The following is a 142,639-nucleotide window of genomic DNA, read 5'->3' as shown; positions in this document are numbered from 1 at the left end:
CTGCATGTGTTCCTGTGTGCCCTGAGCTAGATTATATGGTCCTGCTCTGGCAGAGGTTTTTTCTTGATCTCTTTGGGTCCTTTCCAACACCTAACATCCTGTGAGCCTGTGATCCTAGTCAGATATTCACTGCATTAACTGCCCCAAGTTGTCCAGATAGGTGGCAGAAGCTCCATCCCTCAGAACATTCCAGTGATGGTTGCTTGAGGCTCTGAGCAACCTGTTCTAGTTGAACATGTTCCTTCTGACTACAAAGAAGTTAATCTGAGATGACACTGAAAGGTCCCTTCCAACCCAGAGCATCCTGTGATTCTGCGGAGACTGCAGTGTAGTTGTAAGCAGATTACTCTGATGTAGTCACTGTAACACAGGATCTTGTGCTTCGTGCTCATCTGTGTTGCCTCATATTACTGGTTTGGGAGTAGATGACAGACATGAGTTCCCCTCCTTTTAACACCCCCTTGCACTCTCAGAGACATTTGTCAGTCAGATTCTTGTCCTGGCTGCCAGAAGCAGGCTGCTGTCTTAAGCAGATGTGGTACTGCCTTGTTTTAGCCCTGATGCTGTAATGTGTTAAACATCTTCATGTTGGCCTGACTTTAGGGCTGAGAAATTTTCTGTGACGTGGATTGCCACTGCAAATCATCTTTCTATGCCTCATATGGAAGTATGGGCCAAAGCCCTGCTCTGACCTTGAAATGAACAGAACAGTTCTCAGAGAATAACATTGGGCTGATTTATCTTAAATAGTTGTCAGTTTTGAGGTGTTTTGCAAAGTGATTGCTGAGTGTTACAACGATGCTCTTTGGTTTATCACTGTTAGGAAATAAGAAAAAGTCTCAAGAATCTCACAGAAAGGAAGTCACAATAGAAAAAATTGAGGGGTTTCTGCTCAGAATTTTGCTCCTGGAATACAGTAGCATAGGAAGAAAATGAGCAAGATAAAAACAGGCTGTAAGGAGAAGAAGACTTGGAAAGAGCAGGATTCTTCCAGAAGTCTCAAAACCCATCAGGTCTGAAGCACAGTGAGAAATGCTCTTTTAAAATGTATGGAATCAATTAAAATTGAGATGGAGTGTGCATCCCTTGCTGAAATGCTGCATAGAATAGAATCATAGAATCAACCAGGTTGGAAGAGACTTCCAAGATCATCCAGTCCAACCTAGCACCCAGCCCTATCCACTCAACTAGACCATGGCACCAAGTGCCTCATGCAGTCTTTTCTTGAACACCTCCAGGGATGGTGACTCCACCACCTCCCTGGGCAGCCCATTCCAATGCCAATCACTCTCTCTGTGAAGAACTTCCTCCTAACATCCAGTCTATACTTCCCCCAGCACAACTTGAGACTGTGTCCCCTTGTTCTATTGCTGTACCCAGTTGGCAATGGAAATGAGGCTGAACGATTAAGGCAAGCCTTTGTTTCTTTAAGAGTAAAGAACATTCCATTTAGGAGAAGAGGGTGTGGAGCAGAGGCAGGCCAGAGCACCCCTGCACTTTCATACCTGTGTGAAAGCAAAATTTGGAGAAGGATTAGCAACCACATGGGACAAAGGAGGCAAGATGAAGTAATGTTATTCCTTCTAAACTTATGTGGATTAAAATGTAATAGTTCAGAAAAGTGTAAGGATTGTTCCTCACAACTCCCAGTCCAGGGCACTATTTACAGTCATTCTAAATGTAAATGGTCGCTGAGCTCTTGAACAGTATCAGCAAATGATCTCAGCAGAAAGGTGAGCCTTGCTTTTCTGAGTTCACAGGCTCACAGGATATTAGGGGTTGGAAGGGACCCAAGGAGATCATCCAGTCCAACCCCCCTGCCAGAGCAGGACCATACAATCCAGCTCAGGGCACACAGGAACACATCCAGACAGGCCTTGAAAGCCTCCAGAGAAGGAGACTCCACAACCTCTCTGGGCAGCCTGTGCCAGTGCTCTGTGACCCTTAGAGTAAAGAAGTTCCCCCTTGTGTTGAGGTGGAGCCTCTTCTGTGCAACTTACACCCATTGCCACTTTAAACTGTACAGGCATGAGCCGACACCAGACAGACCTCAGCTTCTTGAAAAGCTGCACTGCAAGTCTTGCTGGGGCCTTTGCCTCACTTTGTGACTTTGCTAAGGAGCCCTTTAAAATAAAACTTTATTGCTAGTCATTCTTTCCATTTTTTTGTGTGAGCAGAAATTTGGCTTAATGTGCATTCCGCTCTGCCCCTAGGGCCCTGAGTTCCATTTAGGAGTGATAAAGATCCCTTTTCTCATTTATGACTGATAAAGATCCCTTTGTCTTTCTGCTTCCTGAAATGCATGTTTTCCTAGGTGCCTTTGCTCCTTCCCTTGAGTAGTTTGTTCTGCCTAATTACACCTAGTGGCACTGCACCAGCAGGTGCTAAGTGCTGCAATGAGCTCTGCTATCCATTTTGCCAACCAGCAGCTGCTTCTAGTGTCACTGAGCTTTCCACCAGCTTTGTTGTGCAGCTTCTTCTGGTTTTCAGAGCTAACTTTCTCTCCAGAGTACACTGATGTTTCTTTCAGTTCAACTATAGTAGAAGCTAACAAGAAACTCATTTAGTTCTCACTGTCCCTCAGGATGTTTTGCTGAGCCTCTGGGGAACAGGTCTGATGAGGGGCAGCTGGGGCTGTTCAGTCTGGAGAGAAGGAGGCTGAGGGGAAACCTTCTTGGAGGCTGTAGTGAGGTGGATGTTGCTCTCTTATGCCTAGTAACAACTGATAAGATGAAAGAAAATGCCCTCAAATGACACCAGAGAAGGTTTAGGTTGGACATTAGAAGAAACTTCTTTTCTGAAAGAGTTCTCAAACACTGAAACAGGCTGCCCAGGGAGATGGTTGAATCCCTATCCCTAAAAGGTGTTTCAAAGATGCAGAGATGTGGTGTTGAGTGCCATGGTTTAGCATCAGACTTGGTAGAGTTAAAGAATGGTTGGACTTGATGATCTTGAAAGTCTTCACCGACTGAAATGATTCTGTGACTCTGTGATTACACAATTAACAGCTTCCTGTACTCTACCTATGACTTGGTGTAGTGCATCTGGATGCCAAAGGCAGCCAGCTCTGTACACCTGAGTGCTAGAGACCTTATTCTAAGCTTTCATGGTGCATCTTGCTTGCATCTTTGAGCAGTTTTCCAGTTCTGCTCCAGCTCAGTCGTGCAGCTGTGTGTGTTCTGCAGGCAGCAGGGCCAGCAGCAATGGGGGAAAAACAGTGGCAATGTCTGGTTAAGTCACTACTCAGAACCTAATGCTGCTCTCTCCATGAAACAAGGGTTGGTGGCTGACATGAGGGAGAGTGCCTGATCTGGTTTTTACTCCTGTGGGTTTTATTTCCCTGTGGAAGCAAACCTAAGTCTGTGCAGCTTGCACTTTTGTTTTGAAGGAGGATTTGTGGTTGGTGAGTGTGGGACTAGCCTGAGTCAGATAACGAGTTCAAAAAGAGTCACCTCCTTAGAAGTGTCCTCAATTTAAATCAGAGAGAATCCGAGAATTGCTTAGATTGAAAGGGACCTCAAAGCTAATCCAGTTCAAACTTCCTGCCACAGGCAGGGACACCTCCCACTGGAACAAGTTGCACAAGGCCTCATCCAACCTGGCCTTGAACACTTTGAGGGAGAGGACATTCACAACCTCCCTGGGCAACCTGTGCCAGTGTCGCACCACCCTCGCTGCAAAGACCTGATTCCTAACATCCAGTTTAAATCCTCCCTCTGCCAGTTTAAACCCATTACTCCTCATGCTGTCATTACAAGACCCTGTCAATAGTCCCTCCCTAGCCTTCCTGTAGCCCCCTTCAGATACTGGAAGGCAGAAGACTGGAAGGCAGACAGATAAGGTCTCCTCAAAGCTTTCTCTTCTCCAGGCTGCAGAGCCCAAACCCTCTCAGCCTGTCCTCACAGCAGAGCTGCTGCAGCCCTCTGAACATCTTTGTGGCCTCCTCTGGCCTGGCTCTAACAGTTCTATGTCGTTCTTGTGTTGAGGGCTCCAGAACTGTACACAGAACTCCAGGTGGAGTCTGATGAGAGCAGAGTAAAGGGTCAGAATCTCCTCCCTTGCCCTGCTGGCCACTCTGCTCTTGCTGCAGCCCAGGACACAGTTGGCTGTTTGGGCTGCATGCACACATTGCTGCTTTTTGTCTTTTTTTATGTACATCTTTTACTTGTAAGTTCTTGGCACACTTCTCAGATACTGGGGCAGAAATATCCCTGACTCCTAGACAAAACAACTTTCTTGTACATTAAGGAGGATTACTTCTTAGTAAGCAAGCGGCTATTTAACTGAGTTCATTTGATGTTTGAGTGATATGTAAAAGAAGCCTGCACAACAAACCTTGGGTTTTAGTTTACAAATGAATCAACTTCTTCTTAAGAAATAACCCATGTCAAAATCCAGCTAGCATGTCCATGTACATCAGCTTTTAGTGTTGCTTTGCTGCTTCTAAGCAGGCACCCAGGCTAAGCACTTGATGGAAGTTCACTTTGCTTTTCTAGTTGTGATGAGCAAGATAAAAGAGGATGACCTTGGAGGTCTCTTCCAACTTGGTTGATTCTATAACTTTTTGTTCCTTTTCTTGTCTGTGTTGTCCTGGAAGGCTGTGATGGTTTGGGTGTCACTTGTTCCCCCCCCCCCCCACTTTAAGAAAATCTCCCAGACTAGACTCAGCTGAGCTGGAAATTGAAGAATGAAGCTTTATAATTACAGCTTAGCACAATATCCAAGCAGAGAGTTACAATATCTACAGCTAGGGGCAGAAATACACAAGTTTAAAAAAAAGTAATGCAGAAACACAGAAGCCCTCCCAGAAACCAGAGTGTCCAGGAGGGGCTCCCAACCACCCTTCCACCTCCTTCCCACCCCTCTACTTTACCCCAGACTCTGCCTTACGTTCAAGGTGAGTTTGGAGGGTTGGAAGCAAATGGATTAGTCAGGCAGCAAGTTAGGTTAGAGAGAGTTCATGCAGCCCCAGAGCGCAGAGAGAGACTCTGTTATCTACATTTGTGTTCTTGTTCTTATACATCTCAACAAGCCTATGAGTGAAGTAGACATCACCTTTGTTTCCTGTTCATAGCCTATAATCTAATTCTTCTCCCCAAAATATCCCAGTTAGGGTCAAACTAGCACAAAGGCATCAAGTACATACTTTTGACACTTAGATTCTGGTGTGAAATAAGGATTTAAAACGTCTGCTAGACTTCTTAGAATCACAGAATGCACTGGGTTGGAAAGGACCTTTAAAGGTCATCTAGTCCAAGTCCTCTGCAGTAAGCAGAGACATCTGCAACTACATCAGGCTGCCCAGAGCCCTGCCAAACCTGACCCTGAATGCCTTCAGAGATGGGGCCTCTGCCACTTCCCTGGGCAACCTGTTCCAATGTTCCACCATCCATCAGAGTACAGGACTTCCTTCTGATATTAAAACTAGGTTAGATTATTCCTCTGAGTCGTGTCACCTTCAGCAAGGTGACTTTGCACATCCAAGAGAACTTGATCTTACATTTCCAGGCAGGAGAGGAAGACTGGCTGTAGGACTTTGGGTACCCTGCTGCTTCTCTGTGTGTGTGTAGATCTACAGCTACTACAGTTACTCTTTATGCTCTTGCCCAGCTGCCACCTAGCCATGGTTTGTCCCAAGTGCCTGAATCTTCATTCGTACTCCTAACCTTGACAGTGAATGAATTTCTGCGATGTTTTGTTCCTCCATGACAGCACTAATGAAGCTGGCAGCTCCTTCATGGTTAAACCAAGGTATTGCTGTATACAGAGAATGCTTCACCCTTCTGGGAAGACACTTCAGGTGAAAGGGTTCTCTGCTCCACCCAGTAGCTCTGTAGTATGTCCATGTGCTTGGTGTAAAGATTTGGACACAACCTTCTCTAGCAGCTCACCTGGGGTGAATTTCTCTCCCGTTCCAGATGCTGCACTTGATATGGAGTGTGGTAGAAGTATGGGAACAGCCTCCTCTCCTTGCTCCAAGAAATATTTAGCTAGTGACACAAAGCAGAGCGGGTTCCTGAGGAGAAGCTGAGAAACTGCCAGCTGGTAATTAGTGACTGCTGTGGGAGCTTTGACTCAAGGGTTCCCATCCTTCCTCCAAACCCAACAAAACTGAGTCTTGATCCTAACTCTCCTTCACCCTAAAAAGCTTTGACAGATGACTTTGAGCTGAAGAGGATATCACTAGCTCTTGTCTTCTCTGTTTTGTATGAGATGGGATTCAGCTGCAAGGAGACCATTCTGGAAATAAGCATCTCCTTACAGTCCAGAACTAACCACTGGATTTTCTTCAGACTCCACCTTTGTCTTAGTTGATTTTAATATCTTAGTGATCTGCTACTTGATATACTGACTTCTGCCTGCAAAGAGAAACCTCTTTTGTTGCTGTGATAATTAATGAAGTGTTTGCATTTCTCAATAATTCCAAATGTCTGGGCATAGGATCAAGGACTTGTCCTTATTTACCTTGTTCTTTGAAGATTTTTGTTCTAAATGTGAAGGTTCTCACCTCAGCTACAGCTAGAGACGTGAAGAGATTAGGGGTAAATGAAGTGTTGACACAAATTGAACTGAGAAAGTATAAATGAGACAGAAGTGGAATTTAAAGTGGTATTTTTCAGCTTGCTCAGAAGCTTGCCTGCTTTTCTAGCTCTGAAATAAGGATATTAATCCCTTTGAGCTTGATCTTACAGCAGCATCTCCTAATCTTGAAAGTATTTTGCCTAGTGACACCTTGTAAGGTAGGATTGATGGTGGGGTTTTCCAGGCGAGAAAGAGTGGCATGAGAGGACTGAAGGTGACCTGAAATGACACAGGATGGCTGCTGGGTGAGAAAATGTTGAAATCACATCTTTAGCTACTACCTTTATCTCTAACCCCTTCATTTCTGGAGTGAAATTTCTGGAGTGCTGTTCAAGGCAGGACTGGACGTGGCACTTGGTGCCATGGTCTAGCCTTGAGCTCTGTGGTAAAGGGTTGGACTTGATGATCTATGAGGTCTTTTCCAGCCTTGGTGATACTGTGAAATCCCTATCTGCGGGAGAAGAGTTGTAAGTGAAGACTAAGGAAAGCTGCATCCTATGCTGTTGATATCTTTCTCAGCTCAACTTTTCCATGATTCCTCTAGTCACCTTTAAGTATTTCAAGTTGTTGTTGGGCTGGTGAGTTTGGTTCTTTTATCCTTGCAATACTTTTGTTAACAACTGGAATGTCACTGAACCGATGACAAAGTGTGCTCAAGAAGAAAGATGTGATCAAGGCTGACATTAAAATTCCATCCACCTCTACCCTTAGAAAAGAAGGGTGAGAAGTGTTGCCCAAAGCCTTCGGATGTGCTTCGTTACAATGAAGTGAGGCTTCCCTCAGGGAAACCTTTATCGTGTGCATCTGGGCAGTATCCTGGGGTCAGAGCTTGTGTATTCATCCAGGCAGGGTTACTCCAAAAGGCTGTGTCATTTCTGGAGGCACAAGAGTTGTGCTGTTCCAAAACCCATGCGCCACAAACCTATTACCGGATGCGGAGTCACATCAAAGTGATTGTTTAAAGGCTAAATGAAACCTCCTAACAAGGCCCAGAGCTCCCCATTTATGGCCCGGCTGGAGCCCCAGCTGCGTTTCTGCTTTCCTGGCCTCCCGGAGCAGCATGCGAAGCTCCAGCTGTGTTTCTGGGCGAAGGCTGTGCGGCGCTGCCCCAGGAGTGCCGTGCGGAGGTGGCAGAGGAGCCGGCAGCCAGCCCCAGCCCCAGCAGCCAGCCCCAGCCCCAGCAGCGGAGCCGTGCGGAGGAAGTGACTGCGTACCGCCTTCGCGGGGAGAGCTTCAGAGGAGGAGTTGGCCCAAGCCCTGCGAAGATGATTTGGCCTAGGGCCACGCAGAAGCTCGGAATGACCTTAAATAGTAGTCTAGCTTGTGTTAGCATGTGCTGCCTGCGCGGCAGCGGGGGCCGGCCCCGGCTGCTGACTCACGCTGCCGCAGCTGGCTCGGTGTGGGAGGTGAAGGCGGCGTTATTCATCACCCCCTGGCGTGGGCTGGGATGTCCTAAGGTGTCCATAGGCTCCTGCAGGAATCGGCACGTCCTTTCTTTCCTTCGCATCCTCCCTGTGGAGGAGAGGCTGCTGGCTACAAACCGCAGCCAAAAGCCACGCTCAGCTGCGGTCCGGATCAGGCCCTGGGTGTGCTGCTGAGGTCTGACCTGCGGCACAGACCTGGCCCTGCCGCTTTAACGAGGAAGCTTTATGGGCATTTCTACTCCTCCAGCGCCGGTGTGCTCCAGGGGAAACACTCATCTGGGTTTTTAGAAGGCCTCCTACTTTGAAGAAAGTCCATACAAGTGTGCACAGGGTGGAGGTGGCAAGGGACTGGTAACAGGGAGGCTGCGGGGAGGCTGCGGCTGCCCCGTACTGGACACCGCCAACGGCGCCGTCCACCGCGCCGCAGGGCACGGCTGGAGCCTCTCTGCAAGGTGTACTTTAAAAGGGAGCAAAATGCAGCAGAGGCAGCGAGGATGAGGAGAGGAGTGTGAGGAAGAAGCCCTGTGAGCACCCAAGTCAATAAAAGGGGGCTGCAGAGAGGAGCGGAGAAGGGCAGAGGTCCACATTGCCACCCCAGGTAGCCCATGCTGGAGCAGGGAGATGTTTCCTGACAGGAGCTGTGGCCTGTGGAGCATCCACACTGGAGCAGTGAAAAGTATCAGGGAGGAACTGTTAGGGACTGAACATAAACCTCCATTCCCTGTCTCACAGCACTGCTTGGGGTTGGAGGAAGCAGAGGAGTCAGGGGTGAAAATAAGCCTGTGAAGAAAGGAATGAGATTAGGCAGAGGTGTTTTAGTTTTTCACTTTCCAAACCTATTTTAATTGTCAATACATTACATTCCTTTTCAAAACTTGCCTCTTCCACCTATAGCTGTAGTTGACAAGTCATCTCCCAGCCTTTCTCAGCCCATAAGATTTTCACCTTGTTTTCTTGCTCTGCCCTGTTGAGGAGAGGAAATTCTCTTAACCTCCAAATAGCCAACCAAAATCTCCTCAGGAAGAGCCAGTGCCTCGGTACCTCCATCAGATCAGCCACGGCTGCTTATGGTCTCAGCAGCTGCTGCACCACCCTTGTTGCTTGGGAGGTCTGCAAGAAGTGCAAGAGGTGCAGCTGGAAGCTGGGTAAGCACAACTTACAAACACTTACTAATTCTAGACCTGAGTGTAATGTTACCTTGGGCTAATTGCTTCAGAATAAATCATCTGAATCAGACACCTGCCTGGGGGAGATCACCATAGCAATTTCAAAACAAACAAGAGTAATCTTAAAATTGTCAAAAGAACCTAAGGAAAATGAGGACCTGGGTTGCAGTTTTGAAGAGTAAGATTGTGCCTACGTGGTCTTTTTGCAGGCAAACATGAACGTGTTTACCACAGGCAAGGGACTGACCGAAAGATGCACAGCCTGGTAGGACTCTGCCTGAACTAGTACGAGGCCATGTTTCTGCAGACCTCATTAACTTGGGCAAAAATGAGTACCTGCAAGAGTTCTGCCACACTAGCTTCAAAGGGGCTGGTGGCTGTCTGGACACAGATAGAGACAGAACAAACTCCTGCCTGTCTGCTGGATGCCATGTGTGAGAGTCTAAATTCTCTGTTCTCTGGACCTTGACACCGTGTCCACATACTCAAAATGAATCAAGAGCAGAAGCTTATGGCCTATTGGTAGATCATCAGTCCCTGCTTGGACCTGGTATCCACATCGTTTAGTGGATGTTTATCCCTCAAGCTGGTCAGGGAAGGTCTTTCTAAGTGTGTGTGTGCACCTATCTTTCCCTCCAAAGTCGTGCATGCAGCTGACTGAGCTGCTTGAAATCATTTGGATTAAAGAGAGAAACACTAAACATGATTAAATGGATATTAAAGGAGTCTGGAGGAAGAAAAAGGGCACAGGCACCCATATGTGTCACTCTGGGGTATCTACGTCAACAAAGCCAAAAAGGCAGCTGTTGGAATTGTTAGCAGAGAGTTCTTAAGTGATGATGTCTTGACATGAGAATATGCAGTTAGCATCCTGCTGTGATACTATCAGCAGCTGCTTCTAGCTTCAGCCATTCTCTGGAGTTCAGGCTCCCTGTGCAAACCAGCTGAGTTCTGTCTGTCCATGCTGAGGAGGAAATACTGAGCCCTTAAACTGGCTTCTCTGCTCTAATCCAAAAGAGTCAACGAGTTCATGGTTCAGAAATGCTCCTAATACACCACAACAAGGGAATGTGAGGAACTGCAGACATAGCAAGTCTATGCACCATAGACCGAACTTCCCTGCAGGACAGGGGAAAGGAGAGGATGTTGGAATGCCTTAAAGAAGGAAAAGCTTTGGGATTTCTGATTCATCTCCCTTAAGGACTCTCAAAGCAGCAGATCATGGAGAATATGGGCTTTCCTGACAGCACCTGTAATGGGCTGATGCACTGAGTGAGGCTCTCAGATGAGTGGGTCATCTTTCAAAGACACACATCAAGAAAGATTGTACATCATAGCCCTATCATTCTACAGAGAACCAGGTCTCCAAGGTTTTACTAAAGAACAGTCAAAAACATAGAAAAGAAGGCAACCTCCCCACTGTTAGAACTGTTGGGTGCTGGTATAACCTGGGGTTTAGGGGCTCTCTCTGTTCCTCTGACGAGTCTTATTTTACATGAGAGAAGAGCCAATATATAAAAAGCAATTAGCAGAGGAATGATTGTGGTTTTACAGACCCCAGTATCTTGGATACTGAGTCCAGTTCTAGTGTCCTTATTATAAGAAGGACACAGAGCTGTTGGGGAGAGTCCAGAGCAGGGCCACGAGGATGATCCACAGGCTGGAGCACCTCTGAGGGAGCTGTAGTTATTCAGCCTTGAGAGGAAATGACTCCAGGGGGACCTTAGAGCTGCCTTCCAATACCTGAAGGGATCCTACAGGAAGGCTACAGGAGGATTTTTCATGACGGTGCCCAGCAACAGAACAAAGAAGAGTGTTTTGCAGCTCAGGGAGAGGAGGGTTAGGCTGGACCTCAGGAAGACATTCTTCAATATGAGAGTGGTGAGACTCTGGAATAGGCTGCCCAGAGAGTTTGTGGATGCCTCTACCCTGAGGCTGTTCAAGGCCAGGTTAGATGATGCTGACATGAGTGATGAAGCTGGTGAGAGGCCTGGAACAGAAGCCCTATGTGGAGATGCTGAGGGAGCTGGGGTTGTTTGGCCTGGAGAAGAGGCTCAGGGGTGATCTCATTGCTGTCTATAGCTACCTGAAGGGAGGCTGTAGCCAGGTGGGGTTGGTTTCTTCTCCCAGGCAACCAGCGACAGAACAGGGGGACACAGTCTCAAGTTGGGCTGGGGGAGGTCTAGGCTGGATGTTAGGAGGAAGTTGTTGCCAGAGAGAGTGATTGGCATTGGAATGGGCTGTGCAGGGAGGTGCTGGAGTCACCATTCCTGGAGGTGTTGAAGCCAAGCCTGGATGAGGCACTTAGTGCCATGGTCTGGTTGATTGGACAAGGCTGGGTGCTAGGCTGGACTGGCTGAGCTTGGAGGTCTCTTTCAACCCAGTTGATTCTATGATTCTATGCCTGGAGCAGCTGAGTCTATGTGAGTGGTGTCCCTGCCTTTGACAGGGAGGTTGGAGTGGATGATGTCTAAGGTCCCTTCCATTCTATGATGATTATGATTTTTCACTTCTGCTGTTTATTTTCCCAAAAAGCCCAGTGGCTCCCCAAAAGTGGGATGGTTGGTAGGTATGTGCAGGTGTATGCAGACAAAGAGCATGCTGTAGTCATGTTCAAACAGGAACAAAAGCTGCAGACATTTATACATAATGGGAATGCTCTAATTTCTGCAATTAATAGATAAAGGACAGACCAAACATCAAAAGGAGCACGTTAAAATTGAAGAGTTTTTTTAATAGTAGCCTCATTTAGTCTTCTATTCTTTATATTTTTTTTCCAGTCAGACATTCCTGATGGAAAATTGCAACATAGCAACCAACAACTCATAGTTAATGAACGTGAACAGTAATTCTGTTGTGACAAACACATGTTTGTAAAGCATGGTAATGATTAACAAATGTATAAATCAGTGTGGAAATACTTCTTACTCTTTCCAGCAGAGTGGTCTAAGTACCTACAGGGGACAGAATCTTGCAGATGGGTTTTGGGATAAAATTCTCACTTGGCATTAAATACCCCTTTGGCTTTGGGTTAGAAAATAGCAAAATATCGTTTCACAGAATCACAGAGTGGCAGGGGTTGGAGATCATGCAGTGCAACCCCTCTGCAAAAACAGGATCACCCAAAGGTTACCTGGGATCATGTCCAGATGGGCTTTTGAAAGTCTGTAGAGGAGATTCCACCAGCTTACTCAGAAGCCTGGTCCAGGGCTCCAGCAGCCTCACAGCAAAGACTTTTTCATGGACTGTTGTGTTTACATCATAGCTTTTGACAAAGACTGTCCCAGCTTTGACAATATTCTTTTCATACTAATCTTTCCCCAGCATACTGAGCTGCCCTGTGTGGTTCCCAGAGAAACTCTATCTGCAAAGCCTCTTGGAGGCTGATAACCCTGCTGCCTTCCTGTCTACTAAAGAAAACAGGCAGGAGGTTGTTGCTCCCACTGAAGAAGTCGTGTTGTCTAGCTTAACAATTTCACATGGTTGTCTATCTGGACACCAGTGCCCTAAAAGCCTGATCCCTCTGAAGAAATGCATGCTGCACATACTTCATTGTCTGACTCATAACTCTGGTGCCAGGACTTTAGCTTTTCATTTCTATTTATTCACCACGGGAAACCTGAAGTACAAACACACTGGATAAAAGCCTAGCTCCAGTGAAGTCAAGGACAAAATTCTCATTGATTTCTGCAGGCAGAGACCTTCACTTCTGTGCTTGTGGTTGTACTTTACTGTTCCTGGCTTAGGGCTAAAGTGACATTTGAAGAGGGTCTGTTACCCATAGTGATGATGAATTCCAGTGGCGCTTCTAAACACAGCCCACGTGTATAAGAAGCATCTGTTTCTGTCCTGGAGAGCTTGTTGCTTATGAAGGGAGCCAGATTCAAAGCAGTTTCACCACATCACATGCACTGGACCACAGGATGTAGGGATAGGAAGGGACCTCTGGTGACCTTTGGGTTCAATCCCCCTGCCAGAGCAGGACTATAGAATCTAGCACAGGTTGCACAGCAGTGCATCCAGATGGATCTTGAAGGTCTGCAGAGGAGACTCCACCACCCCTCTGAGGAGTCTGTTCCAGTGCTCTGCCACCCCTACAGTAAAGAAGTTCTTCCTCATGTTGAGGTGGAAATTCTGTTCTGTAGCTTCCATCCATTGCCCCTTGTCCTATCACAGGGCACAAGTGAGCAGAGGCTGTCCCTGTCCCTTCCTTCCTGACACCCAGCCCTCAGATATTTATAGACATTTATTAGAGCCCCTCTCAGTCTTCTTTCCATACTAAGCAGCCCCAGACCTCTTAGCCTCTCCTCATCAGCAGTGTTCCAGTCCCTTAATCATCCTTGTGGCCTTCCATTGGACTCCCTTTAGTAGATCCCTGTCCCTCTTGAACTGGGGAGCCCAGAATTGGATGCAATATTCCAGATGAGGCCTCACCAGGACAGAGTAGAGGGGGAGAAGAACCTCCCTCCATCTGCTGGCCACATTCTTCTTAATGCACCCCAGGATCCTATTGGCCTTCTTGGTCACAAAGGCACATTGCTGTCCCATACACAGACCTTGAGTCTGAAGCTCCTTTATGCCAGGCCACAGAAGGGAAAAAAAACTTGTGTGGCTGACCTAGGTACTGATTAGCTGTAGCAGCAGACAGGAGTTTGGTAACAAGCAGTCTCTTAAAGAGAGTCATAGAATAGAATCACAGAAACAACCAGGCTGGAAGAGACCTCTAAGCTCATCCAGTCCAACCTAGCACCCAGCCCTATCCAGTCAACCAGACCATGGCACCAAGTGCCTCATCCATTTTTTTCTTGAACACCTCCAGGGACAGCAACTCCACCACCTCCCTGGGCAGCCCGTTCCAATGCAGTGAATTCATGCAGTGAAGCTTGTGCCCACCTGTCCCACAAGGAGAGACCATGTCCAGACAGCCCAGTGTTTGGTTGTTGTTTTAGTGCTGTGACAGCCTCTCAGGGCTGTAAGCTGCCCAGTGTCCACTGCACCAGCACTGCTGGTTCTCTAATTGGTGCTGTGGTTCCCAGGTTTGCTACTGCTTTACAGAATAGAATTACTTTGGATTATACTTTAGTTAGGGAGCTGGACTTGGCTCTAGCCTTCTTATTAACACACTGCAAGGGCTCTGCTGTCTTTTCATGTGCTTTGTCAAGCACAGACTCTCTTTAAAAGATCTAAAACTTAAAAAAAGCCCAAACCAAACTACACACTTAGGAACATAAATTTTCAAGAACACCACACACACACACACAAAATATCACAAAGTGCTATAAAAAAACCCCACAAAATATCACATCTGAGTGGAGGAAACTCATTGGTTTAAAAACAAAATACTGACAGCTCCCCAGTGCCCAATTAATCATTTGCTTCTAACAACAGAGACTCACAGGCAGACACAAACGTGGAACAGGAAAGCAGGAGAAATGAAATGGTCCTTTGTCTGGTGCCTGAACTTGTTGCCCTTGTCGGGACACCAACAGTTCATCTGGGCAGAGAAACCCACTGGCCCACTTGGCATCCTGCAGCTCCTGGCATGTGTTAAACAGGTCGGTAGGTGGTCTGGCTCAGACCTCTTGGATGTGCTTTCTCACAAGGCTCCTTGGTTTGTAGGGGAAAAAACAGTGCAACAGAAAGATCTTTTCCATAGGCTTCCTAAACTGTTTTGTGGCACTTGGAGTGCTCTGTTAAATACTCAGTTCAGCTGTAAAGATGTAGATAAATTCTGCAAAGCTGTTTCAAAGCTATCCTGCCTAATTTCTGTGTCAGTCTGTGTTGTCTTCAGGACCTATGCAAACGTCTCAGTAGAGGGATTGTAGATAAAGCAGAGATTGTGCGTTCAGACATCACTGAAATATTCAGGTGATGAATATTGATGATATCAATGATCCAGCTAAGAATCCAATCCATAAGAATCTGAATAAGACTCACAGTGCTGCTTCCCTGCCTCAGTATCTGCCAGTGTGTTTTGGCTGTGACATGTTTCACTTAAGATATAGTAGGGAGCTGATTATGCTGCTAGAATCATAGAATGCACTGAGCTGGAAGGGACTTGCAGAGGTCATCTAGTCCAACCCTCAGCAGTAAGCAGGGATGGCCCCAGCTAGATCAGATTTCTTAGAAACCCATCAAGCTGACTTAGATTTTTTCCAAGGATAAAGCCTGCACCACAGAATCACAGAATTAACCACATTGGAAAAGACCTTTGAGATCATTGAGTCCAACCTATGACCTAACAGCTTCTAATTAACTAAGTGCCTCATCCAGCCTCCTCTTAAACACTTCCAGGGATGGTGAGTCCATCACCTCCCTGGGCAGCCCATTCCAATGCCAATCTCTCTTGCTGTGAAGAACTTCTTCCTAACATCCAGCCTGAACTTGCCTTGGCACAGTTTGAGGCTGTGTCCTCCTGTTCTGTCCCTGGGTGCCTGGGAGAAGAGACCAACCCTACCTGGCTACAACCTCTCTTCAGGTAGAGAGCAATGAGTTCTGCCCTGAGCCTCCTCTTCTCCAGATGCACACCCCCAGCTTCCTCAGCCTCTCCTCACAGGGCTGTGCTCCAGGCCCCCACCAGCCTTGCTGCCCTTCTCTGGACATGTTCCAGCACCTCAACATCTTTCTTAAATTGAGGAGCCCAGAAGTGGACACCTCCCTGAGCAACCTGTTCCAGTGTTCCACCACCCTCACAGTAAAGAACTTCTTCCTAATGTCCCATCTAAATCTACCCTGCTTCAGTTTAAAGCCATTGTCCCTTGTCCTAGTGCAAGAGGCTCTTGTAAACATTCCCTTCCCAGGTCTCTTTCAGGTGCTGGAAGGCTGCTATGAGGTCTCCCTGGAGATTTCGCTTCTCTGGTAGTTCAAGCACCTTGTACTGCTTTATTATTTTTATAGTGACATTATTGCAAGAATATGTGAATCATTATAGAAATGATGTCTTACTTACACTGAAGTCTTGGAAGAATGTTCAGGTGGGGTGTCAGATGGAAAAAGGAGGAAAGATGTGGAGAATTCAGGACATACTGGCCCAGTTGTGCTGACACACTTCATTTCTATCAGTTTAGTGTTATCTCTTAGAGCTTCTTGTCCTCTACAACCTTTCCTGCACAGGCAGTGGTGAAGACACCAGGCTGTGACTTTCTGAAGTCAATAGTCACAGCTTCAGTGGTGCTACTGCTTATCAGCAGGGTCAGCACAAAAGAGACCCAAAGAGGAAGGCTGTTTGTCTCCTGTGCCTGTTTAATCTGGTGTGCTTTAGCTCATTTTCTTTCAGCACCTTAGCTCGGTGCATTTCACATGAGAGATTATGTGTCCTGATGACTTCATGAGTGGGGAACTCCATAAGCAACTATTTCATTCAATAGAATTGTGCAAAATACCTGAATGCTATCAGTTACTGTTTCATATAATGTTGTGCTTAAGCTTTGTACACCCTTGCTTTATCAACTCAGTGGCTGACTCCTTTCTGTGAACTGGCTTTAGATGAATTGTTCCTCATTAGCGGAAAGGTGGCAAAGTGGCCCATGGCTAAGGAAAGCCCTTCCCAGGACATGAGCTAGATTAAATTCTCTGTGAAACAAATCAAAAGAGATTTGGATATCAAGGGAGTTTTACTAGAAAAAGAGTCAGTTACAACAAAGGAGGTTTTGAAGATTTTTGAGGTCATAGATGCATAGAATGTTTTGGGTTGGAAGGGACCTTAAAGATTATCCAGTTCCAACCCTCCCTGCTATGGGCACACCTTTCACTGACCTTGTTGCTCAAGCTCTCATCCAATCTGGCCTTGAACATCTCCTTTAGAATAACTGAATTCCCACTCCAGAATAACTAGACCCTATTTTTGCTCTTTCTCCTCTCTTCAGTAAAGGCAGTAAGTTGCCTTTTTCACAAGGCATGTTGTGAGCCTCCGCTCTTGGAAGCTGGCAGGCGAGTGGGTAGTGCAGGAAAGGGATTCCTAAAATACACCTGCACAACAGCTTCTCCTTCAGTCTGTGCTGCCTTCTAAATCAAGAAGCTGAATGTGCCACACAGTAAACTGAAAAATGTTAACAAAAACCTTTTATCAATAGGAGGGGCTGCCAAGAGTCAGCTCTGTGTCCTGCTACCAAGCATGTAATCTGAAGGCTCAGGCTTTGCCGTCACTATCGTTGAAACCAGGTCCACCAGGACACACGAAGTCAAGTCAGCAGAATAGTTTTGGGAGATGTTCCCACTTCCTTTCCAGCCAAATGTACCCACTTTGTTGGTCTGGATTGGCCTCCTGAATCACAAAATATTCGCATCTGCTTCCCATTACTGCCTCCTCCTTCATCATGAATTCCCTAATGTCAGCAAGGTTTCTGCCTGGGTAGATAACACACTTTATTCCTTAGCAGTCTGTTACCAGGGAGGGGGGGGAAAGAAGTGACTCCTTTCCAAACAATTGTCAAGAGCTCCTAAGCCTTCTGGAGCATCACACAAAAGCAACTTAATCCTGCTCTCTGCAAATGTCATGTTGCCTTGATCTGCCTTAACAGGAGTTTGTTAAGTTGTAGCTGCAGCGTTTGCCACGGTCGTGTCCATGTCACCGCCGCGTGCCACAGCTCACATGCCGGGAGCTGTCGGCAGCAACAATGACATATCAAGGATGAAATGGCTTAAGTCTTATAGGAGAGATGCAGTGCCATAATGCCAGATCCTTCATTGGGTTTTCTCCATGTGCTCCTACGAGAGCTTTTGAGACTGAATTAGGTCATGGATCTGTAGGGGGGTGGAATTTGCTGTGTAGAGAGAAAAGAAGTTTAATGGAGCTGAGGTTTGATGCTTTCATAAAGCTTTACTGAAAGTAGTCTTGCAGTGGGACCTTGTCCAGAGCTATGGAGCCAGCACAAGGAACTGGGCATTCATTACTGCCTTGCTGTTGGAGCAGAGCAGAGAAGAACCTAGCTTAGAGCTTGTCTATCAGGGGAGAGCTAGAATCACAGAACCATAACTACTGCCATTGAAACACATTCTCTTACCTTTCTTTGCAGTAAATCCTCATAGGGTTAATCTTCTGAGTGCCTTCATGCTATTTCAGCACATCTGCATCCAAACTGGATTAAGGTAAACCTTAATGGTTATGCAGGCAGGAGATGACAATCAAGATGGCAGACGTGCACCAGCTTTGGCTAAGAAACTGTTCTAGTGGCACTGAAATCCTAGCTGGTGCTGAGATGGAGGTATCAGCTTGGGTTCAGCACTGGACTTCTGGGGACTGACTGGCTTGTGAGCTGCCAGAATGAGTTGCAGGTGGAGCAAACATGCAATTTGCTTGTGCATGCCCTTGGACATAAACTGTATAGTACAGCCCAGGCATTTCTATGGGAGTGTAAAAGCAAATGAAGTAGTTCACAGCAGTTTTGGTGATCTTTTTCCTCCTGAAGGCCAGAGGCTCCATCTCTTCTTTTCTCAAAATGAGTAGTAGCTTAGTCCCAAACTCACTGCAGCAAATCCACCTTTTCCTCTCTCTCTACTAACCAGCTGGAAAGAGGAGAGACCAAGAAACCACTTCTTTCCCTGGCACATGTGGCAATAAATGTTGTATTTCTTGCAGTTAGCTGCAGGAGTGCAGACTTAGCTGAGCAGCTCTTAGTAGCTCTATCTGGAGGTTCAGGAACTGTGCATTAGTTTAAAAGTGGTTTTGCTATAGTTCAGCCACACTTCTAAGCTATGTCCCTTCCCATGGAAGTTCCAGGTAGTACCTTCTTTCATATGAAGTTTAAAATCCCCTTATTAGGCAAAGACTAAAATAGTACAGCTTGATTTAACTCTGCAAGAGATCAGCTGTACTGAAAACAAGCAAAAGATAAAGCATTCCAATCTGCCTTGTCTTTTTGATTGACTCTATTTTTAGATTGTTTTCCTAAGGAAATTCAGCTTATACAATCTGCATATTGATGAATTTAACTGTGCAGCCTGCCTGGCATAGCTCTTCCCCCTGTACTCCATGTGTTCCTCTAACTCAGACATATTGTCAGGTTCTGATCAGGTGTTTAAGGGATGGAAGTTTTGCTGTTAGTAGAATTGTACACATTCATAGAATCATAGAATCAACCAGGTTGGAAGAGACCTCCAAGATCATCCAGTCCAACCTAGCACCCAGCCCTGCCCAAGCAACCAGACCATGGCACTAAGTGCCCCAGCCAGGCTTTGCTTCAACACCTCCAGGGACAGTGACTCCACCACCTCTCTGGGCAGCCCATTCCAATGCCAATCACCCTCTCTGTGATGAACTTCCTCCTAACATCCAGCCTAGACCTCCCCCAGCACAACTTGAGGCTGTGTCCCCTTCTTCTGTTGCTGGTTGCCTGGCAGAAGATCCCAACCCTACCTGGCTACAGCCTCCCTGCAGGTAGTTGTAAACAGCAATGAGCTCTGCCCTGAGCCTCCTCTTCTGCAGGCTGCACACCCCCAGCTCCCTCAGCCTCTCCTCATAGGATTTGTGTTCCAGGCCTCTCACCAGATTTGTCACCCTTCTCTGGACACCTTCCAGCACCTCAACATCTCTCTAGAATTGAGGGGCCCAGAACTGGACACAGCACTCAAGGTGTGGCCTGACCAGTGCTGAGTACAGTGGAAGAATAACCTCCCTTGTTCTACTGGCCACACTGTGCAGACCAGGGAGGGCAAATCTGTGTGTCCACTAATGGAAAGAGAGAAAGAACTTAACCATGGCACAGTTTAGTCACCATCAGTTCAAGCTCCATAGGTCTTAAATAGGAGCAGAACATGATGTCTTATGCTTGGTGGAAGAATTGTGGCAGGAAAGAGCAGAGTGGGGAATTTCAGGAGCAAAGGACACAAATCCATAGGAATTCAGTCTGTTCCACAGCTTCTGGAACAGCTTGTTTTGTAAACAGTGCAGTTGTTAGCCATGTGTATATATATTTGGAAGGGTAAAGTACAAGAGAGGATGAAGACTGAAGTCATGGTTCTCATTTGAATTAAAGCCTGTTCATACCAAACTGGTGCCATAAGGAGGCTTTAAATCATTAATGTCGTTTCCTCTCCCTGCAAAGCAGGCAGCTCAAGTGGGCATTAGTACAACTGAGAATCTGCTTTTCACTTTGTACAGTGGTGTTTTACTCCCTTCCTGTGCAAGGAAGGAGATTTGTTTGTATAACTTCAGTGTATTTTTAATATGTAAAAATAGAGTGAGAAAAACCAAATGTTCACCATTAGAGAATGTTAGGGAATTCACAGGCATGGAATGATGGTAAGAGAGAGACACGGTGGGTAATGTTCACCCTAAGGTTACATGAAAGTCTTTACTAAGGCATTTTTGCAATGTGTTTTTCCTTTGTCACCAATTGTTGAGGTACTGGAAGGTGTCCAGAGAAGGGCAATGAAGTTGGTGAGACGCCTGGAGCACAGCCCTGTGAGGAGAGGCTGAGGGAGCTGAGGGTGCGCAGCCTGGAGAAGAGGAGGCTCAGGCCAGACCTCATTGATGTCTACAACTACCTGCAGGGAGGCTGTAGCCAGGTGGAGTTGGTCTCTTCTGCCAGGCAACCAGCAACAGAAGAAGGGGACACAGTCGCAAGTTGTGCCAGGGGAGGTCTAGGCTGGATGTTAGGAAGAAGTTCTTCACAGAGAGAGTGATTGGCATTGGAATGGGCTGCCCAGGAAGGTGGTGGAATTGCAATGCCTGGAAGTGTACAAAAAAAAAGCCTGGCTGAGTCACTTAGTGCCATGGTCTGGTTGCTTGGGCAGGGCTGGGTGCTAGGTTGGACTGGATGATCTTGGGAGTCTCTTCCAACCTGGTTGATTCTATGGCATCTACTTCCAACAGGTTGCTATCTGAAACTAGTAGCTATGTTTAGTTTCTTTCCCCAGCAAACAGAAAATAAGCCTATTACCAAGTTTTATTGTAGTTATATGAAGAAAACTATATGTGATGTGGATTAATATTAACAAAAGAGAATCAAAACCTCAGAATTTTGGACCAACCTAGTTGATTTCCAATCTGGTTGATTCTGTGATTCTATGAATCATTTCAGCCAGTTCAGTTAAGCATTTCTTTCATGTCTATGTACATGATATAGGCTCTGATTCAGAAAACCTCTTAAGAATGTGCTGAAGGTTAAAATTCATTTGCTGTCTATGAATTGGAAGAGTTTGTATTTCAGTGTATTTTTGAGTAAGTGTAAATACAGGCACATACCTGAAACCCACCATGTCATATTGGCAGGGTTTGGCATATCTCAGAAGCATTTTCATTAATAACTTAGAATAGAATCATAGAATCAAGCAGGTTGGAAGAGACCTCCAAGATCATCCAGTCCAACCTAGCACCCAGCCCTAGCCAATCAACCAGACCATGGCACTAAGTGCCTCAGCCAGGCTTGGCTTCAACACCCCCAGGGATGGTGACTCCACCACCTCCCTGGGCAGCCCATTCCAATGCCAATCATTCTCTCTGACAACAACTTCCTCCTAACAGCCAACCTGAACCTCCTCTGGCACAACTTGAGACTGTGTCCCCTTGTTCTATTGCTGGTTGCCTGGCAGAAGAGACCAACCCCACCTGGTTACAGCCTCCTTTCAGGTAGTTGTAGCCAACAATGAGCTCTGCCCTGAGCCTCCTCTTCTGCAGGCTGCACACCCCCAGCTCCCTCAGCCTCTCCTCACAGGGCTGTGCTCCAGGCCCCTCCCCAGCCTTGCTGCCCTTCTCTGGACAAATTCCAGCACCTCAACATCTCTCTTGAATTGAGGGGCCCAGAACTGGACACAGCACTCAAGGTGTGGCCTGACCAGTGCTGAGTACAGGGGAAGAATAACCTCCCTTTTCCTACTGGCCACACTGTTCCTGATACTGGCCAGGATGCCATTGGCTCTCTTGGCCACCTGGGCATTTATCTGCTTTGCAATTCACTTTACAGGACCCTTTTGAGGAGAGCTACTTTCTTGTCTCTGGTGTATTAGAAGCCACTGACTCTCTTTGTTGTTCAAATGAAGTCTGAGCTGTGTAATAGGGAGGCTGTTTTTCCCTTTAGCAGATGCTGTAAGGAGTGATTTCTGTCTAAGTGGAGTTGCCATCCCTGGAGGTGCTCAAGAAAAGCCTGGATGAGGCACTTAGTGCCATGGTCTAGTTGACTGGATAGGGCTGGGTGCTAGGTTGGACTGGATGATCTTGGAGGTCTCTTCCAACCTGGTTGATTCTCCAATTCTATGATTCTATTTCTTTTGACTCTGGGTATATTGGATTGGTGTTCTCCCCTAGCTGTACATTTCTGGTTCTGGTTTGTCTTTTAAGTCAGGATGTAAATTTGAGTATTTTTCTACCAAGTACCTGCTAAAGATATGGGTGCCTCTTGAAGCAGTGTTGGTCTGAAGGGTCAGAAACCCTTAGAGAAGTCTTTTTTTCCTCTCTTTTTGCCCATGGGCTGCACTCTGAGTCTCAAGTCTCTGTGTTAATTTATTTTCTATAAAACATTTTTATTCTTTCATCTGAACAGTGTCTTTACAGTCCCTGCCCGTTCTTACTCTAAAAGCCACTTTCTTAGTGGTCTCCACACAGAAATCTGTTTCAATTAGAGAAGGAAATCCTCTGGAATTAATTTTTCAAACATGATTTCACCTCCTTTGTAATTTCCAGTGGTAAAATGAGACTTTATAGCTCGCAGGATGTGGACAGACAGTCAAAGCAGGGTCTCTGCTTTGTGAGCATCAAAATCCTTTACTGGCTGTAACCTTGGGGCCCTGGACAAAGGTAATGAAATGAACTAACAGGATAAGCAGCTTACCCCAGCCCTCAGCTGAACTGTTTGCAGATACATTCTCCTAGAGTGAGAATCCAGCTGAATATGGGAGCCTCCCCCTTCCAGCTCTTGCTTCTCAGGAGGTAGTTTGACGTGTGAAATCCATCTGCTTGTCAGTTGTGTCCCCTGACAGCAGCCGTGTGACAGTGTGCATCCTATGGAAGGGACAACTGACAGTGGGTGTAGAAGGGGGTGCTGGAGCTGGGTAGGCAAGAGGGCTTTGGACATGCACAGTTGCAGGTCATTAGTTGTCACTCATTGAGTTTATTTTGGTGGTCTTAACTTCTCCAGTGAAAGGTATACAAAAGGTGCAGGGAGAGCCTTCATCTCCTTGTCCTGTTGAAAGCAATCTTCAATCCTGAAGAGTAAGTGGAAAGGAAACACATGCTTGTTTTATTACATTGCTGGGATGAACTGGGAGGAGATCCAGTTCTCCTAACAGGGCAGTGAAAACATTTCTCAAAGTGTTTGCTCCGTCCATCCTGCCCATGGAGGGCCTCTGGGATCTCAGAGAATCTGAGCCTTGTGTCAGGGAGTCTGGACTTGCAGAGAGTTAGTAATATGACTGCTTCCCAGATACACCTGCTTGGATGCAGCACTGTGGGGAAAAAAGGATTAACATGTTTGTAGAGGGGATTAAAGGGAAGCAGATTCTCCTTTCTGCTATGAAGTAACTGCTACTCCACACTTTAAAGAGAGCTTTGGGGAGAGGGAATTTCTCACCTGCAGGAAAGATGTGGTGTGTGAGTTCAGCTTTCCTCTTGTAATAACAAAACTGTATAGACTTGTAGCTGATTTTTGCAGCTGAACCTGAGCTGGGTGAGGGGAAAACTGATCAGAAATGGTGCATAATGTTCTTAGAGAATTTTCTCCAGGGCTTCCAATTAGACAGTATTGTGTCATTGTGGAGAAGGGCAGCCTGGAGGTCATCTCTGGTATGGGAAACCCCAGGCAGGTCTTTGAAAATAGCAAGGGCAAATCAAAATGACAGACTAAGGAGAGAAGGCCAGCTTGTTACTCAGCATGACTTCACACAATCAGCTGTGCTCTAGCAGACATCTGGCCCTGGATACATTTGCAGCATGACTTGGCCTACAGGATGTCATATCCTTATAAAGTGTAAGTCCAAGCAGAGGGTTTTTTTTTTCCCTACAGAACTTCCCCCTATGAGCAGTCTGTAAACTCCAGGCTTGTCAAGTCTGATAATTCACCTCGATAAAGATTAAGATCTACTCCACAATTTCATGTCTCTCTGTGCAATTCACAGCAGGCCTGTGAGACGTGGCCAGGGAGTCTGGTGATGGATTTGGAGGCTGGAGTGTCTGTGGCTGAGACAGCAGCAGATGTTGCTGTGTGGGTACCCACACAGCTTGGGAGAATTGTGTGTCCACTGCCTTTGTCCCTGTCCTGCATGCAATACCAAACCGTGACGTTAAAGAAGTGATTCCTTCGTTCTCCATGAGGCAGGAATGTGCATCGAGCCAGCAGTGCTGGATTAGCAGCATCTGGCATGCAGGCTGTCTGATGTTTCAAGACAAGAGAAGACACTTTAAAGCAAACAAAAGGTCGAAACTATCTGGCTGCAGGCAGCTAGAAGAAGAAGGGCTTGAGTCAGGGTGTGGAAGCACAGCCAGCACGTGCTCTAACCCCAGGCTGGGTGATGCTTCCCAGCAGCTATGTAAAACAAGGACTCTTTCACACTTTAGTCCCCCCACAGCTATGGGGTGTTGCACTAGGCTAGGTGTTACCCAACTTTGATGTTCTCCAGACAGACCCCCGTATTTGTTCATGTTTATACATCCTGACAGGGAAGAAACAGCTCTGTTTAATATCCTCTGGGTTTCCTTGCAGCAGCTTTCAACACTGCAGTGCAAATAACTAACTCAGCAGGTCCTACGACAGCTCCATTCCCACTAGGCAGGGTTTGGATCTGGCAGGGTTTGGCTCTGGCAGGGCAGTGGTTGAGAGCACAGATTGCTGACGCAGATTTCAGACCTACAGCCTCTCCTGCATGCAGATACTGGAAAGCTCCTGGTCCCTCCAAATAGGGGTAGGAAAGTGATGGAGATGCTGTGACAGGCCAACCAATTAGGTCCCTCCTTCTCTCCTTTTTAATCCGTCTCAGCATGCTTCATAAATACTTTTCACAGTAGCTGGATGTTGAAGAGCTGTTCCAACATACCACTTGCAGGAATGTGCTGGAATCACATGTTCAGTCAGTAGTACCCTGCCTTTAATATCACATATGAATATGTCACTAAACCCCAGGTTTGTGGAGGGATTTGTTTTGTGTAGTTGATGCTTTCATTTTGATGCTGAGCTTAATTCTAGTTTGAGGTTTTATATGCAGTAACTGGGATGGGACTAATGGACTGAGCCCCTTGGTAAGGTCTTTGTCTTCACTGATTTTACTCCAAATTTGTCTTACTACTGGTCCTGCTTTTATCTGTTGTGTTATTTGTAAAGGACCTGGAAAGTAAGGTAAGCTCCTGCCCTAAAATGTTGTAAGAGATCATAAAATCATAGAATCAACCAGGTTGGAAGAGACCTCCAAGCACATCTAGTCCAACCTAGCACCCAGCCTGCTCCAGTCAACCAGACCATGGCACTAAGTGCCTCATCCAGGCTTTTCTTGAACACCTCCAGGGATGGTGACTCCACCACCTCCCTGGGCAGCCCATTCCAATGCCAATCACTCTCTCTGGGAAGAACTTCCTCCTAACAGCCAGCCTAGACCTCCCCTGGCACAGCTTGAGACTGTGTCCCCTTGTTCTGTTACTATGATACTTAGAGATGTCACTGGATTTCTGATGAGGAAACTCATGCACGAAGGATATTAAATGATTTGTCTATGTCCTGGGGGAAATTCAGGACATTTATTGCAAGTCCTCATCCTTCTGAAATGTGACCATATTTAATAGCTTCTTTTGAAATGACTTTACTTGTTGAGTTAATGAGGAAAAGCAACAAAGGAACCAAAAGCAGACCTGAAATGTATAAAATATACTGAATGTCTTCCTCTGAAGGATCTTCACCTAAACCCTAGGAAGCTGCAGGGAATATCACTGCAGGGAATAACAAAGAATTACTTTATCTGAAAGACAAGATAAGGCAGACAGGAAGGCAAGGAATATATACACATGAAAATGAGGAATCCATACTGAGGTGCAGCTTTCCTCTTTGCAAACAAGTGTATTTGCTTCAGTCAGATCCAGCACTGGTCTTCTCTTGATCTTTTCAAGACCTTGGGCTTTTCTTGCTTTTTCATTTCCCCTCTCTCTGAATATTGTGAAATAGAACATTGTGTCACACTTCAAGTGGAATCCAACCAGCTGTAACTTTCTTTACTTTCAGAATCAATCAGGTTAAATGCAGCAAGCCAAAACCTTCATTAAAAGGCAGTTTCAGTGTCCAATGTGCAGGAATGCAAAGAGACAGCAACTAGAAATAATGACCACACTGCAGAGTTGTTGAAATGGCCCAAGTCTACTTATATCTGATAGCAGTGTTCAGAAGAAGACAATCCAGCCTTACTAGTAACTAGAAGTACAGGACAAACCTGAGAAGAGTGAAGCCTTATTGTTTCTAAAGAGATACTGTAAGAAAACAAACTGGCCTGTTGCTGCTGCACTAGAACCAGTGTTTGGCTCTAAGGAAGGCGAAATTAGAGTGAATGGGATGAAATGAGGAAGGTGAAATGTGAGAGCCTTCATCTTCCCATCTCAGTGTTTCCTTCAGTCTGTAAATAAGCTTTGTGAAAAAGCAGAGCTCTAGGCTAAAAAGCCAAAACCAGTGCTGTGGTGTTTAGAATAGAATCATAGAATGGCTTAGGTTGGAAGTGGCCTCAAAGCTCATCCAATTCCAAGCCTCTACCATAGGCAGGGACACCTCCCACTAGAATAGATCACTCACAGCCTCATCCAACCTGGCTTTGAACACCTCCAGGGAGGGAGCAGCCACAGCTTCCCTGGGCAGTCTGTGCCAGTGTCTCACCACCCTCACTGCAAAGTATTTCTTCCTAACCTCCAGTTTAAATCTCTCCTCTGCCAGTTTAAACCTATTTCTCCTCATCCTGTCATTACAAGACCGTGTCAACAGTCCCTCTCCAGCCCTCCTGTAGCCCCCTTCAGATACTGGGAGACTACTCCAAGGTCTCCTCGAAGCCTGCTCTTCTCCAGGCTGCAGAGCCCCAACTCTCAGCCTATCCTTACAGGAGAGCTGCTGCAGCCCTCTGAGCATCTTTGTGGCATCCTCTGGACTTGCTCCAACAGTTCTATGTCCTTCTTGTGTTGGGGGCTCAAGAGCTGCACACAGTGCTCCAGGTGGGACCTTATGAGAGCAGAGCAAAGCAGTTTAGTACTTGAACTGTGCATTTAGGAAAGCACCAATTCACCCAGGTGAGACAAAGAGTGAATAAAGAGCTGTCAGGTGGCTGAAACTCATTACAGTTCATAACTGGGGTTGAATCTGCCTGGGTTGGGAAGGAGTGGACCAAATATCATACCCCCATTCTTAAGATCAGCCACATTATGTCAATCCTTGACAAGACACAGGAAGCTGAGGGAGGCTCAAGTCTTTTGGGGAGCAGCACAAAGAGGGAATGTGAGGCTTCTGAAGTTTGGGAAGGACTTCTCACCTAAACAGTAAGAAACCATAGCAACTGGAGTAGACAAAACAGGTAGTTTGGATATCTCACAGTATACCAAGGAAATAAGTGGTGTTATGAGGTCCTGAATGGAAACTATATACAGAACTAGCCCTGCAGCTGATGAAAATTGGCTGAACTCTATCTGAGCAAAGTTGAGCTGCATTGCTTTATATTTCATGACTTCTCTGAATTTGGCAGTGTAATAGTTTAGGCTCCCTGACACACTTAAGCGTATATGGGTGGATGGAACAAAGTATGATTTCATTCAGTCAGTTGGTGTAAATATTTATGAGCACAGCCATCACTGGTAGGGAATGTGTGTGTACTTGGTGTTAATAAGAATGAGAAGGGCAAGCATGACCCAGGCTCATGAGGGCAGAACTGAGGCTGGTGGAATTTATATAAGGATCTGTCCTTCACCAGCTTTTAGATCTCCATCTGAAGCTCTAGAGAGGTAGGTAAATAGCTATGCAGAGGTGTAGGAGCCTGTTGTAAGCTGTGAATTATCCCTGTATTGATAGTAATGTCCTGAAATATTAGAGGAATTGTGGCTTGTTGGCAGAAGTTTGGTTTCAGCAATGTGTTTGTTCCCTGCTGGCTCTAATAACCAATAAGCTTACTTTTCCCATGTGCTTGGGGTCCCAGTGAGCCACTAATGAAAGAGATTTCGTGCTGTGGATTGTAGTCAGCTGAATGTGTAAGTGTCTGCAAGTTCAGAGTCTGACAGTTATCATGAGTCATTAGGAAAAAGTAGCTTTTAACATGAAGTTTGGGAAAGGGTTGTTGGGTTTGTTCCTTTTTGAAAAGCTGAAACAGTTTTTTTTTTCCCAGATATGTCCATTCCAAAGAAAGTTTCCTTCTGGTTCTGCCTTGCCCAGAAGCCACACATTCCATTGCAGACTTGCAAAGTGAGGAAGGATTTGGTTTAGCTGAGGGATCCTGCTGGGTTCAGGGAGAGATCTGGCTTCTGGCTGGCACAGGCACTGTCTGTAACTCACCTATGCCACTTGGTCTGTGTTTTCTGTCTGTAACTACACAAAATGCAGTGTGGGTTTCAGGTAGGGGACTTTGGAAAGGCAAAGACCAGTGCTGATGTACAATTGATGATTTTTCAGGTGCAACTTTTTAAACTCAGCCCTAGCTCATTCCAGAAAGGGTTTTATCATGGTTTCCTGTACTGGGAAGAGCAAGATCTGTGCCATGGAACACATTTGCTCTTTTATGAGACTATCTCTATAAGTAATTCCATCCTCCACTGCACTACTTTAATACTTCGATTATCTTAATGAAAAGGGAAAAAAAAAACCCACAAAAAAAGCCAAAATAAACCAAACTGCCTCAGTGATCTGAAGTAGGCAAAGCTCAAAGCAAACATCTTCACTTGCACAGTTCTAGCCTGACACATCAGGGACCAGTTTTGTAGGCACACATCCATTTGTCAGACTCTTCTGGCTAACCCCACTGCAGAACCAGATGTGTTTAGCTCTTTGACGTGCTGTCCTCTGGCTCCCAGACTTGATTTTTGGAGTGAGAGTCATGAAAGAATGTCACCCACTCTGCTCCCTACTCCTGCCACCTTTTCCACAGTCATCTTTTAGCTTCCAGCCTGCCTTGCCAACACCTTCCTTAGCAGCATGTGATTCCTGGAAGCCTCCACTCATTGGTTCTGCTTCGTGAGGATGGGCTTGGCCAGATCCTGGCCTGTGAAACTCGGTGGTAAACATTCTCAAGAAAGGCATACTGTCTGTCACAATAATTTGCTAATCTGTTTATAGCTGGAATTCTTATGAACTGAAATCAGTCCCTCTCTCAGCCTTTTCATCCAAATATCCCCAAGAAATAGACTTTATGCCTTTGATGACATCACTTTTCTTGGTGCTGCTTTACTCGGTGCCATTGAGCAATACGCCTCCAGGATTTTTCCTTCTTTGGAGCTCCCAAGGTATAAGAACAATTAAAAGAGTTCTTACATCCCCCCTGCAGTAACAAGGGGGACATAAGAACAGAAGATGACTCAAGGTTGCCTGCTGGAAACTGGTTTGTAGGAAATGTTGGCCAGACAGTGTGTGTGGGAGCCAAAGCCATGACTATCAAGTATGTTCGTAGCTTCAGTGAGTTAGTCATTAATGACACTTAATGGTTGTTCTATTTCTGCTGTCCTGTGTAACAAGCTCATGAAGACTCTGTAGCTATAGAACTTAGAGACATCATTTATGCCATAACTTTGGGGCTTGTTCAGCCTCTTTGAAAGGAGCCCACACTGAACTTAATCAGAGTCCACCTGTCCTTCCTGTCCTCACATACTGCCATCAGAACAAGGAGCTACTTGCACGACACGGGAGCATAGCACTCAAGCAAGCTTCAGACTGGCTGGCATGAATAGTAAGGACTGTTATAATACATGACAGATTTTAGTACTGGAGACATGCCACATTATGTAGCTACAGCCTTCAGTAGACTCAAAGCTAACTTCAGCTGCAGCCAAATCCCCCACTGCCACCTCCTTATTACAGCCACTATCTGTATCACTAAGGAGAGAGCAACACACAGACTGCACCTGTAAGAAGCCATGAGCATGCATGAGCAGGAGCCTTCTCAGCAGAGATCAGACAGCTGCAAGGCCAAGGATTGTTGTTATTCTAGGACAGGACTAACCTAGAAGCCTCTATAAAGAAGCTGATGTTGCAGATCTCCAAAGAACTCAGTAGCTGTCAATACAAAGAACTTCCCAGGCTCTGCTGTGTAAAAAATGTGCAGATTCTTAGCAAAATCATGCTGCTCAGCTATTCACATTCTGCTCTTAACTGATATAAAGGGATGAGGCTTGCAAATCTGTGCACAGCTTCTAACCAATCCATATTTATTAGCAGTCCCCAATTCAGCTGTCATGTTCCTTTCTTTGTGCTTAAAAAGTATTTGCAAGTGCTCTGTTATATTGCAGCCAGTCAGGAGTGATCGTGGGGAATGGAAATCCCTCTGGGTGTCTTGCTGGTCAGCTGAGACTCTTCTGCTGCTCTGCAGAGGGTCCCCCTGCTCCATCCCCCCAAGAACTGTCATAGCTGGGTCAGGTGTAGCCCAGACCCCTGGCAGAAAGGGAAAGCACAGGCCAAAAGTCACTCCAGGAAAGACTTCATTTCTGAGGAGTCTCTGGTATTTGGCAAGTATCTTTCTGTTTTATTTTCTCTTTCTGTTAAAAGAGCCAGAACTTTTCTGGAGCCCTTGGGTATGTCTGTACTGCAGGCTGGTAGTGTGATGGTAATTTAGCCTTGGCTCAATTACACGCCTATAAACTTGCCTAGTTTTGCTAGCAGGGCTACAGTGGTGCTCAAAGAAGACTTCAAAACTCCCCAGGGCTTCTGAAATACACCTGCAGTGAGACCACAGGCAACCTGTGACCAAATAGCCTGTGTGGAAACTCCACATTCACTACTGCCTTTGCCATCCAGTCTGGAGCTAGCTGGGGTAAGCTGCTCTCAGAACTTCTAAATTGCACTTTGTCTAGATGTCAAAAGCAGGCTGCATGTTTTGTAAAGGAGGTGCTGAAGAGGCTGCAGCTGTCTTTGAGAGCTGTGTGTGACACAGGGAGGGTTTGTGAAGCAAGAGAAAACATGTTTGCAAGCTGTTTGTGAGCCTTCCTGTGGATCCTCAGTTCAGGTTGAACGAGGAGACATATGGCTTCCCAGTGCCTGGCTGCTGGAATAGAAGGTGCTGAGGGTCTGCTCCTCCACATGGCAGATTCACTGCAGGTATGGGGAAGGAAAGGACTTTGGCTGTGCAGAGGATATAATGAACGAAGAAGGATGTTTCTCCAAAGAGATTTTGGCAACAATCTGGAGTGCTGGACAGGCTTATACTGGGCGTAAGGTTGCAGGGGTTGCTGGGTTAGCTGTGGGTCCTAAGGATAAAAGAAACACTGAGCTGATTTCCTTCATGTTGGCATTTTGGGGAATGGCCTCGAGCTGAGGCTGGGGAGGTTTAGATTGGACATTAGGAAAAAGTTTTTTCACAGCGAGAGTGGTCAGGGACTGGAATGAGCTGCCCAAGGAGGTGCTGGAGTCACCCACCCTGGATGTGTTTAAGGGTTATTTGGATGTAGAGCTTAGGGATATGGTTTAAGGTGAAACTTATAGAGAGGTCTCTAGGTTGGACTTGGTGATCCTGAGGGGCTTTTCCAATCTGGATGCTCCTGTGTGATTTTGAATGTAAAAACTGTTTCTGTGGTTGTCTTTTTGGCTAACACCTGTCATGGTCTGTAGAGAGGGACAGCTAATTAAGTCACAAAGTCATACTCCATGGTTATCCAGGGCTGTAAAGTCATGTCAAGAGACTTGATGATGTGGTGGTGTATCTGATCTCAGATTTGGGTGGCATAGGTGGTGTCATTTCACAGTCTTCAACCACCTTGTCTGGAGAATGGAAATAATCATCAGCTTTGTCCAGTTGTTAAAATTCACTTCAGGATGGGTCTGTGGCCAGGAACTTTCAGTGCATTTCTTAGATAACTATATAAGCTGTAGCCATTTCTATCAAATCCTCAAAGCTTCCTGTGCAGTTTGCATTAGCAAGCACAAGAAACCATTCAAATTATGCCCAGGCAGTCCCATAGCTCTCTGAGGAGAGCTGGGGCTCATGCTGTGCTCAGCCTACTTTCTGAGCTAAATCGGCACGGGGGCATTTGGAGAAAGCTTTGTAGAAGAGTCCTGATTGTTGCTGTTTTCTCCAAACAGACTTATTAACCTGTTGAGGAATTTGAGGTTTGCACCCTCTGAGTCATGAGGGTCCCTGAGGCACATTTCCAATGATCATTATTCATATTCTCCAGGTCAAAAAAACCCTTCCTTGGACGTATCCTTTCTTTCCTGTTGCTGTACAGGAGACTGCATCTATGCATTTCTGGTGTCAAAGCCAACCACATTCAGAACCTTTCTTTCTCCAGGTGGAATGCAGTCTATTGACACAGTTGGCTTTTTACAGCGTGGTAAAACATTAACCACTTCCTCTCCTTCAGTCTAGAGCATCAAAACTCTTGACCCATTGTTTAGGAGGCAAGCTCATTTACACCAATCAAAACCTGAAGTAATGTCTTGGGTGGGGGGAGGCTATTTTTGATTTACACCATTTAAAGAGCAGAATTTACTCTTGAGTTCTTTCCTTCCTCTCAACCTTTTCCTGCTCAGTTAAAGCATTGAAGCTTTTTTGTAGGCCCCCACACTAAATCCACAGCAGCCTGGAGGTCAGGGGGTCCTATGCCATAGTGGTAAATAAATCAACTCCCTCTGAAGGAGATTTCCCTTTCATCAAATTCTTCTTTAATGAGGTAAAGGATTTGATTTCATGGTTAAAAAAATAAAATGCAGGAAAAGATATGTGATACATGAGCAGCTCCATTAGACTCTGCAGGAAAATGGAAATTGCCAGACCAGGTCTAGACAGGAGTCCAGGCAGTGCAGTAACTTATCTCTGAAATGGTTAATTATGGAACAAATAGCTCATGTGCAGTGCTGCCTTGAGAAAAGCTCTGACTGTGGCTCTGGCCAGCCTGATCTAGGGTAGGGTGTCCCTGCCTGTGGTAGGGGGGTTGGAATTAGATGATCCTCATGGTCCCTTACAACCCTGACTGATTCTACGATGACTATCAGATAGTCCAGAGCCTGGAGAGAAAACTCCCCATGTAATAAGTGTGTCCCAGGCATTCTTGCTTTGGTGAAGTGCATTGCACCTAAGCCCAAAGTCTACAGAGTAGAAACAAGCTTTTTGCTCTTCCCTTTGGAAGGGGATCCTGCAGCTTTTAATCATCTGAGTCTTTTATGCACAGGAGTTTCTGTTGCTGTTTTGGGGAGTGGTTGGTTTGTTTGTTTTGGTGGTGCTTGGTGGGGTTTGGTTTGGGTTGGATGTTTTGGTTGGTTGGATTGGGTTTTTTTGTGGGTTTTTTTTGTTTGCTTGTGTGGTGGTGTTGTTTTGATTGATTTCGTTTCTTACAATACAGGAGAGGAAACCTGTCAAGGCATTACCTGTTGCCTGTTGTTCTCATCAGTAGGGCTCTTATGCCCACTGTACCATTTGCAGGCAGGTCTGGAAAGGAAAGAGGTGAAGTTAGAAATGCCAGAACGTTTCGTATGTTCCTTGCCTTCATTACTGGGCTGTTTGCTTCTCTCTGTCAGGAGATGTAAAAACATTAAAGGAAAATATTTTTTTCTTCATTTGCTGGGGGTTACTTTGTTTGCCTGTACCACAGTGTTGGTGCTGGCACAAGTGTCAAGAATCAGTTCCAAGATGATATCTTAATAACTTCCTCAAGTGTCCATCAGCCTGGAGATGCAAATCGTTTGACGGAAGCACTGCTTGCTGTTCTCTCTGTGCTTTTATTTTTGCTGGATCTGAGACCCCTTGAATCCATGCCTCTGCTGTCTGAGCCAGCTGCTGAAAGGAGTAAGTTCTTTTGTGCTCTCTTTCCTGCGTTGCATTGTGTCTTGAACATGTGCAGCTCAGAGCAGCTCTGAAATGAAACTAGGCTGGAATGAAAAGGACTTTTCTCCTTGGTGCTCCTGCTGTCATTGTTTCTCTGCCTCTTAGTGGGATTCTTACCTTTGTGGTTTTAAGTACTGTAAGACTGTGACACCACCATTAAATAAGACCTAGGCTTACTTATACCTACTCACACTCTTGACTGGTTAGAAATGTCTAAGCCACCTAAATGTGAGTATTGACATGACTCATTTGCATCCATATTGTGAGCGTAGGGCTCTGCAGCACAGGAGGTTCCACCTCAACACAAGAGGGAACTTCTTGACTATTAGGGTCCCAGAGCACTGGAACAGGCTGCCCAGAGAGGTTGTGGAGTCTCTTTCTCTGGAGACTTTTAAGGCCCATCTGCATGTGTTCCTGTGTGACCTGAGCTGGACTGTATGGTCCTGCTCTGACAGGGTAGTTGGACTTGATGATGTCTTTGGGTCGCTTCCAACCCCTGACATCCTGTGATCCTGTGCTAGAAGGAGAGTCAATGCAGCAAGGACTAATATCCCACTTACAACCCTGTCTTGAGTGTCTGAGGTCTGAGAGAATGGATATGCAGGGGGCACAAGCAGGAAAGATGCTTTCTGGCTCCATAAAGCCTTTCTCTGCTGCCTTGCCTAAAGGAAGAGCAGGCAGTGTTTTAGCAGGGGCTCAGTGTCACTTTGGGGTAGCCTTTTAGCAGAAGCTGAGCAGCCTCTGTCTAGAGGACAGTTTGTTCACATTGTGACTGCTCTCAAGGAGCTGAGATGCTCCAGCTCACTTCTTCAGCTACCTTATGGGACACACTGAAGGCAGAGGAAGTCGACAGCTTGTTTCAGCAGACAATATCAGCACTGCCAAATGCTTTCCTCCTGGCTCGCCTTGGGGTGGGCGGGGGGGGGAGAACCCCCACAGCTAATTAGAAACAGATCTTTGTCTGCAGGTAGCAGTGCCAGACAGAAGCCCGTTCGCATCTCGCAGGCTCCACACAATCTGCAACATCTGAACAAGCCCCGGGGGTGAAGAGATGGATTTTTCACACCTGTTTCTCCAAATTTAATAACAATAAAAAATTCCATGAAGCTGAGGAAGGCAACATTCCAGTAACATTCTGCTTTTTACTGACTGAAATTTCCCGTAAGATGGGCCTCTGGCTATAGAATGGAAAATGTGTCCTCACTCACTTCCCCTCAGCGCTGGGCGGACGTATAGAGTCTGATTGCCTTTTGATTCTTGCCAGGGCTGCTGCAGTAGCTGTGGGTGCCATGAAGTCAGAGCCAAGAGTCTCCCCGCTGCAGTAAGCGCCGGGGGCTGGCACTTTGTTCCAAGGGACGTTCCTAAGCCCTGTGTCACTTCATTACACAGCAAACTGGGAACAGACACGAGTAACGTAGGCAGAAGAGGGAGGAAAAAAAAGGAAAGAGAAAGAGGAGTCATAACACTATCAGAGAAATATGTGGAAAGGCCAAAAGTGCTCCTGTGCCATGGCCAGATGTCAAGGTGAAATCCAAGATGCTTGATGTGTGAAATTCCAAGTTTCCCACCGCACGCCTCTCTTTTATAGTTTCCTCTTGTGTTTAGCAACAGGTAGTGAGATACAAACTCCACTGTGTTGCAGTTACCACGTTGAGGTTGTGGAAAACTGCAGTAGAAGGTCGTGGGCTGAATTTGGCTATCATTGACTGGAATTCCTGACGTGGAGTCTTTTGTTGGCTTTACAAAATGGAAACACTTCCTAACTCTAACAAGCGATCTCGAACATGACCATTTGGGGATACTAAAGCATTGGCTGGTAGATGAGTGCTTCCCATCCTCATTGCCTGGTGGTGTCTGTAAAGAGCTTTTAAAGATGAAATAAAATATTTGGAATTTGATAGCTGTGGAGGTTCTGAGCCCACTCTCTGTTCTCCAGGCATCAGTTTTAGCATTCAGCTTTGGGGTAGGCACTGCTTCAGCCACAGTCTGTAATAAAATAAATACATAGTAACTGCAGTTTAAGACAACAACAGTTGGTAAAAGTTTCATAGTGCAACTGTTTGCTCTAAAAATCTCTTTAGAAGAGAGAAACTTAACTAGATGAGAGAAACTAAACTCCAGCGAAATCAGGGCTGCTATGGAGATGGCAGATTAAAGCAGAGATCTGCAACAGGAACTTTCTTTGTTTCTTGGTTAGATCCTCATTTTCACAGAATCACAGAATTGTCAGGCTTGGAAGTGACCTCAGAGATCATTCAGCTCCAACCCTCCTGCCATGGGCAGGGACACCTCACACTAGATCAAGTTGCTCAGAGCCACATCCAGCCTGGCCTTAAAAGCATCTGGGGATGAGGCTTCCACCACCTTCCTTAGCAACCTGTTCCAGTGTCTCACCACCCTCATAGTGAAGAACTTCTTCCTGACGTCCAATCTGAATCTACCCACTTCCAGTTTTGCTCCTTTCCCCCCAGTCCTGTCACTACCTGACACTCTCCCCAGCTTTCATGTAGCCCACTTCAGATACTGAAAGGCCACAATAAGGTCTCCTCAGAGCCTTCTCTTCTCCAGACTGAAGAGGCCCAACTCTCACTCACTCTGTCTCCATAGCAGAGGTGCTCCACAGTTGTGTGCTTCTGTGCATTCCTTAGTATAGGCAGTGGCTGCCATTTGTCTGAGATAATCTAAAAGCTGGATTTATTCCTGTACACAGCAGCCAGACATTTCTTGCTCTGGCTTGATCATTTTGAAAACAAAAGGGATGAAATTAATGAAACAGTACACGAAAGTTGAAGTGTCTGTTCCTCTGTGAATTGAAGTTGTGCATTCAATTAACTTGTGCAGTTCAGTTCAATTGAAAGGATGAGAGGAAGTGGCCTGAAATTGCACCAGGAGATGCTTAGATTGGATATTAGAAGAAACTTCTTCACTGAAGGTGTTCTCAAGGAATGGAACAGGCTCCCCTGGAGGCATTTAGAAGAGGCACATCCCTGGAGGCATTTAGAAGACGCAGAGATGTGGTGCTGAGGGTCATGGTTTAGCAACAGAGTTGGTAGAGTTAGACGGTGCTTGGATTCAATGCTCTTAAAGGTCTTTTCCAACCAAAATCATTCTGTGATTCTGCAATTCTAAATCAAATGAAGTTTTGGAGGTGTATTTGCACAATACTGTCACAAAGCTTGCACTCCAAAAGTGTGAGAATAAAATGCCTGTATTGAGAATAAAAGCAGCATACACAGTGTCCATTGTTTCACTGTCACGTCAGTAGAATCATAGAACCAAGCAGGTTGGAATAGAGCTCCAAGCTCAGCCAGTCCAACCTAGCACCCAGCCCTGCCCAATCAACCAGACCATGGCACTAAGTGCCTCATCCAGGCTTTGCTTTTACACCTCCAGGGATGGTGACTCCACCACCTCCCTGGGCAGCCCATTCCAATGCCAATCACTCTCTCTGCCAGCAACTTCCTCCTAACATCCAGCCTAGACCTCCCCTGGCACAACTTAAGATTGTGTCCCCTTTTTCTGTTGCTGGTTGCCTCACAGAAGAGACCAACCCCACCTGGCTATAGCCTTCCTTCAGGTTGTCCACAGCCCTATTTCAATGTGAGATGATTGGTATTATGCTGTTGTGGAAGGTTTGCCTTGTGTGTAAGCTCTGAAAGGGAGATAATCTTAAATCTGAGCTATGAAAGATGGTTACAAGCAAGAGAGAAGATTTAAGTTTAATTTGCTCTTCTGGTGTCAGTGTTGAAAGAGCCCCAAGCTTAAGGGGGAGATGACAGGGTGCTCCTGGGCTGCAGAGCATGCAGGGCAGGCATTTGGTGTCAGCTGTGCCTTGTCCTGTCCTAGTGTAAGTGTATGTTTTGCTTCTGCTGTGTTATCTGATGGACACTAGACTCAGTCCTAGGTGGACTCAACCTTGGTGATACTGTGATACTGTGACTATACTGCCATTAGAGATGCAAGGAACTGGGAAATAAGAAAAGATTGGTCAGGCTCAGTTACAAAGTTGCATTTTTCTTTTGTTAAGTTCGTGACTTAGATGCTTCTGACAAGTTCACTCTGCCTTTGTTTTTGTTCTGGCTCAGAGTCCCTGCTAAGCCTGGATTTCTCAAGGTACAGAAGCAACGTAAGAAGTGAGCTAACCCATGTGAAGCAGTCTGGGATTACAGCTGTGTTTAATAAAATCTGAGTTAGCTATAGAGAATGTAAGTAAGCTAAATCCCATCTGCTTTGAGGTTTCCCTTTGGTCCCAGAAGAGGCCAAATGCAGGATATGAGGAGAGGTGCATGGGCTCCTACCGGAAATGCTGGGAAAGAGGCAGGGAACAAAGGCCTCCCTCTGCTCCTTTGGTCTGCTTTTATCGTGTGACCTCACCAGTGACACAGTGCAGTGTCTGGAGCAATGCAAGGAGAGAGCAGCAAGAGCCTGTGCTCCACTTCAGCACCACAGAAACGGGCTCAGAGCTCTGTGACAAGGCAGCATCACCTCTCTCTTTCCCAGCACTTTGTTGTGTCCATAGATAACTTGGGTAAAATGGACAGTTCCAGGAGCCAGGCTGGTAGGACTCTGCTCCTGTCTCTTCATGGCTGGGTGCAGACTGGAGATGAGCAGCTACATCAGGCAGGACTCAAAGCATCCAGCCTCAAAGCATAACAGTGAGTGATGTAGGATTAATCATGCAGCTGGTCCTCACCAGTCTCAGGCGACTTGGTTGTGACATCCCAGCTGGCCAGGAGCAATTCTGAGACAAAACAGAGGAGAGGCTAATTAGCACTTTTCACTAAAAATCAGCAGTGTTGGAGCTGGGGACTCAAGTGGAAATTCTCACAAGTCTGCTTCTCCTTCCCCATGGTTCTTGTTACGTTATCAAGAAGTGAGGTAATAATTAGGCAAACGTAGCTATGAAAACCTCTTTATTGGTACTTGAGGAAGCCAGAATTACAGTTCAAGGATATGTATCTGCTGCACCTACCAGCCCACATCCTCCCTACTCCTGAGATATTGCTCTTGAAGCTGAAGTTCAACATCCAACATAGTTTTTTCTTGAAAATGAAGAGCTCAGTTCCAGCTCTCACACTAAAAGACTTGGCTGGTCTGTCCAAACACTGTGCAGGTCAAACAGCTCTGCTGTCTGCCTTACAGCTCTGCTATTTCACTGAACCTTTCACCTCTTCAGCTGACTGCAGAGGCCAAGAATTACAAAGCAAATGATGGGTTCTCCATCAGCCAGATTCCTGACCTTCTCTAATGACTTTATCTGCTGCTCATCCCCAGGAGCTGGATGGAGAGGTTAAATGTCCTGATTTGCTCATCTGTGGCCATGACTTTTTGGTTACAAGCAATTGGTAGGATATGCTTTGAAAACCAGAGACATAAGTGTCTATAACCAACACAAACAGGTAGTTTTCAGTTGTTTTGGGACATTTCCTCTCTTCTCAACCACAGCTTGAGATTTCTATTACTTGGGCACACAACTTTCCTCCAGGGTTTGGGGATGTCCCAGGTTAGGGTGGATCCTACCGGTGAGTGAGTGAGTTTATTCTACTGGATCTACCCCAATAGAATAAACTCACTGCAACAAGGATTTTTGGAAAGTCAGGGGAAAATGAAACTGTATTTCTTATAGTTTAAATATAACAGCATAAGGAGAATAAACTAATACAGAAATATAATGACCTTAAGGAAGATGGGGAAGGGGTCAAGCGGCAGCGAAGCAGCAAAAGCAGCAGCAGCCAAACCAGTGCTGGGGGGGAAGATAGCAATGGGCACAGAAGAAGCAGCAGAAAGCAGCAAAGGGGAAGGTCTAAGCTGTGCTTCCAGACATAAAGCTCTTGATGCTCCAATGAAATTATATGAACTTACCCATTGTTGCCATTCTATGGCCTGTCCCTAGAATGCTCTCCTCTCCACTCAGAGCTTCCACTTTCAAGTTTCTCTGTTCTGAATTTTTTTATGTCTGAGCCATAAATCCATCTCAAAGGGCCACAAGTGATTTTTGTGTATATATATGTATATATGTATATATATAATTGACTGAAAGGACAAGATGATCTTTTCCTCTCTTATTGGGGACCTTCAAATAGAAGCAGTTCCCCCCCCCCCCCCCCCCCCCCTCTCTTAAGTCAATGGATCAGGACTGTCTTCAGAAAAAGCAGTCAAAGAGTGCAAGATGGACTCAGAGTGTCTGCTTGTCCTGAAGTAGATCTTTTATGGATGCTAATGATTGGAACATTGATTGGAGCACTTGACAAACACTCATTTGTCTCTATACTTGTTTGGCTTGACTCACAGGAATGTCAGTGACAATCTACATGATACATTGTCTAGGTCACAGAATTCCAGCATGGTGGGATTGAAAGTGACCTCTGGAGGTAATCCAGTTTAATCCCTCTGCTAAAGCAGGGTCACCCACAGCAGCTTGCCCAGAATCATGATGTCCAGGTGAGTTTGGAGTCTCTCCAGAGAAAGAGACTCCACAATATCTCTGGGCAGCCTTCTCCAGAACTCCAGCACCCTTACAACACAGTAGTTTTCCCTCATGTCCAGATGTTTTTTTCCTCATGTCCTGGGTTCCAGTCTGTGCCTGTTCTCTGACATAAGGGTACTTAGGTGAGCTCACATCTCTTTGTGTGTACAACTGCCCACCTTTCAGGCTTTACCAGGGTTAGGAATTCTCATGGCTATAGGGCACATACTGATAATGGCTCTTGTTACATTTGAACATGGAGTGGGTTGGGTTGGAAATGATCTTTAAGATCATCAAATCTGAAAGTTTTGTAGTTCTACCAACTCTGATGGTAAACCATGGCCCTCAGCAGTACACCTCTGCCTCTTTTAAACATCTCCAGGGATGGGAACTCCACCACCTCCCTTGGGAGCCTCTTTGAGAACCCCTACCATGGATAAACACCATGGACTTGTGCTGTGCTGGTTTTCATTACTTAAACTCCTGGAGGGAAACTGTTCCTGCAAGACATGGTTAGCCACAGTTTTGCCATCAATATTCTTAAGAATCTAATTACAGTAAATTGCATGTGAGTATCTGAAGGGAGGCTGTGGCCAGGTGGGGTTGGTCTCTTCTGCCAGGTAAGCAGTAACAGAACAAGGGGACAGAGTCTCAAGTTGTGCCGGGGGAGGTCTAGGTTGGATGTTAGGAGGAAGTTGTTGTCAGAGAGAGTGATTGCCACTGGAATGGGCTGCCCAGGGAGGTGGTGGAGTTGCTGTGCCTGGAGGTGTTGAAGCCAAGCCTGGCTGGGGCACTTAGTGCCATGGTCTGGTTGATTGGCCAGGGCTGGGCGCTAGGTTGGACTGGATGAGCTTGGAGGGCTTGGAGGTCTCTTCCAACCTGGTTGATTCTACAATGCTGTGATTGAGGGATGGATAGAAGCCTATGCTTTAGTGTTGTTCTGAACTCAAGCATTTAGAGGATGCAAATGGCTGTGGCATGGTATAAAGCTCTTACAGGAGTTATGTGCCCTGTGTTGTCTGTCGGTTAAGCAGTGGTGGGCAGTGTGAATGTGCTGATCAGAGATTTATGCCCCCCACCAAGTGAGCTTCACTTTCTTGCTCAGTCCTCAGCATTTTGGTATCTCTTTCCTTGTCTCTCTTTCTTTATTGATACATAGTGTCTTATGAAGCTCTAATAAAGCCTCCTGCAAATATAGTAAAAGGCAGATATTTATGAACATGAGAAGTTACTGAGTCTGACACCAGTGGTTTGGACTGAATATATTTATGTACTGGCATAGTTGTTATAGAGCCTTAGAATCATAGAATGGCTTGGGCTGGAAGGGACCTCCAAAGATCATCCAGGCCCAGCCCCCTGCAATGAGAAGGGACACCCTCCACTAAATCATGTTGCTCAGTGCCTTGTTGTGCCTGACCTTGAATATTGTGATGGGGCTCCAACCACCTTCCCGAGCAACTTGTTGAACCCTCATGGTATAGAATTTGTTCCTACCATCCAAATCTACTCTTCTCTAATTTAAAACCATAGCTCCTCATCCTACATGCCTTTTCAGTCTTGTCTTTTTTCTTTCAGTGAAGCTTTGATTTTGCTGGAGTGAATTTTCCATAATGCTGCCTTGATCATCTTGGTGCACGTCTGTGATATTGCTAGTGGCAAGTTCTTCTCTAGTGTATGTGATCTGTGTGTTGATATCTACCTTGCTAAGGATGTTTCTTTTACAGATCAGTGAAGGAGAGGATCATGGTTGTCTTTTCAGAGCATGGCAGACCTTGCTTTAGCACCCAAGTCATCCAGCCCCGCTCTCACAGAATGCCAGGTTGGAAGGGACCCCAAGGATCATAGAATCATAGAATGGTTTAGGTTGGAAGGGACCTCAAGGATCATCCAGTTCCAACTCACTGCCATAGGCAGGGACACCTCCCACTAGAACAGGTTGCTCAAGGCCTCATCCAGCCTGGCCTTGAACACCTCCAGGGAGGGAGCAGCCACAACCTCCCTGGGCAACCTGTGGCAGTGTCTCATCACCTTCACTGTAAAGAACCCTTTCCTAACATCTAGTTTAAATCTCCCTTCTGCCAGTTTAAACTCATTCCTCCTCATGCTTGTCAATAATCCCTCTCCAGCCTTTCTGTAAGCTGGTCCAACCTTTCTAGGTGATGGTGTAGTTGAAATGAGCTGGCCCAGAGCACTCTTAAACTGAGTCCTAAAACTCACCAATATATCTCATAATAGGCACATAGCTTCTGTTCACTGCTGTGATAAGTGAATGTGAAATAGCTACAAAACACCAACATTTGCTCAATTACCTCTAGTTTATGGTCAAGCTTGTGGTCTTTCAGCCATGCAAATACTGCCCAGACACAGTTAGCTCCTAAAAGAACAGCTGAAGGCTAAATGGGTCTGTCACAGCTATCTTCTTGTCTACAGGTAGTACACAGCCCAGGGGCTCTGCTCTGAGACTGCTTCTTCCTATTCATTTTGGGAAATGTAATAGTAGTAGTAGTAAATAATTATAAGAGGAAAATTCCTTTTCCTTTTTGGAGATCTCCTCTTAAAAATGCCCAAATTGACAAACAGTTTTTGTAGTGGAGTGTTTGGTGTGATATCTAACATTTTGATAGGATGAAGTGTGATGGCTTTAAGGTGGATGAGGGCAGATTTAGACTGGAGATTAGGAAGAAGTTCTTTCCAGTGAGGGTGGTGAGACACTGGAACAGGTTGCCCAGGGAGGTTATGGATTCACCCTCCCCAGAGGTGCTCAAGGTGAAGCTGGATGATCAATCTACTGTAGTGGCAAATGTCCCTGCCCACTGCGGGGTGGTTGAAACTGGATGATCTTTGAGGTCTCTTCCAACCCAATCCATTCTATAATTTTAACAGATATTATTATTCTCCCAGACAACCAGCAATAGAACAAGGGGTCACAGTCTCAAGTTGTGCCAGGGGAAGTATAGGCTGGATGTTAGGAGGAAGTTCATCACAGAGAGAGTGATTGGCATTGGAATGGGCTGCCCAGGGAGGTGGTGGAGTCACCATCCCTGGGGGTGTTGAAGCCAAGCCTGGATGAAGCACTTAGTGCCATGTTCTGGTTGACTGGCTAGGGCTGGGTGCTAGGTTGGACTGGATGATCTTGGAGGTCTCTTCCAACCTGGTTGATTCTATGATTCTACAGGACCTCAATTTCACTGCCTTTATATATGTTCACAGTGGTGCTGATTTGTGCAGCAACTGCACAAACAACTTATCTTCAGTTACTGCATTCCCACATTTAGGCCAGACTTCCCCTGGGTTAAGAGTGAGTTTCTGCATTCTCTGATGCTAAGAGTGGGCATTTCTCTGCCTTTTAACAAGGGCTGCAATTGTCAGGATCAATCTTGCCTCAATGCAGTGTTGTCTTTCAGCATGGTGGAAGGTGGTCAACACAAGTGTTCATAGTGTTTGGAAAAGAATGGTCTGTGTGTAACTATTTAAATTAGTATTCTCACCTAAATATAAGCAGTGGACAAGTAGCCAAAATCTGCAGTGCTTGAAAGCCTTTATTCTGTTTGAGAGTAGTCACATCAGGGGAGAGAGGATATTAGAGGCTACATGAATTTCTGCAAACAGCAGATGTTGAAAGCAAAGCTGATAGATATATTCCCAGGAAATAAATGGAAGTGTTTTCTTGTGCCTCAGCTGTTGAGTGATTCTAAATAACAAATGCTCTTGTTGAAATCAAAGCTGTTTGCAAATGATTGTCAAGTAAGGAGCAGTGAGTGCAGTGGGACAGTGGTGTGCTGCAGATCCACTGAAAAGCAGCAGATAAACTGGTGGGCAAAGGTTTAGCATGACTGCAACAACAATAGTGGATGTGAACAGGGATTAACTGACCTATATGTGGCTGCAGTTGTAAGGAGTCAAGGTAATGCAAATATAAAGAGGGAAGTAGTGAACTAGGTTCTGTACCAGAAGTCTTATGAAGAGGGTCTCAAAGGACAGAAAATGTAGGGAAAGCAGATTAAATGAAGTCTCAAAGTGTCTCTGGAAATTACTTGACCTAAAAATATCAGTTGGAGCAATGAAGCATCTCACAGTCTCCTTTTAACTCTTGATTTTTCATCTTCCTTGAAACATTAAGTGAGCTAAGCTGTCTCCAGCAGGACACATTGCACTGTGACTCCTCTGGTACTGTTTCTCAAGCTGGCTGCCTTGGCTGTCTCCACACTGTGTGCCCTTGGTGCTATTTTGGAGCCTTGTCCTACTCTGAGTTTTCTGTAAGGAATACACTTGCTTCCAGCCATAGGCACTGAATACTTCTGGCTACTAAAACAGTTCAAACCAAGTACATGTTGTCCTGCCCCAGAGCAGTATCTTCTGACCATTAGTGTTTCATTGCAGTGCCTCACTGCACTCCCATCTGCATCTTATGAGGAGAGGCTGAGGGACCTGGGGCTGCTTAGTCTGGAAAAGACTGAGAGGGGATTTAATCAATGTTTCTAAATATCTGAGGGCTGAGGGTCAGGAGGGGGGGGGACAGGCTCTGCTCACTTGCACCATCTGATAGGACAAGGAGCAATGGATGGAAGCTGCAGCACAGGAGGTTCCAGCTCAACACAAGGGGGAACTTCTTGACTGTAAGGGTCCCAGAGCACTGGAACAGGCTGCCCAGAGAGGTTGTGAAGTCTGGAGTCTCCTTCTCTGGAGTCTTTCAATGCCTGTCTGGATGTGTTCCTGTGTGACCTGAGCTAGATTGTATGGTCCTGCTCTGGCAGGGTGTTGGACTGGATGATGTCTTTGGGTCCCTTCAAATCCATAGAATCCATAGAGTCAAACAGGTTGGAAGAGACCTCCAAGTTCATCCAGTCCAATCTAGCACCCAGCCCTGTCCTATCAGCAGGACCATGGCACTAAGTGCCTCATCCAGGCTTTTCTTGAGCACCTTCAGGGACAGCAATTCCACCACCTCCCTGGGCAGCCCATTCCAATGCCAATCACTCTCTCTGGGTAGAACTTCCTCCTAGTATCAAGCCCATAGATCAAGCCAGCACAACTTGAGACCCCTAACATCCTGTGATCCTGTGACACTGTCTGCACTATGTGCATGGCAAAGCACTTCTTGGACTGTGCTAACATCAGTGTTCATTCTCCCTGTGTCCATGTCCACATCTTCACTCTCAATTGTGCTACTGCAGAGCAGATCACTTCTAGGGCTGGGTGAACCAACACAAGTGTTAAATTAGAACTAAATCTAATTACCCTCTGATGTAACAATTTTTCCCGAGGTAATAATGAGCAATTTTTTGCAAGACATTAATATTAAAAAGAAAAAGAAACTGTTGGTGTCTTTTATGCTTTCATAAATATCAGAATATTCCTGGGGCTGTCTCTCTCTTATGCTTCAATTCCATCTCTGCTATGATCTTGTAAATGCATAAACCCACAGCAGTCAAGTCAAGAGTAGGAAGTTCAGTGTTCATTTAATTTCTCCCTGTCCCTTCCATTAAACAAAAATACAAATCAATTGCTATCAACATCTGTCTAATGAAAGAGAACACCACGGGGCACAGAATTCAGATTTAGTCCTGCTGGTTACAGATCACAACCTGAAGATATCTTCCTGATTAAAATGCATTTCCCCTGTTCTTTCATGTTATCATTTGCTTCTGACTCAGTCTTTCACTCAGTGTTTGTGACAGAGTGTGATTAAGGATGGGTGAGCCCCAAAAGATAAAACAAGAACAGGTCTGAACTCTTACCTGGACCTGCTCTCATGTGGCCTGTTTTTTGAAGTCAGGAAAGTGGGTGGAGAATTACTGGAGAAAAATTGAGTTGAAATTTTGATTCAACAGCTGCTGGCAGAAAAGCTGCTCTTAGCAAACACTCCAAAACCAAATCCTGCAAGTTGCTTTCCACAGTTTACACACAAAGTTTGGTTGTTTAGACCCGTGGGTGTGGTCTGCAAATGAAGTGTTTTGCAACTGTATAGAAGCATAGAATTGTTTCCCTTGGAAAAGCCCTCTAAGATCATCCAGTCCAACCATCAGCCCAACACCACCATGGCCCTTAAACCATGTCCCCACATGCCATGTCTACCCATTTTTTAGCCACCCCCAGGGTAGTCCAACACCACCGTGGCCATTAAACCATGTCCCCACATGCCATGTCTACCCATTTCTTAGCCACCCCCAGGGTAGCCCAACACCACTATGGCCATTAAACCATGTCCCCACATGCCATGTCTACCCATTTCTTAGCCACCCCCAGGGTAGCCCAACACCACCATGGCCATTAAACCACGTCCCCACATGCCATGTCTACCCATTTTTTAGCCACCCCCAGTGTTGTGACTCCACCACCTCCCTGGGCAGCCTGTTAAGTGCCTGACCACTCTTGCAGTGAAGAAATCTTTTCTGAAACCCAAACTAAACTTCCCCTGGTGAAATTTCAGGCCATTGCCTCTCATCTTGTTACTTGATACTGGGGAGAAGAGACTGACTCCCACCTGTCTGCAGCCTCCTTTCATGGGCTGTGGAGAGCAATGAGATCTCCCCCTTGTCTCTTCTCCAGACTGAACACCCCCAGTTCCCTCAGCTGCTCCTCACCAGGCCTCCTCTCCAGACCCTTCACCAGCTTTGTTGCCCTTTTGCTGGACATGCTCCAGCATCTCAGTGTCTCTCTTGTAGTGCTGTGCTCAAAACTTGACACAGAACTTGAGGTGTGACCTCCCCAGTGTTGAGTGCAGGGGTATGATCACTTCCCTACTTTTGCTGGCCATACTATTGCACATCCTGGATCACCTTCAGCCAGCTGTAGACAAACATCCCCTGGTCTATCTCAGCAATTTCCAAGCACTCTGCCCCAAGCCTGGAGTGTTCACAGGGTTGTCATCACCCAAGTGCAGGACCTGGCTATGTGCAAGGACAGCTGATGTATGGGACAACAAACAGTCCACTTGTTTTGGTTTGTTTGGGGGTTTTTGACTCCCTGAGTCCCCAGCAGATTTTATTGTGAAAATTGTTGTCCATTTCAGACTCTTTCTCCAACAAAGTCTTATTTCTTTTCTCAGGGAATGGCTGCTGTGAAACCCAGCACACCAAAAGTTAACTCAGAGACTGGAAATGAGTGTTTGTAAAAGGCTGATAGAGATGCATCACTGACTACTGAAACCTTAGACCTTGGTGGTTTTTGAACACCTCTGTAACTGTTGGAAAAGTCATTTGCAAAAACTCCTTGGAGGTTCTTCTTGGTTTCTTTTTGCTTTTCTTGATTTTTCATCAGCATCTCCTCGGCAGTGACTGAAATTTGTGCCATGTGCTGTGGAAGAATCATAATCATAGAATCAGAGAATCAACCAGGTTGGAAGAGACCTCCAAGATCATCCAGGCCAGCCTAGCACCCAGCCCTAGCCAGTCAACCAGACCATGGCACCGAGTGCCCCAGCCAGGTTTTACTTGAACACCTCCAGGGACAGTGACTCCACCACCTCCCTGGGCAGCCCATTCCAATGCCAATCACTCTCCCTGGCAAGAACTTCCTCCTAACATCCAGCCTAGACCTCCCCTGGCACAACTTGAGACTGTGTCCCCTTGTTCTGTTGCTGGTTGCTGGGGAGAAGAGAACAACCCCACCTGGCTGCAGCCTCCCTTCAGGTAGGGAGCCTGGCAGGAGCTCAGTGATATTATTAGACACAGAAGAAGACACATATGAGGTGAATGTTCTGTATGAAAACCACAGCAAAGAAAAGTGAAGTGGTTCAGTGAGTGCAAGACCTCTCTTTTTTACAATCTCCAGAAATAGTGATGCTAAAATGGTGCTTCTGCATTTCAGAGTTGGGAATTCTCCCATCCATTCCTAAGTGTTGCAGGCTGGGCCAAATCTTCCTGGCAGTGCTGTGCTTGTGAGACAGCAGAAAGGGGGGAAAAAAACCAAACCCTGAAAGTAATGTGTGAGTCTGTGGAGCCTGGGAAAGGCCAGCTGGGAGGAGAGAGATTCATGAAGAGAGATGATCAGAAAGGCACAGGCAATCAATTTTTAACCTTGTGGGGACATTCTTGCTCCTGTGTAGGATCCTCTTACTTTCTTACCCAGCTGTCCCTTCAAATTGTTGAGCAATGTTTTGGGCTATTCTTGTCTTCAGAGATGTTTGGATGAGTCTTGATGAAAAACTACTTTCTGTTGGAAAATATGAGAGAGTGGATGTGGCCCCCAAATGTGGCATTTATTCCCAGGTTGTTTCATTGCAGTGGGAGAAAATATTTGAAATATTCAGCTCCATAATGCATGCAGCTAGGAAATCCAAAAGCCTCCTGGATGTCTCCAGCCTGCAAAGCTGAATTTTCTATTAGGCTTTTGTTAGGGTGGTACATGGGCAAGGAAAGTTTCCAAGGGACTACAGGTTCCACAAAATGCTACAGTAATCCCACAGTCCAAATCAAAACCCAATTTGGATAGTGAAAAAATGCAACTAAGGTATCTGGGACTGGGGGTGCTGGGAGAGAGGAGCTGAACATGAGCCAGCAGGGTGCCCAGGTGGCTAAGAGAGCCAATGGCACCTTAGCCTGGCTCAGGAGCAGTGTGACCAGCAGGACAAGGGAGGTTCTTCTGCCTCTGTGCTCAGCACTGCTCAGGCCACACCTTGAGTACTGTGTCCAGTTCTGGGCTCCTCAATTCAAGAGGAAGTTGGGATACTGGAAGGTGTTGAGAGAAGGGCAATGAAGCTGGGGAGGGGCCTGGAGCACAGCCCTGTGAGGAGAGGCTGAGGGAGCTGGGGGTGTGCAGCCTGCAGCAGAGGAGGCTCAGGGCAGAGCTCATTGCTGTCTGCAGCTCCCTGAAAGGAGGTTGTAGCAAGGTGGGGGTGGGGTTGGCCACTTCTCCCAGGCACCCAGCAACAGAACAAGGGGACACAGTCTCAAGTTGTGCCAGAGGAGGTTCAGGCTGCATGTTATGAGGAAGTTCTTGCCAGGGAGAGTGATTGGCATTGGAATTGGCTGCCCAGGGAGGTGGTGGAGTCACTGTCCCTGGAGGTGTTGAAGCAAAGCCTGTCTAGGGCACTTAGTGCCATGGTCTGGTTGACTGGATAGGGCTGGGTGCTAGGTTGGACTGGATGATCTTGGAGGTCTCTTCCAACCTGCTTGATTCTATGATTCTGTGAACCAGCCCAGCAGTGGGCTGGGGAGTAGGCAAGGGAGAGGAAGGTTATTAGCATCAGGTGGGAGTGAGATCAGTGTTAATGAGACTCCTTTAACTGTGATCTTTACTTTTTGTCACAAACCCGAGGTGCAGGGGTAGTTAGAGATAACAAACACCTCTGAAGAGGTCCCAGGTGAGCACTTTGTGACTTTGTGTGTTACTGATCGCTCTGAGATGGAAAGCAGTGAAAACTCAATGACTGAGCAACCACAAGCCTCACAAAATTAGCTGGATTGTTTTTACCCACACAACTACATAATCCCTCTTTATCAGATCTGGGAAGAAAGGGAATCCCTCCTGAATCATCCTCCTCAGGCTTTCATCTCTTCTTTCTTGTTTTTTGGGGGTTTGTACCAAGGATCAGGCTGGGACTCTGCTTACTGGATTCTTGTACCAAGGATCAGGCTGGGTCTCTGCTTGTTGGATTCTTGTACCAAGGATCAGGCTGGGACTCTGCTTATTGGGTGTTTCTCCTGATTTCTCCCTATGGCTCTAGAGAGAGCAGGAGTGTAGAAGTACACAGGGGGCATCACCACCGTGAAATTAGAGGGAGCTGCCAGATTCCCAGCTTGTGTAAATCTCAGCGTTTTCAGCTGATTCCAGTGGAGTCGATTTCCACCTACTCCACATTAAACCCATGCTGTGCTGTAGGAGTTTCTAGACCTGAAATCCTGCTTGTGGTCCCTGTGATTTTATTCAACTCTACTCCTCTTTCACAACGTGAAAATACTGGGGATGAGGGGGATTAAAACTCCCATACTGTACCCTGCTGATGCTGTAAGGAAAATATTCTGCTTTCTGACTCATTTGCCCTGAGCTGACTTCCCTTTTTCTAATGGTTCAGGGGTTTCCTTCTTTAGCCATAAATCGCATGCAGATTCTTGGGGGGGGGCTGTGGGGGTGTGTGTGTGCCTGTGTATGACAGCGTGTGTGTGAGTGTGCCTGGGTGTCTTTCAGGGGCGAAGCCAAAGAGAGGCTGTTCCTTTAAAGCAAAACTGGAAAAAAAAATGCCTTCAGGCGTCCTATTACAGTGGAACGAGCCAAGGATCAGGATTTGCAGCTCAGCTATATAAACCCAGCAGCATCTGGCTGATCTGACCAGTTTGCCTTACTGTCAAACGTTTCTGCCTTTCACACACGAAATTGGACGTCGCAACTTGTCCGAGTTCTGACAGGACGGCAGCGAAGTCAGACGCTGCTAGCTGGCTGCAACATCCTATTTATTTCATGGAGGCTGCTCGCAGCAGGATCTAAGCTCTGTCACTCTGCAAGGTAAGTCTGCTGCTTGCCTGAATTCAAAACTCAGGAGCGCTTCTGCCACCCAAGTTTGCAATGAACCAGTTGTTCTTGCATGACCCTCCTAGTAAGGGCTATCAGCCCGAATAGCCAGGGATCAGAGGAGGGAGTCCCTTTGCTTGGAACATGCTTGTCTTTCGTTTGTCTTTCTTGACTGGGGTAATAACGATGTAAGAAACATCCCAATGGCATCAATCTGATCCAGTGAATGAATGAAGGATGAGTTAGCCGATTGCTGGACACCTACAGAGCTACAGACAGAATCCTAATTGACAGGAAGGGTAAAAAGTCAGATTTGAGATTTCTCTTGGGGTACTGAATGTTTCCCCATCCTCACCTTGTGTACCAGACTAAATCCACTTGCAGTTCTTAAACCTCCCAGGTAACTCTCCTTCTTCTGCTATTGTGCTTGACTTGGAAAGAATCAGACCCTTTTCCTTTTTCATTTGCTGTCTGCACACTTATTAGCACCAGAGCCTTTGTCACCTCCCTCCCTGCCCCCACTGGGCTCCAGTTTCTTTTAGGAGTGTGGTAACATTAGTCTGCAGTGGGGAGCAAAACACAAAGGAAGATTCAGCTGGTATCTTATTACCAGTACTTAAATGGGTGGATTCTGGGGAGCGGGAGGTTGAAATTCTTCATCCTGGAAAAACGGAGACACTTGCTTTATGTTGAGTCTTAACTACTTGCTGCCTTGTGCACTGAGATTTTCTGCATGACTGTGTCTGCACTTACCAGTTGGGCTTAAATTGGCTTAAAATACAGAAGCCAACTGGGAGAAGGTGATCACAGTTAGCCTCATTTAGGAGTTAAGCCCACTTACTCAAAACTCTGTGTTACATCACCTTTGCAGAGTTTTTCCCTGCCTGATTTGCTCCCTGGCTACCAGGAGAGAGAGTTTTTGGCTGTTATTCTAACTTCTGAAAACTCTATTCCATACTATGCAGGAGAAAGTTTGAAATGATGATGAAGTCCACTTGCACATTAAAAAGCATGACAAAGATACTGATCACATTTTCCATCATGAGAAAAACAGAAAGCAATGGATTCTTGTGATTCTATGTCCTGGGTAAAGCCTTTTTGTCAAGCTACTGTGTTTGGTTGTCTCTCCCAGTTTATTACTATTTTAAAATCAGATTAAATGAGGGGAGTTCATTTTGCACACTTCCCGATGGACATTACAGGTGGGTTTGGTTTGATTAAGCTGGGGTTGTGTATTTGTATTTCACACCTGTGAAGTCTTAAGTGTGTTGCAGTCCAGGAATGAGGTGGACAGTGCAGGGCTAGCAGCAGTTCTTCGAATCCCAGGAAGACTTACAGGAAAGTGTTACAATCTTTTTGGGGACTTGGGTGGTGGGGTTTTTTGTCTTACTGCTCCTGGGAACTCAGGAACACTTGTTTGGCCAAATGAAAGTGTTCAGCCAGAAGAAAAGAATCTGTCTGCAGTCCACCTTCCCTGGCAGTGACTTTTTAATGTGTTTGGAAGAGTTCTCAGGGTATTCCCAGCATATCTCTCTTGCAGCTGCTCCACCTCTGCAGAGCCACTCAGGAGAGGATGTGTCTCTGAAGTGAGCGAGGGCCATTAGTAGCTGACAAGGGGCAGAGAGGGAGGGATCCTGTACAGGGGTCTGCTTGTCCCCGCTGTCGCCGACACTGTCACTGACACTAGCACTGTCACTATGCTCCTTCGTTTCCCATATTTTTTCTCGTCACTTTTATCCTCTGGTTCCTTCCAGCCTGGGGGAAATTCTTTGCAAGTTCCAGTCCTTAATCCTATAACTGCAGTTTTACTTTATCAGTGTTTCCAAAGCTGTAGAAGAGCCAAAGGTTGCGCTGAAAAGCAAGCAGCCCGCAGATTGCAATGGCATGTCTCATTTGGAGGGGAGTCTGGTATTCTGCTAAAGAAATCTCCTCCAGGTACCTTGTGGTGATGAGAACCAACCAACTCCTATCCTCCTGTTGAAATAATGATGCTTAATCAGGCTGGGACTGGCAGGAAATAGCCCTAAACTCAGGCTAAAGTACTCCACAAAGTTATGAGTAACTGTGTTAGCTGGAGAATTCTTTGTTGTTAATGGCAATCTATGCTTCTTTTTGATTGCTGAGCCCAGCTCTTTAAGACTGAATCGTTTCTCCTCTGTAGTCACTTAAATGTAACTACTAGAGCTGTGTTTCTGAAGGTGTTTGAAATTCAGATCAGGTGACTTATTTTTCATGTTGCTGCTTTTAATAAAGTATCTATAAAAAGCCAAAGACTGTTCACAAATGAAGATGTTCTGACTTGCTGTGAAGAGACTGTCAAGGTTTGATCTTCACTATTGTTTCTCTTCTTGATAAGAAAATGAGATCAGATGGCAGAGTCTCTGCATCTGGGGACTTTTTTATCCTGTTCAAGAGTGAACCAAGTGTGCATTTGAGACAGTGATGTTGCTTGGGAGCCAGAGCTTTAACTCTTTCTGCCCTTCTGGTAAAACCATTTGAAATACTGGACCTGCTTGTGCAGTTCTCTGCCATTTTCCCTGTGCAACACAACTGTACGTTTGCTCATCTGGCTTGGCAGGCTGTGCTCAGAGGTCTGAGTGCTGCTAAATGGCCATGAAGTGGACTGGATTGTGCAAGAGTTGTCCAGTGTAACTGGATGTCCTGTCCTGGCAAATCCATGGGGGAGAAGGCATTCAGTGGGCTGTTTCCATTTGCGAGCCCTGGGGTCTGTCTAGGTTGAATGTTAAATTTGGCAGCAAGTGTAAATGCAAAGGGTGGTGCCTGCTTCATTTTCAGTTCCACATCTACCTGTCCTAGCTTTGTGACATACATTGAAATGTGAGAAATTCAGAGTGGGTAAAAACTGCTCTAATTTGAAGCCTGCCACTTGATCTATTTGTTCTTGGACACATGCCAGAGCAGTCTGTTAAGCTGAAGAGCCATTGACAGTTTTAAAGTCCAGCATCTCTTAAAGCTGTAGGCTTAGCATTAGATTCTTTACAGCACAGGAAAGTTAGGAACCTCAGCTTTCCAAGAATAAAAAGGCATTTGTTTTGAACTGTGGCAATTGGAGATGTTGGACTTTGATTGTTTTCTGATTTACCAACGTGCACCTTCTCAGACTTCATTTGTGGTGTGACTTTAGCACACCCTTCTCTGGCTGACCTCTGTTACCAAAACCCGTGGTTATAAACTGCAGAAGTCTGATAGTACAGTGAAATGTAACAGCTACCTTTAGTAGTTTTAAAGAAGCTGCTGGTGTTATATTGCAGTAAAATTGTTGACACTGAAGTAGGAGACTCAGGAAGATCACAATCAGAGTGAATTAAATTGTGTAAATATTTCATCGTCAGCCAGGCTCAGAAACAGACAAAACTATTAACTATTAACATCATAACTGAGGTCAAGAGCTGAGCAATAAGGGCTGTGTACTTCTGAGTTTGTAAGGTGTAATTTAATTCCCTAAACAACTTGATAGCAAAGTGGACTCGCTGTCTATGGCTTCTGTTGCTTTTGTGTAGGAGCTGATTAGAAGTTGATGATGTTGTTACTATCGCTGCAGCATTTGAGGTTCTGATTGTATTAGAATGAGTGAGTAGGCATACTAAGTGATGCTCTCTGCCACAAAGAACTTACAATTGCTATTAGCTGTTCAGAAAAGTTCATCGTGTAGTGAAGAGGGAAAAAAAAAGGAAGAAGGCAGTTCTGAGGCAGTTCTTTGAGGAATGGGACTGCTGGAAAGAAGGAACATAAGCAACCCTGAGAGAAAGTCTTGAGTTGTCTCAGTTTCCTCTGCTCTCTGGGGTTACACAAGTGTGAAGGTTCCCCTAACTCAGTGCTTACTGTCCACTCGTGCATTCGACCTTCTCTCCAGTCTGAGCTGGAGTTAAATGCCTTCCACATGTGGGAAAAGTTAAAATCTGGGCATGCCTCCAGCTGGTGAAATCTTTCAATGTATGATGTAACTAAACCGTGCGGAATGGGCAGACTGGGGAGGAGGAGTCAGCATGGGATTCTGCCTGACAAGGGATGGCTCTTGATCCATCAGAAAGCATTCAAGCATTGAAAGAAGGAATATAATAGGGATTCTGTTGCAAAAAACAACATTTCAATAACTTTGTGTCTGCTTTTCACATTGGCTGGAATGATATATATATGCCAGTGTAAGTACACATGGCCTCAATGCAATATTTTACTGGGCTTCTATAGGCATCATTTCTCTCTCTTCTATACTGCAAATCCAGTTGCTGGCAAAACAACAAAAAACCCCTATGGCTTCAGCTGAGTCTATCTGGATGTAGGTTTTAAACAATACCAGTTAATATACATCACATCCCCCAAAAAACCCAAATGTGAGATTATTTTGCCCAGGTTGTGGAGTCAATGAGAATAACTTTCTGGTTAGGTTTGGTTTGGGGTTTTTGGTTTTTTTTTTTGCTTATAGATGAGTCAAGCATCGAAGATAAATTCATCCTCAGTTGATCCTGTTGCAAGAAATCTCCCTAAATTCACATGCTTAATTGCCTTGCCACTGTAGTTTTAATTAAACTGAGGTGGGTTGTTGCCAAGTTTTCAGAACTTCCAACTGGAGAGTGCCTGTGTACGAATAGCCTGTGGCATTTTGTATTCTTTGGGTAGCAGAGGACAACGTTGCCAAGTTTGCATTCAGTCATCCATCACATATTAGCCTACTGGAGGTCCATTCTTCCCTAGCAATAGGGGAGCTCCGCTTCCTACTTAGAAAGATTACTCACACAGAAAGCTTTTTCCCTATAATCAGAAGCAATCTGGGAAGAGAAAGGGAGCTTTCTTCAATTCATATCAGCGCTCCGTTTCCAAACTCCTGACAAAAATGATATTGTTTCATGCTTAGAAAACATATTTCTTTTCAGTAATTGAGTAGAAAGTTACAGGGTGGTAGAACAGAAATCTTTAAGGCAGCTTTTAAAAACAATCACTTGAATCATTGACACAACAAAGGTCTCTTGTAGTAGTCTGCCTCTTCCCCATGCCAGGCTGTAGCATTGACTGGATGTGATAGATATTGGCCAAGATACTCAGAGGAGTCTGAAATTGGGTGCCTGGGGAAATTCCACTTTAATGATTGTGCTCCAGCTAAGTACTTCAGCATTATCCTTATCACAAGATGCACCAGAATGTGATAAACCTAAAATTACACACATTAATTTTCTTAGGAGATTAAGATATTCACCACAATGTTCATCTCAACTGGCTTGATTCTCCTTTAAATGTAAGCTCTTTCACACCATGCTGGCAGCACAAAGCTAAAAGGAGGTGTAAATATTTTTTGAGCATTCAAGAAGATTGTGAGATCTTTTTCCTGTGTGCCCATCAGAGCAGGCTCAGCAGCAATTTCCATCATTAAGAAATTCCTGATGGAAAGAGAAGTGGAAAAAAAAAGATTAATTTCCAAGAAAGTTCACTTTTCATTCACAAAGAAAAATCAAATGAACTGGAAACAAAAAGATATTTGTCAATCAATTTTGGGCTTGTCTCAAAGACAAGATGCAGGGCTAGCAGGTGAGAGAGCCAGCTGCCAGCAGAGCACTCTTGTGGCCGTGGTTTTCTGCCTCTGGGTTGATGGCAAAGCCTTTTGGACAGGAAAGGTTCACTTTCAGTGTGTGTTCTACACTGCAGTACAAGACCTTAGTGGTTATCTTCCTTCTTGGCCCAGCAAGGTCTTGTTTTGTCAGAAGTCCATTTGTTAAGCTTTCAAAAGGAGCTCAGTGTCCACTTTGCACTGGCTCTTTGTTTTCTCTGGGCCTTTTGGAAAGGCAGCCTCTTTTTGGGTATGCTGAATCCTCCTAAATAGTTCCTCTGTGCTGTGTGACAAAGGTCTATGCCAAGAAAGATATAAAGGTAGCTTGTGATGTGTAGGCAAGCCATTCCTCTTAGTGAGACACAGGCTAATGCATATTTTCCCTTTACTTGTGGCTTGTACTTCCCTTCTGCATTGCTTGTACTACAGTAATTCAAGCCTGACTCAGAATGAATGCTGCACTCTGTGGACTACAAGGCAAACGAGAACAGGATGCATATGAAGGGAAAGGTCTCAGATAATTTTTCTTATTGAAGCATTTTGGCAATGGAAAGAGTTTCCAGGAAAAAGCTGCTGGTGTTTCCCATGGCGAGCACTTCTTGTGAATGTCCTATCTATTTTTCCAGTTTGGTGGCCAAGGGCAGTGTTTACAGTAGGATATACCAGCTACCAGCCAGGGAATTTATGTTGCCTTTGCCAAGTGTTAATTAGGATGAAGGCTTAGACACTTCACAGGTTAGCAAGTCAATCACAGTCGTCCAGCACTGCCGGTGCTGCAGTTCCAGCTTTGGTGGAAAGAACACAGGCCCTAGAGAAAGCAACATTCCTGAATGCATTAACAGTATTTGTGCTTTATTTGTCATTCTCAGGCTGTTATTTCATATACTGTTTATTTTCCTTAGCAGTAGCAGACTGGGATTTGGCAGGGCTGCTGGCAGAAGCAAGGGAATATGCTCTGCTACCACGTGTGCCAGTGTCCCCATTGCTGGACATGGTGCCTAAGCTCTTGCAGTTCTGGGAACCCAGTCACAGCCCCATCTGCCTTCTCAAATGCCCCCTGCTTCTGGTGTTGAAATGCTACCTTGGTGCTGAGAAAGGTCATTTTGGACACAGAGTTTGTGTGCTTTGATTTGGTTAAGATTCATCTAGATCCAGGGCCTGGAGGGAAAGTCTTATGAGGTTAGGTCAGAGGACACAGTCTCAAACTGTGCCAGGGCAGGTTAAGACTGGATGTTAGGATGAAGTTCTTCATGGAAAGAGAGATTGCCCTTTGGAACAGGCTGCCTGGGGAGGTGGTGGAGTCCCCATCCCTGGAGGTGCTTAAGAGGAGGCTGGATGAGGCACTTAGTGCCATGGGTTAGTTAATTAGAAGGGTTAGGTGATAGGTTGGACTTGATGAACTTAGAGGTCTTTTCCAACCTGGTTAATTGTGTGATTCTGTGAGAAGTTGAGGGAGCAGGGGTTGTTTGGAGAAAAGAAGGGCGACTTTATCACACTCTACCTGAAGGGAAGCTGTAGTAAGGTGGGAGTCAGGCTTTTCTCTCAGGCAACTTGTGGCAAGATGAGAGGGCATGACCTGAAGCTGTACCAGGGGAGCTTTAGGTTGGATGTTAGGAAGCATTTCCTCACAGAAAGGGGAATTAGACACTGGAATGGACTGCCCAGGGAGGTGGTGGAGTCACTATCCCTGGAGGTATTTAAGGAAAGATTGGAAAATGGCACTTAGTGACATGATCTAGTCAATGTGGTGGTGTTAGGTCATAGGCTGGGCTTGATGATCTCAGAGGTGTATTCCAGCCTCAGTGATTCTGTGATCTGTGTGATTACATTTCCACACTGCTAATGGTCCCACCACTACTATTCGAATGGGTGAAGTCTGAGCTGTAGGAGAAGGGAACCAGTCCTGAACGAACACAGTGCTCTCTAGGTTGTGGCTTGAGTCTCTTTTGTACTATTTGTGTATAGACAGGAACCTTTAAACCATTAGTGTCTGCGTATAGACATGAAACTCCCACTTGTAAGAAAAGTGAGATTCCTATAGATAGAAATGTGCCCTCTACATCATAGAGTCAGCCAGGTTGGAAGAGACCTCCAAGCTCATCCAGCCCAACCTAGCACCCAGCCCTATCCAGTCAACCAGACCATGGCACTAAGTGCCCCATCCAGGCTTGGCTTCAACACCTCCAGGGACAGCAACTCCACCACCTCCCTATCCTACTGTCCTGTATCCTCATATCCTCATAATAAGCAATGCTACACTGAAAAAAAACCACAAACTCAAACCCAAAACTGCTTCTACAGTGTCTAACTTCAGTGTTTGTACCAGAGCAGAGCTTTTTCTGCTCACACGAGCAGTTATTAGTTGCCTGTGCTGTGGAGTGTTCAGTATGCACACACCGCAGCTGCCTGACGCTGTCTTAATTGGATAGCAGAGAAAATTCTTCTTGCAGGAGGATGCTGTGGCCTGATCTGATTTGGTTTGTGCTCATATAGGTCAGGAGTGCTGCTCGTGGAGTAGCATGGGGATCAAACCAGGCTGACAGAGAGGAAATGAGAATCCACCCAGCGTTTTTCATGCACAGAGTGGCGCTTCATTGTCTGCATTATTCCTCACCCACTTTGCTTCGGCTTGCCTTGCTCAGGGGATGGCTTTCTCCTGTGCAGAGCTGGGAGGCTGCCAGCCAAATTCTCATGTGACACAATCGCATTGATTTCAGTGGAGATCTGTTGCTGGATCATTGAGCCCCACATCCCTTCTTTTATTCCACGCCTCAAATTACTGTCAGCTAAGACTTTAGCACAGACAAATCTCAAGTCACTGTGGGTTAAGAGAACGAGGTCAGAGCGTTGTTGGTGGAGGTCTCTCAAGTCTCCTATTAGTGTAACAGTGCCCAATTTGTTGACATCTGAAGCAGCAGCAGAGTTTTTGTCTGAGTTCAGTCACCATTGCCTCTAATCACTTGCTCAGGGCTGTGTAGAGGGCTGTATTTTCCATTACACTACAGAAGTGCTTCTGCTTTACATCAGAGCACTAAGAAACATCTTCAGTCTGGATTTTAGAAGCCATCTCCTCCTTTTTCCAAATGCCTCACATTGGGTTTGTTTCATATTTTGTGATTTCTTCCTTGTTTTGGTGTTTTTTTTCTTGCCAAGCCATAGTTGATTTCTCTCCATCTTCACTCTTCATTACATATTTGTCTTCTACCAAGAGTTTGCTGCCCTACTGTGGGTTGCCAAAGATGCAAATTCTTGATGCTACCACATCTGACAGAACTAGGGCAAGCAGATATCTAGCCTGGGGGCTATTACTGGAAGTCAGATTTCAAGGAACAACTTCTGCGCTCTGAGCACAGCGCTGCACATTTCAGATGTTAGTACCAAGGACAGAGGAGCTCCGGCGGGGAGGAGAAGCTGCCCAAGTGAGCTGACAATCGCTTTAAAACCAGAGAATCAGCTGGGGAGGGGTTACCCGTGGATGCTCCCTGCTTCTTTTAAGATGACAGCCAAAGTTGTTACAAAACCAAGGAATAATGTTTCTGATTGACAGGATAGAGCAGACTTTTATGACTGAGTTCTGAGATTGTAGAGATGTCATTTGCAGTGCTGGAAGAAGAATGTGGTTAAATCAGAGTAAAATGACAAACCTGCAGGCAGATAACCACAATGAATTCTGCCAGCATCTTTGCTGCCTGCTGACCGATCTAATCTGTGGCAATTCATACTGCTCACACACTTTGTGTTACTCCAGACCAATATAAATGCAAATTGGTTGTGGTCTTAGTTACAGCCAAGTCATTAAACCAGAAAAAATGTCACATTGTTTGCCTCTGCACGTGACACTGCTACAGCTAGGATCACTTTGAATGTGGAAAAGTGTGATGCTGGGTGTATGGAGTAGAATTTTGGTTAAGCTCTTCTGTCTAACCTTCAGGAGAAGCTTAAAAAGCAGCTTCACCAGAGATGCTCTGCCAAGTAGTGCTGTCTTGGGGTGCTCAGGCTGTTCACTTGTACACCATGTGAGTATTTAACGTGTCAGTGGCTTGAGGTTCTTATAAGTCTAAAGATTCCGTTTCCCACTGCATAGTTTTCCCCAATGTTTCTGGTAAATGTATCAGTCTGGCATCAGTGTTTTACAGCAGATCACCTCTTTATTCACCCAATCATATTCTAGTCATTGAGAGTTTTGGTGATTCATTTCTTACCTCTCACTATCTATTGGAAAACTGATTTGATATCTCAGTTGTGAATTTTGGCAACAAAGGAGCCCGTCCAAGCTCCCAACTCCAGAACTGGCTGCTGCTTGCTTCTAAAACTCTTACAGTGGGAAGACAATTCAGCAGTCCTGAATTTCTGCTTTTCCTGTCTCACCGCAAACCTGTCTAGAACTTTGGGAAATGGACTCTGGAAAACTTATAGGTGGTTTTGGAAGAAACACCATGGAGAAGGGGCTGGAAATGAAGCAGAGCTTTGTGTGTGGAGCGAACGTGAGTCGCTGTGATTCATGTGAAAAAAGCACACAAACCTCATAGTTTGAGACTGCATCAGCAAAGCCCTCAAAATAATTCAAAGTGAAGTCTCTAGTGTCTACCCAGAAAATAATGAGCTCCTGACAAAGTGTAACTTGGCAGAGAAACTTTCCAAAGACAAGTTTAGAAACCCATAGATCTTTTCCAGCTCTGCGTCTTTGCCGCAAGGAGGGAAAAAACCAAAAGACTGAGCAAATGCTTTTGCTATTAGGAAAGGTTTATTGAAAGGTACACTGAGTCCTTAGGAGGCAAGAGTTTCTGCTCTCAGGTTATGCACACAAGCTGCTTTGGCTGTGAAAGGCATTTTTTTTCTGCTGGAAAAGGCACTACTGTAGGCTTCAGTGCCTGTGACAGCTCTGCTGCGGACCTGATTCGGTTCCACATTTAGCAGCCCAGAGTTTTAAGTGAGTCTTCAGAGTAAAGCTGATTTCTGTGCTGCAGATGCAGTTTCAGTGGGAAACGAAGCAAAAGGAAGGTGCAAACACATCCCTTCTGCTATCCATGGAGTGCTTCTGAGATGACCCATTTCTATAATTCTGCTGCTGTTTTTAGAACAGTGACAGTTTGTTTTCTCTGAATCCATTGTCTTTGTTGCAGTTCACATCACTGATGTGTCCTGCTGGTTCTAATCCAGTTTTTGTCTGGACTGTATTTACCAGTGACTTTTTTTTCCTGCCAGTGCTGAAAGCTACAGTAAAAACAGAGATTGCTTTGCAGATGGGAGAAAAAAAAATATATATATTTAGCAGATTCATAATCTCCTCTGTACTTTTTTCCCCCTTTCTCTCAAGTTTGTAGCGAATTGCTCTACTTGGCTGCTGGCTGTGCACCCTGCCATGAGCCTGAATGCAAGCTCAAAAGCACCCCACTGACCTGCTTGTTTTGTTCCTCATTTCTGAATTCTCATTGCCAGAAATTGATTCTTAAGTGTTTGAGCCCATAACAAAAAGAAAAAAGTTCCAAGGACGTTCTGAATTCCCTGCTAACTTCTGCCTCATCTCAGCCACTGGGAGCTAGACCGCATGGACTTGGTGCTTGTTCTCCCATGGTTACCTCTTCTAAGTCTGGTTCTCTTTTTTAGTTCATATGTAACACATTGCAATCAGCTGCCCTAGAAAATAAGTAGTTTCTTGTGACTTGTATAAAAATCCTGCTGTGGTTTGAGCTGGATGTAGTATTCTTCTCTGCTTCCTGTCTGGAGGCATGAATCACTTCAGTTGTGCAACAGCAGAAGAGGTTGCCACACAGTAGTGGATACAGCTCGTCCTAGGGGAGGATTTGTGTGTGCATGTGGGTGTGAATGTTTCCTCTGATTGCCTAAATCATCCAGAGACTGCTGCAGAAGAAAGGCCATTCTGCAGGTAGAGGCAATTAGCTGGACCTCTGCATTCTCTGTCAGCTGTGGAGTCTCCTCAAATTCTCTGGTGTCTTTCTCTGTGGGTTTTGTTAACCTTATAATTTATTTCCATGGACTCATCTTCTAATTCTGGTAACTGGCTTGGCACATCCTATGGGCTTCAGAATGCCTTTCTCTATTGTTACCCTAGAATTTCAAGCAGCCACATCTCTATCTACATCTTTGCTTCACATCTCTGGTCAGAGTCTCTTCTTCAGGGCAAAATATACTTCCCTGTCTGGGATTGTCTTTCTCCCTCGCATTGCAGGGGGTAACACTCCCATTCTTTTCTTTTTAATTCTGTGTTTCCTGACAGTTTTATGGCACTCTTCAGGAAGATGTTTAATTATGGAAATGAGGATTTGACAGATCCTTTCCTGTGGAGTCCTTGGAATACTTAATTCACTGGGACATACATTCCCCCTGTGAGGTTTTATCAGTGGCTAAACTGAGACATGCAAGATGATTTATAAAACGAACTCAGAGCAGGATGCCTGAGTTGCAGTCCTCAGTTCTAACCACAAGACCACACTGTTAATCCCAAGGTAATGAGCACTTTCTGTGCTGAGAGTGCATGGTTCTGTGGGAACTCCTCCCATCCAGCTCTAACAAGCCAACTCCACTTAGCTTTGTTTCTCTTGTTCAGAGGACTCAGAGATGGCAGCCTCTTGGTTGGGAAGCTTTTGTCTCAAACAACTACAGCTGAGATGTAGTTTTTTCCATGCCTGGAGAATCCATTCAGTGGGAGATTTGCTCATTTCTCACTTTGCAATGATACTGCAAAGTAACACTCTCTGCCTCATCATTCCATTGAACTGTAACTCCCAGATGCACAGACTCTTTGGCTGCCCTGTTCATCTCGAACTCTATTTCCATTTTGATTTTCACATCAGTCAGCAGAAGGCTTGCTAGAAAATCCCTCTGGCAGTTTGCATTCCCAGCTTTCTACTCTCCAGAAAGATCCATCCTCAGAGCACCACAAACCAAGGCTCTGCAGCAGAGCAGAAGTGAGCTGCATGCTCCTTTGTCCTGCCATCTTCTTCCACATGTTCCTGCAGGACAAATCCAGAAGATATTTGCTCCTTTTCTCATGCTGCCTGAGTAGCAGGACCCAAATCACACCAATGTAGAAGCCACTCTTTAGGCTCTCAGGTAGTGACAGGACTGGGGGGAATGGATGGAAGCTGGAGATGGGTAGGTTCAGACTGGATGTGAGGAGGAAGTTCTCCAGCGTGAGAGTGGTGAGAGCCTGGAATGGGTTGCCCAGGGAGGTGGTTGAGGCCCCATGGCTGGAGGTGTTTAAGGCCAGGATGGATGAGGCTCTGGGCTCTGGCCAGCCCGATCTAGAGTGTAGGTAGGGTGTCCCTGCCCATGGCAGGAGCGTTGGAACTAGATGATCCTTGTGGTTTCTTCCAACCCTGACTGATTCTATGATTCACTGTTGTAAGTGTCAGCTGAAATAGTTTTTTTCAAAAATAAATTGTTCCAAATGAACCTTTGTTTGTCTTTTTCAGTTCAGCAGGCAGAGCTTGGCCTCTTCTCATCATAAAGGGCTTAAAGAAACCTACTTTGTACAATTAGGATCATTACATTTGAATTTCCTGGGCTTTGCACCTACAAGGCAGGAAGGTAAACCATGTGAGATGTTACTTCAGTCAACCTGCTCCATGATTCCTGCTGGATTCCCTTGAACTCACTCAGCAACATCCTTGTTGAGTGACCTTACCCTTATTTTGCCTCAGACAAAAACTGTATTTTGAAAAAAGTAATGCAGATACATAATTTCAGCTGCTGTGAATCACTGGAGTCCTGCAGGTCAGATTCACCAGCTGCTCTGACATGTTTTGTAGGAGAGGAGAAAGTGGAGTTAGCTGATACACCAGAACAGCACAGCCAACTGACAAAGCTGAGAAGTCTTCATCTCTATCTCTTCTGCTGTCCCTCCCCACCCCCTCCCCAGCTCTTCTTTCTCCTCTTTTCACAGGCTTTCAAGCTGTTTGTTTCACATTTTGAGCCAAGATGGTTTTCAGCCAAAGATGCTGGGGGGTGTGTGGGGAGTGTTATTTATCTGTAGTTGCTCTCCTTTGCTGTGTGATAAGCTTACCATACAGATTCCTGCAAAGAGCAGAATCACTGCCCTCAAAGGTGGTAAGAAACAGCCATCAGCAAAAAAGCCCTTTGGCTCTTGGGCCACTATTTTGAAGCATTTTATTACCTGGAAATTCAGTTTGATGTCTGGTGAGGTTTTGAAAAGCCCTGGCATGTTCTTCTTTCCCATGGGCACATCTCTGCACCTTTGGAGGTGTGAGTGAACGCCAGATTAATTCCCTTTCTCCTCCTGTCCTGAGATGAAGGAGACATGAGCACTGCAGCTTCACTTCCCTAAGGATTTTCAGTCAGAAATTGAAGTCCAGGCTGCTCTGTGTTTTATTGTATAGCAGAGGCTGAATTGAGGTGCTTACTCTTTCAAAAGGCCATTTTGCTCCAAACAAGCCCTGGCAGTAAAATTACTGCTTTCAAAGAAGATTTCCTCAGAAAGGTTTTTCAGGGTAGGCTGGAATTCTTTCATGAAAAAAAAAAGAGGCAACTGCTGAAATGCTGCTGACTGCATTTGACTTTTCTTCTTGCTGAGCTTTCAGAATCAAATGAAAAATGGCACCTTGCAGTGGCAAAAAAATGTGTAGTGAGACACTTCCAACCAGTTGTACCTGTTCCTTTGTCATCACTTGGTCACAGCTCTTTTATAGTGCTCTTTACATCCAGTCCTCTCTCTTTTTCCTGGCTGATAAAATGAGAGGGGGAAAAAAAACCCCACCAAAAAAAAACCCAACCCAATTTATTTGTTCACTTCTCAATTCTACTTGAGACTGTTTTTTTTTCTTAAAGCCCCTGCTTTTGTGAGTTTAATCAGATGCTTGATAAGAGAAAAGGCGTTGCTAACTAACCCGGGGTACAAAGCACCCCTTCAGAGGAGCACATGACCTCATCGGCAGGATTACTCCATCACATGAATTCAGACTCCAGCGCACACCCAAAATAAACCTCGAGCTCCATGTGCAGCACAGGGCTTTATTCACCTCCCTTCAGCAGGGCAAATGCTCTGCCAGTGCCTTCCTCAGTCACTGGGATTAAACGTGGCTGGAAATTCAGGACACGAGGCAGATTTTCCTGGTCACGAATAGCCTGTCCTGCACTCCAAAGCTGCTGGCTGGACTGTGCCGTTGGGTCGTTGCCCTCCTGGAACCAGCGAGTTCTGGCACAGGTTTGCAGTGGTGGAGCAAGTCTGGTTTTCACTCACAGCTCCCATTGTCTGTCTTGGTTTTGTTGGGTGCTCAGAGCCTTGGCAGACAGGACCTCACTCTGGGAATGCCTGTGGGGTTGCATGCAGAGCTCCCAAAACTAGCACTTTGCCAGAATCATAGAACCAACCAGGTTGGAAGAGACCTCCAAGCTCATCCAGCCCAACCTAGCACCCAGCCCTGGCCAATCAACCAGACCATGGCATTAAGTGCCCCAGCCAGGCTTTTCTTCAACACCTCCAGGCATGGCAACTCCACCACCTCCCTGGGCAGCCCATTCCAATGCCAATCACTCTCTCTGCCAACAACTTCCTCCTAACATCCAGCCTAGACATCTCTCCTTAGTGCATGAGAAGTGACACCACTGCATTGCCTTGGTGCTCTCAGGGTCTCTAGCACCTAACATTGGGCAACATCCATATCCTTAGGATACCTTTCTTTTGGTAGGCACTTCTCAGGAAGTACACTGCTTTTAAGCCAGGTGCTTAAGCCCTCAGTGTGGGTGTAGAGGCATAGCTTGTATTGCCCTGTGAATGTGTGAGTGTGATCTCAGCAAGCCTATGAGTGAAGCAGACATCACCATTGTTTTCTTCTCACAGACTACAATCTGATTTTTCTTACTAAAATATTCCACTTAGCCTCAAACTAGCACAGAATGAGCAGTGGGACATGGAGAGCAGTGCAGTCTCTTGTCACAGAATCACAGAATCAACCTGGTTGGAAGAGACCTCCAAGATCCTGGCATGCTTTTCCTGGAAAAGACATAGCAGCCATACAGACCAGCCCAAGGGCAGGCAGGAAAGGCTTCTGCAGTTATTGGAGTCAAATTAACTGAAAATACAAGATCCTGCCAAGTCACAACCTGGAGGCATATTTGGTGTAAGCCACGTTCCCTGTAGTCAAGAGCCCATAAGTGTGCTGCAAGGCAACACATCTACAACTCAGGCAGAGATGCAGCATTTATTTGTTTCTCATGCACACATAACAAGTGTATTACATGAGACATTAAACACCATGTGCTGAGCATGGTCTGATGAATTCTGCATTGCACATCTAAATCACTTGGCAATTATATTCATTCATTTTGAACTCAATGGATTTTATTCATTCTGATGGTACTAAAAATTAGCTCTTAAGAGGTTTGGCTCCCTGTGTTTAAGTAGGGGTCTTTCCCTGAGTCTGGTTTACTGTATATAATTGTTACATAATGCCAGGTTGGATGCTTCTCATATAAAATATAGCCAAGAGAAACTGGGCTATTCTAGGAGTCAGCAGATGCCATTTCCTTAGGGTCTGATCCTGTAAATACTGCATAACACTTGTGATACCTGTTGGCAGGTGTTGCAAACCCTAGTTCCTAAGGATTTCCAGCTGATATTCATGGTTCTTTTGGTTCATCGTAGAGTCATAGAATGGTTTGGGTTGGAAGCATCATCCAGTCATAGAGTCATAGAATGATATGGGTTGGAAGGATCACCCAGTTCCAACCCCTCTGCCAAGGGCAGGGACACCTTCTGCTACACCAGACTGATCAAGGTCCTGTGCAGTCTGGGTTTGACAGCCAGAAGGGACAGCCAAAACCTCTTTGGGCAACCTATTCCAGTGTCTCACCACCCTCACAGTAAAGAATTTCTTTCTAATCTCCAGCCTAAATCTCCCCTCCTCAAGCTTCATAGAGTCATCGGATCAAGCAGGTGGGAAGAGACCTCCAAGCTTATCCAGTCCAACCTAGCACCCAGCCCTGTCCAATCAACTAGTCCACAGCACTAAGTGCCCCAGCCAGGCTCTACTTGAACACCTCCAGGGACGGTGACTCCACTACCTCCCTGGGCAGCCCATTCCAATGCCAATCACTCTCTCTGTGAAGAAATTTCTCTTAACACCCAGCCTAGACCTCCCCTGGCACAACTTGAGACTGTGTCCCCTTGTTCTATCACTGGTTGCCCTACCTGACTACAATCTCTCTTCAGGTAGTTGTAGACAGCAATGAGATCACCCCTGAGCCTCCTCTTCTCCAGGCTGCACTCCCCCAGCTCCCTCAGCCTCTCCTCATAGGGTTTGTGTTCCAGGCCTCTCACCAGCTTTGTGGCCCTTCTCTGGACACCTTCCAGCACCTCAACATCTCTCTTGAATTGAAAATCCATTTCACACTTCAGTCCTTTCCTTCTCATCCTATCACATATTATGGAATTGTTTTGCTTGGAGAAGACATTTAAGATTGTCAGGCATGGGAAGAAGTTACCCAGAGAGGTAGTGGCAGCACTGTCCCTGGAGATGCCCAAGGAACAAGTGGACATGGCACTTCAGGACACAGTTCAGTGGCCATGGTGGTGTTAGGTTACAGGTTGGATGTGATGATCTTAAAAGGCTTTTCCAGCTAAAACAATTCTATGATTCTAAAATCAAGTCCAACCATTTTGTAACTTGTGGGAGGGTTTGAGCCATTCTGGGAGCCTCACACTACAATGCATGCTGTGCCTGCACGTTTCTTTGAGGGACAGCAGCCTGGTTTTCAGCAGGACACCCCAAACATACAGCTTTGAAGTTATCTGCAGGAGGCAGCACTCAGAGGGAGCAGTCCCTCACTGTCCTGCAGTCAGCAGAGCAGAAGGTCTGCAGGTTCTGCCACATTGCTGCCAAGCACTGCTGGCTGTGCAAACAGCAACAGGGACCATCGCTGCACCCCCCCAGCACGCTTGAAATGGAAATCCCCTTCGAGTCACACAGAGCATCTCCATAAGACTAATCTTCTTTTAATAACATTAACCACAGGTTTGTTATTTTAATTTCCTCCAGGGGTGGCTGGCCTATGGAGCAGCTCCAAAGGAAGCCTCCAGTTGATTCTATAAATAATTGTGTAGGCATGGCCTTAGCAGGAGTACCTCATCCCAGCAGCCCTAAACCACATGGCAGTTGTTTGAGCAGCTCAGCTTTAGGCAGATTGTAGCACTTCCAGGGCCATCTCATTTGCCCTTTTCACCATCAGTCTTGTCTGCTCTATCTGTGGCATCTTTAGAAGCTGAGTTAAAACTTGTTAACAACTGTAACCACTTGGACAATTTTCTTGAGCACACTTGGGGCTTCCTCTAATATAGGTGGTGTATAAAAGCATTCAAAGGCAACCTCTAGCATGCAGATCACAGGCAGAAAAACTGAGAGCAAGGAAAGTCTTTTCATAGGGGTCAAAGTGAAGATTCTCTCTACCACAGAACCATGGAATCGTTGAACTGCTGAGCTTAGAAGAGGCCATTGGGATCAAGTGCAACAGCTCACCCAGAGCTCACAATCCTATCACTGCTACCAAGCCACTGCCACTAAACCATGTCCCACAGCACCACATCCTCACCTCTTTTAAATACCTCCAGGGATGTTGACTCGACCACCTCCCTGGGCAGCCTTTTCCGATGCCTGAAAACCTTTCCTGTCATTTCCCCCCCTGGTAACATCCAACCTGAACCTCTGCTGGCACAACTTGAGGCTGTTTCCTCTTGTCCTGTCACTTGTTGCATGTGAGAAGAGACCCACCCACACCTCACTCCAACACCCTTTGTGGTAATTGTAGAGTGTGATGAGATCTCCTCTCAGTCTCCTCTTCTGAAGACTAAGCAACCCAAGTTCCTTCAGCTGTTCCTCATAAGACTTTTGTTCAAAGCCCTTCACCAGCTTAGCTGGCCATCTTTGGACACACTCTAGCAACTCAGTGTCCTTCTTGCCTGTGATTCTTGGAGTGAGGGGCCTTATACCTAACCCAGTACTGGAGATGTGGCCTCACCTGCTGGGATTGGTTAGCCTGGAGAAGAGTAGGCTCAGGGGAGACCTTATTGCTGTCTACAACTACCTGAGGGGTGGTTGTGGCCAGGAGGAGGTTGCTCTCTTCTCTCAGGTGGCCAGCACCAGAACGAGAGGACACAGCCTCAGGCTGTGCCAGGGGAAATTTCGGCTCGAGGTGAGGAGAAAGTTCTTCCCTGAGAGAGTCATTGGACACTGGAATGGGCTGCCCGGGGAGGTGGTGGAGTCGCCGTCCCTGGAGCTGTTCAAGGCAGGATTGGATGTGGCACTTGGTGCCATGGTCTAGCCTTGAGCTCTGTGGTAAAGGGTTGGACTTGATGATCTGTGAGGTCTCTTCCAATCCTAATAATACTGTGATACTGTGATAACGTCCCTAAAGCTGCTGGCAAAAGGGAAACACAACTCTGCTGGCACTCGTCCTCTAGAGGAACAATTGGAAACATAACTAAGCTAAATTACTTAATTCTTTTTCTTTGCACTTTGTTTAGAGTGCAAATCTCCCAGAGACTCGTTAGAAATCAGGATGATAATTGACTTGGCTAAATTCGTGCCAGAAACAAGGGATGATCTCAGATCTCACAAGTCCCAGCACATTGCCGTTTCCACACGCCTGTCTCTCCTCTGGGCTCTCGCTCCTCTGCTCATGATGGAATAGCAATAGCAGCAGTAGTATGTTCAGGCAGGATTTCTTTGCTTTTCTCATCACCAGCCTGGTAATTCCTAAGAAACATAAATCAAAAATTCTTCAGGACTGTGAACCTGGAAGGCACTTCTTAGTCCTTGAATTCAATATCCTGTTCTTGCAGGCACCTCCTCCCACAATCTGTTTTTCACTTCTGTTTAATTGTTGCATGTTTTCAGCCCTTGTTTCCCCCCACATGTGTCTCTGCCAGTTGATTTAATTTTTCATTTAATTCATGAGATTTGCTCCTGATGTTAAGTACTGCATTGATCAAAGCTGTTGCTGATAGTAGAAGACCACCTCTGATCTCTGAACTTTTGTCCTGCTCTGAAAACCAGCCAAGCTCTTTGTTTAGTTTGGAGAGATCTGCTCTCTCCCTGAGATCCTGAGCAAGGATAGATGGAGAGAGAGATTTTCCATGGCTAGGAGTACAAAACTTCTGAAACAAAGTAGTTTCTAATGGAATAATCATGCTAATTTAACTCAAAATAGCCACTGTATGACAGAAGGTTTGGTCTCTCATGGGGCTCCTTTTATGCTTATCATTCAGAATTTACCATAGCTCTCTCCCACTTTTATGGATGTTGGCTTCAGTGAGTTATTTTTCCTTTCCCTTTTGTGGCACTGTCATGCTGATGGCTTTGAAATATGAGCCTTTGCTAAATTCTCAATTGTACACAAAGCAATTGATTGAAATTCCTTCCCAAACAGCCTTGGTAATGTTCGTTCTATGTGTTGCTTTGCAGCCAAGGTAGAATAGGCAAAAGGAATCCAAATGGTTTTATTTAAAGGTGATCTACAGTAGCATCTGTGAACCAGAAACTACACAAAAAGTTGACATTTCATCTAGGAGCCACAGCCAAAGATGAAAAATTAACTAGAGTGAAGAGTTCAGGCTTAGCTGAGTGATGTTTACTGCAGGACCTCAGAGGCTGGGTGAGGGGAAAAATATACTTGTGTGGTTGTTTTACTTGCTGGTCTTTGAAACAGTCTGGGGCATAAATCTGATCACAGTGATCACCAAGATCTACTGTTTTGTGCCTTTCTGGTATTCTCAGATCTGCTGTGTTTCTATTAGGAATTTAATTGGCAGTGGCAAAACCCTCAAAATAGACTCACAGATTCATAGAATCTATGGAAGGGACCTTGAAGAGCATCTAATTCCAGCCCTCCCCCCCTGCTGTGGGCAGGGACACCTTTCACTAGACCAGATTGCTCAAGGCAGTGTCCAACCTGATGCAAAGAGAGAGGTGAGCAATTTCAGTGGTAACCTTCAGCTTCCACCACAGTCAGGGAAGGGGAATCTTCAGCAAAATGTGTCTTGGAGCACTCAGATTGGCTCCTTGAACCTCTCAGTCTGGCATGATCTCCTGCCACCTCCTCCACTTCTGGGCCCGAATAACCCAAACCACTGACACCAGCCTTGCTCTGTTCCAGGCTAGGGAAAAGCAAGAGGAAGAAGCCCTGCTGCCAGTCCTGCTTCTGCAGCAGAGAGGCCACACTGTCTGCACTACCCCAGCTTCAGGAGGGACAGGACAGATGACAAAAAGCCAGGCAGGCTGATGAAGTGCAAGGCCCCAGATGATCAGTGCAATATGACAGTGTCAGTCCCTAACCATGTGTGATGGAGGCCTTCTGCACATGAAAACTCTGCTCTGTGAGAGCTCAGAAATCCCCCAAGTAACCGTGCTGATAAATCAATTCCCATCTCTGTGTTCAAGGTGCCCTTGTTTGTGAGTGTTGTCAGTCCCATGAAGGGGGCTGCTATTAAATGCGTGCTGGCTTCAGGGTGCATCCAGAGCTCTGAGTTTTGGATGCTTAGCCACATCAAACAGAAAATGAATGAAAAGGGTTTCAGTCACAAAAGCAGACTCATGAAAAGGAAAGTGTGGTCTTAGTGTCTGATGCTGCGAGGTGCTATAAATTACTTCTGGGAGGTGCTTGTGTTTGAACTACTGGGAAGGGACTCAGCAATGCTGGCTCAGCTTTGTCAGTCTTACAGGGGGTAAAAGGTTGGACCCAAGGTTTGCAGGAGTTTGAGTGCCAGCATCTGTGTGTCTCAGTGTTCCACATTTAGCTGGAACAGTACTGCTTTGCTCATCCACTGCAGCTGCAAAATCCTTCGGAGAAAAGGCTGTCTGCCACACCTGCAGCACATGTGGATACCATGGAGCTCTTGTTCTGGAACCATGAACATCACTGGACTGCTTCTGTAACAGAGAGTACCTAATACCACCTAATACCTTGTATCCTTAGACTTCAGACTTCCCTGGTTAGACAAACCTGTTGTAAAACTTCCATCCCAGCTTTTTTCCTTTCTGCCTTTCTCCAAGCAGTTGATCCAGACGATGCTTCCTCTCTCTTTTTCGCTGTTGTTGGACATCCACAGTCAGCAAGATCCTGTTGGTTGATGCTTTTCTTTCCTTTCAACTTCCAGAAATAAGTTCACTCTGAAATCTAGAACTGGAGCAGGGTGAAGACTTTTAAATCATGCATTTGCATGTAGCTGTTTATGAAGGAAGGATCACTGAGTTTGGATCCATAGGTGTGTGTTGTTTGAGGGTGTTCCAGATGTGTCATTCCTCATCTAGAAAACTGTAGAGTATATACAAGATGTTTTCTCTTCATGGCCTGGCCACAGAGGTAAAAGAGAAGTTGTTTGAATATACTTGAAGTGAATGTGGTTTGAACAGACTTGGAGGTAAGACTTTGGAATGCAACTTTGGAAGTTCTTTACTGTTGGGGGTGCTGGAACACTACAACAGGTTGCCCAGGGAGGTGGAGGCCCCATCTTTGGAGATATTCAAGGTCAGGCTTGATGGGACTTTGAGCATCTAGTTGCAGATGTCCCTGCTGATGGCAGAGGGGCTGGACTAGATGAGATTTAGGGGTCCCTTCAGCCCAAACCATACCATGATTCTATCAACTGGACAGATTACATCTTATCACAGAGTCACAGAAACATTCAGGTTGGCAAAGCCCCTCAGGATCACCAAGCCCAACCCATAGCCCTACTCTGTAAAGTTCACTCTTAAACCATATCCTCGAGGACCACATCCAAACGACTTTTAAACACATCCAGGGCTGGTGACTCCACCACCTCCCTGGGCAGCACATTCCAATGCCTGACCACTCTGGCTGGGAAAAAATGTTTCCTGATGACCAGACTAAATCCACACAGTCACAGCTTGAGACCATTCCCTCTTGTTCTATCCCTCTTTACCTGTGAGAAGAGACCAGCAGCAGCCTGTTAGCATGAGAGGGAATCAGCTCTGTCCTTTCCTCTTTGATGGTTATGAGCTTCTTTTCCTCTTTCCATGCAGTTGATTTAAGAGTTTCAAGAACATTTCTGAATGATGAGGATTTCTCTTTGGAGCCTATTCATATCTGTGGTGTGTTGAAACAGTTGCAACACTTCTTGCACACACACTCTCTGTGAGCCTTGGGGAACACAGTGGATTTTCTGAATTACACTGAATTTGGCTGCCTTAAAAATCTGCTTCTCAGAATGAGCACAATGTATAGAAAAAAGAGGTTAAAAAAGGGCTCCAGTTTGGCTTTGATCATTCCTGCTGGAAAAGATTCACAAGTGAAGGCTTAGGACTGTTATGGATTTCTGCTCTCCACTGTGACTTCATGTGGCCTGACCTACCCCAAGTATCCCTGCTGACTTCTTTGTGCTGTTGGAATTGGGAATGGAAAGAAAATGATTTTTGGTAGCTATGAATGCATGGAAACAGCAGTGAAAGATGATGAAGTCAGAAGTCTTTGTGTTTTGGCCTGACACGTCAAAATTTGCAGCCTCTCTGCCCCAGTTTCTTTCTTTGCAGTGTTTCAGCCTTAATCCAGTTGTGTTTGAGAAGGAGCCTGAAGCCTCTAAGAGTCACAGGCTCCTGGCAAAGCTCCACGAGCACTTTTCCATCAACAGGTTGCATCTTTTGAAGCTCTGCCTTGTAAAAATGCACTCTGGCAGACAATTGATTAACCCTCTACAATAGCACTGCTGGTGTGCTTTGTAGAGAGTGCAGGGGTTCCCTGTGTCTGCAGCCAGGGACTGTTCCAGGTCAGAGCAGATTCCTAAAGTGGCTTTTTTGCCTGCAGGGCAATGGATAGAGAGGAGAGCACCAGCATATGGTGTCAGTGCCGGCACACGTGCACTGCTGGATACCCCAGCCTTGAGGGAGCAGATGGTCAGATCCTGCCTTGGAGGAAAGTCTGGAAGCATAAAGTTTGTTCAGTTAGCACATCACAGAAAACTCTTTTGGGGGGGTAGCAATTAACAAACCTCAAAATGCACCAGCTTGTGTTTTCTGGAGAGGGCTGTGGCTCTGCTCCAACTGAGCCTTCCTCGGTGCTACTTCTAGGCAGCTTTTAACAAGATGTGCTCGAATCCAATGTGTGCTGACAATATTGAATTCCCTCCTGCTGTAATGGTGCAAATAGCTGTTTAGAGAGGAATTGTTGCCTTTTTTTCCCCCTCTCTCCTTTTATTTTTTCCCCCTGCCATTTTCAAGCCTCATTTCCAAGTCATGACATGTAGAGTGTGTCTGAGCAGATCTAATCAGCCTTCTGCCTGCTTTAAGGACAGCTGAGATACTTTCTAACACCTCCATTTCTTCATTGCTGCAATCTGTTTTGATTAAAATCACACAGGGTTCTCATTTGCATATTTATCACTCTTTCATACCCACAAATCATCTCACAACTCTGCCACTCCTGAATTTGAAAGAGTGACTGAGTGGGTACACAAGAGCTTTATGCAAAACATTCATTTAGTTTCTCACACCTGCTGGTTTCCAGCAAATATGGCTTTGGGGAAGGAAAATATTCACACATTGCTTTGCCTTCTTATTCCCTGGGAGCCAGGATTCCCAGGGTTTGGGGTTTTTTATAAGACTGATTGAAAATTTCCTATTAAGAAACAAATTTCTAATGAAATGGAAAGGCCCTGAAAATGTTCTGATGTCAGGAGGGAGGCTGGGAGGGGGAGAATGTCTAAATGAAAAAATAACCCTGATGTTTTTTCAGCCTTTGACAGCCAGACTGTGATGTGCTTTCAGATCCTCAGATGAAAGGGCAGCAGTAGAAATGAAAATGATTCCTGTCCTTTGTGCTAGTCCCTTCCAGGTCCACCATGTAATATTAAGAACATTAGCTCTGTATTGCCACTCCTAGCTAGTCACTGATTCTTTAAGGAGTGTTTTTCTAGAATAGGCTCTTTTTGTCTCTTTGGATAACAATTCATTTTCACAATTAGTCATTGAGGCAGACAGCCAAGAAGGTCATCAGTATCCTGGCCTGGATCAGCAAGAGTGGGGCCAGAGGCTGTAGCCAGGTGGGGTTGGGCTCTTCTCCCAGGCAACCAGCAACAGAACAAGGGGACACAGTCTCAAGTTGTGCCAGGGGAGGTCTAGGCTGGATGTTAGAAGAAAGTTCTTCACAGAGAGAGTGATTGGCATTGGAATGGGCTGCCCAGGGAGGTGGTGGAGTCACCATCCCTGGAGGTGTTCAAAAAGTGACTGGATGAGGCACTTAGTGCCATGGTCTAGTTGACTGGATAGGGCTAGGTCATAGGTTGGACCAGATGAGCTTGGAGGTCTCTTCCAACCTGGCTGATTCTATGATAAGTGATTGTGTCCCTGTACTCAGCACTCAGCCACCCCTCAAGTCCTGTGTCCAGTTCTGGGTGCTGCAGTATAAGAGACATTGAGGTGCTGGAGCATGTCCAGAGAAGGGCAACAAAGCTGGTGAAAGGACTGGAGGAGAGAGCTAGTGAGGAGTGGCTCAGGTTATTTAGTCTGGAGAAGAGGATGCCAAAGGGAGGCCTCATTGCTCTCTTCAACTCCCTTTAAGAAGATTGGAGTGAGGTGAGGGTCAGTCTCTTCTCTCAAGAAACTAGCAACTGAACAAGAGGAAATGGCCTCAGGTCGCACTAGGGGAGGTTTAGGTTGAATATTAGGATAAATTTCTTTACTGAAAGAGTAGTCAGACACTGGAACAGACTGTCTAGGGGTGTGGTGGAGTCACCATCCCTGGGGGGTTTCAAAAAACATATAGATGTGGCACTTCTGGACGTGGTTTAGTGAGCATGGTGGCGTTAGGTTGGTGGTTGGACCTGATGCTCTTAGAAGTCTTTTCCAAGCCCTGTGATTCTATACAAGATAAGGAAAAATCCTTTTCCTGAGTCTCATTCTGATACTGTAGAGATACCATGATTAGCTCTTCAGTTCACAGTCTCTGGGTTTACTTTATCAGGCCAAAGAAACCTGTGGCTTCTATTTCTCTGTAGAGCAGCCTGCTCCTGGGTGGTCCATCGTGGTCTGAGCTGTTGTTTAGATCTGTCTGAAGGATGGCTGTTGGAGAGAAGGATGTCTGCTGTGTTCTCCCAGCCAAAAATATGCTTGATGTATAAATAATTTCATGAAGGTGCCTTGTTTTGTAGATCACAGATCTAATGGTGCAACTCAACTAATCATGCTGGGTGCTTGGCAGATCAGATGAGAAACACCTGATCTGAGTTAGCTCAGATAGCACACTGGGCGTCAAAACACAGGGGTCACAGAGCAGACACTGAGGAATGCTTCTACACCACAAGGCTTCTTCATAAACTTCAAAAGGATGTCAGCTGAGATGCATTAAGCCTCCAGTGTCATCTGCAGGCTGAGAGGTTTGGCTGACTCTAAAGTTAATGAGTATCCAGTACAGCTAATGGTGTTCCTGTGCCTTTCATCACTAGGGAAGGTGACAGTGGCTCTTGTCAGAAGCAGCTTTCTCATTTTCCAGGCAGATTAAAAAAACATCACAGTTTGTCCCATCATAAAAGGCTCTGCAAGCTGACATCAGCAGAGAGCTGCAGGCAGTTTTCTGAGTTTGGGCAAGGCCCAGGTTCTTGTAGGTTGGGATTTACAAAAGCCATAAGGAAATTGATGCTCAACTTGCACTGAAATTCAGCGATAATTAGATGCGGAGCTGCTTCCAGTTTGTTCCCTTTTCCATTGGTGATGCATCTGTCAAGCAGCCTGTCCCTGAGATAACTATTCATGGATCAGGTACCACTGGCTGTATGACCTTGTCTCAGGGCAAAAAGCATGGAGCACATGGAATATCACAGGGTCACAGAATTCCAGGTTGGAAAATACCTTTGAGATCATCGAGTCCAACCTAGCAGCTAACACCTTCTAATTAACTAACCCAGGGCACAGAGTGCCTCATCCAGCCTCCTTTTAAACACCTCCAGGGATGGGGGCTCCACCACCTCTCTGGGCAGCCCATTCCAATGCCAATCTCTCTTGCTGTGAAGAACTTATTCCTAACATGCAGCCTGAACCTGCCCTGGCACAGTTTGAGACTGTGTCCTCTTGTTCTGTCCCTGGGTGCCTGGCAGAAGAGCCCAACCCCACCTGGCTACAGCCTCCCTTCAGGTAGTTGTAGACAGCAATGAGGTCACCCCTGAACCTCCTCCAGGCTGCACACTCCCAGCTCCCTCAGCCTCTCCTCACAGGGCTCTGCTCCAGGCCCCTCCCCAGCCTTGCTGCCCTTCTCTCAACACCTTCCAGCACCTCAACATCTTTCTTAAATTGAGGGGCCCATAACTGGACACAAATGAAGGTGTGGCCTGACCAGCACTGAGCACAGGGGTAGAAGGACTTCCCTGGATCTGTTGGCCACACTGTTCCTGATCCAGCCCAGGGTGCCACTGGCCTTCTTGGCCACCTGGGCACACTGCTGGCTCATGTTCAGTTGGCTGTCAACCAGTACCCTCATTGCATGGCAAGTGCTTTGCAGACTGTGAGTGGGAATGCAGGAATAAAATCCCACTTCAAACATATCCTGAACACATTTCATGAATTAGGAACCCAATTTGGGGCCTGGCCTGAGTCACAAATGAGACCTCAACCATGCCTGTCTGTTATTTCTTGTTAGCTACCTTCTGATGTCTTCATCATGATTGCTGACAAGTTTGAACAAATGGGGTGTTAGAAATGGCTTAAAGCTGAATGCTTCACCATGACAAGAAAAAAGCCCCCACTGCCACTTGTTTACTTCTGATTTATTCCCCAAGAAAGAGGGGGAAGTTCACTCTCTGTGAGCTCAACTTGAGTGAAGTGTCTGATGCATTATTGTCATTCTTTCAGAAAAGCATCTGGGATGGCATGGGAAAAGTGATTTCTGCACTTGGAGGGGGGCACAAGGGTGGAAGAAGCGAGTCTCTCATCTGACAAATAACATAAAAACAAGGGTGTTTAGAGAACAAATTGCTTTTTCCTCCACTTCTGACATTTCACCAGCTTACAACCAGTGAAAGTGCAGCCACTGAGCCAACCACTTAACCAAGGTTTTCTGGGAATGGAAAGGAAAACAGCTTCTGAGATGACATTTATTAGATGTGCTTGTTTAGTCACTCCATTACCTGCGTTTGTTTCTCACTCTACGTGCTGAAGGGCTGATTTTGCATGGGAGTTAATAGATGTCTTTCAGAACTCCTGGCCCATAACATTTGAAGGGAACAGGTACAGATTGAGGAGGAAGAGGAAATATTGAGGCTGAGGAGAATGAGTTTCAGGCAGAGCTTGTACAGCCCAGCCAGGTGATTGCAACCTTAGGCAAGCTATTACTTTCTAGCTGATGAGAGGTCAGGCAGTGGGGAATGTTGCCATTACTGGTTGCTAAAAGACATTTTTATACCTATACTGATGTAAAACTTTCTCACTTTTCTTGAAGGACTCATATGGTTGAAGGATTTCTTCTTCTTCTCTTCCTCTCCCTTTTTTTTGTGTGTGCACACAAGCATTTCTACCTCTGTTTTTCACAGTGTCTCCCTTTTGGAATATCCTCTTTGTAGTGTCTCACTATTTCTACCCTAAAATATGGCTGGCTGTGATACAAGTATTGACACTAGAACCTTCAGCCATGGGGTGCTCTCCAGAGAGCTCCATTTATCTTCATGCTGCAGACAAATCATCAGCATAGTAAAACTTAACCGTTGGGCTGCAAGCCCTTGGAGTTCAGATTCCCAAGAAACTGGAGTGATTTAAAGCATATGGGAAAGGGCTGCAATGAGCTTAGTGGTGTTGATACACCTTTGGATAACATCTCAGATGTCTTACATGATCCAGCCTTTAGCAGCCTTCAAGCAGTGGCCTAAAGAGTGAAGGAAATGCAGATTTTTTTACATCAGTTGGATAACAACAGAACATTTATTTGCTTCCTTCTGCCTGAAAACAGTGTTTTGAGCTCAGGTGAGACTCATCAGGCTTCTTTGCCCTCGTCCTCTGCTTCAGGCAGTGTCCTTCCATACTCCACTGCGCTTCCTCTAAACTGGGAAATAATAGCAGCTTTCTTCCTTCAGGATTTGTGTCTTGTGATAGTTTGTTCACAAGCACACTGAGATCCTTGCACTGCTATTATATAATGACAGCACAAGGGGCAATGGGTGGAAGCTGAGGCAGAGGAAGTTCCATGGAAACAAGAGGAGGATTTTTTTCCCTGTGAGGGTGACAGAACCCTGGAACAGGCTGCCCAGGGGGGTTGTGGAGTCTCCCTCTCTGGAGATATTCAAAACCCACCTGGGTGTGTTCCTATGTGATCTGGTATAGGTGATCCTGCTCTGCAGCCGGTGGGGGGGGGTGTGGATAGGGGTGGACTGGATGAGCTTTTGAGGTCCCTTCCAGCCCCTGAGTTCTGTGATTATATATGAGGAAGCTCAGCAGGCTGGGTGAAGTGAGATCCTAGGCTGAACAGCACCTCAGCCACCTTCTCTAGGGGTGCCAGCATGGCTCCAGTGTGACAGACCTTCTGTTGTGTGGTGTAGCTTTGGTTCATCCTTTACGCTGCTCCTTCTTCTTCTAGGCAATAAGTGTGCCAGCAAAGAGAGAGATATTCAACTTGATTTGAGCTGGCTCTCCAATTTCTGCTCCAGACTACAAAGGCCAAATATATCTAAGACTCCAACAGCTTTGAAAAGGAACTGAACTCCACCATGGGCCTCCCCACCCAGGTTTTGGCCTGTGCAATCTTAGCTTTGCTGCAGCAGCACGTCAGCGGGGGACTCATCCAGCGAATTATCCGGCAGAAGCGGGAGGCTGGGCTAAATGTCACCCTGCCAGAGGACAGTCAGCCTGTGGTTTTTAACCATGTCTACAACATTAAGTTGCCTGTTGGCTCCCTTTGCTCTGTGGACCTGGACACGGCGAGCGGTGATGCAGACCTGAAGGCAGAAATTGAGCCTGTCAAGAATTACGAGGAGCACACAGTGAATGAGGGCAACCAGATCGTCTTCACGCACCGCATTAACATCCCTCGACGAGCCTGTGGCTGTGCAGCTGCCCCAGACATTAAGGATCTGCTGAGCAGACTGGAGGAACTGGAGGGGCTGGTATCCTCCCTACGGGAGCAGTGTGCCAGCGGGGCTGGATGCTGTCCTAATTCCCAGGCAGTGGAAGGTAAGGCAGACTGGGGAGCTGCTCTTGGGGAAATCCTTATGCTGGCTGCAGACCTTGTTTAGAATAGATACTCCTTGTTTAGAAGAGATACCCAAACCTGCTTCAAGAACCAGCAAAAGTCAACTTGTTAAATTTGAGCCATAATCAAAGCTGGGACTGCACTTGGCCAGCTTGCAAGGAACATTCATTCACAGGTTTGAGGTTTTATGAATCCATGGGTCAGAAGTCTGCCTGAGAAGCTTTGTAGCTGTGGCATTGAGCATGTATGGCACTTGGGCATGGTGACAATCTGTGCTGGAGTTAAGATTAAAGCTCACACTGTCCAACCTCTTGGCTCCACATTTTGTCCCTTTGAGCAAGCTGCCAAAGTAACTGCTTTGCTTTCCAAGTTTTCTTTAATAGAGACCAATAAAAATACAGCAGGACATAAGGCAATAGACAAGTACAAATAGTAAGAGAAGGGAGATAAAAAGCATCCCCCTGGCTGTTCGCTAAACTGAGGTGAGGTATTGATCACAGAAGAGCGAAAGTGCAGGTCTGCCCAGCACTGATCTGTGGCTCTGGTGGCACAGCAGATGTTACAGCATGCTCCTGGCTTTTTGTGTTCTGGAGAGAACTGGTGAATAATGCTTCGTGGTGGATGCCCTAATGAAGCAGTCAGGAAAGTTGCTCTGTCGGTAGAAGAGGCATTTGGAGGACAGAGGAATCCAGCATGCTTATTGACCGAGCAGTTGGCAGGGACTCTTCTCTGGTGTTAGTGTGAATTAAGGCATTCCTGGTTTACTTAATCTCACTGGAGGAAGGAGAAGACAATCTCGTCTTGGTGATTCTGGAAATGTTGTCCTGTGGGGAGCTTGGGAATCACAGAATGGTAGGGGTTGGAAGGGACCTCTGGAGATCATTGAGTCCAACCCCCCTGCCAAAGCAGAGTGTGATGGTTTGGGTGTTCCCTGCCCCCCACACTTTGGAAAATCACCTAGACTAGACTCAGCAGCTCTGGAAATTGAATGAAGCTTTACCTTTGCAGCTTAGCACAAGATACAAGCAAATATTTACAGTATAAACAGCTATATACAGAAATGTGCAAGTTAAAAGGTGATACAGAAACACAACAGACCTCCCAGAAACCTGAGTCCCCAAGAGGGGCTCACAACCACCCTTCCACCTTTCCTCCCACCCCTCTCCTGTACCCCAGATCTTGCCTTATATTCAAGGGAAGTTTGGAGGGTCGGCCAGGGGGGTTAGGAAGCAGGTGGATTAGTCACACAGACGGCAGGTTAGGTTAGAGAGAGAGAAGTGCAGCTCACAAAACCTAGACAGTGACTCCCTTATCTATATTTGTGTTCTTGTTCTTATACATCTCAGCAAGCCTACGAGTGAAGTAGACATCACCACTGTTTCCTTTTCACAGCCTGTAATCTACTTCTTCTCAACAAAACATTCTAGCTAGGCTCAAACTAGCACACAGGCTCACCCAGGGCAGGTCACACAGAAACACATCCAGGCTGCTTTTGAAAGTCTCCCGAGAAGGAGACTCTACAAGAGGGGCAGCCTGCTCCAGGGCTCTGTCACACTCGCAGTAAAGAAGTTTCTCCTTATGTCGAGGTGGAACTGCCTGTACTGCAGTTTGTACCCATTGTTCCTTGTCCTACCACTGGGCACCACTGAGAAAAGCCTGGCACCCACCCCTCAGATATTTATAGAGATTAATAAGTCCCTTCTCAAGAGTAAGACAGCCCCAGGCCTCTCAGTCTTTCTTCACAGGAGAGATGTCCAAGGCCCCCAGTCATCCTTGTAGCTCTCCAGTAGATCCTTTTTAGTGCAACACTGGCTTAAAGTGTGGCAGAGCCAAGGGGATTAATGGGGTTTGTGGCTCGTTGGCACAGGTCGCCTGGACACAACACCCTACTGCAATGGACACGGCAACTACAGCATTGAGATCTGCGGCTGCATCTGCGAGCCTGGCTGGAAGGGCCCCAACTGCTCTGAGCCAGACTGTCCCCGCAACTGCTTCAACCGCGGCCTCTGCGTCCAGGGTAAGTGTGTCTGCCACGACGGCTTCACCGGCGAGGACTGCGGCCAGGCCACCTGCCCGTCCGACTGCAACGACCAAGGCAAGTGTGTGGAGGGGGTGTGCGTCTGCTTCGAGGGCTACACGGGCACAGACTGCGGCCAAGAGCTCTGCTCCCAGGGCTGCAGCGTGCACGGGCGCTGCGTCAACGGACGGTGCCTGTGCCACGAGGGCTTCACCGGCGAGGACTGCAGCGAGCCTCTCTGCCCCAACAACTGCCACAACCGCGGGCGCTGCGTGGACAGCGAGTGCCTCTGCGACGAGGGCTACACCGGCGAGGACTGCGGTGAGCTCATCTGCCCCAACGACTGCTTCGACCGCGGGCGCTGCGTCAACGGCACCTGCTTCTGCGAGGAGGGCTTCACCGGGGAGGACTGTGGGGAGCTGACCTGTCCCAACAACTGCAACGGCAACGGGCGCTGCGAGAACGGGCTCTGCATCTGCTATGAGGGCTTCGTGGGCGACGACTGCAGCGAGAGGAGGTGCCCCAATGACTGTCACAACCGTGGGCGCTGCGTGGGCGGGCGCTGCGTCTGCCACGAGGGGTACCTGGGTGAGGACTGCGGGGAGCTGCGGTGCCCCAACGACTGTCACAACCGCGGGCGCTGCCTCAACGGGCAGTGTGTGTGCCATGAGGGATTCATCGGGGAGGACTGTGGCGAGCTGCGGTGCCCCAACGACTGCAGCAACCGCGGGCACTGCGTCAGTGGGCAGTGCGTGTGCCACGAGGGGTACACAGGGGAGGAGTGCGGCGAGCTGCGGTGCCCCAACGACTGCAATAACCATGGGCTCTGCGTCAATGGGCAGTGTGTGTGTGATGAGGGGTACACAGGGGAGGACTGTGGAGAACTGCGGTGCCCTGAAGACTGCCACAACCGTGGGCGCTGTGTGGAGGGACGCTGCCAGTGTGACAATGGCTTCACAGGGGAGGACTGCGGGGAGCTGTCCTGCCCCAACGACTGCCACCAGCGCGGGCGCTGCATCGATGGGCGCTGCGTGTGCCACGAGGGCTTCACGGGGGAGGACTGCCGGGATCGGTCCTGCCGCAATGACTGCAACAACGCAGGCCGCTGCATCGACGGGCGGTGCGTCTGTGAGGATGGCTACATGGGGGATGACTGCTCTGATGGTAGGTTGTGATGCCCCTTCTGAATCGCTGCCCTGGGTAATCCTCTGTGTCCACCCAGCAGCCTCAGAGCCTCTGTGAAACTTTTCCATGTAGCTGGGCCTTGTTGCCTCTCTGCTTTACCATAGTCAAACCAGCTCAGCTGCAGAAGGAAAATCACCAGTAGCAAGCCCTTGGGCTCTCTTAATTTCAGGCCTGTATTATGTAATGGTTGCTGGTGATTTTCACAGTATCACAGTATCACAGTATCACAGTATCCCAGTATCACCAAGGTTGGAAGAGGCCTCACAGATCATCAAGTCCAACCCTTTAGCACAGAGCCCAAGGCCAGACCATGGCACCAAGTGCCACGTCCAGTCCTGCCTTGAACAGCTCCAGGGACGGCGACTCCACCACCTCCCCGGGCAGCCCATTCCAGTGTCCAATGACTCTCTCAGGGAAGAACTTTCTCCTGACCTCCAGCCTAAATCTCCCCTGGCACAGCCTGAGGCTGTGTCCTCTTGTTCTTGTTTTGGTAGTCCAGCAAGCCAGCAGGCTGGTGATAGTGATGCAACCCATTTGTTTACTTTGAGTTTGCTCCGACCCCAATGTGACTTCACTTGCAGCTAGCACTGGCTGGGATTAGTCACAGTGACCTTTCACTTTCTCATAGTACCTCTTGATACTGAAAAAAACCAAAAAAGACATCTGAAAGAAACTGTCCTAGATATGAAGAAGAGGGAGATATCTCCAGAGTCCTCCTAGTAGGTATTCAGCAGGATTAGTCAAAAGAATATGGATTAAAGAACAAGGCTTTGCAGGCATGATGTAATGTAAGTTATGAATGGCAATGAATAAAGAGCCTGGTTGTCAGTCAGCTCTTACAGCTGAGTTCTGGGTCCCTGTCTTCTGCTGGATGGGTAAGGAAGGGAGTTGCTTACAAAACTACTAGTGTAGGAGCCAAAAAAGAAGCACACTAAACTGACAGTGTACACTGCCAGACCCCAAGGACTTTGCTTTGAAGGTAGATCGCAGAAGCATAGAATTGTTTTGGTTGGAAAAGACCTTCAAGATCATTGAGTCCAACCATTAAGTCTGGGGCTAAACCATGGCCCTCAGCACCCCACCTCTGCCTCTTTTCAGCACCTCCAGGGATGGGGATTTGACCACCTCTCTGGGGAGCCTCTTCCAGTGTTTGAGAACCCTTTCAGTGAAGAAGTTTCTTATAATATCCAAAATAAACCTCCTCTGGTGCCACTTGAGGCCATTTAATCTCATCCTAGTAGAGAGAAGAGACTGATCAGATCTCTCAGATCTCTAAGCTGGAGGCCTAATGGAGGTGGAGAGTGTAGTGGCAGCAAGGCACACACAGAGAAGAATGTTGTCCCATCTGAGTGGTGATCTGTATGAAACAACCATTGATGGAATTGCCAGATGTAGAAAATACTGCAGTGCAAGCTTTCAGGTTTATTGTGGTGGCCTTGGCTGTCTCTCAAGTGGCCAAATAGGTTTTTCTAACTAAAAGTTGATTTATATATATATGCATATATACACACCCATGTATAAAAGTGTGTATATATATGGGTGTGTTTGGTCTGATGGAAGTTCAGAGTTCATGGAAAGTTAACTACAAAGCCCCATGCCCCATGTTAGGAGGAAGTTCTTCACAGAGAGAGTGATTTCCCATTGGAATGGGCTGTCCAGGGATGTGGTGGAGGCACCGTCCCTGGAGGTGTTCAAGCAAAGCCTGGATGAGGCACTTAGTGCCAGGGTCTGGTTGACTGGCTAGGGCTGGGGGATAGGTTGGACTGGATGATCTTGGAGGTCTCTTCCAACCTCGTTGATTCTATGATTCTATGATTCTATGCTTGGTTTCCCAGTACCAGTGAGTATGGAAGTTGGTAGAAAGTGTTGGCAGCTAGATAATGACAGGCATTACGCTATAAATGAGGGAGTTTTCTTTTGTAGATCCCAGGGGCCAGATTTTAAAGCTAAGATCTTTGTAGAACAATCAAAGAGTACTCCAGGGTTGGGAGCATTATAAAAGACAATGAATACCCTTGAAAAGAACTTCCTGTTTTTCACCTCTTCCTTCTGGAAGACTCCTAAGGCGTATTTTGTGCTCTTGCATGTGCAAATGTGGAGCAGTCCATTGGAAGTATTTACCAAAGTCATCATGTTTTATTTTACTCTGGAAACGCTGTGCAAGCCCCAGGGCTTCCAGCTATAAAACCATGTATTGCTGGCAGCTGAATTAAACATCTGAATCCCTAAAGACCCAGCTGTAGCAGTGGGAGCCATGAGAGGAGGAGCTGGAACAAAGTCAGGTATAGGTTGTGTGGAAGTTGTGAGAGTAGCAGTTGGCCTGTGACTTTTGGAAGTGTCTGTAGTCTTCATCAGCTGAAATTTCTTTCTTCAAGCAGCTGATTTGTGTGATATGCCTTCCCCATCCGCTGTCTGTTAGATGATGCTTAGAAACTGCTCCTGGGAAAATGTGAAACTGGGTAAGTCATTATTTTCTGAGCCTTGAAAACTTCTCCTAACTTTGCTTTGCTTTTTCCCCTTCCCAGTGTCTCCTCCAACTGAGCTGACTGTGACCAATGTGACAGATAAAACTGTAAATCTGGAATGGAAGCATGAGAACCTTGTCAACGAATACCTCATCACCTATGTCCCTACCAGCAGTGGTGGCTTAGATATGCAGTTCACCGTGCCAGGAAACCAGACAGCTGCCACTATTCATGAGCTGGAGCCGGGTGTGGAATACTTTATCCGTGTCTTTGCGATCCTTAAAAACAAGAAGAGTATTCCAGTCAGTGCCAGGGTAGCAACATGTGAGTGTAACATTCCCTGTGTTCATGCTTTTGCCTGTTTCACAGAATATATTTGGTTGGAAGAGATCTTTAAGATCTTCTAGTCCAATCTTTGGCCCAGCACTGTAGAATCAACATTAAACCATGTCCCTAAGTACCAGGTCCACAGGCTGCTTAAACACCTCCAGGGATGGTGACTCCACCACTGTCCTGGGCAGGCCATTCAATGTTGGAGAACCCTTTCAATGAAGAAATACATCCCTCTTTTTTCTTTTTCCTTTTTTCTTGTTATCTTTTTTTTCTTTTTCCCTTTCTCTTTCCCCCTTTCCCTCTTTCCCTCTTTCCCTCTTTCCCTTTCCCTTTCTCTTTCTTTCTCTTTTCCTTTCCCTCTTTCCATTTCCTTCTTTCCCTCTTTCTCCTTTTACTTATTTTTTTTTAAGTGGAGATTATTTCTTTTTTTTCTTCATTTTTTACTTTCAATTCTTCTGTTCTGGACAAAGACAAGCTTCTGCACTGTCATTTTCTGTTTGTTTGTGACTGTATTAAAAGTGCAATTCAGAGCTCTTCTGCTCTCTGCTGCTCCTCCCAAAAAATATTGTAGTTCGTTGTAGATGAAGACCCTTGGCTTCTTCACAGTAAAGTACATGTTAAAGCTAATAAGGTGTATTTTCACAATAAGGTACACTTTAAAAATGTACCTTCCTGAAAAATGTGGCACTGTAACAGCATATAAAAGAGCAATAGGAAATTGTTTGGGCTCAAACTCTTCTGGCTACAGTGGAGGTTATATTTGCTCTGCATCCTCTGTGTGCTTTACCACTACTTACTCTTTCTCTTCACATTTGTTCATCTGTTGTTCAACTTCCTCTTTGCCTTGTGCACACCACTGCCACAGCAAAACATCTCAGCCTCTAAAGATGCTCTTTGACATCTGTCAAAGAGACTTGGGGCAGGATTCATCTCACCTAACTTTGAAAGTCCACATTAGGCTTCTTTTAAGAGGGGAAAAAAAAGAGACTTCTAGGGCAAAATTCATTTCACTCTAAGGTAGCCTCTAACACAGGTCACAGCAGTGTCTCTACAAAGACAGAGTAACTGTCTGTGAAGAGGATTAATACATCTCAGAAGCAGATGCCTAAGCTGCAGATATTTATGGTGGTGGAATGATGTGTCACTCGTGCATTGTTTATAGGAACTTGTTGCTCAATGATGATATCCTTTTCTTTTCAATTACAGATCTGCCTGCTCCAGAAGGTCTGAAATTCAAATCTGTTAGAGAAACCTCTGTCCAGGTGGAGTGGGATCCTCTCAACTTTTCTTTTGATGGCTGGGAGCTGGTCTTCCGTAACATGGTAAGGCAGCAGTGATTCTTCTGTAGAAGCCACAGAGAGAGTCATAGATTCATAGAACAGTTTGGGTTGGAAGAGACCTTAAGATCATCCAGTTCCAACCTCCTGCCATGGGCAGGGACACCTTCCACTAGATCAAGTTGCTTAAGGTCTCATCCAACCTGGCCTTGAACAACTCTGGGGATGGATGAAAGAGCCTGGAATTTTTATGTTTGTACATTGACTGTTCCATGTGTTACAGAAAACAGATGACAATGGAGATATAACCAGCAGCTTGAAAAGGCCAGAGACATCTTACATGCAGCCAGGGTTGGCACCGGGGCAGCAATATAACGTGTCTCTTCATATAGTGAAAAACAATACCAGAGGACCAGGACTATCCAAAGTGATAACCACAAGTAAGCACAACCTCTTTTTGATGTAATGCCACCAAGGACATGTCTGGGTTTTGGTGTTGCACAGAGAATTACCAAACAATGGGAAAGCCAAGCTCTGTACTGTGAATTGACAGTGGCAGGAAAGGAAGTAATGAAGCTGCTGATGAAGAATATATGAGGATAAATTAATTCCTTTGAGATTACCTCTTTGAAATGGAAAGGAATTCTCTGTTTAGCTAGAAGGTAGCAAAAATATACACTGACAGGAGCTAAAACTTCTTCCAACATGGTGATATTTGTGTGAAGTTTCTGTTGTGCAGAGGTTTTCCTCTCAGTGTTGCTGCTTTTCCTTTGGCAGTTTCAGCTGTAGTAGAATTCTGATTAATTTCCTTCTGAGGAATTGACTTCAGCTGCACTTTCCCTGCGCTTGTGGAAAGTAAAGGAAGAAAGTGAATGAAGTAAACTTCGGTTGGTAGAAGCCACTCATCTTAATTTTGCACAGAAGTGGCAATTAAAAGCACAAAAGTGGGTTTGACTTTTCTGGCAAGGTTTCCTTAAAATCCATCTTTTTCTGTCTTGCTAACAGAACTTGATGCCCCTAGCCAGATCGAGGCAAAAGATGTCACAGACACCACAGCTCTTATCACGTGGTCCAAACCCTTGGCTAACATTGAAGTCATAGAGCTCACTTATGGCCCCAAAGACATTCCAGGGGACAGGACAACTGTTGACCTCTCCGAGGATGAAAACCAATATTCTATTGGAAACCTGAGGCCACACACAGAGTATGAAGTGACACTCATCTCTCGGCGAGGGGACATGGAAAGCGACCCCATGAAGGAAGTCTTTATCACAGGTAAGGTGCTTGGCTACCGATCCAAGCTTCTGGGAGGGTGAAACAAGCACCATCAGTTCTCCTTTGCCATTGGTGTCATGTTGCTCAAGTTGATAGTTACTGCCACAGCTAAGGATCAGAGCAATTACAAAGGTAAATGGAAGTGGAGAATGTTTTGCTGTGCTTTATATTCCTGGCTCAACAAAATATTTAGACCCTCCCCCCAAGTATCTAAATGCCAGGTGGAGCCACTCTGTGGCTTATTCATTTCCATGTAATGCTTTAAAAATAGTTGAGAAAGTTTTTTATATCGTTTTTGCTACCAGTGAGACATTTTGTAATGACAGGGTGAGGGTAATGGGTTTAAACTGGCAGAGGGGAGATTCAAACTGGATATTAGGAAAGGCTTCTTTCCAGTGAGGGTGGTGAGACACTGGCACAGGTTGCCCATGGAGGTTGTGGCTGCTCCCTCCCTGGAAGTGTTCAAGGCCAGGTTGGATGAGGCCTTGAGCAACCTGTTCTGGTGGGAGGTGTCCCTGCCTATGGCAGGGGGTTGGAACTGGATGATCATTGAAGTCCCTTCCAACCTAAACCATTCTGTGATTCTATGATTTTCATTCAAGGGAAAGATAAAAACATTCCCCCTCTGAATTTGGCTTCCTTCTCTACAAGGAGCTCTTAATGTTCAGGGATCTTCAATTCCAGGTGAGCTCCTTAATGGTGATGGTGCCATTTAACACTGATTACTCTGATCATCCTCTAATCATGAAGGTTTCCGGTAGGAATGGTACTTGTGGCCAAAAAGTTGATCTACCAAGAGCACAGCCTCGGTGGTTGTGGTAGTCCTGACTGCCCTTGGTATCCAGGATTTTTCTCACAATATTCTCCTTGCTCCACATAAATTCTGTGAAGGCTTAATTCCACCTAAGACCTTATTTCTGCCTGTCCAGAGGCGTAACACATTAGCAGAGAGCTGCTTTTCTTCCTTCTTCAGTTCTGCAGATGTTTTCTGCCATGCTTTTATAAACTCATTTTGCTCTTTAGCGATCCCAAGAATGCTTTATGAAAGTGTGAATCTTTTAGCATGTCATCGAGGTTTGAGGCATTAAGGGAGCTGAGCAAATGGAACATAGAGAATTACCTCCCTCTTCATCCTAAAATGTTGTTGTTCATTCAGAGCAGGGTTTGAGTTTACTGTAGATGTGAAAAGTCAGAGCCCATTGAATTTCTGCATAATATTCACCTTCTGTCTTGAGACTTTGAATTCTTTTCAGCCATGAACATTTACTGCACCTGAATTCTAGAGAGATCAATGTCTTTTTTGGGTTTTTTTTTTCTTAATGGCCTTTTGCCTTCTGAAAGCTGAGCTATTTCCAAAGGAAAAATACTTTCATCCAAGTATCTTTTTCTACTTGCCTATTGTGTAATAAAACTAATTAGTGAAATTGAAGTTGCTGGTTTTATCCCAGGAGATTAACATTTATGTTCTTCCACTGATGTTTCCCCCCCAAAGCTGGTGAACTCTGCTTCACACTAAAAGAAAGCTGCTCACTGCAGTTAGAAACTGTGGAATGGTGTGAGGGGAAACTTCAGTTTTATGGATCATTCCATCTCCTAAAACACACTGCTGTAAGAGCTTGCTTTGATAAGAGAATGTTTCCTGTTGTGCCCAGGTGGCCGAGAAGGCCAATAGGACCAACGAAGGGCAACGAAGCTGGTGAAAGGCCTGGAACACAAATCCTATGAGGAGAGGCTGAGGGAGCTGGGGGTGTGCAGCCTGGAGAAGAGGAGGCTCAGGAGTGACCTCATTGCTGTCTACAATTACCTGAAGGGATACTGTAGCCAGGTGGGGGGGGTGGCCTCTTCTCCCAGGCAAGCAGCAACAGAAGAAGGGGACACAGCCTCAAGTTGTGCTGGGGAAAGTATAGGCTGGATGTTAGGAGGAAGTTCTTCACAGAGAGAGTGATTTGCATTGGAATGGGCTGCCCAGGGAGGTGGTGGAGGCACCATCCCTGGAGGTGTTTAAGAAAAGCCTGGATGAGGCACTTGGTGCCATGGTCTGGTTGACTGGCTAGGGCTGGGTGCTAGGTTGGACTGGGTGATCTTGGAGCTCTCTTCCAACCTGGTTGATTCTATGATTCATGACCAGCAGGACCAGGGAATTCTTTCTACCCCTGTACTCTGTGATTGATCCATTGACTGTTTTATTGGCTGCTTGATTACAGATTTGGATGCTCCAAGAAACCTGAGGCGGGTGTCACAGACAGACAATAGCATCACTCTGGAGTGGAAGAACAGCCACGCCAATATCGATAACTACCGCATTAAGTTTGCTCCCATCTCTGGTGGAGACCATGCTGAGATCACAGTGCCAAAGGGCAGCCAAGCAACAACCAGAGCTACGCTCACAGGTAAGGGAATGATCGTGTTAGTTTGAGCCTAGCTGGGATATTTTGGTGAGAGGAATTAGATTATAGGCTGGTGGTGTCTACTTCACTCATAGGCTTGCTGAGATGTGTAAGAACAAGAACACAAACAGAGATAAGAGAGTGTCTCTCTGGGCCTTGGGCTGAACTTCTCTCTCTCTAACCTAACCTGCCATCTGTGTGACTATTCCATCTGCTTCCTAACACCCCTGGCCAACCCTCCAAACTACCTTGAGCATAAGGCAAAGTCTGGTGTAAGGTAGAGGGGTGGGAGAAGGTGGAAGGGTGGTTGGGAGCCCCTCCTGGGGACTCTGGTTTCTGGGAGGGCTGCTGTGTTACTTGTTAACTTGACCTGAAAGGGCATTGTAGCCAGGTGGGGGGTGGCCTCTTCTCCCAGGTAACCAGCAATAGAACAAGGGGACACAGTCTCAAGTTGTGCCAGGGTAGGTATAGGCTGGATATTAGGAAGAAGTTCTTCACAGAGAGAGTGATTTCCCATTGGAATGGGCTGCCCAGGGAGGTGGTGGAGGCACCGTCCCTGGGGGTCTTCAAGAAAAGACTGGATGAGGCACTTAGTGACATGGTCTGGTTGATTGGATAAGGCAGGGTGATAGGTTGGACTGGATGATCTTGGAGGTCTCTTCCAACCTGTTTGATTCTATGACCTGATGCAAATATTTCTGTCTATACTGTAAATACCTGCTCATATATTGTGCTAAGCTGTAAATACAGCTTCATTCATACAATCCCCAGTGGCTGAGTCTAGTCTGGGTGATTTTCTTAAGTGTGTGGGGGGCACATAACACCCAAACCATCCCAGTAGGGAGATGGTTTTATTAGTGTCATGCCACTGCTGTCACCTCGCAGCACAGTCAGGTAGTGACAAGATTGGTCACTGTACACGGGGTGTGAGCAGAGGCTGCACACTGTAAGCACAAGCATGTGTGGTGCATCTTTACACACCTGCTGATGGATAACTGCCAGCAGAAGCTGTGTAGCTGTTTCACTTCCTTGTGCATCCCTGAATCTTCCTAGTCAGTTCCCTGAGTTCTAGGTGGCTACATGGCTGTGTGGAGATGGCTTCACATCCCTGAGTTCACAAGACTTTTGCATGTGCTAGGGGTGGCATTTACTGATGCCAAGCTGCAACTTTTCTGTGCACCTGCTGGTTGCCCAGCAGCCTGCAAGGCTATAATGGGTACTTTCTCCACAGCACATGGGTGTCTGCTTGCCTTACTTGACAGAAGTACCTCTACTACAAGCTCTTGAAAGCAGAAGCTGTCTGATTATGCATTCACACAGTATGCAAAATGCAATCTCAGCCAGCTGTGATCTTTATCCTTTGGCATGCACGTGGAAAAAGATTTATCAACATCAGGTGTGCAGGGTTAACCCTCCAGGGGGAGTGACCTTGAACCTGACCCTAGGTGGTCTTGACTCCTCCTCAGGGGTGGGTCTGAACACACTACCAGGTGATGGTTAGCCCACTCCCCCTTCCTGTCTAAAGGTCTATAAAAGCAGGGGGACTGCCTGTTTTTTGCTCTCTCTGTGCTCCCTGCCTGCTGGCATCATCATCCTGGTTCTCTTTGCTTTACTGTGTGGCTATCACCATCAAAATCTGGTTGTATTTGCACATTTTGTATTTGTTTTCCCTTTCCTACACCTTTGTAACTTCCTTACCTCAGATACCTCTTTTATTTATTGTTAAACTTTTCTTTTTTTAACTTCCACATCGAGTGAGATTGATTTATTTGGGTGTGCTTACCTTGTCCTCTCTATGCATCTAGTCCCTTTCTTTTTGGGAAAGAAGAGGGAAGAGGGAAGGGCACTCTATCAATTGTTATTTGGTTCTATCACATTTGTTTGAGTTCTGGGAATTTAGAACTGAGACATCAGGTCAGCTGGAGGGAGAACTGAAACCTCAGTTGTGTGTGTGCACAGGAAGGCATTCATATCACCTGATGTGCATTCAGGCTTTATTTAAACAATATGTCCATATCCCATGGACAAGAACTCATACTTGTACTCTTCACCTCTTAGGTTTGAGGCCTGGAACTGAATATGGCATTGGAGTGACAGCAGTGAGACAGGACAGGGAAAGTGCTCCTGCAACCATTAATGCTGGCACTGGTGAGTAGCTTCATCTCTCTTTGTGCTCTGGAGGAAGCAGCAAGTCAGGTGGAGCCACTCTTACAGCAATGCTGTAAGAAATACTTGAGAAAGTTCTTGGTTTCACTTTGCTACCAATGGGACATTTCCACTCAAAGGAAAGAAAAAACATTCCCCCAAAGTCCTTGACCTCTGAATTTGGCTTTCTTCTCCTCTACAAGGAGCTCTTAATGTTCAGGGATCTTCAGCTCCAGGTGAGCTCCTTAATGGTGATGGTGCCATTTAACACTGATTACTCTGATCATCCTCTAAAGGTGAGGGTTTCTGGTAGGAATGGTAGTTGTTGCCAGAAGGATGATCTGGCCAAGAGCACAGCCTCGGTGGTTGTGGTAGTCCTGACTGCCCTTGGAATCCAGGGTTTTTCTCACAATATTCTCTTTGCTCCACATAATTTCTCTGAAGGTTGAAGTTCTGCCTCTCCTCTGTGCAGTGCCTGCTGAAGTGGAGTACAGTGGGGGAAAATTGTTCTGGTGTGGGTTGTCTGTGAAGAAGAAATTCTTCCCCATGAGGGTGGTGAGGTACTGGAGCAGGTTGCCCACAGAAGTTGTGAAAGCTCCAAGTCTGTGAGTGTTCAAAACCAAGTTAGTTGAGGCCTTGAGCAGCCTGGTTTAGCAGGAGGCTCGTGGCAGAGAGGCTGAAACTAGGTGACCTTTGTGACCCTTTCCAACCCAACCAATTCCATGGTTCTGTGATCATCCTCTAGCTATGTCCAACAACAGAGTCTCAAAAGCCCCAAAAGGTGGATGAGGCTCTGAGCTGTTGGTAGACACTCAGTAAAGACACTACTCTGTCTATAGATGCCTGAAAAGTTGTCCTAGGGCAGTTCAGAGACACTTCAGCTTTGCTGTTTAAACTTGTAGAGCTTGATAACCCGAAGGACTTGGAAGTCAGTGACCCCACTGAAACCACCTTGTCCCTTCGCTGGAGGAGACCAGTGGCCAAGTTCGACCGATACCGCCTCACTTACGTCAGCCCCTCCGGAGGGAAGAGCGAAGTGGAGATCCCTGTGGACAGCAGCTCCTTTATCCTGCGAGGCCTGGATGCAGGGACAGAATACACCATCAGCCTGGTGGCAGAGAAAGGCAGACACAAGAGCAAGCCCACTACTGTGAAGGGTTCGACTGGTGAGTAGCAGCTTTTGATGAGTGCCATGCAGCAGGTCAGTGGGCAGTGGCTAGCCCAAGCATGGCTTCTAGTTTTGCAATCTGTGTCCAGGGATCTGCTTGAAAACATCAACTGCCTGCAGACCAGGCTTAGCTCTGTCTGGCCTGATAGACCTGAGGGGTAGCTGTGAATTTCCCTACCTGCTGTGCTTAGCTCCATGTCCTCAATGATTTCTTGCTTGTCCTTTGAGAAGGCTCACAAAGGATGCAACCATTTGTCCTGCAGGAAATGCAGACCCATCCTTAGTTTTCCATGAGGCTGCTGTCTTTGTGCATATAAACTTGTTTTGTTTTCTACAGCCAAAAACTCAGAGGAAAACCAAACAGAATATACTTAACATTGCTTGTTCCTACCTAATGAATTCCCTTCACAGCATGCCTCAGCAGGGTCAAGGATGTTGCCCTTTTCCAGCTCTCTCATCCAAAAGCAAGTAAGGGCAGAATCTGGTCACAGTCACTGTTTCCATTGGATACCACAGCTGTGACATTTGTCTGCAAAGAAGGGGTCCACTTCTGCCATCTCCACTCCAATTAACCAGTATCACTGGACTGCTTAGTGACCAAGGGTTTATTCTTTGTGGAACACTTTGACCCAAAGCTCATTATGCAGGGTAGAGAACACAAATAAGTGCTGAATCTTTCCACGCCTTCAAGTCAAATCCTATGAGGCAAAGCCTCAATTGCTGTAAGTAACAGAGACAGAGAAATCAGAATCAGCTGGGCTACAACTATTGTCCTGAGCAGATACTGAGGTGCTTATCCTTTTCTCTCTGAAGACCATGTGAGAAGTGGAGCTTACAAACTAATCAGTATGCACCCTCACTGATCAAAACTGGTTTCACATTTCCTGGTAGTGTTCTGCCAGCAGAACCTCTGAATGCTTGATAAAGTCAAGTAATCCAGGACAGCAGAGAGCTGTAGGCTCTGCTGCAAGCTGCAGAACATCACCACTACTGAATTACTTGTTTAGTGCATCCTTCTCCCTGCTATCAAGTGATAGAACAAGAGCAAAGGCCCTCAGGTTGTGCCAGAAGAAGTTTTGCTTGGATAGTAGGAAAAAATTCTTTACTGAATGAGTGGTCAGGCATTGGAACAGGCTGTCCAGGGAGGTGGTGGAGTCACCATCCTTGGAGGTGTTCAAAGGCCATGTAGACATGGCATGTTGGGACATGGTTGAATGGCCATGGTGGTGTTAGGTCAGTGGTTGGACTGGATGATCTTAGAGAGCTTTTCCAACCAAAACAATTCTATGATAGGTCAAGGCTGTGTCCAGTGTAGGGAAAAATTAGGAAGCCTTGAGGCAGACACATACTACAAGAAGCTGAAGCTTTATGTGGCAAGAGTGAGCAGGCTTTGACTTGTACAGAGTTTTCTGTCTGAAGACTGAGTGGTCTCAAAAGAAGTGTTGGTAGACTGTGAAAAGGCAGAGGCAACGTGCTGTGATCTTTCCAACCAGCTTCCCAAGCCTCATAAGGTGGCTTTGTTGTCCTGGTTTGGGGTTATTTCTTCACAACTGCATTCAGCTGGTCAGTGTGTTTAACTTAGGCCTTTACTCAGAGCAGCCAGCAAACAGAAGTCTCTGTGGTGGGTTCCTTGGAAGCAGCAGCAATGGTTGACATAACCTAGCACTGTGACTTTCCTCCTGCATAGGAATGGACACACAAGCATGGAGAGGAAGAAATGCTCTGTAAGCCTGTGGGGTAAAAGATAAAAGGTCTCTTTTTCAGTTTACTTTTTCATCCACCCTCAATCCAGTCCTCTTTATCCATGTTCCTTGTACTCAGGAGGTCCTGAGGTCCCCAGGCTAAGCCAAACAAACTCGTTGTTTTACCCTCTCTTGCAGAACTATGGGGGACCTCAGGTCCTGCTGAGGAGAGTACTTGGAGCAACCAGGGGGAGGCAGGAATGACTGAGGTGGAAAACGCCAGTAGCACAGCTAGGAGTGGACCAGGTCTTGGTGGGTGGAAGACAAAGTCCTACTGTTTGGAGGGGAACATGCCCTCCCTGCTGAACACAGGAGCCAGAAGGAGGGAGACCTTTTCTTTCCAGAGTTGCCTTTACTTCTCCAGATTTCCAGTTCTTCAGCTTTCCTTCTTCCCAGCCTCTGGGAGGTTCAGTCAGGCTTCCCTGCCAGCAGCTGTTCAGGAGTTTCTTGCATGTTATTTTTGTTTGCATAGCAAATTGCTATCAGTGACAGAAAAGCTTTCAGCCTCAGAGCTGAAGATCTTCTACTCTGCCTTGGTGAGACCACATCTGGAATATCATGTCCAGGCCTGAGCTTCCCAGTTCAGGAGGGAAAAGAATATACTAGAGAGTGTCCAGTGGAGGGCCATGAGGATGATGAAGGGACCTGGAACATCTGTTTGGTGGGGAAAGGCTGAGACCTCTGGGGCTGTTTAGTGTGGAGTAGAGAAAGCTGAGAGAGGATCTTATTAATATTTATGAATATCTGAAGGGGTGAAGAAGAAGGGACTAGGCTCTTTTCTGTGGCATCCTGTGATAGGAGAAGGGGCAATGGGCTCAAACTGGCCCAGAGAGTTCCCCTTCAATACGAGTTAAAACTTTACTGTGAGTGTGACAGAGCCTCAGAGCAGGCTGCCCAGACAGGTTGTGGAGTCTCCTTCTCTGGAGACTTTCAAAGACTCATCTGGATTGTGTTGCTGTGTGACCTGCCCTAGGTGATCCTGCTCTGGCAGGGTGGTTGGGTCCCTTCCAAGCCCTACCATGCTATGATTCTATAATTCTATTGGTGCCTTCTTTCCCCTCTCACATTCTTCCTGATGTCTTTTCATATACAGCAACTCTCCACACACAGAACTGAAACGTTAAGAGCTCATGAACCTCTAGCTAAGGACATGTCACACAATCTTCCATGGCATAGGATGGCAGTCTTGTGTTGCTTCTGTCTCTTCAAATGTTGGAAGTGCAGTTCAAGTGACAGGTTTTTTTAGCTGATGTCCATGATTCAAGGGGTGATAAAGATGACAAAGTGAACAGTTTGCTGAGTGTTACTTTGCCTTACTGCATAGGAAGGACTAATTTATGCTGCCGTTTGCTTCTTTGTAGCTCTGTCTAGTCTAACCCTAATGCAAAGGTTCCTGACCCAAAGAAGCTTTCTAGCTCTGGGAGTTTTCTTGCTTCAAAGGCCTGAGGGATGCAGGAGAGTCCTTGTGGTGTCAAGGGTGACAGACCAGAAGCTTTAGTGTCTCATGGCATACAAAGCAGGAGTCTGCAGTAGTTGTGTGGTGGAGTATGAGGAGGTGTCCTTGACAGATGGTCTCCCTGCAGAAACCTTCCTGCCCAGAATCCTTAGGTTCTGTGATTGATGGCCTCCAAGCTAACACTGCCTTTAAAACCAAGGTGTATGGACTGGCTGGAGAGCAGCACTTCTTGGCTACAACAGGTACCTCCTTTCTGCTATTAATGAAGCTATCACAAACTAGAGTATGATTTATTTGTTGGAGGTTCCACCCAGCATCACAGTAAGGGTTTGGGTTAGAACCACTTCATAAATCACAGAAAATGAGCCACTGGACTGGTTGGAGGGACCTTTCTGGCAGCACGTCTTGAGAGCATTACATCAGATTAACAACTCCTCCCTATGGTGAGCATGGAAACCTGCTCTGAGAAAGCTGAGCAGTCAGGCTGCAGCTTTGTTCTTTCTTACTCTGGTTCTGGAACCCTGCCTGCATAGCACAATGCAGGGTCCTGGAGAAGGCCAGATGGAAATGCATCAGGCATGAGAGGAGATAAATGAGTGAACATTAGGCAAACCAAGCGCCAACCTCAAATTCCTCTGCTCAGAGACCCAGAGTGTGCAGCAGCTGTTGATGAATGGTGGATGTGATACTCTCTGTCTTCTGGAAGTGAGTTGCACATAGGAGCATGGCTTGGAGAAGTAACTTTTCCATTCTGCTGGATGTTTTCAAGAGGATTTATGCTGTTTACCATAGACCCTTGTCTGTGCTGTGTGTCAGTCTCTCTTCCTTTCCTGGCTTCCACTGCTCTTAGGTTGCGCCACCCTTTTGGATACAAACTCAAGGAAACATTAGGAAGAATGATTATGTGAGACAGTTCAGTGGAAAGCTGCAGTGCTGACCACTGGGAAAGTGAATTTCCCAGTAAAGGTTGTCCACTTCGGCAGCTGATTCCTCTGCTGAGTACCTGGAACCTGATTCCAACACGTGGAGTTTTAGTGCTGGCTGCTGCAGCATTTCTGGCTCATGATACACTGCGGTGGTTCCTTCAGGAAGTTCAGAGGTGCACATCACTGTGAGCCCAGTTCAGTCAGCCTGTTGAGAGAGGGCAAAGCCATTCAGCCAAAGGAGCTGAAAAGAGTGCAAATACCATGGTAGGCCATCATGTCCTACAGGGTGCTTCAGCTGGGGAGACACTCTGCAGCACAACTGGCTGATAGCCCTTGTTGGCAAATACTATACAATCCAAGAGCCAGAAGAAGAAATAACACAGAATCCTTCTGTGCTCCATCCCAAGGGATTGGGGAAATGGCCTGGCAGGACATTAACATTCTTTTCACTAAAAGTGCCAATGAAGCATTACAATGGAATTCCTCAAAAGGCTAGCAACAGCAGATGGAGGCTGTATTCAACTCGAAGAGCTCACTAAGAGAATGGCACTGAGAAGTATTCCAGTCTGAGAAAGAGTTGTTGTCCAACCAGTTTCCCTTCTAAACAGCTTTCAGCTCTCTGGCATCTACTGCTCATCCATCCTGCCACCATGAATCATTCTGTCTGGCTGTTATCCACCCACCTTGGGCTCCTCCTGCTCTCTTTCTCTTCTCTCCATTTAGTCTAGAACATGTCCAGAGAAGGGCAACAAAGCTGGTGAAGGGCCTGGAACCCTGTGAGGAGAGGCTGAGGGAGCTGGGGGTGTGCAGCCTGGAGAAGAGGAGGCTCAGGGGTGACCTCATTGCTATCTGCAACTACCTGAAGGGAGGTTGTAGCCAGGTGGGGGTTGGCCTCTTCTCCCAGGCAAGCAGCAACAGAAGAAGGGGACACAGCCTCAAGCTGCACCAGGGGAGATTTAGGCTGGAGGTGAGGAGAAAGTTCTTCACTGAGAGAGTCATTGGACACTGGAATGGGCTGCCCGGGGAGGTGGTGGAGTCGCCGTCCCTGGAGCTGTTCAAGGCAGGATTGGACGTGGCACTTGGTGCCATGGTCTGGCCTTGGGCTCTGTGGTAAAGGGTTGGACTTGATGATCTGTGAGGTCTCTTCCAACCTTGGTGATACTGTGACTATGATGACAACATCAGTCTTCAGACTGCAGCTCATGAAGGCCCTAATCCAGGTCTTGTGCTGAGGTAACATAAGGAAAGCCTCTTACCTAAGCCATGAATATCAGCAGTACATGTAAATAGAAGTCACTGTTTGCCTGGCAGGCCTCTCTCGTCCTGCAGGTGAGCAGAAAACATTGACTTTACTCCTGCTTTTGTCCTGAGAGTATAATTTCCTGATGATGTTTCTGCATTTATTTGGAAACACTGTAAACTGATTCATCTCCTCTGAAATCTTCCCTTGGTGGGTTTTTTTTCTTTAATTTCCTGCTGCCTGTGTGACTCTGGAGACAGCTACTGAATCCTGAGCATGTCCTGCTGCTGATTTGATTGATGCTGGCAGGTGACTTGCTCTCTGTTAATTGAATGCAAGTGAAGCATGAAAGCAAGGAAGTCACTGAGGTGGGAAATGATGTAGTTTTCCACTAATGAGGAGATAATTCTGCATGTCAGAAGCATCACCTGCCTGTTGCCTTGCAGCTGTGCTCAGAGACCCACACTCTGTGATCTCCACAGTGCTCAGATTTTCAGAGTCTGACTGTGCTACAGGATGTATTCACAGACCACTCAGCATGCTGAAGGCCAAGACTTTCCCCCTTCCATTCCTTTGGGTCTCTTTAAAGGTTGTTCAGCTTCTTTCTGTCCCAGTTTTTAGGTAAGGATGTTATGTTCCCCCTCTGCCTCTTCTTTATTTTTCTCTCCAAGTTCTGCATGTATCCAGATGGATAACTCCTCCAAGCCTGCTTTTGATTGGAGGGGATGAGGCTTAGCATGCTCCTGCCGTGGCTGACTTCTCAGTCTGGATTGGGATATGGTTGCAATATTTGGCATGTTCCACTTAAGGGTTGTGCCTGAAGCAGCAGCTGAGAGGCTGCAGTAAAGATAAAAGGCACGTTTGAGAGACTTAAGGTTCAGATCCTCACTGATGTAAATCAGAGCAAAGATCTTTGAAAGGAAATCACCTTTGGAGGTGATTTCCATCAACTGAAGGTGTTCCTGTTTCCCTGCTCCTGTTTGGTGGCTGTTGCTCTGGATTTGCTGGTTTGTGAGAGCCATCTTGTGCTTGGCACTGCTACCTTTGCTTGTGGCTTGGATTCAGTCTCCAAAACAGAAGTGCCCATCTGTTTTCTCTGTTCTTAGAGCTCTTTCATGCAAAGCTTACAAACTGGCTGGCAGCAGATGTTAACTGTCCTGTGATACATTTGTGGGTTTGTTATTGGGGAATTGTTACTTGTAGTTTACCTCTGCTTAGCACATCGAGTCACAATGCCTGGGGAATCAATCAGTGCAACATCATTTAATCCTTCCAGTCCTGCCCCTGCAGAGATGAGTTGTTTGACAAACCCCAGCACCAATTCTCAAGCTCTGCCTTTGGTGCCTACTGACCTTCCCATCTCAGGAGTCACTTCTGCTCTTCATACAACAGTTAGGACTTTCAGCAGATGCACACTGCTTTGGGCAGCACAGGGGGAGGTGTTTGATCAGTTATTTCTCACTCTGAAAGACCTGTCCAGTTTAAACATAGGACATATTTTTGCTGGGAAACCATCAGGAAACAGATTCCCAGCCCCAGCACACAGTACCAGATTAACATCCATGGACTCATTCAAGGTCAGCTCTCTTGGTCCCCAGAAGCCTTAGCTGGTACAGGTATTTGCTCGGGATGCTTTAGCCCATTTGTTCCTTTTCTGTTTCCAAATACAGAACTTCATTTCCATTCTCCTGCAGAAATGCAAGGCAGAGTGGCATTTCTTAGTTGTTCTGTCTTCATTTTGCATGAGACAAAGCTCTAATTGCTGTGGAATTAAAGCCTTGAGTGGTGCGGCATGGACGATGCCCCAAGCAGCTTTCAAGGTGCTGTAGCATCAATTGTCTCTTTTCAAACCGCATGCAAAGAGAGCCATGGATGCATCTGCTATTTGCAAGGCACCTGGAAATAGCAAGGTGCTGCAGGTATTTATCTGGGTTGTGGTTCAAACACAGGAAGGATTGCAAGGAGGTTGCATTTTGTGGCATTGGCATGGATGTGGTGACTTCAGAGGAAAAAAGAAAGCTTGTGACACATTGGGAGTATTCCTTTCTGAAAGCTTCCACCTTCTATCCCTGTGACTTGAACTTCGGGAGGAAACAAGCCTGTAGCCACAGGGCTCAGGTCAGGAACGGTCAAAGTACCAGGGTGTAAGGTTATACCTGGAGATTTGGACACTGGAATGGGCTGCCCGGGGAGGTGGTGGAGTCGCTGTCCCTGGGGCAGTTCAAGGCAGGACTGGACGTGGCACTTGGTGCCATGGTCTGGCCTTGAGCTCTGTGGCAAAGGGTTGGACTTGATGATCTGTGAGGTCTCTTCCAACCCTGATGATACTGTGATACTGTGATTAATGATTAGCCACCACCCAGACCCAAATTCACAACATAGGATAAAATATATACAGGGAAAACACCCAGATTAGTTCACACCCACTGCATGGCCAGAGCAGCCTCAGCTCTCAATCTCTCAATGCTTTGTTCTCTCCTCTTCTTCTTTTTTTTTTTTTTAATTAATTTTAAACAAATTACTTTTTAATTAAAAATAATTAAGAAAAAATACAAGTAAGGAATCTCATCCCTTGATTTGCTGTGACACTGTCATCGTTTTGTCATGTTGGATGCTTTATAGATGAGGATTTTGGAGGTCTCCAACAGTCCAAGCTGGTGCATGATGGGGTTGGGAGTGTTTCCAGTTCAGACATGCATGAGGAATGAATGGGAGGAAAAGGGACTTGCATCTTGGAGGTGAATGACACCAAGCACACCAGAGAAACCTGAATTGCTTTAAGCTGTGATGATTACTGTATTACTTATTACAAGCAGCCTTGTCCTTCAAAGACTTTACCTAAATGTAACCTTTGGCTTATGGCATTTTCATTTTAAGGAAATGTGTTTGTTTCATTTGTTTCTGTTGCCACCCAAAGATCATCATTTCTGCCACAACTACCTCCTTTCCTGCCCTGCTTTCTCTTTTTTCAGCTAAACAGTTCTGTTTTGACAGGATCCACACTTTGCTTCAGCGAGTCTTGTTTCTGTTCCTGATGAAGCAGCCAGCTCTGGATTCACTCCTTTTTGTTGTTGTTGAACATCATTGTGTTCTTTCATAAACAATCTCTTTCTAACAGGATGGGGGAAAACTCACCAAAACTTTTGTGTTTCTGAGTAGTAGCAATTTACTACTCAGTGACTCTCACTGGAGGTAACTGTGTATGATCTAGGAGTCCTCAGCCTCTGAAAATACACCCCCAGCTACCTATACAAGGCTGTGTAACAGTCATATAAGCACTCTGTTTTGACAGGGGGCAAATGGATATAAGCAGTGGTGCTGAGCTTCATCTTTATTTGTTCCAGGGCTTCTTCTGCCTTATAAAGCTTAAAGTTGAGGTTTACAGCTGCCAAGCCAGACCCATTGTCTCATATGAATTTCTCAATCATGCAGGTTAGGATTATCCAGGCAGACTCTGTTCTTATTAGAATGCTTATGTGTTGAGAAAGCAATTGAATCAGAAAAGTGACAGCAAACCATCACATGCCAATGATAGATCATCCAGCAAGATTTTCCATGCAGAAAAAAGCAGGTGATGCTCTGTCCTTTGCCCCTGTGACTGCTAATTTTCAAGCATCAATTCTATTTCCTCTGTAATAGAGAATTCTCTATTCTTGCTGAGGAAAATGACCTAAACTTTTCACATTTAGCATCATCATAGAGTTAGCTCTGGTGGCTTCTAATTTCCTTCACCACCCCAGTGGTGGCTTATGAAAATGTTAAGTTCTGTGAACACAGATTGGAATTTTAGTTAACTCTGGAAATCAAAACTACTCTGCACCCCAGGAAGGCTTTGGGGACAGAGTAATGTAACAAAGAAAACAAATCCAATAAACTAAAGACATGGAGACCCAGATTCATAAGATCATAGATTCACAGCGTGGTTTGTGTTGGAAAGGACCTTAGGGATCATCTAGATCCAACCCCCTGTCATGGACAGGGACACCTCCCACCAGCCCAGGTGGTTCAAGGCTTCAGCCAACCTGGCCTTGAACACCTCCAGGGAGAGGGCATCCACAACTTCCCTGGACAACTTATTTCAGTGTCTCACCACCCTCAATTTAAAGAATTTCTTCCTAATATCCAGTCTAAACCTCCCTTCCTCAAGATGAAATCCAGGGAGGATTTTTTTCCATCCTTCATTGCTTCAGATTAGAAACAGTTTGGAAGAACAAAAAGCTTCCTTTTTGTGGACACAATTAAAAGCACAAGCATCTGAATCCCAGCTACTCTACATTTCCTACCCTTCCATCAGGCATTAGTGCAGTGTTCACAGTGGCTTCGTTGCTGATAGTGCAGTGAGGTGGCTGTAGCAACACTTGCCTGATAGGGAGTTGTAAGCCACGACAGCAAAGCAGCTGTAGGATGGTCTAGAAGCTGCCTTCTGTAAGCAGTCTTTCAGCATTAATGTGGTCATTATTTCTTATTACAGTTCTTCTCTTACTACTCTGTTTTGCCATGTCTCTGAAAAGAGTTTACAAGTTCACTGGGGCAGCTGAGAGGGTGATTGTGTGGGTGGGTGCATCTCCACGTCGCTGGGTACCTGTGAAGTCACTGACACAGAGGGTCATTGGATACCATGCAGCCTGCAATCTGAGTAACTGATTGACTCTCTGTCCTTATTCAGAGGAGGAACCTGAGCTTGGAAATTTATCAGTGTCAGAGACTGGCTGGGATGGTTTCCAGCTCACCTGGACAGCAGCCAACGGGGCCTATGAGAACTTTATCATTCAGGTGCAGGAGGCTGAGAATCCAGAAGAAACCTGGAACATCACAGTCCCGGGCGGACTGCGCTCTGTGAATGTTACGGGCCTGAAGGCCAACACACCTTATAACATCACACTTCATGGTGTGATTCAAGGCTACAGGACCATACCCCTTTCTGTTGCAACCATGACAGGTATCTTTTCAAGTCACTCCCCCAGCCCATGGCTCCCTTTCCTGGCAGACAGGGGTGTGAGCCGCAGCTATTGCGACCGCTCGGCAAAGCTTGCTCGCTGGGTCAGCTCTGAACTCATTAAGGCTTGGCTGAACATCTCTGGCATGGAAATGTCTTATGATCAGACTTTCCAATAACAGCCTCAGTACCCCCATGGAGCAATTCCCTTTTAGAAGTGCTTTTCCTCCTCCTCCTCACCTTGGAATGGCTTCTTTTATTCCCTTTACTTACTTTTCTGCTGGCTGCCACTAACACAGCAGACCCCAGCTGGCTGTGGCACACTTGCTTGGGAAGGGCCAGGTTGCCTTGTCAGGTTATAGAAATCCATTCTTCAAAGCCCAGGAAATCAAAACCCAAGGGTAGGGTTAGGTTTTTACCCTTCAGAAGCTACCTCTGAAACTGTGCACTAGCTTCTGTGTAAATGCAGCTCCGAGGTATGGTGTATGTGTCTGACTCAAGGGTGAGGACAGACCTCCTGTGTGTTCTCATAAAGAACACAAATGAATGCCCACCAAGAGTAGTAGCCACACAAGGCTGTTAAGGAGTCTGGTCTGAAAAAGATGTAATGCAAAAAGACCAAATTCAGCAGAACACTGAGCTGAAAGGAGGAAGGAAAGCCCTGCATTGTCAGAAGGTGGCATAAAGCCAACCAAGAGCCACACAGCAATTTCCCAGCTATCAAGGATTTAGGTCAGAGTTTATCATGAGCTTCAGCTGTGGGAGGTGAAAATATACCTGTGTCTGTCCTTTGGACAGGTCCTATGGGCACTGGTGATGAAGAGGGTATGAATTAATTGGCAATAAAGAGGCACCAGTTGCTCTTCCTTCAGATAATTTCTTGTGGATGCTATCTGCTGTCTCTGGGCTTTCTTAGAGACCTTTGCAGCCTGCTGTGGTTGTCAGACCGGCAGAGCTTGCTTGGATTTGATTCCCCTAAGCACACATTAGGCAGCACAGAAGGGGATAAGAACTAAACACAACTGAAAGGTGAAAGGCAGTAGAACCTGCTTGATTCAATGACTCTTTAGACAGCCTGGCTCGGGTAGAAAAGTGTCTAGCACAATACACAGGCCTTGGGCTGTGTCCCACTGCAGGCGACAAGTCCTGTGCTTTGAGAGCCCTGAGTGTGAGCTGGTAGCAGACTGCCCATTGAAACCAGACAAAAGTGGCCAGACAAGGGAGGCTGTACAGGGACAAACAAGAAAACAGACATCATGGGTGTCCTGCCTAAATATGCAATGTGCTCCCTTTCATTAGCTGAATGAAAACAGCAGAAGATGCCCTGCTGAGGCTTTCCCTTCCCTTTCTGGGTCATGCTCAGCACCCAGCTTTTCAAAATCTTCCCTTCTGGGGACTTCCAATTGTCAGAATCTTCTGAGCCTTCCTGTAACGCATCAGAGATGTCTACAGAGAGGAAGAAACCCCAAGGCAGCGATTTCTGCTTTGCATTTTGGCTCCAGCTCCAAAATTACATGCCAGCTTTCATAGGCTTAAGCTGAAAGGGAAAGCAGGAGAGCACACAAAACACAACCTTTTCCTTTGGGAGAAGCAATAGCTCCAGTCTTAGCTTCTGCTAAAACTGGACTCTGGCTCTTTCAAATGCTCCAGCAGCATTCAGAAAAGTTCTTTAGCATCTGCTTTCATGCTCAGACATCAAAGACACATGGCTGCCCCTGGAGGTGCAGGGAAATGGCCATGGCTTGAAAGCTGCTTCTTTTTCTTTTCATTTCCTTCTCTTTCTGCTTTAACTTTTTGTGGTGCTTTCGCTTGATTTCTCCCCTTTAGTACCTGCCTGCTTGTAGCCAGCTTTTACTCAAGCCCTTTCCCCCACCGGCAGCCGGGAGTGCTGCCAGCAGCAGCAGAGAGAAGCGCAGCATCTCTGAGCAGGAGGAGGTGCAGGGCTGTCCCCTTCTGACCAGTGTCGTTTCCTTCCTCAGGGGCGCACCCAGAAGTCGGTGAGCTAACCGTTACCGACATTACTCCTGAAAGCTTCAACCTTTCCTGGACCACCACCAGTGAGGACTTCGACGTCTTTACTATTGAAATTATTGATTCTAACAGGTTGCTGGAGCCCATGGAGTTCAACATCTCAGGCAACTCAAGAACTGCTCATATCTCAGGGCTTTCTCCCAGCACTGATTTTATTGTCTACCTCTATGGCATCTCTCATGGTTTCCGCACACAGGCAATAAGTGCTGCAGCTACAACAGGTACATAAAACCTACCTCAATACTAACTCTCCTTTCTTCTAACTCTTCTTTACAGGTTGTGCCCCCTTCCCTGCCCACAGCTACCCCATTACCAAATCCTCTACCTCATTGCTTGACACCTCCTAAGGAAGACCTGCGGGAGACATTCTGAGCTGTGAATGCTAACCCAGCATCCCATCCAGCAAAGTCAGTCGGCACAGTGCGATGTGATTCCATTCACACTCTAAGTTTGCTCTTGTTCAAACACTCAGGTGGGGGGAACCTCTGACACAGATGAAAACCAAACCTAATTTCCCAAGAACCAAATGGGAGGTGAGGCATTATGTTAGCCTTGCAACACGTGCCTGCATCTGTCGCAGAGGCAGATGAGGAGGAGGAGGCACTTTCTCTCAGACAAACTGATTTCTGGGTGCAGTTTTAACCCTGGTTCTCCAAAGAGATGTCAGATACCTTTCAGTCTGTGACAGCAGATTCCTTGCAAGGCAGCTGCATTGCTTGAATTCAGTTTGCATTGGGTGAGAGGTTGAAAGAGGCCATTTGACTTGATGTTGGTGAATGAAATAGGTAGGCATTGAGCTGTTGGCACATTGCACACCTCACAGTTTTTACAGGGCAAACAGGCCAGTCAGCCATTGGATGGGCTCTAGCCACAGTGTGGAGGTGGAAGGCCTGGACTAGACTACTGTAGCAGAAGGTGCATCCTCATAGTGGGCAGATAATGGCTCATGTTGTGATCGTTTGGCATCTGTACTGAATGTTGCTGCTGACAGGATGTTAGGAAAAGCTAGCAAAGCAATTTGCCATAGCAGGAGATGATTGTGGTCAGTGACAGTAAGTGGAATAGCAGATTTCAGTGATCACATAATACAGAGCTGCAGTTTCTGGCATCAGCAGGCTGTGAATATTGTGACTGAATCATGGGTAGCGTGGGCAGGGTGACTGCAGGGTTGGTGGCATGAAACCTGTTGGGAGACACCAGGCTAAGATGATCTTCCTGAGCTGTGGCTCATGGGAATTCAAACTTCTGCATTGTTTTGTTTCATTGCTTTGAGGTTTAATAATTGCAATACATCTCCATTTGTGTTTCTTCCTGTAGTAGAGGAACCTCTCCTTAGCAAACTTACTGTATCAAATGCTACCTCAGACAGAGTGTCACTCACCTGGGAAGCACAGGACAATGCCTTTGACCACTTTATTCTAGAAGTCAGAAACTCTGATTTCCCTTTGGACTCCCTGGTGCACACAGTGCCAGGAGCCTCCCGGCGCTATGTAGTCACCAACCTCGAAGGTGCCACTAATTACACTGTTCAACTCCGTGGTGTAATTGATGGGCAAGGTGGTCAGACCTTGACAGCACTGGCAACCACAGGTATTTCACTGTTTCACCTCGCAGGTTTGCTTGTTCTCTTTCTTTTGCTGTCTGACGAACTGCTCTAAAACGTGGCTCCAACTCATCATCCCTCCTTTGGGAAATGCTAGGGACATCACTGTGCTTGGAGGCTGAAATGTGCTGGCCTTGAGAAGACTTGTTAAAAAGAGAGATCTGAGAAGGGAAAAGGCTGAGAAAGTGCCCCCAGCATGAAGGGAGTCAGCAGAAACCCATGGTTTCCTTATATATACACTTGTCTGCAAGCTCTGTGTGTATATATAACTGACTTGCTCCAGATGGTTAATGTTCTTCACTCAGCATCTTTGCTCTTGATCTAGAATAAAGTTCTTGTTCATCCCATCCTCACTTGCTTTGTTGTGGGTGGGAAGCCTTCATGTCTTTATCAGCCTGGAGAGGCACCTGCATGAAATGTTGGTTCTTTGTTCTCAAAACCAGATGTCTTCTAAGATATTTGCATCTCTTATAGGAGTTTCATGCAGCATGCTAAATGACCAACCAAATCTGCATGGAGTGCTCTGGCCACCTTTGGCCGGTTCTGATGTTCTCCTCTTTTGTGTTCCCAGCAGAGAGCAGGGCTCAAAAGCCAAGTTCACCTTTTCTTGGTGGTCAGCCCATCACTGTCACTTGCATTGCTACCTTTGAGTCTCTTAAGACCTGTCTTGGCTCTTTGGATGCCAGAGCTTTTCCTGTGTGATTCCAGGATGGTGGGAGATCACCGAGACTTGCCTGAAGAGACCATTTCACATTATTCTGCATGTAGTGTTCTTGGGAGTCTGGGTGTCATGATGTGGATGTGACTGGCATGTTGAAGGAATGCTGCCATTTCAGGATGAGACTGGAAAGGGCTGGTTTGTCCTCTCTGACCTGCATGCGGGGCTGATGGCTCCATGCTCCGTTCCACTGGGTGCTCCACCCAAGCCTGATCGCTTTGTGGGTGTTTTCTCATCTGCTCTGTCTTTGGAAGTGCCGTGCTTACATGGGGACACCTTCACTGTCAGCCATGAAGGCATTGACAGTCACTGATCAACAGCATGACAGCAGCATGTGTCCTTAATTGGGGCCACTTGGACTCACCTCTTCCTAGACAGTTCCAAGGAAGGAGAAGGAGCTATCATTTAAAAGTCGTGCAGTGAGGGATGGGAGTAGAAGTTGGAACATCTTGCAGCAGTTCATCTTCTAGTTAAGATAAAGATTTCATCCTTCCACTGTTCTCTTTGTCAGTGAGATACCTCTGGCCTGCTTCTCTCCTAGCATGAAGCACTCACATGCTTATTTTCCTGTATCTCACTGGCTGCATTTCCCAAGGTGTTCTTGATTCATACTCAATTGGCAAGAGAATAAACAAAAACTAGACACAGGATTCTCTGACCACCTGGCTGCTGGGGCATGTTTGTGCTCTCTCTCTCTGCTGTGATCAATCTTTAATGATTTTATGATAAATGGAATAGCTTTAAAATGGGATGGGTAAGGAGCTCTCCCCTTAGTGCCATGGTCTAGTTGACTGGCTAGGGCTGGGGGATAGGTTGGACTGGATGATCTTGGAGGTCTCTTCCAACCTGGTTGATTCTATGATTCTGTGAAGGCCAAGATTCTCCCCTGGCCAGGGAGAGATGTGAGTTTGAATTTCCTCTAGCAGAAAAGTCTTTGCTTCTTAAGGAATTGTCTGGGCCACTAAGCAGCCAGAAAGGAGAGCAATAGCAGTATTGTGGCTTTTCTTTTTGTTCAGTCTGTTAGCTTTTCTCTGGTTGTGTCTAATCAGAGGATGAGGAACACCTTATTTGTGGAGTCCACAGAGGTTTTGGCTTGAGATTAGTGCTGAGACAATCACTATTAGGGTTGAATCCCCTCATTAAGCTCGGAGTCCAAATAAGAAAGTATTTACAACTCCAGGCAGCAAAACCACTAAACAGAAACTGAACTGAGTTTCTTAGTGATGTCTGTTTTGGACTCACCTAATTTCTGCCTGAATTCTACTTTACCTGCTTTGGAAATGCTGTGGGTTTGTATTCCCATCCAGTTTCCAGCATGGAGTTCCTTCAGTTTCTGTGGGTTTACCTCAGGACTGTAGGCTCAGAAGCACTTGGTGCTTCTGTAACCCAGGGCCCAGGAAAACTGAGTTGATGTAAGAAATCTGAATGAAAAGAGAAGTGAAAAGTCAGCACTAATTTCAGTGGCTTCTTTCCAAAACCTTACAAAATAGCTCTTGCAATGCTCCCTTTTTTTTTGTTTGTTTTGTTTTCTTCAACCTCTACAAACCAAGGCTAAAACCTTCAGCCTTGTCTTGGAGCCTCTATAATCCTCCACTGCTGCTTCCCCCACCCCACAGAGTGATGCTGTCTCTTCCCCTGTGTTCTGTTTGTCCTGAGCCACAGCTGGGCAGGCTCACACTCACAAACATTAACTCCTGACAGCTTCAACCTCTCCTGGACCACAAGAGCTGGGCCTTTTGCCAGCTTTGTCATCCACGTTAGAGATTCCACGCAGCACACGAGCCCCAGGAGCTTACAGTGTCGGGAGGCGCTCGCAGCGCTCACATCTCAGGCCTGCCAGCTCACACTGCCTCTGACATTAACACTAAGGGCACCACCAGTGCAGGTGTTCACACAGAGCCCCTCACTGCTTTTGGCGTGACAGGTACCTGCCTAAAGGTTTGGAATCAATTGATTGGCACAAATATATGTGCTGGGGTGGATGAAAAAGGGAAAAAACCCAAGCAAGCAGAACCAGCCTCTCTACAGCACTGAATATCTTGTCCAGCAGCAGTGGTTTGCTTTAGTGCAAGGATAGGTCAGGCATGTTGACCCTCATCATTTCGAGGAGGAGCTGTGGTTAAAGTGAGATAAGAGCCCCCTGGAGTCTTTCTCTCCGGTCTGTGTCCAGTTCTGGGCTCCTCAATTCAAGAGAGATGTTGAGGTGCTGGAAGGTGTCCAGAGAAGGGCAGCAAGGCTGGGGAGGGGCCTGGAGCAGAGCCCTGTGAGGAGAGGCTGAGGGAGCTGGGGGGGTGCAGCCTGCAGCAGAGGAGGCTCAGGGCAGAGCTCATTGCTGTCTGCAACTACCTGAAGGGAGGCTGTAGCCAGGTGGGGTTGGGCTCAGCTGCCAGGCAAGCAGCAACAGAAGGGGACACAGCCTGAAGTTGTGCTGGGGAAAGTATAGGCTGGATGTTAGGAGGAAGTTGTTGTCAGAGAGAGTGATTGGCATTGGAATGGGCTGCCCAGGGAGGTGGTGGAGTCGCTGTCCCTGGAGGTGTTCAAGAAAGGACTGGATGAGGCACTTAGTGCCATGGTCTAGTTGACTGGATAGGGCTGGGTGCTAGGTTGGACTGGATGATCTTGGAGGTCTCTTCCAACCTGGTTGATTCTATGATTCTAATAGTCTAACTCCTGAAGTTTGAGAGGGAAATTTGTCTCATACTCAAGCAGTTGTGTCTGAAGGATCCAGACCACCACCCCTGGAGATGTTTAAGAGGAGGCACTTAGTGCCATGGTTTAGTTAATTAGAAGGGTAGGGTGGACTCGATGATCTTAAAGGTCTTTTCCAACCTGGTTGATTCTGTGATTCAGAGAGGACTGGACTTTTTAGGCTCTCAAGGAGTGACAGGACTGGGGGGAATGGAGCAAAACTGGAGGTGGGGGAGATTCAGCCTGGATATGAGGAGGAAGTTGTTGAGCAGGAGAGTGGTGAGAGGCTGGAATGGGTTGCCCAGGGAGGTGGTTGAGGCCCCATGGCTGGAGGTGTTTGAGGCCAGGCTGGCTGAGGCTGTGTGCAGCCTGCTCTAGGGTAGGGTGTCCCTGGGCATGGCAGGGGGCTTGGATCTGGCTGCTCCTTGTGGTCCCTTCCAACCCTGACTGATTCTGTGATTGTAAATTTGAGCTGAATCTCTGGCACTTGGACATGTAACCATCCAAACAGAAGGGCTTCCAAATCATAAAACCTTAGGTGGGCATTTTTATGCCAAAAGAACATCAATTTCAGCAGTTGTGAAATGTCAAAACCCAACCCTAACCCCTTCCCCCCAGAAAGTTCTGTATTTAACCAGTTGGTATTTGCTGAAGTGGTTGGAATGTGTGGCTGGAAGATCAGATGAGTTAGCTTCTAAGCCAAAGAAGCAAAGTTTGTCAGAGAATTTAGAGCACTACTAGCAAAGACTGGGATCCAGGATCAAAGCCAGGGCTTAGCAGGGCCCTTCCTATTTGGCTGATCAGATTTTGAGTGAGCAAAAAATCCACTGAGAAACTTATCTTGTGTCAATTTGGCTTTTTGGTTTTCAGCAGCTTAGTAGGAAGGTTCTGAGTTCTTGATCCACAGCTTCTGAACTTTGACAAATGTCACACTGGTGTGAAATAAGGAAAACAAAGATTCCTCACTGGAATTTCTTGTCAGTTGTCACCATACCACACTAGCAGCTGCCTGGGAAAGGCCTTTGGACAGATTGTTGGTCTGTTCTGCAGCCATTAGCCCTTGCCCTTACCCAGTGTAAATTCTCATTATCTCCTCATCTAGTTGTCTGGATGGGGCTGGGTGCTAGGTTGGACTGGGTGATCTTGGAGGTCTCTTCCAACCTGGTTGATTCTGTGGTTCTATCCCCTGGAAAAAACAACCTTCCATGTAATTACTGCTTGCCCTGGCTATGACCCTGCCTGATCAGTGTCCTGCTTCTGGCAGCCCTCACATCTGGGACCCCTCCACCTCTGCAAAGAAAAGCTGGAGATATTCACGTGAAGTAGAGAGGTAAAGAAGCAAAACACAGGAGTTGTGGTTGCCAAAGCTGAGGCTAATCCATAAAACACTGATAATGGACATGAAGTGGAAGGAGATGCAAGCTTCCTGCAGAGCATTTCCAAAGCAGTTTTGGTTCTGCCTAGCAGTGTAACAGAAGAAATGTGCTTCCACCCTGAGCTCCAGAGGGATTTCAGTGGAGCCTGTGACACAAGGTGCTGAAACACCCTTGGTGCATATTGACCATCTAACTTCTGAAAGCTCCAGTGAAAACCCTGCTCTTGTGGTCCTGGCTTTGCACTCCTGTTCAATCCATATTTTTTTTTTTGGGGGGGGGAAAAAAAGTGCTTTTTGTTTGGTGGAATCTGTGACACTTCCTAATTTTCCATTGTTTTTTTCACTTCTATTTTTTTTTCTGTGTGTGTTTTTGCCCCTTCCCTTCTTTAGAGGCCATGCCCCCCCTGGAAAACCTAACTGTCTCTGATATTAACCCTTACGGGTTCACGGTGTCGTGGATGGCATCGGAGGATGCTTTTGACAGCTTTCTAGTAGTCGTGGTGGATTCTGGCAAGCTGCTGGACCCGCAGGAGTTCCTCCTTACGGGAGCCCAGCGCCAACTGAAGCTTAAAGGCCTCATTACTGGCATTGGCTATGAGGTTATGCTTTATGGTATTGCCAAGGGGCACCAAACAAAGCCCCTGAGCACTGTGGCTGTTACAGGTATTTTAATGCAAACGAACTGTTCTCTTCCACCCTTCCTCCCTTGCTTGTCTTCTCACCTGGAAGATGTCTCCTGCAGTCCATTCGCAAAGCAAACGTTGGCTTTTGCATCCTTGCCTGCATTGTGGCTACACATAACTCCTGGGGATTGACAGGTTCACCAGTGAAATCTTCTTCCTTTTAACTTGATGGTTCCCTTTTGTCATGATGAGGGATCCTGTAGAAGTGCATGAAGTGGGTTGAGGGGTGAAAGTTTCTGGTATGGTCATGCAGGTTCTTCTAACCAAAGCCTTTTCTCATGCAGCTGCATGTGGGAGCTGGTCTTGTTAACAGCTGCTGGGCACATCAGCATTCTCCAACTTGCCAGCTGTCAGGACCTTTAGGATTTCATACTTTCTTGCCCATGGGCTCCTTTCTTTCACTACCTGAGTGGGCTCCCCCCACAGACCATCACTGCCACCCTTAAAGTTGGCATCTCTCTCCAGAAAGCCTTCACTCATGTATCCAGCCTCATCCCAGCTGCTGTTTTCCAGCAGCAATGGAGCTTTCTTGCAGACTGGTTCTCTAGCCCTATAACCATCAAGTCTCAGCTGCGTGCTGCTGACTGTGCAGCAGTAAAGCTGAGGATTACCTCACTGGACTAAATAAATAGGGATGTCTTTGTGTGGCAGAAGGAAGTGCACTGGAGATGCTGTAAGATGTAACTGCTCCAGCAGCATTTCTCTAGGTAATGAAGCCTGACCATACTGAGCTAAAGATGTTTTGCAGGTAATGAATGACTTGCAGCTCCTGGGATCCTCTTGAATGGGTTCTTTTACTAAAGACAGTAGGCCTTGTGTTTGGATTTAAGTGTGCTGTTCAAGGAATATGAATTTTCATCACTCCCCTTTGCTGCTGAAGCAGCAAAGTAAAGGATTCATCTGATCTGAAGAATCAGATACCAGAAGTGCATGAAATAAGGGTTTTGCATGAAGAAAAAGACTCTTTGAAGTGGCCTCTATGTTGTCCTCCTGACAGAGAGAGACCTGACAGTATTAGAGGCATGCCTGGGGGTCTATAACAAGAGCTTGTTCTTCTCATCCGTAAGGGTTTCACATAGGTAGCGAGGGAGAAATGCGCATCAGACTGACTACTGGCATGTGTAACTTTGCATGTGCGAGGCAAATGGGGAATGTCTGTGCAGGGGATTTGCTATTCCAGAGTGCCATGGGCCTGCACACACTCACGTGGACCTCCCTCAGTATGTGGATAATGCTAATATTCTGAGTTTCTTCTTTGGTTTTTTTCCCCCCTCTCAGTAGCTGGCAGATTGTCTCCCTTTCTTTGACCCACGGTTGGATTCTCGCAGCATGCTGTATCCAGACCTGGGGCAGGTTCTCTGATGAGCTAATGAAATGATTTCTTTTCCTTGCTGCTGTCTTCTCCTTTTTTAGAAGCAGAACCCGAGGTCGACAACCTCCTGGTTTCAGATGCCACTCCCGATGGCTTCCGTCTCTCCTGGACTGCAGATGATGGGGTTTTCGACAGCTTTGTTCTAAAGATCAGGGACACCAAAAGGAAATCTGATCCATTGGAACTCATAGTGCCAGGCCATGAGCGCACCCAGGATATAACAGGGCTGAAGGAGGGCACAGAATATGAGATTGAGCTCTATGGAGTTAGCAGCGGACGGCGCTCCCAGCCCGTAAATGCAGTAGGCACCACAGGTATCGTCTTCGCAGCACCAAAGTCTAACGTGTTCGTGCCTCTTTCTTTCAGCATCTCTCCTTCTCGTAGCCAGCCTGGGCTGTTACCGAGCTGTTTGAACTGTCTCCTGCATGTCCCTTGTCAAAGTCACTGGTTCAGTGGGGTGTAGTTATTTATAATCAGCTACAACTATGGGTAGGAGACTGGAACACTGCCCGATGAGCAGAGGCTGAGAGACCTGGGGCTGCTTAGTCTGGAGAAGAGAAGACTGAGAGGGGATTTTGAATCAATGCTTATAAGTATCTGAGGGCTGAAGGTCAGGACAGGAGGACAGGGTCTGCTCACTTGCTCTCTGTGATAGGACAAGGAGCAGTGGATGTAAGCTGCAGTACAGGAGGTTCCACTTCTTGACTGTAAAGAGTAACTTCTTGACTGGAAGGGTCCCAGAGCACTGGCACAGGCTCCCCAGAGAGGTTGTGGAGCCTCCTTCTCTGGAGACTTTCAAGGCCTGTCTGGATGCGTTCCTCTGTGGTCTGTGCTGGATTGTGTGGTCCTGCTCTGGCAGAGGGATTGGACTGGATGATCTCTTTGGGTCCTTTCCAACCCCTGACATCCTGGGATCCTGTGATCTCAAGCTCCTGAGCTTCAATCGCTGTCAGTTTAATATGGTTTTATTTCATTACTTTCATGAACTGGAATTAGGCAGCAGAGCCCAGCAGCTAAAGCACTGCCTTTGAGAGGCAAGAAATACTGTCTCTGTGCCAGCCTGTTTCAGAGATTTCCTGGGACTAATACTTACCACCATTCCACAACAATTTACCTCCCTAGGAAACTACCAGAAGAGGGTACAGGAGAGACAGGGAGGGACTTTTGACAGTGGCTTGTAGTGATAGGATGACAGGGAATTGATTGAAGCTGGAAGAGGGGAGATTGAGACTGGAGATTGGGAGGAGATTGCTCAGTGAGAATGGTGAGACACTGGAACCTGTCTGTAGAAAATGTCTATAAATATGTACAAGTCTCTAAAGAAGAAAAAAGTCTATAAATAAGAAATATATGTCTAAATAAGGAAAAAAAAACCCTATAAATTAGGAAAAAATCTCCAAATAAGAAAAACTCTATGAATAAGAAAAATATCTATAAATAAGAGAAAAATCTATGAACAAGTCTATAAATAAGAAAAATGTCTATAAAAAGTCTATGAATAAGAAAAATATCTATAAATAAATCTATAAATAAGAAAAATATCCATTAAAAAGTCTATAAATAATAAAAAGTCTATAAATAAGTCTGAAAATAAGGAAAATGTCTATAAATAAGAAAAAAATCTATAAAGAAGTCGATAAATAAGAAAAAAACTATAAATAAGTCTATAAATAAGAAAAATTCATATAGATATGTCTATAAATAAGAAAAATATCTATAAGGCTGTAAATGACAAATACATCTATAAATAAGAAAAAATCTATAAATAAGTCTATAAATAAGAAAAAAAATCTATAAATAAGTCTATAAATAAGAAAAAAATCTATAAATAAGTCTATAAATAAGAAAAAAATCTATAAATATGTCTATAAATAAGAAAAATTCTATAAATAAGAAAAATATCTGAAAATAAGTCTGTAAAGAAGAAAAATATCTTTTGATAAGGCTGTAAACAAGAAATATATCTGTAATTAAGTCTATAAATAAGAATAAATCCTATAAATAAGTCTATAAATAAGGAAAAAATCTATAAATAAGAAAAAAATCTAGAAATAATTCTATAAATAAGAAAAATATCTAAAAAGAAATCTGTAAATAAGAAAAATATCTGAAAATAAGTCTGCAAATGAGAAAAATATCTACAAATAAGAAAAAAAATCTATTCCTACGTCTATAAATAGGATAAAATCTATAAATAAGCAAAAATTCTATAAATAAGCCTATATATGAAAAAAAATCCTATAAATAAGTCTATAAATAAGAAAAATACCTAAAAATAAGTCTGTAAAGAAGAAAAATATCTATAAATAAGAAAAAAAACTATAAATAAGTCTATATATAAGAAAAAAAATCCTATAAATAAGCCTATAAATAAGAAAAAAATCTATAAATAAGTCTATAAATAAGAAAAATATCTGTAAATAAATCTGTAAATAAGAAAAATATCTGAAAATAAGTCTGCAAATAAGAAAAATATTTACAAATAAGAAAAAAAATCTATTCCTACGTCTATAAATAGGATAAAATCTATAAATAAGCAAAAATTCTATAAATAAGCCTACATATGAGAAAAAAAATCCTATAAATAAGTCTATAAATAAGAAAAATACCTAAAAATAAGTCTGTAAAGAAGAAAAAAATCTATAAATGAGCAAAAATTCTATAAATAAGCCTATATATAAGAAAAAGATCCTATAAATAAGTCTATAAATAAGAAAAATACCTAAAAATAAGTCTGTAAAGAAGAAAAATATCTATAAATAAGAAAAAAATCTATAAATAAGTCTATAAATAAGATAAATTCTCATAAATAAGTCTGTAAATAAGAAAAATTCTCATAAATAAGTCTGTAAAGAAGAAAAATATCTCTAAATAAGCTTATAAATAAGAAAAAATGCTTTAAATAAGAAAAAAATCTCTAAGAAAAAAATTGACAAGATAAATTTCTCTAGCCAAGACCATTTCCATAAATGAGATAAAGCAGAAAATATCTGTAACAAAGAAAAGAAAAATCTATAACTAAGAAAAACTCCTTTAAATAAGCAAATTTCCATAAGTAAGAAACAATTCTATAAGTAAGAAACAATTCTATAAGTAAGAAACAATTCTATAAATAAGAAATAATTCTATAAATAAGAAACAATTCTATAAATAAGAAAAATGTCTATAAATACCAAAACTTCAAATCCATCTAATTGCAGGAGAAGGAGACTGGCAGGAAAGTTCAGTGTGTGAGGAGGCCTGCAGAAATGAAGGAGTCATTTGCTCAGCTGTACCCCAGACAGTGCACAGAAAAGGGGTAGCAATAACTCAGTACCGAACAGCTTCTGCTTTAGTAGCATGGCCTCATGAGTCACCTTAATGGCTCTGGTGCCACTTGTTAGCATGGAAGGGCACAGCTCCACTGACTGCCCTCACATCCCTTGAATAAACAGCAAGGGCATATATATACGCTCAGCCAGACATTTACATGAAACAGAACATGCATCCATCACAAGCCCCCATTCTCCAGGCTGATGGGGGTTGGCTCATTCCTGGAGAGAGGTATTTAAAGTCAGCTGCACTTGTTAGCAGAGTCTCCATTTTCCCTGCCTTCCAGGGTATTTCTGGTAAACCACCCAGAGTTATCATTTTCCTCATGGCCACATTCTCATTTGGTCCTTTCAAGGAGATTTAGCACATGTCACCTGCTGAAGCCAGTAGCCCAGAAGATGTTTGTCAGCTGCAAATAGCCCATGGATAATTGATAATGGAGCTGGAGCCACAAAACTCCAGCTGAATGATTTGGACTGCAGGTTACACTGCACTGGGGAGCAGGGCTGCCATTTGGACTGCAGGTTACACTGCACTGGGGAGCAGGGCTGCCAAGGCATTGAACTGATTTCTTTTTTAGGAGCTGATTATTACACAAACATATGTATATTTAGAGCATTTCCAGCCTGGTTGCAAAGACATTATTTCTATCCCTGAAGGGGTAGCTTAGACAGGCTTATTCTGGCCTGTGTACAAGTTACAAGTGAGCAAGGAATAAATTAGCTCCAGAGTCTTTAGCTTTAGTAGCAGAGATGCTAAAATAACAGTTGGAACAAAGCTAGGAAACAGAGCAGCAAGCCTAAAACAAACACTGCCATGGAAATGAAAACAGAAAAACAATCCAGACTGAAAATCCTTCTCTGTGCTTATCACTCACAGCTTCCTCCTTCTTCCCTACCTGGGCATGTACCCATCTGTAGGCAAATACAGTCTTCAGAGATGAGATCCTCAGCTGGTGTCATTGGAGCAGCTGAAGTAGTCTGGCTTGAACATTGCCCATATCTGGACAGACCCCATATCTGAGGGGTCTGTACAGCAAAGCACCCACCATGAGGAAGGAAGGAGAAGAAAGATTTTGCAGTCTTCATCTTTTGCTGCCTTGTCCTCCTCTGTTGTTTCCTTTCCTTCTTTCTCTTCTAAGAAGTCATCAGCAAGGCAGCTGATCTGGTGACAGCCATGGGCTGAGGATGTGGAAAGGATGAGTAGGGCAGGACTGGTATGTGCCATTTTCTCCAGTCTTACAGCTGACATCATGGCTGGAGAGTGAGGCCATCTCCCTTGCTTCCCTCACACCAGGAGTGTGGTGTGAAACTGCTGGGCATGGGAGATGACAATAAAGCCACATCATTAGGAAGGAATTCTTCATGGAAAGAGTGATTGCCCACTCTTGGAATTGGAATGGGCTGCCCAGGGAGTCACCATCCCTGGAGGTATTTAGCTGGATGAGGCACTTAGTGCCATGGGTTAGTTAATTAGAAGGGTTAGGTAATAGGTTGGACTCAATGATCCTAGAAGTCTTTTCCAGGTTGGTTAATTCTGTGATTCTCTGATCATCCAAAACAGCCATCACAAGTGCTACTCACATGTACAAGTGAACTGCAAAGCTTCCCCTCAGAACTGCTGCTGGTTTTTCTCTTTGAGGTGGTGGTACCCTACTCTTCCTCCCCTCTGCAGTTCTGTCACTTTACCCTCATCAGTTGTGCTGTGATAGGAAACACTCTCTATAAAATGCCCACAGGGCAAGGCAGCACCACAGAGGCCTGCAGAGTCTAGCCAGGCTGGCACAGGGGAGTCTGCCCACTGCTGCTCTGTCTTTTGGGAATTCACCTGTAGAATGTCTGTCAAGGTGCAGCCCTCAGCAGGGGACCACAGCATGGCTGTAGGCCACTTTATCTCCCTGATAGGAAGTGTGGTTCTCAGGCTGCTGCTTCTAATGGTGTTTTGCCATGCTGTGACAGCACTTTTTGTCCAGCTGGGAGGGTCACAAAACACTTCACATGCTCTTTGTCCATGATGAGTGCAGCCTGATGCTTGCTGTGGCTTAGGAAGCCAGTGAACATGCTCCTGTGATCTCTAGAAAGAACAGGTCTGAAAGAACAAGTTTTTGGCAAAAAAAATCCCCAAAGAGTAGCAGCTGCTCAGGTAGCTCAACCCCCATGGAGAGCTAAGGGGGGATGACACTGGAGGATACTGTTAATTACCTGTACCTGCCCAGCAGATCTTCTGAGGGCTTCCAGGAGTGACAGAACAGAACATGCTGGCCCTTTTTCATGCCTGCTTAGTTTTGGCTTTCAGGAAGCTTGAGGAGATGGTTTCATTTGCTGCTTTTTAATTGCCTTGTGCTCAAAGGTACCACTCACTCACATCTCTGGCATTCATTCCAGGACTGATGCTTGCTCTGATGCTCCATTGCATTTTTTTTTGCCAGGTTTGCTCCCAGGAAAGTAGCCACAGTTGGGGGACTTGGGGATATGAAATTCAAGTCAAGGCTCTTCTTACTACTCTTTGTTATGCAGTTCACATGGTACAACCAACCAAGCATGAAGCCCATGGATGTGTGCACAGCAGAGTCCAAGTGGGATGGGATGGGCACTTTATTTTCTGGGAGAGACTGGAATTGCCTATGTATATGAAAACCAAGTGCTGGTCCATCTGTTTGGTCTCCAGAAGCATCATCATTCACCACTCACAGTGTGAAACAAAATCAGTGTGATTTGCACTTCTCTTTCCTTCCCAGGTTTTCTGTGTTCTCTTGTTCCCTTCAGCCTGTACCTGTCAGTAGCACCTTCCTGTGCCACGTAGCTTTACTCTCTCCACCTTGCTCTCATTGTTCTCTTACATTCTCTTTCTTTTCTTCTTTCTTTGGCTTTTCCATGTGAGCAAACCCCACAAACACAACATGTCTAGTGAGCTCCAGAGGAGTAATTTATGTTTCTCTCGAGAGCTCAGTTGTTTTTCTTTCCTTGCCTTTTCACTTGATTTAGTGCTTTGCTGCTAGAGCTTTGGGGACACATGGAACAAACAGCCCTCTGACTTCTTTCATGCAGACACTTTCTTTCCAAGCTATTTCAAGCACAGTCACATATTTTTTCCTCCTCTTGCCCCCCTTCCCCTGCCCTTAGCCTGTCTCCATCCCTCTTGGTGTGGCTGTTTGGTATCTCTCCTCTTTGTGCTAATGGTCTGCTCTGTGTGGGCTGTTTATTTCTTCAACACATCAGAGCTGTTTTGGTTACAGTCAAGAAAGGAAAATGGAAGTGAGATGTTCAGTGTCAACTTCGAAGTGCTGTCTTTACCATGTCCTTCCAGAAAGCCCTTTCCATGTTTGTTTTGATCCATCTTAATCCTTAAACTGGAATGTTTCAGGTAGTTGTTGGTTTCCATCTTAAGACTGGGTCATTCTGGCAGACTATGTGTTTTGTTTGCACAACTTGATCTAAAGGGCAAATGTAGCATCCAGGTTTATAGAGGGAAATGGTGAGTGAAAAGAGCTGCAGTGGAACTGTCTCTTCCTTCCTCATGATGGTGGCCCATGGATGTGCTCAGATGTACCTAAGAAAAAAATCACAGTCTCAGATAGAGATTCCAAGAGGAAAATTTCATCACTTCTAGTTTGAAGCCAATAAAAGTCAATGCTTGAGCAGAGGGAGCCTCGATGAGCTTACAAACCTGAGTTGAGGTCTTTTTGTAGACATCCTATGGTAGAAACTTCCTGCTCAGGAAGAGAGGTCTCTCTACTACCAGGGGCTACCATTGCTGTGTGTCACACAGAGGGCTCTGATGCTCAGTGGAAACTCTTAAAAATCATCCAAATGAAATTGGGGTAGGAAGAATTATAAATAGAATGGGATCACTGTAAGTGTTCCTCCCTAGTGTAACACTGAAACCTCCGTTAGTTCTATGCTCATGCTGTGTACATATGTGTCTGGAGTATTTTAAAGCTATGCACTACTGCAATGTTGCTGAAAAAGGAAACTTTAAACCCAAGAGATTGCTGCTCCCAGTAGATAGTGAAACCAGTGACACTTGGTGCTGCCTGTCTTAACCATGTTTAGGGCAGAACACTGATAGCAGCAGCTCTTGGAATAGAGAGAGGAGACAAAGCAGCATTCCAGCAGTGGGAACTGATAAAACAAAGGATTTACCTCTTCTTTCTATGTGGTGTGTTTGTTCTCTCTTCTCCACTGACAGTTGTGGGGTCTCCCAAGGGAATTTCTTTCTCTGACATCACGGAGAACGCAGCTACGGTCAGCTGGACACCGCCTCGCAGCCGCGTGGAGAGCTACCGCATCTCCTACGTCCCCGTCACAGGAGGTAGGTAACCGGGAGGGAGGTGGTCAAGGATGAGCAGAAAGGGTGTGTTGTGGAATCATAGAATGGTTTAGGTTGGAAGGCATCTCCAAGATCATTTAGTTCCAACCCCCTGCCATAGGCAGGGACACCTCCCACCAGAACAGGTCGCTCAAGGTCTCATCCAGCCTGACCTTGAACACCTCCAGGGAGGGAGCAGCCACAACCTCCCTGGGCAACCTGTGCCAGTGTCTCACCACCCTCACTGCAAAGAACTTCTTCCTAACATCCAGTTTCAATCTCCCCTCTGCCAGTTTAAACTCCTTGTCCTGTCATTACAAGACCCTGTCAATAGTCCCTCCTCAGCCTTCTTGTAACCCCCTTCAGATACTAGAAGGCCACTCCAAGGTCTCCTGGAAGCCTTCTCTTCTCCAGCCTGCAGAGCCCCAACTCTCTCAGCCTGTCCTCAGAGCAGAGCTGCTGCAGCCCTCCGAGCATCTTGGTGGCCTCCTCTGGACTCACTCCAACAGTTGCATGTCCTTCTTGTGCTGGGGGCTCCAGAACTGCACCCAGTCCTTCTGATGTGCATCACTCAGGGCATCTCCCAGATGATCTTATCACAGACATCTTCCTTTGTCCAGACTGCTGACCAGGAATGTGGCTGTACTGTACGGTGCCAGAAGCCAAACTCTGTCTGGGCACAGTGTCCCATGTGCCATGGACAAGCCTTGTGGGGGAGCTCTGAGCTAAATGCTGGAGCAGTTGCACCCCTAATAGAGCCACGTTTACAAAGATCTCTGTTCCACATGAGCCTCCAAAGTAAGGATTTCTGTCAAGCCCTCTCCTTGTTTTGTGGATGCTTTATGAGCTAAGAATACTGAAGAGATGACTCTTGGAAACAATAATCACAATCCATGGTTGGAGTAGCTTTCCAAGGCAGTGATTTTTCTTAGCAGTCCCCAGTGCTGCTTCATTCCATCCATTGTATCTCCACTTCAGTCTTCAGCTTTTAAAAACTTCCTATATCTAAACAGATTTTTCAGCACTACCTGAGGGTTTCTCTGCAAGGAAACAGCTACTCAGCAAAGACTGCAGACATCAGGAGCATAAAAGATGTGCCATTGACTAAGAGAAGTGAAAATACAGGCCTCTAGACAATGCAGTGTGCAGCTTTAAGTAGATGGGGATCCTACAGAAAGTGGAACAATGCACAACACATAAAATTAAGCACTTCTCTAAGTGCTTTCCTGGAATAAACCCAGGACTTGGAACAAATGTGTCCTGAGTCCTCACCCACACGTGCAGGACCTCTTAATATCAACTGTATCGAAATAGTTCAGGAGGAACAAGGGATCTTCTCCAAAGAGTCCAAGGCAGGGCTGTGAGGATGATGAAGGAGCTGGAGCGCTGCCCTTTGAGGCGAGGCTGAGGGCCCTGGGGCTGTTTGGTCTGGTGAAGAGAAGACTTAGAGGGGATCTAATCAATGTCTACAAATATTTGAGGCCTGGGGGGGTCAAGAAGGAGGGGACAAACCCTTTTCAGTTGCATGCTGTGATAGAGCAAAGGGAAATGGGCATAAACTTGAGGCACAGGAGGTTCCAATGGACAAACCCTTCTCAGTTGCACCCTGTGAGACAGAGCAAAGGGAAATGGGCATAAACTTGAGGCACAGGAGGTTCCATGTGAACCTGAGGAAGATTTTTTTCCCTGTGAGGGTGACAGAGCACTGGAATAGGCTGCCCAAGGGGTTGCAGAGTCTCCCTGCTGAGGTATTCAAGAATGATCTGCATGTATTGCAATGTGATCTGCTCTGGGTGATCCTGCTCTGGCAGGGGGATTGGATCAGATGATCTTTCGAGGTCCATTCCAGCCTCTGACATTCTATGATTCTATGAAACTACAGCACAGGAAGTTCCACCTCAATGTCAGGAAGAACTTCTTTACTGTAAGGGTCACAGAGCACTGGAACAGGCTGCTCAGAGAGGTTGTGGAGTCTCCTTCTCTGGAGACGTTCAAGCACTGTCTGGATGCACTCTTTGTGTGACTTGCACTAGATTCTAATCCTGCTCTGCAGGGGGGGTTGGACTTGATGATCTCCTTGGATCCCTTCCAACCCCTAACATCCTCTGATCCTGTGAAAGAGAAACTTCCAGCCCTTACCAGATACAAAGCAGATCTAACCTGCAGATCCTGCTTTGCAGGTGTGCATGAACTGCTATGTAGGGGATCCTGTGTTTTCACCTTATATCTCATCTGTAAAATCATATTTTTCTGAACAGCAACATTAATTTTTTTCCTCCTCTTGGCACACCCCCAGCAATGAATACAACTAACTCACTGTCTTACATATAGATGTCACAGCAGCAATGTTTTTTCCCTGAGGTTGCCCCTTGGCATTGATGATTGTGACTAACTGGAGCAAATTCACCTCCTCCTGTACCTCCACGTTGGTCATAATGTCTTCAGCTTGGATCCTTCAAGTGTTTACTGGATTGTTGTGTCACTAATCCCTTGACATTTCGCTTCATCCTAGGTACTCCAAATGTTGTTACTGTTGATGGAAGCAAGACAAGGACCAAGTTGGTGAAATTAGTCCCTGGTGTAGACTACAATGTTAGTATCATCTCACTGAAAGGCTTTGAAGAAAGTGAGCCCATCTCTGGCACTCTGAAAACAGGTAAATAATGAGGGAACAGCAGGTTTTCAGGAGCACTGCCTGTGCTGGAGGAGAAACTCAGAAGCTGGAGCTGCAAACCCACTGAGATCCCACTTTTGCTACTGTAGGAAATCTTCTACCCACTCTGTGTCTCCATATAGCCTGCAGAAGAGGAGGCTCAGTGCAGACCTCATTGCTGTCTGCAGCTACCTGAAGGGAGGCTGTAGCCAGGTGGGGTTGGGCTCTGCTGCCAGGCACACAGCAACAGAAGAAGGGGATACAGCCTCAAGTTGTGCCAGGGGAGGTCTAGACTGGATGTTAGGAGGAAGTTCATCACAGAGAGGGTGATTGGCATTGGAATGGGCTGCCCAGGGAGGTGGTGGAGTCGCTGTCCCTGGGGGTGTTCAAGAGAAGACTGGATGAGGCACTTAGTGCCATGGTCTGGTTGATTGGGCAGGGCTGGGTGCTAGGTTGGACTGGCTGAGCTCAGAGGTCTCTTCCAACCTGCTTGATTCTATGCTATTCTATTTCAGATTAGTATAGAACTTGTAAATTTAGAGAAGAACTTTAGAGGTTGGAAAGAACCTCCAGAGATCATCCAGTCCAACTTCCCTGCCAAGGCAGCATCTCCTAGGGTAGTTCACACAGAAATGCAGGTTTTGAAAGCTTCTAGAGAAGAAGACTCCACAACCTCTCTGGGCAGCCTGCTCCAGGGCTCCCATTTGTAAGTGCTGAACCAACCTGGACTGAGAGAGAGCCAGTTCCTATGTTTACAGTCTTATTAGCATCAGCAAACCCCAGCAGTTTACTTAACACCACTTTGCACACACGGGAGTAAAGGGCCAGCTCAGCTGAGCAGTTCAGACCAGCTGCTGTTGTGGATTCCAACTCCACACCTCCCAGACTTTGTCCTAAGCAGGAAAACATTCCTCTCTCCTGGTTTTATTTCAGTACAGGTTTAAATACCCATGCAGGAAATGAGGTTCTGTCATGCTCCTGCAGTCACATTCCTGCCCTCACAGAATCACTGCATGGTGGGGATTGGAAGGGACCTCTGGAGAGCTTCTAGTCCAATCCCCCTCACCAAAGCAGAGTCTCTGGAGCAGGTGGTACAGGATAGCACACAGGCAGGTTTTGAACAGTGTCAGAGTGGAGACTCCACCACCTCTCTGGGCAGCTTCTTTCAGTGCTCCACCACCCTCAAAATAGAGAAGTTTCTCCTCGTGTTTAGATGGAATTTCCTATGTTCAAGTTTATAGCTTCCCTTTTTGGAGGAGCTAACAAATACTCAGAGAACTGAACTTAGAACCAAATTTATGAGTATTGGATAACCATATGGAATTTATAGCCCCTTACAGCTGTACTGGAGACATTTATCTGTCCCAGCTCAGGGAGAACATAAAACTGTGTGCAAAACAGAGTCCCAGGAGGGAGCAAGGCATGGTGTGTGGGGATTCTGGGTGGTTGGGTAGCTGTTTGGTTTATTTTTGTGGTGGCAGGTCACAGTGGCTGTCAGATGCCCTCACATTTGTTATTTTTCCCAGCTCTGTCTCCTGAATTTGCTCTCAAAAGCAGCCCAGATTTGAGGGTGTTGAGAGAAATACATCAGCTGTGACAGAGCTGTTAGGATTGATGGTATCAAGAGTGATGTGAGAACACAGTTAGTTGTGTCTGTTCCCAGTGTTTAATCTTTTCAGGCATTTACTTCACTTCCAGTGGAGACATCTGATGCCTCTTTATAGGCACTGACATCTGTCCTGCAGAGTTCCACTATTCCAAAGGGGATCATAAAAGCTGCATCAGGCAGCATTGTTTGCAGATTTTACACCATATATATACAACAGAGCATTGCACAGAGCCCAGAACATTTGTCACATCCTTTCAACCTGTTATTCTCTTTTCTTACAGCTCTGGACAGCCCATCAGGCCTGGTTGTGGTGAACATCACAGATTCTGAGGCTCTGGCAACCTGGCAGCCAGCAATTGCTGCTGTGGACAATTATGTTGTCTCCTATGCTTCTGAGGATGGTAAGAAGAATTAGTGATAGGTCAGGGAGCTGACAGTGTCACAGCTCCTGAGAGGTGCTCAGAAATGGGTGCAGCAGTGTGGCTGAGGGGAGTGGGGGAGCTGTTATTTGAAGGAGATGCCTCACTGGAAGCTGATTAAAATGATCATTTAACTTAAGCATTCCCAAACGTGACACAAGCAGAGACAGCTGAGATGCTTGAGGAGGTGCTGCCATAATTCCTGTGACCGCTAGAGAGTGGTAAGGCTCAGATAAAGGTCTCTGGTGGTGATTCAGCTTCAGGTGTGAGCAGAGAGCAGCTCTGGGCTTTTATTATCTTGTGCTACCTTCCAGAGAGTAAAAATATATCACCGAGTGGGGCAGGGAGTTGAGCACCTCATGGCATGTCTGAGCAATTCTGGGACCTGTTCTCTTCTGTGTTTTCTTAGAGCCAGAAGTTACTCAGATGGTATCAGGGAACACTGTGGAGTATGACCTGAAGGGACTGCAGCCTGCAACTGAGTACACACTGAGTGTCCACGCACTGAAGGACACCCAAAGGAGCGAGTCCCTCTCCACCCAATTTACTACAGGTGCTGTGTCTCACCTCCTGAGAGAGGAGTTGCCATCTCTTGTTATCCTACCAGGCTTACATTTCTCTACTAGCATAAAGTCAGCCAGCACATGGGGTTTGTTTTGCTAGAAACCTGAATTCTGCTATTTCACTATAAACCTGACTTCTGAGAGTATCTGCACCAAATCTTCTTCCCAGAGAGAGTGATTGGCATTGGAATGGGCTGCCCAGGGAGGTGGTGGAGGCACCGTCCCTGGAGGTGTTGAAGAAAAGCCTGGATGGAGGCACTTAGTGCCATGGTCTGGTTGAATGGCTAGGGCTGGGTGCTAGGTTGGACTGGATGATCTTGGAGGTCTCTTCCAACCTGGTTGATTCTATGATTCAAATGTTCTCTGTTGGGAAGTTGGTGTGGTGGACCCAGGAGGTGCTTTTCTGTCACCAGTTCTACAGATTCTCACAGAAAGCAGGAGCTCTTTTCTGGAGGCTGGCATTGGAATACCAATGCTGAAGTTGGTTTCATAGTTGTGGTTTGCCATCAGCATCAATGAAGTAAGCCATGGATGCTTCTCATTTTCCAGCCTGTCATTTGACTTGTCCCAAGGTGTTAGTTGGAGAACCAAGAACTGTACAAAATCAATGTTGTAATTACAGTGGAGATGAGAAGGTGTAGCCAGACTAAGGAGGAAAAGTTCTTCTATTCAAAAAAGACATCATTAGAACCAAAGTTTTTCTTCCTGGGAATATGTAGCTACCAGTCTGTCTTGTGTGAAGCAGTGAAAGGCACAATTGTGTTTGAAAAGATGCTGTGATGCAGCTGCTTATAAACCAAAGGGCCTGAAACAAGCCAGTATTTTAACTAGGATAAAAGAAATATCTGTGGTTTTAAACTTCCAGTGGGAAACTTAACCATTCAGGCTGAAATATTCCTTCATACAGATTTCTGCAGAGAACTTTGCTTTTCTAGCCTGTTTTAATACACTGCCCATAAGTTAGCCTCTGTGCTAAACTCTGTGTAGATGGGATTGTAATTGATCTATTGTCTCCTTCAGGACTGGATGCTCCAAGAGATTTAAGTGCCACTGAAGTTCAGTCAGAGACAGCTGTGATAACCTGGAGGCCTCCTCGTGCTCCAGTCACTGAGTATCTCCTGATCTATGAGTCCATCGATGGCAGAGTCAAGGTACAGCACTTGTTACTAAGCCAAAAGGGCTGTGCCTCAAGATGGAGCAGCAGAAATGCTCTGAGGCGTCCACTAAACTACCAAGCAGCTGTTTCACTGCTAGCTTGAACACAAATGCATTTTAAACCTGCTTCAGTACTTTCCTATCTACTGTCCTGAAACAGAAGCTTGACTGCAGCCTAAATATTGCCAGTCATCTCTCCCTGATACAGACAGAAGCACAAGAAACCCTTTTCCCTCGTTCCAAACTTGTGTCACAGACTAAACTCCCACATCCCAAAAGATGGGATTCCCCTTTCTAAACTCAGGAGAATCCAGCCCTGTGCCAATGAGGTGTTGAAGGCAGGATGAATTACCTTAGAAAGTGCCTTGTGCTCCCCAATGGTTTTATTATGCTACTACAGAACTGCATTTAAGTACTTTAGGTGCTTAAATATGAATGAGATGAATCCCAGCAAAAATAACAGATTGTTTGGGCCTGATTTTCAAGATGGCAAATCTCTAAGCACACTGACAATCAGTCTTTGCAAGTTGCAGAAAGCCAAGCTTTTGAAGGCTGGAGTTTGCTGTTTTCCTGTCTTTTGCAGAGGGACCTGGCCAGGCTGCATGGGTGGGCAGAGGCCAGTGGGATGAGATTGAACAAGGCCAAGTGCAGGGTTCTAAGCTTTGGCCACAACAACCCCAAGCAGTGCTGCAGGCTGGGGCCAGAGTGGCTGAGAGCAGCCAGGCAGAGAGGGAGCTGGGGGTGCTGGGAGAGAGGAGCTGAAAAGGAGGCAGCAGTGCCCAGGTGGGCAGCAGAGCCAATGGCATCCTGGGCTGGCTCAGGAGCAGTGTGGGCAGCAGGACAAGGGAGGTTCTTCTGCCCTGTGCTCAGCACTGCTCAGGCCACCCCTGGAGTGCTGTGTCCAGTTCTGGGCTCCTCAATTCAAGAGAGATGTTGAGGTGCTGGAATGTGTCCAGAGAAGGGCAGCAAGGCTGTGGAGGGGCCTGGAGCAGAGCCCTGTGAGGAGAGGCTGAGGGAGCTGGGGGGGTGCAGCCTGCAGCAGAAGAGGCTCAGGGCAGAGCTCATTGCTGTCTGCAGCTGCCTGCAGGGAGGCTGTAGCCAGGTGGGGTTGGGCTCTGCTGCCAGGCAAGCAGCAACAGAAGAAGTGGACACAGCCTCAAGCTGTGCCAGAGCAGGTCTAGGCTGGCTGTTAGGAGTAAGTTGTTGTCAGAGAGAGTGATTGGCATTGGAATGGGCTGCCCAGGGAGGTGGTGGAGTCTGTGTGGCTGGAGGTGTTGAAGCCAATCCTGGCTGGGGCACTTAGTGCCATGGTCTGGTTGGTTGGGCAGGGCTGGGTGCTAGGTTGTGCTGGCTGAGCTTGGAGGTCTCTTCCAACCTGGTTGATTGTATGATTCTATGAAAGGGTGATTCTTTTCAATGTCATCTGAGTTTCAGAGAGACATCTATAGGGATGGAAACATTTATGCTGTCTTGCTTTTAAATCAGACAGCTTATGCATTATGATGGCAAACATTCATTTCCAGGAAGCTTTTCTTGATCTTCTAAAGGAAGTTAGCTTGAGAAACAGCTTAGAGGACTCTCAGTTTTGTATTAAATAATTTGGGTGGTTAGAAAAATGTCATAAACAAGCACCACAAAAAATGTGACAACTTAAAATACATAACAGTGCCTTTCATTGTCCTTTTCCCACTGAGATTTCCTTGTGTCATTCCTCCTTCCCACAGGAAGTCATCCTCGACCCTGAGACTACCTCCTACAGCCTGACAGAGCTCAGCCCATCTACCCAGTACACAGTGAAACTCCAGGCTCTGAGCAGATCCCTGAAGAGCAAAACAATCCAGACTGTTTTCACCACAAGTAAGGAGTTCAGAACACAAGCATAGCTGACACAGCATATTACTTACTGCTCTCAGGTCAGCACTGAGCTCTGCAGTAAGCAAACACAGACCTCCCAGAGGGTTTTTAATCTCATTGTCAGCACACACTACATTTGCTGGTGCAAAACCATAGAATCACAGAATGGTGAGGATTGGAAGGGACCTCCAGAGATCCTTGAGTCCGACTCCCCTGCCAAAGCAGGATCACCCAGGGCAGGTCTCACAGGAATGCATTCAGATGGGTCTTAAAAATCTTCAGGGAAGGAGACTCCACAGCCTCTCTGGGCAGCCTGTTCTGCTGCCCTGTCATCCTCACCTCAACATGAGGAGAAACTTCCTGTGTTCCAGCTCGTGTCCATTGCCCCTTGTCCTATCACAGGACCCCCCTGAAAAGAGCCTGCCCCCTTCTTCTTGATACTCACCCTTCAGACATTTCTCAACATTAACAAGATCCCCTCTCAGTCTTCTCTTGTCCATACTAAACAGCCACACATCTCCTCTCCTTTCCTCCTCAGACAGAAGTTCCAGTTCCAAAAGTCCCTGTTGGCCCTGAGCTGTAGTGTCACCTGCTTTCCCCAGACTGGCAGGATGAAATCCTTTTCTTTACATCCACCCAGGTCACCTCTGTAGTCCTTTCTCATCTGGACCAACCTGCCCTTCCCATGACAGATGACAGGGACATTATTCTTTAACAGGCAAGCTGACACCCTGCTTTAGCCCTGTGTGATGCATAGCAAGCTGCTAAAGCAAATCAACTTTCAAGGGTGCAATGAAGCAAACCACACACAGAGAGATCTGTTCAGTGCTCTGAGGAGATCAATTTCTGGGCAGGGTTTTTTTCTCCTTTTCTCCTCTTTTGGAGATGGGTTTTCACAAAGCAGCACAGCCACCTCTGTTCCAGCACTAAGCAGGACTGCTCTCCAGTGAGCTGAGTGCAAGAATAGATCAGATCTCTGAAGGTCACTTCACAGCTGACATCAAAAAGTTGTTCAGTGCTAACTGTGAAACCTTGCTTGTCATTTGTCTCACTTGTCATGCTTTCTAGACTTTCAGGCTCAGCAGGACCTTCAGCCCTGTCCATTCTGCCCCTTGTACCAATTCCAGCCCAAGGACTCAGAGAAGTGCTACTAAAAGTTACACAGCCCCAAGTCTGCTCACAGTCACTGTTTGTGCAGAGCAGGATGAAATCCACCAATGGACTACAATCCACAACCAGCAACAGGGGAAGAATGAAATCTGGGTGTATTTAAGTGACATTTGGCCAAGTGACCACAAGCAGAGACTGAATGGAGTGCCTTCACCCATCTGAGCTCAGTGTCAGCCTGGTTTGGGCAGACGCTTAAGCCTGAACCTTGACTCTGAACATACATTTCTCTGCTAATCAGTGAGAGAGAACCACTTGGGCAGCTTCTTGCAGAGAGCTGCTTTTCTCCAAATCCTAAGGCTGCTGCACATTCCCTGTAGCTGAGGCACAAGCAGGAATGTGCAATGCACAGGAAAGAGCAAGATCCACTCTGTAAGCAGCCACACTAAAAGCTCTCTTTCAAACACACTTTGAGCATCACTGGCTGAGAAAGATTAATGGTCTAAGAGAATTTCAAAAGGAAAAAAGAGGTTTCTGGAGGTTAGAAATTGTTCTGGCTGCAAGGATGTCATTAGCCTGTCAGACAGAAATGCTTAATGGCTTTTCCCTGGAGTTGCAGCTCTTATTGTCGGGTTTGTGTTTTTAAAAAGCCTAATTGTAGAACATATTTGACATTGTACTTGCTAGCAAAATATCCCCCAAATGTCTTTATTTTTATATCCTCCTTGTGTGTTTCCCCCTCCCCACCCTCCTCCTCCCTTTTCTGCCACATAGTCAGAGATGGATAGATTTGGTTTTACCCACAAGCTGCTGTAAACACAGCTGATGCCGTTTCAATATTTAGCTGGAGGATGCACTCCCACAGCGTAGCAGGGAGCAGTTATCTGGCAGTCACAGCACTCCCAGAAGTGTAGGCAGATGTGCAAAAACATATTCAGAAGAAAACTTTGCAGCATCTGCTGTTCACTGTGAATCTCTTGTAGATAGGATGGCAATTACACATCCACTCCTGGGCTCTGTACCTGGCTGTGCTGTTGACCCACAATAGATTTCCATCAGTATTCATCACGTTCCTTGTAACTGCTGTTTTCTAAGGACCTCTTTCTTCTTTTTCTGTCTGTGTGCAGCTGGTCTTCTCTATCCTTACCCTAAAGACTGCTCCCAGGCTCTTCTGAATGGAGAAAGCACCTCTGGGCTCTACACCGTTTACGTGAATGGGGACAAGGCTCAGCCTCTGCAAGTCTTCTGTGACATGGGCGAGGACGGAGGTGGATGGATTGTGAGTAAGAGAAGAGGGTCCCCACCACCTTCGTGTGCATCTGTCTGTGATAAAAGTAGGGGGAGCACAACCCATCCCTGCTCACCTGTGGCATCCCTCCCAGTGCTCTACTATCAGAGCAGGGCTGACTTGTCTATAAATGCGAGCTATTTTACCTTGGGTAGGACACCTAAGTGCCTAGACCTAGGCTGCTAACTCTTTCTGTAGCTGGAGGAGAGATGTCTCCAAAGGATGGGTGGTTTCAGCACTTGTGAAAAGCCCTGCTCTCTGTCCACTGCTTCAGCACTGCCAAGGTGCTGAAATCAGTGTCTTAGATCAGATACACAACTTCTACATGCTAATTAGATGAGAGGAGGGTGAGCTGACTGCCTGAGTGAGAGACACAGCAAAAAGAGGTTAAAGCATAGGGCAAAGAAAGTGTTTGTTCAGCAGCCTCATGGTGTGGTGGTCAGCCAGGCTTCCCAGGCTCTTATACATGGACACATCCCACCAGAACAACAAGGGAACGGCCAAAAAAAATGCCAGCTCTATGTAGTGACATAGAATCATGGGAGCATAGACTCTCAGAATCATTAAGGTTGGAAAAGACCTCTAAGATGAGAGGCTTGGAACATAATCTCTATGAGAAGAGGCTGAGGAAGCTGGGGATGTGCAGCCTGCAGAAGAGGAGGCTCAGGGCAGAGCTCATTGCTGTCTACAACTACCTGAAGGGAGGTTGTAGCCAGGTGGGGCTGGGCTCACCTGCCAGGCAAGCAGCAACAGAAGAAGGGGACACAGTCTCAATCTGTGCCAGGGGAAGTCTAGGCTGGATGTTAGGAGGAAGTTGTTGTCAGAGTGAGTGATTGGCATTGGAATGGGCTGCCCAGGGAGGTGGTGGAGTTGCCATCCCTGGAGGTGCTGAATTAAAGCCTGGCTGGGGCACTTAGTGCCATGGTCTGGTTGATTGTCAAAGGCTGGGTGCTAGGTTGGACTGGATGATCTTGGAAGTCTCTTCCAACCTGGTCGATTCTATGATTCTAAGATCATCAAGTCCAGCTGTCAGCCCAACACTGGCATGACCACTAAACCATGTCCTGAAGTGCCATCCTCAAATCTGAACATGCCAGAGACACCCTGGGCACAGACAGGAAGAAGGAGATGGAGAAAAGCATTCCTAGGAGACTAGGGGTTGTAGGAAGAATCTTGACTGAGAAACACACAACTGTGAAGGGCTGCTGGAAGAGCAGAGAGCAAGCACTGAGAAAGGCCACATCACACAGGGCAGCCTGGGAGCCCAGCAGAGAAACCAGAGAATTCAAACAAGCAGTGAGGCTTCAAAAGCCTTGGCACAATTCAGTGCCTGCAGCAAAAGCAGTGCTGCTTTGGGTGCTAAAAGCAAGGGAGCAGCAGTGCCAAGCTCTGCATCTGGAAGAGCCACACTGCCAGGGGCCTTGCTGCCACAGACTGCCTGTCCATAACACCTCTGGTGCTGCCACAGGCTGCCTGTCCATAACACCTCTGGTGCTGCCACAGGCTGCCTGTCCATAACACCTCTGGTGTGTGCTGCTTGTAGGTGTTCCTGAGGCGTCAAAACGGAAAGGAGGACTTCTACAGGAACTGGAAGACTTACGTGGCTGGGTTTGGAGACCCTAAGGATGAATTCTGGATAGGTAGGTGCCAAGGGTTTGTCTTCTTTCTAAGGACAGCACAGACACAGCCTAAAAGACCAGAAGCCACTTTGGAGCCTTCATTTAGGTGGTAAAGCCATTTATGGAAGGGAATGTGTCAAGATACTAGAAGGTGTCCAGAGAAGGGCAGCAAGGTTGGTGAGGGGCCTGGAACACAAACCCTGTGAGGAGAGGCTGAGGGAGCTGGGGGTGTGCAGCCTGCAGCAGAGGAGGCTCAGGGCAGAGCTCATTGCTGTCTACAACTACCTGAAGAGAGGTTGTAGCCAGGTGGGGTTTGGTCTCTTCTGCCATGCAACCAGCAACAGAACAAGACAAGCAACAAGGCTCAAGTGCTGGGGGAGGTCTAGGCTGGATGTTGTTAGGAAGTTGTTGTCAGAGAGAGTGATTGGCATTGGAATGGGCTGCCCAGGGGGGTGGTGGAGGCACTGTCCCTGGAGGTGTTCAAACAAAGCCTGGATGAGGCACTTAGTGCCATGGTCTGGTTGACTGGCTAGGGCTGGGTGCTAGGTTGGACTGGCTGAGCTTGGAGTTCTCTTCCAACCTGGTTGATTCTATGACTTATAGGCCAGTGGGAGAAGGCTGAGGACAGCATGAAGACTGAAACTGACAGGACTGAGCCAGTCCCTCCAGTTGCAGTTCACAGATGTCATGCTTCTTAGGTCACCAAATGTGCCCAACCAGTGTTTGCTGGTGCACTATGAAGTGGAAGCTAACCTGAGAAGCAGCAAACCTTCTTCTGCCACTACTCCTAGGATACCCTCAGCAAAAGCAGGGGGCTCAAGCAAAGGGAGGAGAAGGAAAAAAACAAAGTTTTGAAGACTGCTACATTTTGTTTGTAAATGAAAGACAATGAGGAAAAGAAGGAGACCTTAGAGCAGCCTTCCAGTACCTGAAAGGGGCCTACAGGAGAGCTGGTGAAAGACTTTTTACACAGGCTTGTAGTGGTAGATCAAGGGGAACTGGAGGGAAGGCTGAAGAGGGAAGATTTGGACTGGAGATTAGGAAGAAATTCTTTACAGTGAGGGTGGTGAGACACTGGCACAGGTTGCCCAGGGAGGTTGTGAATGTCCTCTCCCTGAAAGTGTTCATGGCCAGGTTGCATGAGGCCATGAGCAACCTGCTCTAGTGGGAGGTGTCGCTGCCTATGGCAAGGGGGTTGGAACTTGATGATTGTCAAGGTTCCTTCCAACCCAAACCGCTCTCTGAGTCTGCAAATCACACAGCACAACCTTCAGTGCTTTGCCCAAAGTTGCTTTTTCCCAACAATTCCTATCGTGATTTGAAGGGCAGAGGGCCCTCAGTCAGCTTGGTTTTGTCTGTTTGGTGCTGCCGTTACCCAAGGGCTGTAGTAGCTCACTCTGCTCCTCAGCGTTTATGCCGTGGTGTATCTGGACAGGTCGGCACCGCTCCCTTTGTGGGATAACATGAGATGGGAGAGGAATAAACCTGGAGAGGCAAATGAATTGTTCATTTATGTACACAGGTCTGGAGAACCTGCACAAAATCACTTCTCAGGGCCAGTACGAGCTGCGTGTGGATCTGAGGGACAAAGGCGAGACAGCTTATGCCGTCTACGACAGGTTCAGCGTTGGGGACGCCAAGAGCCGCTACCGCCTGCGAGTGGATGGCTACAGCGGCACAGCAGGTGAGATGAACTACCCTGGGTTTCTTCTGAGTTGATGTTTGCTCCCAGCTGGCTCGAGGTAGCTGTGGTAATGTTGTAGATCAGCATCACAGCAGGTACCTCCTTTGTGTCAGGAGTCAGAAAATATGAACACAGCGATGGATTTTATGCTTCTCTTGGAAATGCTGCAGCCGTTTTGGTGCCACGTTTTATGGCATGTTTATGAGAGGCTATAAACAAGTCCATTAAACAGCCATGGAGCTCATTTGGCCAGTGCTTGACTGTCATTTCTGCAGCTAATGGGAGCTTGTCACAGCCTCATCTCTTGTTGGTGGAATAGTCCTGCTCTAACATGATTTATAATTCTGCTGAGCAAATAATCTGCCTTTTGTAATCACACTGGGTCAAGCCCCACAGCCCTGACTGACTTCTCTTCAGGGCTTCAGAGGATTAAGAGATAAATAAACTCTGTCCAGTTCTGGGCTACTCAATTCAAGAGAGAGACTGAGCTACTGGAATGTGTCCAGAGAAGGGCAACAAAGCTGGTGAGGGGCCTGAAGCACAGCCCTGCAAGGAGAGGCTGAGGGAGCTGGGGGTGTGCAGCCTGCAGAAGAGGAGGCTCAGGGCAGAACTCATTGCTGCCTGCAGCTGCCTGCAGGGAGGCTGTAGCCAGGTGGGGTTGGGCTCTTCTGCCAGGTAAGCAGCAACAGAAGAAGGGGACACAGCCTGAAGCTGTGCCAGGGCAGGTTGAGGCTGGATGTTAGGGGGAAGTTGTTGGCAGAGAGAGTGGTTGGCATTGGAATGGGCTGCCCAGGGAGGTGGTGGAGTCTCTGTCCCTGGAGGTGCTGAATTAAAGCCTGTCTGAGGCACTTAATGCTATGGTCTGGTTGATTGGACAGGGTCGGGTGCTAGGTTGGGCTGGCTGAGCTCAGAGGTCTCTTCCAGCCTGGTTGATTCTATGATTCTGTGAAATCCAGCTCCACAAGATGGCTTAAAAGAAGATCATTTCATGCTGGTAGGTGCATAAACCAGACCACAAGCACGTGCATGTAGGACCTCTGCCTGTGACCATCACATGAGCTTTGTGCACAGTCTGTAGGGACGCAGACAAAGGATATGCAGCAGTAGCAGACTGAAACAGAGTCACACACAGAGAATCATTATGCTAGGAGAAGACCTTTAAGATCATCAGGTCCAGCCATTGCTCTCTCTAGCAAGGCCACTACTACACCATATCCTCGAGCACCATATCTGTTTGCCTCTGAAGGCAGACACGCTGGTGCAGAGCTGCTACAGCTAGTAGGATTCAATCCTGCTACTTCCTCTTACTAAGCATCTAGGTCCAAGATTAATGGATGGAGCAAGGCAGACACTAAGACAGGAATGTGAGCTCTGCTCCAGGCATGCAGTGAGGGCTGCTCCTGTTCACCCATCTGTCAATGGGCACCCAGACCCCGGTAGCTACAGGTGGGAGGTAGGTGGATGTCCTGCTGTCTGTCCTAGCAGCATGGACCAGTGTAGTGTGGAGACTCCTTTGGTCTTGACTGAGTCCTTGAGAAAGCCTCTTTTGGCCTGGTTTGTCTATGCTGCCTTCCGTACAAGGCCAACATCCATCTACGACTTGAGCAACAAGTGCAGGAATTGAGCTGCATAAAACCCACTTTATAAGCTGGGGATTAGAGACCACCTCAAAAAGTACTCTGAGCTGCCTCCAACCACAAAATCATGTACCTCTTTCTGCCTCGAAACAAGTCACTTTAAAACTGAGCCACACCCTGGCTTTACAGGCCAAACATGTCCCATTTTCTGCTGTGTGATCCAAGCCACTGACCTTGCTCTTCCTTTTGTCTCCCCCATCCAGGTGACTCCATGACATACCATAATGGGAGGGCCTTCTCCACGTTTGACAAGGACAATGACTCTGCCATCACCAACTGTGCTCTCTCATACAAGGGTGCATTCTGGTACAAGAACTGCCACCGAGTCAATCTGATGGGCAGATATGGTGACAACAGCCACAGTCAGGTGAGTGTGGTGTGTGGAGCCTCCTGTGATCAGAGGCTCACAGGATGTCAGGGGTTGGAAGGGACACAAAGAGGTCATCGAGTCCAACCCCCCTGCCAGAGCAGGACCACACAATCTAGCTCAGGCCACACAGGAACACATCCAGACAGGCCTTGAAAGGCTCCAGAGAAGGAGACTCCACAACCTCTCTGGGCAGCCTGTGCCAGGGCTCTGGGACCCTTCCAGGCAAGAAGTTCCCCCTTGTGTTGAGCTGGAACCTCCTGTGCTGCAGCTTCCATCCACTGCTGCTTGTCCTATCAGATGGAACAGTGAGCAGAGCCTGTCCCCCCACTCCTACCCCCCAGTCCTCAGATATTTATAGACACTGATTCAATCCCCTCTCAGTCTTCTCTTCTCCAGACTAAGCAGCCCCAGGGCCCTCAGCCTCTCCCCCCCAGGCAGTGCTCCAGTCCCCTAAGCATGGAGGTGACTGAAAGCCTTTCACAACCAAACACCCCAAAGCCTTTACCTGTGCCTTCTCCAGCCCTTGCCGAGAGGGAAGAGAGGCACCAGTGCAGCTCACACTTCATCTCTGTCTCGGCAGGGTGTGAACTGGTTCCACTGGAAGGGCCACGAGTACTCCATCCAGTTTGCAGAGATGAAGCTGAGACCCTCCAGCTTCCGCAACCTGGAAGGAAGGCGGAAGCGAGCGTAAGGCCCCGGAGGTGGCGAAGGGACCACGGGCAGGGTGATGGGGGGAGGGATAGAGAGTGGGGGTGTGGGGAGATCCTCTGGCATGCCTGGGGTGGTGGGATGTGAGGAGCTGGTAGTCATACCAAAGCACCAGTGACCCTTGGCCCAGCAGAGGCTTCTGCAGCAATCCAAACAAGCAGCCTTAAGTGTCCCAGCGTTTTCAGCAGAGCAGCTGCAGCTGCCCAGCAGGAGCATCCTCCACACCAAAGACAACCATCTCAAGGGTTCTATGTGCTGTCATTCCTTTTTGTTCTCTCAGAAAGCCCCTGGGAATAAAGTTCTTCCACAGGCTGACTGGCTCTTGGGTGGCCCAGGGGAGGGGAGGGAGAAGAGCTTTTGTACATTGGTAGTTTGTTTTAGAACCAGCCATATTTTACACACAGGGATGTGTGGGATTAATTATCATTATTATTATTAGGTATAATTGAAATTCATTGGTCGTTGGAAAGCCTTTTATATATATATATATCAAGTACCAGAGAGAAGGAGGGGAGGGGAAAGGGAAAGCAGTGTGGTTTAAACTTAAGCATAAGATTAATATTATTAATATAATGAGAAAGTAATAATAATAATGATAATAATAAGCTAAGTTTGTGTCCTTTGTAAGAGAACCATGCTTTTGGAAACACAGCAGGACAGTGTCTGATTGTAAATGTTTGTTTTTATATATATAAATAAAAGCACAAATACTTTTAAATACATTTTTTACCTTTTTTTTCCCCTTACCTTCCCCTCATACATGTGGGAGTTTGGCCATGTCCAGAGACTGTTTCCTTAGGGAAGCAAAAGAAAGGCTGAGAATGGTTGAGCTTGCTGAGCCTATCCCAAAAGCTTTCTTTTTGGCAGGGATTGGTTGTAAGTATTCTGCTGGCTTTGTTGCAGTGAAATGCTCAGAAAGGTTTGGGTCCTTTCAGAACGTATTTCTTTATGGCTTTTATTTTTCCTTCCTGCCCAAAAGCTTCTTTCATGTTTTTCTCAGTGTTGCTGACCAATGCTTGCTCCATCTAGGTGGGAATAACTAACAAAAGCAGCTCAGAGTTGTTGCTAGCTACCATTTGAACACGTATGTAAATAAAGGGCTCTCTTTTTGACGTGACTGAAACCTGTGTGTAGCTCCTCTGTGTCACACTCTTCAGCTGAAGACAATAAAAGATTGGTTCTTTTAACCCAGCCTCTCTGCCCTCCTTCGAGGTTGCACTTTCCAAACAGAGCAAACATTTCTGCCTCTTTCTTGCCAGTCACTGGAAGGTGGATTCATAGATTGATGGAATGGTTTGGGTTGGAAGGGAGAATTAAAGATTATCCAGTTGCAACCCCTTGCTGTGGGCAGGGACACTGCCACTAGCCCAGGCTGCTCAAGGCCTCATCCATCCTGGCCCTGAACACCTCCAGGAAGGAGGCACTCATGACCTCCCTGTTCCAGTGTCTCACTGCCCTCACTGGAAAGAATTTCTTCCTCATGTCTATTCTAAATCTACCAGTCAGAGCAGATGTGATCAGTTAAGGTCTTAAGGCTTGCTGTGGAGTGCTGGCTGTTGGGTAAGGTCAGACACTGTTGATTTGCCACAGGATGTCCACAGTGGTTGAGGCTTTTTTTGGTGGGATTGTGAGCTCTAGGTGAGCACTTTCACTTAAGGATCTCAAAGGTCTCTTCCAACTTCAACAGTGCTATGGTTGTGTGCTCACCAAAGAGCTTTCAAATTGGGAGGGAGGAAAGAAATCATAGGATCATAGGATCACAGGATGTTAGGGGTTGTAAGGGACCCAAGGAGATCATCGAGTCCAAACTCCTGCCAGAGCAGGGCAATCCTAACACAGATCATGATGAGGGAGAGAATCACTTCTCTCCACTCTGTGCTCCCCTCTTCCTAACGTAAGTGTTTATTTTTCTCTTACCATTGTTGTTTTCTTTAATTGCAGCCCTTTCACACCTGCACTGCTGAGCTTTAGCTGAGCATCAGAACAAACAGCAACAGAACAAGGGGGCAGAGGCTCAAGCTGTGCCACAGGAGGTACAAGCTGGAGGTTAGGAGGAAGTTCTTCCTAGTGATTGGCATTGGAATGGGCTGCCCAGGGAGGTGGTGGAGTCTCTGTGCCTGGAGGTGTTCAAGCCAAGCCTGTCTGGGGCACTTAGTGCCATGGTCTGGTTGATTGGGCAGGGCTGGGTGCTAGGTTGAGCTGGCTGAGCTTGGAGCTCTCTTCCAACTTGGTTGATTCTGTGATCAGCCCTTGGGCATGGTTATATCCCAGAGCAAACTTGTTCATGGTCTTGATGAAACTTTGGCATCTCCTCAGATGAGAGATCCTGGTGGGGACCCTGCAGGCTGGAGTGTGCACTGGGACCAGCATTACTGTGAGAGAGCCCTGGGACAGCAGGAATTGCTGCATGGAGACACAGAAGGTGCTGCAGACAGGGGCAGCAAAGCCTGTGGGCACTGCTTTCTTTGCAGTCAGTCTCAGGACTTGCACTTGAGCAGTGTCTGATTTCTGCAGGTATTTTATTGCATCACTCAAGAACTAACTCATGTTGTCAGCTCTTCATTTCTGGGCACCCTCCAGGACCACAGAGAGCACGTGGGGGATGGTGCAGAGGATTTATCAGTGAGGAAGGGG

General features: G+C 46.3%; 1 protein-coding gene across 5 annotated transcripts; it reads left to right on the top strand.

The window, feature by feature from the left end:
• The first annotated feature begins 50,879 nt into the window (after nt 1–50,879).
• TNC (tenascin C) lies at nt 50,880–140,723 on the top strand. Of its 5 annotated transcripts, XM_064170842.1 has the most exons (26): nt 50,880–50,978; nt 80,086–80,678; nt 82,565–83,878; nt 86,425–86,688; nt 87,904–88,019; nt 88,258–88,414; nt 88,980–89,249; nt 91,454–91,639; nt 93,695–93,784; nt 94,684–94,947; nt 104,980–105,252; nt 107,229–107,501; nt 108,598–108,870; nt 114,055–114,327; nt 115,761–116,033; nt 123,220–123,342; nt 125,852–125,995; nt 127,883–128,002; nt 128,430–128,573; nt 129,604–129,734; nt 131,463–131,595; nt 133,827–133,978; nt 135,531–135,627; nt 137,129–137,290; nt 139,131–139,294; nt 139,878–140,723. In XM_064170842.1, exons 2-26 carry the CDS (start codon nt 80,216–80,218, stop codon nt 139,986–139,988), a joined length of 5,970 nt encoding a protein of 1,989 aa, XP_064026912.1. In that variant the 5' UTR covers nt 50,880–50,978; nt 80,086–80,215; the 3' UTR covers nt 139,989–140,723. The 5 variants fall into 5 exon arrangements, with proteins under 5 accessions (XP_064026912.1, XP_064026909.1, XP_064026907.1 ...); XM_064170837.1 differs by lacking the exons at nt 108,598–108,870; nt 114,055–114,327 and having other exon boundaries at nt 50,882–50,978; XM_064170839.1 differs by lacking the exons at nt 104,980–105,252; nt 108,598–108,870; nt 114,055–114,327 and having other exon boundaries at nt 50,881–50,978.
• Nucleotides 140,724–142,639: the final 1,916 nt, after the last annotated feature.

The sequence above is a fragment of the Pogoniulus pusillus genome, chromosome 35 (assembly GCF_015220805.1).
Source record: "Pogoniulus pusillus isolate bPogPus1 chromosome 35, bPogPus1.pri, whole genome shotgun sequence".
Classification (NCBI taxonomy): Eukaryota; Metazoa; Chordata; class Aves; order Piciformes; family Lybiidae; genus Pogoniulus; species Pogoniulus pusillus.
Note: the sequence above shows the minus strand (reverse complement) of the source record. Positions and strands in the feature narration are given on the sequence as shown.

What these genes read in the sequence shown, in the direction of transcription:
- TNC (XM_064170842.1), top strand. Translation starts at nt 80,216, where the DNA reads ATGGGCCTCCCCACCCAGGTTTTGGCCTGTGCAATCTTAGCTTTGCTG. An exon ending in TACTGTGAAGGGTTCGACTG is followed by an intron (nt 94,948 to 104,979) that starts GTGAGTAGCAGC and finishes GTCCTTATTCAG; the next exon opens with AGGAGGAACCTGAGCTTGGA. An exon ending in TTCTGTTGCAACCATGACAG is followed by an intron (nt 105,253 to 107,228) that starts GTATCTTTTCAA and finishes TTCCTTCCTCAG; the next exon opens with GGGCGCACCCAGAAGTCGGT.